The sequence below is a fragment of the Cajanus cajan genome, chromosome 6 (genome assembly GCF_000230855.2).
Source record: "Cajanus cajan strain Asha chromosome 6, NIPB_CcT2T_4, whole genome shotgun sequence".
Taxonomy (NCBI): Eukaryota; Viridiplantae; Streptophyta; class Magnoliopsida; order Fabales; family Fabaceae; genus Cajanus; species Cajanus cajan.
In genome coordinates this window covers 23,921,761-24,065,939 of record NC_138522.1, presented here as the reverse complement: position 1 = coordinate 24,065,939, position 144,179 = coordinate 23,921,761, and the positions used below count along the sequence as shown (strand labels likewise).

Below are 144,179 nucleotides of genomic sequence, written 5' to 3'. Positions count from 1 at the left end.
TATATAATTGTCTTAGATTTCTAATAAAATTAAGTTAGAATGCCTCTGACCAACCAAAGGAAGACACTTTGTTGTCTATCATTTCCCTTCCAAGATCGAGCCCAACGAGCTTCAACACTCTCTCTGTTTGACTCTGGCTATATTGCTACTATTCCCCCTATGATATCAGTTTTCATATCTTTTTGCCTAGAAATATAATCTTTTTTTTAGTAGAATGTTCAAGTTGCCAACATCAAACCAATCATGCCCTTTTGCTTAACTTGCTTCTTCACCACCACTAACTCCACATATCCCTCCACTCACCATTGAAAAGGACCATGAAAAAGTGATCATTGGACTCTATCAAGCTCTACACTACACTCTAAGGAGACAAACACGATATGAAAGAAAATTCAACTTGTTGTTGTCCCACCTCAATATTGACTTGAGTTTTAATGAAAAACTTAACTTAGACTAACTTTTGTTGGTGCCAAAAAGGGAAGTGTGATTAATGTTTTTTATTGTTTTTTTTTTAATAATTTTTTTTTAATTTCTAATGCTTTGATCAAAATTTTTAAAATTTTGAACAAATTTACAACTTTTGATTTGATTATAGTAATTTTATAGTTCCTTACTCTAAACAAGTTTTATATTGAATATATTATGAATGTTTTACTCTAATGCCCAAGTTGTATGCTAGTTATATTTGTCATATCATGCATGTTTTCAGGGGGAGTGCCTTATGCATTGCATACAGCACCTAAGGTAGATATACATACACACACACACACACACACACACACACACACACACACACACAGAGATATATATATATATGATGGAAACTTGACTTGGAACCGGATTGGAGTTGATTTCTCTTCAAGCTTCTCCCTAGACCTTTGGCTATTTGGTTTTTATTAAGCTTCTCCAAAGCCTCTAATGGTGGATGAAGCTTCATAATTCACTAACAATGGTGAGGAATACTCTCAAGTGGCGCCACTCCTTCGAGGAAGATTAGTCACTTTAAATCTCACCACACTCTTGTATGAAGAGGATAAGAGAAATGGATTGAAATTAAAGAGGTTAAGACTTTTGGAAGAGAGAAAGTTCTAAAAAAATTTCGGAAATCTCTCTATAATTGCATCAAAAGTGTTTACAAAGTGAAAGAAAAGACTTATATAGTGAGTGAGTGGCTTGTGATGCAAGCTAGGTTAACTATGGTTCAAGGAGAACCATGGTTAGCCTTCTTACACTCGAGCTAATCGGTCTAGTCAACTAGGAGGCTTGTGGAACAAGCTTTTAACTAAGAAGCTAGGGGAGCAAGCTAAGCTAGAAGCTTGTAGCACAAGCTATCCAAGTGTGTGGGAGAAGCCAAGTAATTTTGGCCAAGGAATGGAGCTAGGTTGCCAAAGCTTGTTTCCTTCACTTAATCCAATCCAAAACTCTTAGAATTGGTTTATTTAGGTTCACCAAATGATGGTGAGACCTAGCTAAATCAATTCCTTGGAAAAACATGGAGGAAAACAAGCTTAATATGTAAAATTTAGCCTAGGCACACCAAAGGCCCAATTACTAGTTACACCTACATAACTTACTATTTGTCACCCCAATTCTACTACTAAAATTATGAAAAACAATGACCCTTAATACAAGGTCAAATGGAGCAAAATTCTCTAAGTAACATACCCTAAAATCCCAAACAGATAACTTATAAGAAAAGAATGAAAGTGCCTCACAAATACAAAGACAAAATACACCAATACAAGTAACTACTATGTACAAGTATCATACAAGGTATATACAATAGAAACTAAGGGACTAATAAGAGGAATCATACTCAATGCTCATGAAGAGCATAGGTCTAATAAGCACCTCCTCTGTAGAAGCCTCCTCTAGCCTCCTAACCATGGACCTAGTTAAAGGCCCAATGGTCTTCAAGTGTGTAGCCTCCTTAGATGGTCCTCCATCAATATATATATATATATATATATATATATATATATATATATATATATATATATATATATATTCTTAGATATGCGTAATAATAAAGAGATAAAACAAGCATGTTATGTCATATATAAAATACTTATGTATGCTCTAATTAAGCTCTGAAATGCTAAGACTAGAACTCATAAGATCTATATGCACACTTAGTCTAACATGCTCTAAGAACTAAAATTGAATATCATTTTTGTTTCTATATTATGATCACTTAATCTGACTCAAATGCTATATCGAATGATGATAGAACTAAATATATGTGAGAAAATACATGTCTTTAAAGAATGCACTCATAAAAATCAATTCACTTGAATGATCTTACAACGTCTTAGATATGTGTCTTACATCACTCTAATAAAAATGATTCTAAATCGCTTATGTACTTTTAAGGAAAATATTTTAAGCAAAATTGAAAAAGTCTTTCAAAAGTTAAAAAGACAAAATATTTTTAAGAAAAATATCTTTTGAAAGATGAAAACATTTCAAAATGATCTTTTCATCTTGCCAAAGTAAAAATAATTTCTAAGACAAAGAAAAATGGACATTTCAAAAGTACAAAAACGTGTTTGTCACTATAAAAAAGAGGGAGATTGTTAAGACAAAAGATGATCTTGGATCTCTCAAGTTTTTTAGTTTTAATGTTAACAAAAGAAACATTTTTATAAGATAAAATGTCTTTGAAATTTTTTATCAAGCAAAGTGTAAGATGCAAATGATTTGTAAGACGATGTGAATCAGACAAAGCATACAATTTGTCTCATATTCATTAAATGTTCATTATTTATTAATACTAATGACAAAATTCATTTTGAATGTCTTATTCTTTAACAGATCAAACTAGAAAATCATCTTGGAACTCACAAGTTTGATAAAGAGAACAAGATTATGCTTTCCATCAGGACCAAGGACAAAAATCCCTGAAATCATAGAGAAAAGTAGATAAAGTCGCTATTATTGTTGAACTATACTGACATTGCTTTTGCAAGCTCCATTTTGTATGAAAATGATGGAACCAACTTCTCCATGAGGGCTAGTGGTTGATTCCTTCTCTTCTCCAAGGTTGAGATGACATGAAAGGTGATCTCTTCAAGGGTATGGAAGTGGTGGAGATGGTGTTTAGGTAGGTGAAGGTTGACACACAAAATGGAGGGGAAGAAGGGAAGGTGTTTGGTGGTGTAACTCTTTTAGGCTAGTTCACTTTATTTAGGATGATGAAGGCCAAACAAGGAAGACCCAAGCTCACTCAAGGAAGAGAGGAGAGGATAGGGGGCCATGGAGTTCCTAGGGGACTAAGGAAGGAATAAATAGGCACAAGGCTCACTCAATATCATTAATTTCCAAAGTGGCTACAAGGTGGATGACCTAGAGTCCTTATAGAGAGAGGAAAGGCATCTAGGGTTTCTTGGGAGCATTTGGCCAAAATTTTGAGGTCCAAATACACCCTAAATGAACCCTAAATGCATCCCAAATGAAATGGCTCCCATCTCTCTAAAAGACTAAAATACCCTTAGGTCTAGAAACAGAAAGAAATGGACTTTGAGCTTATAAAATAAAGTTTAAGTCCTAAAATAAATCCTAAGACTAATTTTGCCCCATAATACAAAGGCTAAATAGAAATACAAAATAAAATCCTAATATCTAATATACCCCAAAATACAAGGGCAAAATAGGAAAATAAAACAACAAACTAAGGAGAGGGATCAAAATCCACACACATGATGATCATGACTTTTGGTGTGGTGTGTTCTTCATCTTCCTCTACCCTCCTAGCCATGGACCTTGTGATAGGCCCTATATGATGCTTCAAGGATGGTCCTCCATCATCCCCTCCTTCTTGAGAAGGATTTGACCTCAAATCTTCATCCTCATCCATGTCATTAGTCCTTACAAAAGGTGTAAGATCACAAACATTAAAAGAGGAACTAACTCTATAATCAGAGGGAAGGTCTAGGATGTATGCATTTTCATTAATCCTTCTAAAAACTTGGAAAGGTTCATCTTCCCTAGGGCTAAGTTTGGACTTCCTTTGAGTAGGGAATCTATCCTTTCTCAAGTGAAGCCAAACCTGATCCCCAACTTCAAAGGTTACCTTTTTCCTCCCTTTGTTGTTGTACTTGGCATATTTTTCAGTTTGTTTTTCAATTTGGCTCTTGACTTTCTCATGGTATGTTCTTATAAATTCAGCCCTAGATACTCTTTCTTTGTGGTACAAGGAAGTAGTATTAGGGAGTGAGAGCAAGTCAAGAGGGGTAAGGGGATTAAATCCATATACAACCTCAAAAGGAGATAGGTTAGTAGTCTTATGGACTACTCTATTATGAGCAAACTCTATGTGGGGGAGGCATTCATCCCAAGTTTTCTTGTTTCCTTTTAAAATGACCCTCAACAATGTGGATAAGGACCTATTCATTACTTCAGTTTGCCCATCGGTTTGTGGGTGGCAAGTAGTGGAACAGACAAGCTTTGTTCCTAGTTTTTTCTAAAGAATTTTCTAAAAGTGACTAAGGAACTTAGCATCCCTATCAGACACAATAGTCTTGGGTAACCCATGCAAATGGGCCACATATTTGAAGAAAAGTTTAGCAATATAACTAGCATCATCTACTTTGTGGCATGGTATAAAATGAGCCATTTTGCTAAAATGATCCACAACCACAAAGATAGAATCAAACCCCCTTTGGGTCCTTGGGAGACCAAGCACAAAATCCATACTAATGTCAACCCAAGGGGAGCTAGCTATAGGAAAAGGGGTGTAGAGTCCATGAGACATTACTCTTGATTTTGCTTGAAGGCAAGTGATACACTTGGAGCAATGCCTTTGAATGTCCATTCTCATGTGTGGCCAATAAAATTTAGATTTCAAAAGGCTTAGGGTTTTATCAACCCCAAAATGGCCCATGAGACCTCCCTCATGACTTTCCTTAACCAAAAGCTTTCTAATGGATCCTTGGGGTATACAAAGTTTTCCCATTTTAAAAAGGTACCCCTCAAGAAGATAGAGCCCATCAAAAGGCCTTTGGAGCCAATTGGTGAAGGTGGATTGGAAATCTTGATCATCCTTATACAACTCCTTTATATTATCAAAACCAAGAATTTGAGACCCCAAGGAAAATAGCAATGAGTGCCTTCTAGATAAAGAATCCGCCACCACATTATTCTTTCCCTACTTATATTTGATAATATAAGGGAATTGCTCAAGATATTCAACCCACTTGTCATGTATTTTGTTTAACTTCCCTTGCCCTTTAATGTACTTAAGTAGCTCATGATCGATGTGTATGAAGAATTCCCTAGTCACTAAGTAATGCTCCCTGATGGAATCATGCCTAGGAAGGCAAGGGGTGACACATTGAAGGAGCCAAGAGGAGTGGGCTAAACATGAAGAGTTGGGCCAATCAAGGCCCAACGGGCCCGATGGGCTTGGGAGGCCCAAGTGGAGCTTCTCATGGGCCATATCTTGTTTTAGCTATTTTTCCTTATATCTTGTATACATCATATTAGCATAGGTTTCCTATATTTTGGTTCTTGTATTTTGACCATTTAGGATAGCATTTTAGGCTATAGGCTTATTGGGCCTAGTTTTGGGCTTCATGGGCCTTTGGGCTTTTGGTACCCAATATTGGGCTCATTTTCATTCTTGTAATTTTTCTTTTCCAATGTATTTGTTTGGCCATTGTATTTAGGCCATTAGAATAGGAAAATACAAGGATTACTTAAGTGGATGGATTAGGTTAATTTAGGTTTAATTTGGAAGTCATTTAAGTTGCATTTAAGTCACATGTTTCCCACCACTAGTGGCTTAACATGTGCTTGCTTAAATCAACCCTAAATGCTATCTAAATTAAATCTAAATGCATGGGAACACCTAAACTCACGGCCAAGCACATGTGCACCTAAATTTGAATTAAAATATCAAATTTGAATTCAAACTTTAGGTGCCAATTTGTGTAGCCTTGACTAGGCGCCAATGCTACTCAAATCCATGGCTACTTAAGTAGATACCTTCCATTGTGTAATCACTTTTTGATATATAGAATTTTTGAACATTTTCTTCAGCCAAATTCTTCAAAGAGTCACCGAGAGAGAGAGTGCCTTCAAACCCTAGGAACCTTGCTTAGTTTTCTACCATTGAAGTGAGCAATCTCTTGATGCTTAAGCTTGAATACTTCCATCCTTAGTTTAGGCTCCTTTGATCCTAAAACTTCCTTCAATTCAAGCTTCTTCATTCAATTCTTCCTCTCCAAAGAAGAGATCCTACGCAAGGTGAAGCCAAGGAGGAATTTCATCAATCATTTCTCCTACCTCCACCATCATTTTTGGTATCTAGAGCTCGGTTCTTCTTTGGAGATAAGTTTTAATTGAACTTGACCGATTGTTTTTTGTGTCTTGTGTTCTTATTGTCACAAATTGAGTTTCTATTTTGGATCTATAATTTTTTTGAAATCAATTTCTCCATAGATCCAATGGTGATTGCACTTTGAGTTTCAATCCGCAATCATTGAATTTAGGATTCAACTTGTGCTTGAATTTTTGTTTGTTTGAGTCATTCTTATTTGCTTGTTTTGATTCAGCTATCTCTTTGTGTATGCATGTGTTTTGATTTTGATTTTTGAATCTTAGTTTGTCATGTCATGTTAGTCCTTTAAAATGTCAAAAATATTCAAGATATGTTTGTATTCATATGCTAAACACTTTGGAGTCCTTTTATAGTTTTGGCCGAGAATTGTTTGCTTTAATTGTGCCTTGCTTGTTTGCTTTTCCATTTACATATTTGAGTTCATGTTCATCACTAGACCATTGGTGAACTCTTGAATCAATGTTTTGTATCTTGAAATTTTAAGTGAAATATCATACTTCTAGTGCACTAATTGTTTTGGATTCAATTTCTAAAGGTTTTCTTGTTGGAAAACAGAGAAAATATAGAGCATAACAAATCAAATTAGTTATAAAAAAAAAAGAACAAAAGAATCCAACAAAGTTTCAAATTATAGTGCACTAGCTCATCATTTTTCACTTGAAATTGACTAATCTAGTAGATCCGGTTGCTATACTTTGGAATTGTGAAATTTTTGAAACAAAAAGGCAAGTATCTTCTCTGGGAAAGAAAATTGAATTCAGAAAAGCAAAATAATTATAAAAAAAAATAAAGAAAATATAGCAAGGAAAAAGCCGAGAAGAACAATTAAAAGAAAACACATCTTATTCTACAAAGTAATTGGACTACTAGTTTGGTTTTGTTAATCTACTCTAGTGCCTATCTAGAAACATTCCTAATTGTGTGCTAGCCTTCTTTGGAGTCTTAATTTTCAGCTTTCATTTTTGGCTATCCTTGAGTCTTGTCTTAAACACTTTAATCTTCAACTTTTGGTATAAGGTTTTTAAATTGTGCTTTTGTTGCTTGTCTAGTTTTCTTTGTGACACCCTTACTACCCCAACACATATATAATATAATTTAATTAAGAAGAATAAACTTTCAAAAGGTTCGTAAAAGGGTTCACATAAAACTTCAAAACTGTTCTTTCTTCAATATAAGAAAATGACTGAAAAATAAAACTTGAAAGGTAAAATTTAAGAGTTTACAATTTTAAAATCATTTATTACAATACCAAATCCATATAAATATTCTGTCCTAGAAATCCTCTGCCCCGATGTCACACTATCAGAGCATTCCCATAATTTAACTGTTGGCATTCTAGATGCCACTCGTAGCCGGATCTTCTTCACCTAAAATATCCACAGTTTATACGGTGAGAAAAGAAAATATCTATATGCAAAGTACATACAAACACATCACAATATAATCTCATCATAATTCATTATTTAATAATATATATATATATATATATATATATATCAATTATTCATCATCTTCACATCTCAATTCACATTTAACATATCTCATTTCACATACATATCTCAATCCATCATAATCCACACCAATTATACAATTTACAACATCATTTCCATATCCATAATTCATGTCAATCTTACAATTAACAATATCATTTCCACATCCATAATTCACACCAATCTTACATTTAACACTATGCAAAGATCTCGCCACATCTGACACAAGTGATACAGGTTAATTGCCTCCCACACCAAACCAGGGTCACGCCCTCCCTGTAGCATCACTTACCCAGGGGTCGTGCCATCCCTACTCATTAAGGAGTACGCTCGTCCCTGAAGCATCACCTACCGAGGGTTCGTATCATCCCTGATCATCCGGGAGTACGCTCGTCCCTAAAACATCATCTACCAGGGTTCGTATCATCCTTGATCCTTTAGTGTGAGGAACCACAATCAAATTACAATCCATACAGTCTCTTGCAATTAACCCTATGCCAGGGCTGCCATAATCGACATAAGTGGTGTGTGTTAACTGTCTTACTCATCCCACACCATGCTAGGGTCACGCCCTCCTTGTAGCACCACTTACCCAGGGGCCGTGCCATCCCTAGTCACCGATGTGAGGCACCACAATCACAATCATAATCACATCCATACAACATCTCATCTCATAATTCAAATTCACATCACGTACACAATTCCACCTCACATACACAACAAATAAGCCCAACAAAATAAGGGTTTACACACCCCTCAAGTAATTCACATCAAGATCATTCATTCTTATCAATCAATACAATAATAACATTCATAAATTAATATTATAAACAATTGAATTATCAATTTCATATAACTTTAACATAAACAATAAAACCCCCAATTCTTTCAAAACCTAACTCACAGGCACTTTTCTACAGTTTCGTTCTCCCTCTCAGATCATCATTCTTACAAATTAAATATATATTTCTAATCCTCAACACATACAGAATCTAATGGTATCATTAATTCCTCAAACAGAAATATTTCAATTTTTCCAAAACCTAGCCTACAGGCACTTATCTATAATTCCGTTCTCTCTCTCAGAGCATCATTTTTACAAATAAATCATATATTCATAATCCTAAATTCATACAGAATCAAATAAAACCAATAATTCTCCAAATAGAAATAATTATAAAATTGCTCATAATCCTAAAGGATTCTTCCTCTATCCAATTCCATCATGTAACTCTACATATAAATAATTCCCTTTTTCCCCTGTACCTGGATAAACAGCAGTTGAAACTACAACATGGATCTCTTGGTCCCCTCCTCTAAATGACCCATGGTCTTCAAAGAGAAGAAGAGGGGAGGAAGAAAGAACAGAAGAGAATAGGAAGAGAGAATGAGAGATGTGAGAAAATGAGAGGTAAGGCCTCCTATTTATGGGAAATGAAAGTGGAGCAAATCTTCACTTGTCATCAAGTAGGTGAGGAAAGAAAAGTTCCCTTATCCACCTTAGCTTTCCAAGGACAAGCTATGTATTGGTGGACAGCCTTGGTAAGAGAAAGGCGATTTCATAATGATCCTCCTATAACATATTGGAATGATTTGAGGAATGCTATGAGAAGAAGGCATATACCTTCTTATTATAGTAGGGAGCTTATGGATAAGCTCCAAAGACTCCAACAAAAGAACATGAGTGTGGAGGAGTATAGGCAAAGAATGGAGTTGTATTTAATGAGGGCTGGAATAAGGGAGGAAGACAGATTGACCATTGCACGTTTCTTGAGTGGTTTAAACTTTGAAATAAGAGATAGAGTTGAGTTACTCCCTTATAGGGACCTTGATGACTTGGTCCAACTTTGTATAAGGGTGGAACAACGACTTCTTAGAAAATCTTCTAAAAATCTCAATTCTAAATCTTATTTCAATGAAGATTCCAAGAGGGAGGGAAGTTTATTTAAAAATTATTCTAAAGAAAACCCCTCTAAAACTCAAGAAATGAACAAAGATGTGGAAAAAAAAAAGGTCACCTCACACACTAGTTCAAAGACAAGTGAGATAAAATGCTTTAAGTGTCTAGGAAGAGGACACATTGCCTCTCAATGCCCCTCCAAAAAGACCATGATCTTAAGGGGTAAATACATTTATAGTGAAGAATCATCATCATCTTCTTCTTCTAGTGAGAGTGAAGATCAAACTAGTAATCATGAAATAGAAAATCTATATCCTGTTGATGGTGATCTTCTTATGGTCAAAAGGCTTCTTGGAAGCCAACCTTGTCCCACTTCATTATCACAAAGAGAGAACATTTTTCACACAAGATGTTTAGTTTCTAAAAGATCTTGTTCTCTCATTGTTGATAGTGGATCATGTTCTAATTTTTGTAGTACAAGGTTGGTTAACAAGTTAGCCCTTACCACCATTCCTCATCCTCAACCTTATAAACTTCATTGGCTCAATGAAAGTGAGGAATTGGAGGTAAATCAACAAGGTCAAGTTTTCTATAGGGGATTATAAAGATAAAGTTTTATGTGATGTGATCCCTATGGAAGCTTGTCATATTTTGCTAGGTAGGCCATGACAATTTGACAAACATACTATACATGATGGTCTTACTAACAAAATATCCTTCACTCATAAAGATAAAGAAATTGTTTTTAATCCTTTAACACCAACCCAAGTGTTTGAGGATCAAAAACAAATGAAAAGAAAAAGAAAAAAAGAAAGAAAAGAAAATAAATTATTAGGGAAGAGTGAGGATGAAGGGGTCTCCTCGCAAGAATTTGTGACTAAGGAGAGTTATTTTATCAACAAACAAGCAATGAAACGTACTCTCTTTATTCATAAAAATCTTAACTCTTATCCTAATGCTGCCACTAGTCTTGGAGTTGAGAATATAGAACAACACAATTTTCAAACAAAGAATTTTCAACTTCAAGATATAGTGAAGAAGGAGTAGACTATTTCTAGTTCTACTTCTTATACTACTTCCTTGGAGGTGCACAAGGAAGAAAGTATGTCTCTGATCTTAATAAAGCATCCAAATTTTGGTTTACATTGTTTGGTAGATACAACTTGTAATAATCTATATTCTATGTTTGCTTCTATGGGAAGTTCTTACTCTTTTGAACTTAATTTGATTCCTTCCCTACAAGACAAATGTAGTTTATATGATTATGAATATCTAACAAGCAATCAAATCCAAAATTGTTTAGGACGTTTTCTAGTAATCTTTTCTTTATGTTTTAGGAAAAGCCTAGGTTACCATTTAGGGTACTTTAGGCAAAATGTTGTAGTTTTTAAGAATCATTCTTTCCATTGTCTTAATTTTAGTGTCATTACATTTTTAGGATTTCATTCTAGGGTATGCTGAGAAGAGGATCCTATTTCCACTTTTAGGGAGTTTACCTTCAATAACTTAGTGTTCTTTAAAAGGATAGATGAAAGGATTCCTCTTAGGATTCCCAGTCCATTTTCTTCAATTGAACATATCACCTCTTATACATAGAATTTTGTGCATGTAGGTGATGATTCTTATCATATGGATCCTCGTGATTTGAGGAAAAATCCTTTTCAAGAGGGAGGGAATGATGGAATCATGCCTAGGAAGGCAAGGGGTGACACATTGAAGGAGCCAAGAGAAGTGGGCTAAACATGAAGAGTTGGGCCAGTCAAGGCCCAACGGGCCCGATGGGCTTGGGAGGCCCAAGTGGAGCTTCTCATGGGCCATATCTTGTTTTAGCTATTTTTCCTTATATCTTGTATACATCATATTAGCATAGGTTTCCTATATTTTGGGTCTTGTATTTTGACCATTTAGGATATCATTTTAGGCTATAGGCTTATTGGGCCTAGTTTTGGGCTTCATGGGCCTTTGGGCTTTTGGTACCCAATATTGGGCTCATTTTCATTCTTGTAATTTTTCTTTTCCATTGTATTTGTTTGGCCATTGTATTTAGGCCATTAGAATAGGAAAATACAAGGATTACTTAAGTGGATGGATTAGGTTAAATTAGGTTTAATTTGGAAGTCATTTAAGTTGCATTTAAGTCACATGTTTCCCACCACTAGTGGCTGAACATGTGCTTGCTTAAATCAACCCTAAATGCTATCTAAATTAAATCTAAATGCATGGGAACACCTAAAATCACGGCCAAGCACATGTGCACCTAAATTTGAATTCAATTTTCAAATTTGAATTCAAACTTTAGGTGCCAATGCTACTCAAATCCGTGGCTAATTAAGTAGATACCTTCCATTGTGTAATCACTTTTTGATATATAGAATTTCTGAACATTTTCTTCAGCCAAATTCTTCAAAGAGTCACTGAGAGAGAGAGTGCCTTCAAACCCTAGGAACCTTGCTTAGTTTCCTATCATTAAAGTGAGCAATCTCTTGATGCTTAAGCTTGAATACTTCCATCCTTAGTTTAGGCTCCTTTGATCCGAAAACTTCCTTCAATTCAAGCTTCTTCATTCGGTTCTTCCTCTCCAAAGAAGAGATCCTACGCAAGGTGAAGCTAAGGAGGAATTTCATCAATCATTTCTCCTACCTCCACCATCACTCCCAAACTTGGAGGGCTCTAATAAGGGCATAAAGCTCTTTGTCATAGGTGGGATAATTCAAGGTGACCCCATGAAGTTTTTCACTAAAGTAAGCAATGGGGTGACCTCCTTGAAGTAACACGACACCTATGCCAAAAAAGAATGCATCACATTCTAGCTCAAAGGTTTGAGCAAAGTTTGGGAGGGCTAGAATGGGTGCATTGGTGAGCTTTTCTTTAAGATCACTGAAAACTTTTTCTTGGGCTTCACCCCAAATGAAAGGAACATCCTTATTAACAAGCTCATTAATAGGGGATGCAAGTGTGGAGAAGTGTTTCACAAATCTTCTATAAAAGCTTGCCAAACCATGGAAGCTCCTCACATCTCCCACACTTTTTGGGGTGGACCAATCTTGGATGGCTTTTATTTTCTCGGAGTCAACTTACACTCCCTCTTTGACAACTATAAAGCCCAAAAAGTTCACATTCTCTTTACAAAAGGTGCATTTATCCAAGTTGGCATAGAGGTGGTTGTCCCTAAGAATTATTATTACTCCTCTTAGATGTCCAAGTTTCTCATCTAAGGATTTTCTAAAAACTAGAATGTCATCAAAATAAACAACTACAAATTTTCTTATGCAATCCCTAAGTACATGATTCATTAGATGCATGAAGGTGCTAGGGACATTGGTGAGACCAAAAGGAATCACTAACCATTCATACAAACCAAACTTGGTTTTAAAAGCCGTTTCCATTCATCACCCTCTTTGCTTCTAATTTGGTGATAACCACTCTTAAGATCAATTTTGGAGAATATGATGGCCCCATGTATCTCATCTAACATATCATCTAGCCTAGGGATTGGGTGCCTATATTTTATGGTAATGTTATTGATGGCTCTACAATCTGTGCACATCCTCCATTTTCCATCCTTCTTAGGCACCAAAAGAACGGGGACGACACAAAGGCTAAGGCTCTTTTGAACCCATCCCTTCTTCAACAAGTCCTCAACTTGAGTTTTTATCTCTTTGGTTTCTTGGGGAATTAGTCCTATAGGCGGGCCTATTTGGTAGACTTGCTCCCGGAATGAGGTCTATTTGATGCTCTATTCCTCTTAAAGGGGGAAGTCCACTTAGAACCTTTTGGGGGAATAAATCATCAAATTCTTTCAAAAGTATTTGGACCTCTTGTGGTAGAGACTCAAATTCATGACTAGTGGCAGTGAGTATCTCTTTGAAACAAAGAAGGTATAAAGTTTGTTCAAGCAAGAATGTTTTCTTAATATAATTTTGAGAGATAAGTGACTCTTGTGAACAACTTCTTTAGAAGGGATACTTGCCTCTAAACCTGATACCTCCTCTTCTTATCAAATTGCCAAGGCCTCCCAAGAAAAACATGACTAGCCTCCAATGGCATTATATCACACAAAACTCCATCCTTATATTTTCCAATGGAGATTGGTATTTTTTCTTGTTTGTTGGCTACAATTCCTCTTTCCTCATTAATCCATTGCAATTTATAAGGTCTAGGATGGGGTATTGTAGTTAAGGCTAACATCTTAACCAATCTAGTGCTACAACAATTGCAACTAGGCCCACTATCTACAATGAGAGAACAAGTTTTTTCTAAAACCTTGCATCTTGTGTGAAATAAGTTCTCCCTTTGAGATTGGTCAATATCACTAGTTTAGTTGTTAAGAAGCCTCCTAACCATGAGTAAGTCTCCACTACAAGGTAAGATTTCTTCTTCCAAATCTATGGCTTCATCCTCACTACTTGAAGTAGATGAAGAAGAAGTAGCTTCATCAAGGCTACTATAGTGGTCTTGGCCTCTTAAAATAATGGTTTTCTTTGTGGGACATTGAGAAGAAATATGTCCCTTTCCAAGACACTTGAAGCACTTGATGTCACTTGACTTAGATTCTTTAGAAGGAGCCTTAAGAGAAAATTTCTCTTTTTCTTGCTCTTTTTCTTTTTCTTTAAAATAAGGTTTGGAAAAGGATCCTTCCTTCTTGAAATGCTTGGAATAAGAGGGAGTGGAGTCTTTTCTAAAAAATTTTCTTTTGAGTTGATGCTCCACTCTTGAACAAAGTTGAACAAGTTCATTTAAGTTTCTATAAGGCAAAAGTTCAACTTTGTCTCTTATTTCAAGATTAAGACTACTTTCAAATCTAGAAATGGTGGTCCTCTCTTCTTCCCTTATTCCAGCCCTCATCATAAGTAACTCCATTTGTTGCCTATATTCCTCCACACTTGATGACCCTTGTTTCAAACTTAGAAGCTTATCCATAAGCTCCCGGTCATAGTATGGGGGAATATACCTCCTTCTTAAGGCACTACGGAGTTCATTCCAATATTGTATTGGGGGCTCATGATGCAATTTTCTTTCTTTTTCCAAGGAGGTCCACCAATACATAGCATGCCCTTAGAAGCTAAGGGTTACCAAAGAAACCTTTTTCTCTTCACTTATTCTATGGCAAGAAAAAAGTTGTTCAACTTTCATTTCCCAATCTAAATATGTTTCAATATTGTCTTTGCCATGAAATGAGGGAAGAGTAATATTGTGTTCCTTATTGGAAGACTCCCTTGGTCTTTATGTTCTTGGTGGCCTTTGATAGTAATCATCATTATGATGACTACTATAATGGCTATCACTTGGGGGTTTGTAGGTTGTTGACTACCCTCACTTTCACTTCTAGGGGTTCTCACCCCATTGCCTCTTTGGGGCCTAGTTGGGGGAACCCTTGGGTTGTGATGGAAGAAGGTTGAAGAGGATTAGTGTTCTTCAAAATCTCCACGGTCCAAGAGCTTGCTCTTTGAGGTTAGAACTCTTGAAATTGGCGGAAGCACCTTGGATAAGTCTCCAATGGTGGAGAAGCATCCAAAGGAGGTTCGGTTACTCCTTGAGTAGGTGAAGAAGCTTCAGGAACCAAGCTTCAAAGGTTGAGAACCTTTGAGAGAAGCCTAAGAGGATTGTTCTCCATGAATTCTTGACCTTTGAGAAGAGAGAATTCTAAGTGAATTTTCAGATTTCATTCATCAAAAGTTAGGTACAAGGTTACAATTACAAATATATTGAAGGAGGTAGCTTAGGGAGCAAGCTACCTTAACCATGGTTCACTAGGAACCATGGTTTGGTTGGCTTGACCGTCCAAGGTAGTTAAGAAGATTGTGGAGCAAGCTTCTCACTTAGCTTTCTTGGGAAGAAAGCTAAGGAGAAGCTTGTAGCATAAGCTTCTCAAAGCTTCCTAAGTGTAAGAAGAAATTTTGGCCAAAGTGAAAGAGAAGGCAAGCTAGGCGGCCTTGGTCTCAAATGGCTCCATGAATTAATTTCAAAAATGTTTGATTTGGTTTAGTTAGGTTCATATAAAGTAGATGAGACCTAGCTAAATCAAATCTATGAAAAATTAGGAGCAAAATGAGTCCAATATGTAAAATTTTGCCTAGGCCCAACTCTGGCCCAATTACTAATCACGCCTTCAAGCATTACTAATTGTCACCCCACTTCTACTACTGAAAAAATAGAAAATAAATGTACTTCAAGGTTAGGTTAAATGGAGTCTAAGTTCCCAAATAACCTACCCTAGAATCAATATACAATGACTAATAAAATGAAATAAAGTGTCTCACAAATACAAAGGCAAAAATAAGCCTATACAAAAGAACTATGTACAAACTATACACAAGTAGAACTAAGGCTTGTCTTCATGATAGAGTAGCCCAAGTGAAGAGTACCTTATATTATTTATTAGTGTCAATTTAGTCTCACTTTAATTAATTAAATCAATTTAGTCCCACATCTTTAAAATGTATCTCAATGTTTGACCTTCCGTTTCCTCCGTTTAAATACTTAACAGATCTGACACATGTCATGCCACATGTCATGTTGTCATAACATGTGTCATCCTACCATGCCACGTGTCATGTCATCATGCTACATGTCATGTCATCATGCCACGTGTCATGTCATGCATCGTGCCACGTGGCATGATAGAATGACATGTGGCATGACACGTGTCACATCCGTTAAGTATTTAAATTGAGGAAATGGAAGGTCAAACATTGAGATACATTTTGAAGATATGAGACTAAATTGATTCAATTAATTAAAGTGGGATTAAATTGACACTAATAAATAATATAAGGGACGAAAAATGTATTTTTGCCTTATTTCTTTATTGTTTTTCTCATTTTTTCTCTCTTTTCTCTTATATTCTTCCTCTCTTTTTTCATTTTCTTCATTTTTTCTTTTTATGTATTCCCTAAGTTCTCTAAGTTCATCCCTAAGACTATGTCTACTACTATGGGTATTTTGACCACGTACACTTGAATGATCACTCATCTTTGATCAAGAAAGGTTTTCACAAAGAAGTTCTTGAAAATATTTTCACAAAGAGTGAGTGATAAAAGGTTTTCACAAAATATTTTGAGTGTAAGAGTAGTGATAGGAGGCTTAAGTGCACAAAGTGAACTATCAAGGGAGGTGGACTACAAAGATTCTCTTATAAACTAAGCTTTTTTCAAGTAGAAATCACTAAGCCCCTTTTCACTTTTCTCACAAAAACAATTTTAGCACAACAAGAGTGAGTGTGTGTTTGGACCCCTAGTAGGCAACTTTGGAAGCCTCTAAACGAACATACAAAAACCTAAGGAATTATGCAAACAACTAGGAGAATTAAAAGAAAGCAATAAAGCATATACTAGTCGGAAGTCCTAGGGTGGAAGCTTGAAGTGACCTTGGGGGTTTTCAAGACACTTCCACAGTACTAAACAAAACTACTCCTAAAACTAATTAATTTAAGAGGCCAATTACAACCCAATTGAATGAATAAGGACCAAGATACAAGTGGTCCACTCAAAAACAACACAAATAGGCACAAAAACAAGAGTAAAGAAATAAGCAAGAAAGTTCTTCAAACTCCAATTTGGTGCTCCTTTCACAATGAACAAACTTGGTTAGCTTTCTCCCAATGTGTTTGAAACTCTAGGTTTGTAAGGAATCCCTCCCAAAGCTCTTTGAAATTCACGGCCAACTTCTCCAACTCAATCTTCCCCAAAATTGCTTGGAAATGTGGAAGTAGGCTTCATCTACACCAAGTGAAACAAACCACCAAGAGCAAGAAAGGAGGCTAAAGAAATAAAAACTAAAAATGCTCAATTAGGAAGGCTAAACTCAAGAGGAATATTGATGAGACAAAACACAAGGAGTTCCAAGAAAGACAAGCAAAAACTTAAGGCACATTTAAGAAGGCAAGCACTCATTGGGAAATCTTAGAAGGGTTCTAGAATAGAATTAAGTGTTTAGTGTTCCTTGACCTTAAAAGAAAACAATTAATGTAAGGTATTTTCCTTAATGTCCAGCCATGGTTTTGGTCATAAAATGTGATGGAGGACCATCCATGGAGCTTCATGTGAGACCCATCACTAAGCCAATGGCTAAGAGAGTGGATGAGGATAGGGAAGTCAAAACCTTAGAAGACATGCTTCTCAAGATTAAAATACACTAATCATTGTCCTAAGCTTTGATAGCCTAGAATTTATCTTTATGCCTATTTTTCCCTTTTCTTTGATTTTCCATTTTTACCCTTGTATTTTGGGGTATCTTAGACATAGGATCTATTTTACTTGTATTTCCAATTTTACCCTTGTATTTTGGGATATTTTAGTCATAGGATTTATTTTCTTTTACATTTCCTATTTTACCCTTGTATTATGGGGTGCTTTAGATCATAGGTTTTTATTTTTGGGCTAAGGTATTTGATTAGGGTGGGAACAAAACCTAGACATATTTTTTGTGGCTCTTGGACCTATTTTTGGTGTTAGAAAGGCTTAGGCCCAAGTGGAGGGCAAAGGTTGCATGGTCTTATCATGCACCTAGATGTAGCATAACTAATCCCAAAGATTCCATCCTTGGCCACCAAGTTGCATCTAGGGTTCATTTGCATTTCATTTGGTGTGCATTTGGCTTGTGAATTTCGTCCATGCACTCTCCAAATGCAACCCTAGATGCCTCCCACTTCTATAAATACCCTAGGCTATGCATCATGTAAATACTTTGGATTATATGAATTTGAGTGAGCATTTTTGCCTCAAATCCTCTCCTTAGTCACCAGGTCAATTTGGCCTACCTCTCTTATCTCCTCCTTAGAGTGAGTTTAGGGATACCTTGAATGGCCTTCACCTCCACTTAGTGAAGAGAGCCAACTAGAACACCCGAAACACCATCCTCCCTTCATTTCTCATATTCGCCCAAACCATCACCATCTACGCCCACCTTCCTTTTTTGCCTCACCCTTGAAGGAAATCCACCCACTAAGGTCACTATCTTGGCCTTGGCAAGGAGCTCCTCTTCACCATTGACGTTTGTTCATCCCCTTGGTGGAAGGAGTCCATCATTTTGTATCAAGAGCTTAGGTTATCTTCAAGGGTAACTAGCTTCCTTTCCATTTCTTTGAGTCTTTTCTTTTTTATGAGTCTTGATTTGCGTCATCTTTGAGTTCATTGTCATCCATGAAATCCTTGTTAAAAATGTCTTCTTATGTTGCTCCATGGTTCATTGCTTATTCATGAGCCTCCTTTTATGCTTTAGGGTTTTTTCTTGAGTTTTGGGTTCTTGTGTGCCATTTTTGTTTTTACTCTTGTTGCTGGAAAAATATATTATGAACATCAAGAACATGTCTTCCATCTCTTTTTGATCTTTTTACCTTTAAAGTTTTGTCAAAAGTTGTGTTTATCTCACCTTTCTCAAAAAGACAAAAAAATATATGTATGATGCACCCATTTGATGTATGAAACCATGAAAATATGAAATGTAACTGTTTTTCCATGAGGTGGCATAAATTTTGCTGCACCATTTAGAGGTCATTCATGCATGTTAAATAGTCCTTGGCATGCTCCAAATTTGTGTTGAAATCTATGTGTTATTTCCTTCCTAGACATACATGATTATTCTTTTGTCCTTTTATGCACATGTGTGAGTGATAAGTTTTGTGTGTGAGTGCTGGAATCTTTGAAAAAAATCTGCACCAAAAAGAAAATAGTACTAGACACACTCCACTCACAAAATGCTTTTATACCCACTCATGTGTTGCCACTTGTCTCTCTATTTTTGACTCCTTATATGAGCTGAATTTTTAATCACCCACAAGTGTAAAAACCAAGCAACATTTAAAAAGAAAATAGAAGAAAAATCTGGATAGAAAAATAAAAAAAAAAATGTGACCAAAAAAGACTAAAAGAAAAGAAAGAAAAACAAAAAGGACTTGTTGCTAGACTTGTGGACATTGACCTAATTACCCTTGCACATTGGAGTTGGACTTGGACTGAATTTTTGGACCTTATTGGACCCTCTTTGAGACAGAAAACCATGGCTGGACCTTTACCAAAAAGGACTTAAGTTTACAATTGCAAAACCTTTAAAGACTTATTTCATTCTAGTGCCATTCTAGGATTTTCTCTTTTGAATGCTAGCCTTTTTAATGTGTCTTAATTTTTGCTTGTCTTCCTTGAAATTCTTATGTTTGTCTCGTTAATCTCTCTTTGAGTTTATCTTTTTAATTGAGCTTTTTCAGTTTTTATTCCTTTGACCTCCTTCTTGTTCTTGGTTGGTTTGTTGTCTTTGAGTGTAGGTGAAGTACTATCTCCAAGATACCCTTAGCAAAATTTATTTGGGGGATTGAGTGGAGACTAAATCCGTGAGGTCCCAAGTGCTTTGGAGAAGGATATCATATCTCAAAGAGTGCAAACACCAAAGGAAAGGACTAACTTTGTTTGTTCCTTGTGAAGGGGAGCCAAATTGGAGGAGTTGAAGACTTGAAAATTTTGTTTTCCTAATTGTTTCTTTCTTGTGAATTTTTGGCCTTTTGTATTTTGGCCTTTGCTTTCTTTTATCTTGGTTTGTAATTGGCCATTTTTAAACCTCTTCATTTTGGTTTTGGTTCATGTAGTTGAAGGTGATTTGAAAACCTTCACCTAGGACTTCGACTAGTATATGCTTTAAGTGTTTTTCTTTTGCATGTTTTAAAGCTTTTAGTAGTATAATTGCTTAGGACTTTATTTTTGTCTCAATTTCCGTTTAGAAGGCTTGCTTTTGCCTACTAGGGGGAACGTGGACACACACACTTTATTTTTGTGCCAAATTGTTTTGTGAGAAAAGTAGAAAAGGCTTAGTGATTTTTACTTGATAAGGCTTGATTATTAAGTGATTCCTAGTAGTCCACCTCCCTTTGATAGTTCACTTTGTACACTTAGGGGTTTTTCTACCTATCTTGCACCTTGAAAACCATTTGTGAAAACCTTTTATCACTCATTCTTTTTGAAAACATTTTTCAAACCTTTTTGAAAACAACTTTGTGAAAACCTTTTTGATCAAAGATGAGTGATCATTCTAGTGTACATGGTCATAACTCATGTAGTTCTAGGTCTAGTGTTAGGGATCAACTTAGGAAATTAAAGGAGTACCTAAGAAAAAAAGAAGAGGAAAATATAAAAAGAGAGGAAGAATTAAGAAAAAGAGAAAAAGAATTTGAGAAAAATAATGAAGAAATGAAAAGGTTGCTTACTAGGCTAGTTGTGGGAGGATAGGCTAGTGGTTCAAGACCAAGAGTCACTTCTCCTAAATCCTCAAAAGGCAAGGGGCATATGATACCCTCAAGTGTTCATGAGGAGGAAAGGCATCATACCCAACCTCCAAGTGATATCTTCTATAGTACTCATCACAATGATGATTACTATCAAAGACCCCCAAGGCAACATAGACATAGGGAGTCCTCCAATAAGGAACCTAACATCACTCTTCCCCCATTTCATGGCAAGGATAATGTTGAAAATTATTTGGATTGGGAAATGAAAGTTGAACAACTTTTCTCTTGCCATGGAGTGAGTGAAGATAGAAAGGTTTCTTTAGAAACCCTTAGCTTCCAAGGGCATGCTATGTATTGGTGGACCTCATTAGAAAAAGAAAGGAGAATAAACCATGAGCCCCCAATCCAATATTGGAATGAGCTCCGTAGTGCCTTAAGAAGGAGGCATATTCCTCCATACTATGATCAAGAGCTTATGGACAAGCTTCAAAGATTGAACCAAGGATCCTCTAGTGTGGAAGAATATAGGCAATCTATGGAGTTGCTAATGATGAGGGCTGGGATTAGGGAGGAAGAGAGGACCACAATCTCTAGATTTCAAAGTTGTCTAAATCTTGAGAAAGAGACAAAGTTGAACTTTTGCCATATAGAGATTTGAATGAACTTGTTCAACTTTGCTCAAGAGTGGAGCATCAACTTAAAAGAAAATCTTTTCGAAAAGACTCCACTCCCTCTTATCCCAAGAGTTTCAAGAAGGAGGGCCACTCTTCCCAACCTTCTCCCAAGGAAGAAAAAGAAAAAGAAAAACAAAAATCATCTTTTAAGGCATCTTCCAAAGACACTAAAACAAGTGACATCAAGTGTTTCAATTGTCTTGGCCGTGGGCACATTGCTTCACAATGTCCCACCAAGAAAACCATGCTTTTAAAGGGCCAAGATCACTATAGTAGCCTTGATGAAGCTACTTCCTCATCGTCAAGTGATGAAGAAGAAGTTTTAGAATCCAAGGAAGAAATCTTACCTTGTGAAGGAGACTTATTGTTGGTTAGAAGGCTCCTTAACAATCAATCTAGTGAAATTGACCAATCACAAAGAGAGAACTTGTTTCAAACAAAATGCAAGGTCTTAGAAAGCACTTGTTCTCTCATTGTAGATAGTGGGTCTACTTCTAATTTTTGTAGTACTAGATTGGTTGATAAGCTAGCCTTAACTACAAAACCTCATCCTAAACCTTACAAAATGCAATGGATCAATGAGAAAAGAGGTGTTGTAGTTAACCAACAAGCAAGCATACCAATCTCTATTGGCAAGTATAAAGAAGAAGTTTTATGTGACATAGTTCCATTAAAGGTTAGTCATGTCTTGCTTGGGAGGCCATGGCAATTTGACAAGAAAACAATCCATGATGGCCTCACCAATAAAATAAGTTTCCAACACTTGGAAAGAAATTTGTGTGGTGTCCTCTATCACCTTCTCAAGTGAATAAGGACCAACTCAAATTAAAAGCTAAGAAAGATGGGGAGAAAAGCAAAAACAAAAAAAAAAAAGAAAAGAAAAGAAAAAAACAATTTTTCCTTTGAAGAAAAAGGGCTAGGTTCTAGAAAACCTTAACCCTTGTGCCATCCTCATTCTTTTTGGTGCCAAAGAAAGATGGTAGTGGAGGATGAACACCTTTTTTTTTAAAAAAAAAGCCATCATGGAATAAAAGGAACCCAATCCCTAAGATAGATGATTTAGTGAATGAATTACATGGGGTCAATAACTTTTTCAAAAATGGTGATGCCTCTTTGGCTCTCTCCTTCCCCTAGTACTTTCATTCAACAAATTGTGTACTTAAGGATTGCATAGCTAAGTTTTAAGTAGTTTCTTTCCCTAATTGTGGTCTCACATCTCTTGAAGGTACCAATGGAATGATTGATCTTGAAGATTTGTTGTCAAATCCTTCTCAAGAAGGAGGGGATGATGGAGGACCATCCATGGAGCTTCATGTGAGACCCATCACTAAGCCAATGGCTAAGAGAGTAGATGAGGATAGGGAAGTCAAAACCTTAGAAGACATGCTTCTCAAAATTAAAATACATTAATCATTGTCCTAAGCTTTGATAGCCTAGAATTTATCTTTATGCCTATTTTGCCCTTGTCTTTGATTTTCCATTTTTACCCTTGTATATTGGGGTATCTTAGACATAGAATCTATTTTACTTGTATTTCCGATTTTACCCTTGTATTTTGGGGTATTTTAGTCATAGGATTTATTTTCTTTTACATTTCCCATTTTACCCTTGTATTATGGGGTGCTTTAGATCATAGGTTTTTATTTTTGGGTTAAGGTATTTGATTAGGGTGAGAACAAAACCTAGACATATTTTTTGTGGCTCTTGGACCTATTTTTGGTGTTAGAAAGGCTTAGGCCCAAGTGGAGGGCAAAGGTTGCATGGTCTTATCATGCACCTAGATGTAGCATAACTAATCCCAAAGATTCCATCCTTGGCCACCAAGTTGCATCTAGGGTTCATTTGCATTTCATTTGGTGTGCATTTGGCTTGTGAATTTCGTCCATGCACTCTCCAAATGCAACCCTAGATGCCTCCCACTCCTATAAATACCCTAGGCTATGCATCATGTAAATACTTTGGATTATATGAATTTGAGTGAGCATTTTTGCCTCAAATCCTCTCCATAGTCACCAGGTCAATTCGGCCTACCTCTCTTATCTCCTCCTTAGAGTGAGTTTAGGGATACCTTGAATGGCCTTCACCTCCACTTAGTTAAGAGAGCCAACTAGAACACCCGAAACACCATCCTCCCTTCATTTCTCATATTCGCCCAAACCATCACCATCTACGCCCACCTTCCTTTTCTGCCTCACCCTTGAAGGAAATCCACCCACTAAGGTCACTATCTTGGCCTTGGCAAGGAGCTCCTCTTCACCATTGACGTTTGTTCATCCCCTTGGTGGAAGGAGTCCATCAAAATGGATCCAAAAATGGTCCAAGTCCACTCCAATTGTGCAAGGGTAAAATGGTAATTATCCACAAGTCTAGCAACAAATTTCCTTTGAATTTTTTTTCTTTTCTCTTGTATTTTCACACTAGTTTTTATGGTGCATCCCCTTGGTCAGTTTTTTTTTTTTTATTTTAACCTTGTATGTTGCTTGGTTTTCACACTTGTGGGTGAATTAAAAGTAGCACAAAAAGTAGGAGACAAAAAAGGACAACTAGCATGCAAAAAGAAACTTTTGTAAGGTGGAATGTGTCTTGTACTATGTACTAATTTGGTGTAGTAGTTTCCAGAAAACACACACATTCTTGGCAGATTTTTTCAGCACAAAACACTACTTGGTTGTCATACAAAGGACAAGGGATGATCATGTAATAATGAGCATGTAGGGGTGGCTAACCATGCATGTATATATAAGAGACAAATCCACATGGGATTCAACAAACTTTTAGAACATGTCGTGAAATAAATAACATGCATGAATAACCTCTAAGAACATGCAAAATTTTTGGCTAGCCACTTAGGAGAGGAAACATGCATCATTCATTTCCATGTTACATGCATCAAGTGAAGGTGTCATGCATATACTTTGTACTTAGGTGCAAAAGTAAGGGAAACACAAACTTTAGACAAAACTTGGACAAATAAAGATTACAATGGGGTTCATAAAGTGTTCATCATGTTCTTGAAAAAAATTTCCAGCAAAGATGAAAAATGAAGAAAAACACTCAAGAACCTATTTTAAAGGAAACCTAGAGCACAACAAGGAAGGCTCATGAACTAACAATGAACCACTCAATAAGAAGACAATATTTTAAGCAATATTTGAGAGGATAACATCAAGAAATATGAGAAGACGTAGACATGACAAGAAACATTTAGAAGACACAAAAGAGAATAGACAAGTTACCCTTGAAGACAACCATGGCTCTTGATACCACATGATGGAACCAACTTCTCTGTGAGGGCTAGTGGTTGATTCCTTTTCTTCTCCAAGGTTGAGATGACATGAAGGGTGATCTCTTAAAGGGTATGGAAGTGGTGGAGATGGTGTTTAGGTAGGTGAAGGTGATGCACAAAATGGAGGGGAGGAAGGGAATGTGTTTGGTGGTGTAACTCCTTTAGGCTAGCTCACTTGACTTAGGATGATGAAGGCCAACCAAGGAAGACCCAAGCTCACTCAAGGAAGAGAGGAGAGGATAGGGGGACATGGAGCTCCTAGGAGACTAAGGAAGGAATAAAGAGGCACAAGGTTCACTCAATATCATTAATTTCCAAAGTGGCTACAAGGTGGATGACCTAGAGTACTTATAGAGAGAGGAAAGGCATCTAGGGTTTCTTGGGAGCATTTGGCCAAAATTTTAAGGTCCAAATACACCCTAAATAAACCCTAAATGCATCCTGTCGCAACCCGAAAATTTCTGATCTTGCGACCTATGATTTAGACATCCTTTTAAAAGTCTCATTAATTAAGGAATGCCCGGACACCAGACTAATCCTTAATTAGTGGTTTTGAAAATAGGTTCATGGAGTCGCCACCAATATTTTACTCAAAATATTGGAAAAAGAAAAGGTTTTTAAAGATCCAATAATGGTCTCGATAACCAAAATTGGGTTCGAGAGTCGATTACGTGTAGGGAAGGTATTAAGCACCCCTACAACGCCCTAAATCGGTACCCTATGATGAAGATAACGTAATAAGAATTAATAGATTAAATATTAAATCCCCTTTAATAATGTTTATTTACATACTTAAAATATAAATTAAGCAATTTCCCTAAAATATCTACATTATGACGTTTATTATAATAAAAAGGAAATAAAAAATGAGGAATAAAAAGAAGAAAAGAAGATTGAATGAAATACCTCTTGAACAAGCTTTATTGAATCTTCAAATATGGAAAAGGTGCTTTGTGGCGACCTTTCACACTACAGTATGTCTCACAGATCTCAAGAAATACAATAGGAGAGAGAGAGAATATAGAGATGCGACACAAATCTCAAGAAATATAATAAAAGGGAAAGAGATAGAGAATTTTCGTGCTCAAAGGAGTCTTATTAGAAATTTCTCTGACCGCCTTGAGAACTGTGCCCAAGGCTTCAATTTATAGGGATCATTAGTGGGCCATGTAGACCCCTAAAATTGTCCGGGTCGGAAATAAAGCTTGAAGACTCTCGAAGACTGAAGGAAGATTAGCCAGAAGGACTCCTGGAAGGCCCTAGGAGGGTTCTCTGTAGGTCTAGAGGTCTTAGAATAGCTTAAAATAAGGAAGTGGAGGGAATGAAGCCCAATACGGCCGTACTGAAATCAATACGGCCGTATTGAAGCTTCAATACAGCCGCAGTGAACTTAATACGGGCGTATTGAAATTTCTGAATTTCAATACGGCCGTATTGAACTCAATACGGCCGTATTGAAGTTCAAAAATTTCAATACGGCCGTATTGATTCCGTAGCCCGTATTGGGCCTATTCCCTATAAATATGGCGTCATTTGGACGTCATTCCAGACTTTTTCACAGAGTTTTAACCCTCTCCTTGAGTATTCTGGGGTTTTTGAGCAGTGTTCTGCCCTAGAAATCACTCGGAGAGTTGGTCCGACGAAGTTCTTGACCCCCGAGCCATTTTGCTTGAGGATCGAACCTAGTCGAAGGGAAATCCTCCAGATTTCCGTAGTTAAAAGTTTTTAGGAGGGAGCGAGCGAGCTTGTAGAGCGAGGGAACGCCAAAAAGCTTCCCAGTTTTACGAAATATATAAAAGCACGCTTCAAAGGTTTCTTCTTAAAGTCCTTCCTTTTACTGCTTTCTGTGTGCATATTTAAACTGTCATCATGTAGATAGTTAATTTATAATTGCTTAGAATAAATAGGGGTAATCTAGTAATTTTACACTGTTATTTTAGAAATAATCTGTCATAGGGAACCCGAAAGGGGCGCTGTGGGGTGCTAACACCTTCCCCACGCGTAACCGACTCCCTTACCCAACTCTGGTTGTAATGGCCAAAGTTGATTTATAAAATCAATTGCCTTATCCCTTTTTCCAATGTTTTGAGTAAAACATTGGTGGCGACTCCACGAACCCTCCCTTTACGAAAACCACTAATCCATGGAGGGTCCCGCTTGGGATTAATATGGATTGGTGAGACATTTAATAAGTAAATTGGATAAGATCGACAAGGTCTCAGTTTGAGAACAAGTCGTTCTAATAATCCAATACATTTTTTCAAAACTAAAATAAAAGCGAGCTCGACCGTCTTCGCGACCGCCGAGGCCCGTTTGGGCCGGTGGCGACAGATGGCGACTCCACTGGGGAAGCCTCGAGAGTCAGTCCCATTTAGTGACAGATTATTTTTAACAAATAATAGTTAAAAATTACTTCATTACCCCTTGATTGTATGATAATATGATTTATTTTGTGGCTTTAAATAACTGTTGTTTGTTTAATTTTCCGCAATTGTTTGAAATAAAAATTGCACACAAACCTTTGCACACAACAGTTCCCTCTATACCCGGGGGCATGAGTGGTAATCCATAGGGAGTGGATGTTAGTACGGCCGGTTGAATGGGTCTATAGGAGCCCAAGAGACCGTTGTCGGAAAAACATCACTCAAGGTGATAACCATGAACTCGAGTCCGACAGTGCGTTGGAACTTTCCATCGACTTACGACGAGAGGAATTGGGTCCCTATAATGGGGGCACCTTGGGGGCCTTTGACCAAGTGAGAACAGTTAGATCCTCCTTGAATATGCACTTTTCTGCAGGAGACCCCTACCTCGTGATTCGCTCGTGACTGTTCGTGGATGAGTGAATTGTTTGTGTAAATGCTTATGTGCAATTGTTTGTGCATTAATAAATAACCTCGTGATAAGGTCTAAGAATAAATCCCCATGCATGAAAATGTCATGACATGAGAGGAAAAACCAATGTGTGAAAATATAATAAAAGTAAGGAGCATAGGCATCATTATCAATAATACCTCATGCATCCTCATCATCATTTATAGGTTCACTAATACCCTCTCGATGTGAGTGAAAGAGACCCGTGACTATTGAGATTCTCCGTTGTGGAGAGATAATAGCCTAGGGAGGGTGATAAACTTTCATCTTAAAAAGGTAGCGCCTCAAAGATGAAAGATTATCAAGCTCACATCAAGAGTGTATTCATATCATAAATAAGCTAATTAGAATAAACATTCATTTTAGAAAGTGGCTGGTCATCTCTCTGTCCTCACACGCGCAAAGAAAATCAAGAAAATGGAAGCGCTAGAGGAACAAAACAAGAAGCTCACGACCGAGCTTTCACAGCTCAAAGAGCAGATGGCGCAAATGTTGGAACTCATGCGTCACCATAACATTCATGGATCTCATCACAGTGACCATGGGTCCCATCATGAGGGAGAGGAGGAAGAGCATGAAGAAGATCCTCCACATGCCATACCTATTGGGGCTGGAATCATGATTAAAGAGCCCGAAGTTTCAAAAGAACAATTCCACGCCCTAGAGGATCGGCTAAGGGCTATGGAGGGGCATGATTTTGACATCAAAGATGCCGCCGACATGTGCTTAGTGAGGGATATTCAATTCCCTCCCAAATTTAAAGTGCCAGATTTCCCGAGATACGTGGGATCGACTTGCCCCAAGAGTCATCTCACCATGTACTGCCGAAAGATGGCTGCATATGCCACAAACGAAAAGCTCTTGATCCATTGCTTCCAAGAGAGCTTGGCTGATACCGCGCTCAACTGGTATATGCAGCTAGATGGAAATCTAGTACACACATGGAGGCAGTTGGCCGACGCCTTCCTCAAGCGCTACAAATACAACATCGACCTAACACCCGATAGGTCAGATCTTCAAGCCTTGAGTAAGAAAAATGATGAATCTTTCAAGGCGTACGCCCAACGATGGAGGGAGTTGGCGGCACAGATAGAGCCCCCGCTGTCGGATAAAGAGACGGTGTCCTTATTCATCAACTCGTTGACTGGTCCCTATTACGATAAAATGATAGGGAACACAACGACACTCTTCTCGGACATCATCACCATTGGGGAAAGGGTGGAACAAGGATTGAAAAGCGGGAAGCTAGCTAAGCCTTCCCAATCATTCGAGGCTAAGAAGACCTTCAGGAAGAAGAATGAGGGAGGAGTCAATGCTATAACCATATCCTCAGCTTCTTCCACTTCGAAGTCAGGAAGATCGCAATTCATCCCTGTGAAGAAGTTTGATAAACTTCCGACCACTTATAGCGATCTCCTTCCAAAGCTAGTAGAAGCCAAACTTCTAGCTCATGTTCCACCAAGGAAGATCGACCCACCTTACCCCGATTGGTACAAGCCACAAGACAAATGTTTATACCATTCGGGGGCACCAGGGCATTCAACAGAGAGATGCCTAGCTCTCAAATACAAGGTCCAAAACCTTATTGATGCCGGGTGGGTCACCTTCGATTCGACAGCGCCCGACGTGAGCAAGAATCCTCTGCCAAAGCAGGAGTAGAGAGAAGAACAAGCCACGATAGGGCCCCTTCATATTTCTCTTTTAGGGACTCATGATCAGTACCCGAGATCATGAGAACCTTTTCATGTAAATAAGGGTTTTGTACAGTTTTTTTTTTTTTAAAATATCAATAAAGAGGCATTTTTCACATTACTCTCTTTTTTGTTCTTTTCTCTCTTTCCCCATTAACATTAATAAATTCTAAACCTAAACAGAACCAATAAAATAATTATGTCTGTAATTGTTCGCTCTGACCGGGATCCAAAAGTGAATGGGTTGAGTTGGAGAGTGATGAGGAGACCATCTCTCCGGATCTGCAAAGACTGCTAAAACGAGAAGCTCGCTTACTCCAACTCGTCAAGAGAAATTGGAGACTGTGAATTTGGGGCATGGCCGAGAGATAAAAGAGGTCAACATTAAGACCCATACCAGTGATGAAATAAGGACACATGTTTCCGCTATGATTATAATAAAATCATTCTTCATTGCTTCTTTTCTTGCTTATAATAAAATTCTAAACCACATCATTTTTAACCCTGTTTGAATAAACATGAATGAGGTTAAAATCATCTTAATAATAATAAACCCACATCATTTTCATGTGGAGGTGTGTGTGACGACTTGGAGCACCTTCCCTTGGCCTTGACAAGTGCCATCATGGATAAAAATAAATCCTTCAAAATAAAAGAAGCTCGGCAGGAAACCCAAAAAGGGGGACTGCGCAAAAATAAGAGCAAAGAACCCGCTAGGAATCCCACGAAGGGGTGACCTAGGCAAAAGTTAGTGTTGCAAAAATAAACAAAAAACAAAAGTCCGCTAAAACGCCACAAAAGGGTGTTTTAGACAAAAATAAGGACAATCAAAAAACGAAAGAAATCCATGATGGTACCATGAACCGAATTCAAAAAGAAAGGTTCAAGGGAAGTTATCCAAGTTGTCGAATCACAACATCAATAACAAGATTTGATTAACTTCATAAGTGTTTAATCAAACAAGCTTAAACACATAAGCCTACCTCGGCCATCCATTCTTACAAAAACCATTTTTGAAAAATAAATCCCCTCTAAAACACAAACTTCAGAATAAAAAATATCTTTCCCTTCTTTTCTCTCTTGTCCCAAAAGATTTTAGAATAATCTAGTGGAAGCATGGAGAAATAAATCATCACTGATCTGAACAACAAAATGGTGGAAGAACTGTGCCAAGAATTCAAGATCCAACACCACAATTCTTCCCCATATCGGCCAAAGATGAATGGGGCAGTCGAGGCAACCAATAAGAACATCAAAAAATAGTGCAAAAGATGGTTGTCTCATTTAAAGACTGACACGAGATGTTACCCTTCGCTCCTCATGGCTATAGGACTTCAGTACGTCCATTTACAGGAGCTACTCCATTCTCACTCGTTTATGGGGTGGAGGCAGTTCTACCCATCGAAGTCGAGATACTCTATCTAAGGGTAATCATGGAAACAAAACTTTCCGAGGCAGAATGGGTTCAAAGCCAATATGACCAGTTGAACCCTATCAAAAAGAAACGGCTGAACGCCATATGCCATGGTCAAGCCTATCAGAGGAAGATCAAAAAGGCTTTTGACAAGAAAGTCCACCCTCGAGTCTACCATGAGGGAGAGTTGGTAATGAAGAAATTACTACCAACTCAAAAGGACAAAATCGGAAAGTGGGCCCCAAATCACGAAGGACCGTACGTGGTAAAGCGAGCTTTCTCAAAAGGAGCATTAATCCTCATAGACATGGATGGAGAAGAACTTCGATACCCAGTCAACGCTGACGCGGTAAAGAAGTACTATGCTTGAAGACGTTGCTTGCATAGGCCCGCTAGGATGAAAACCCGAAAAGGGCGTCCTAGGCAAAAGTTAGGGCAAAATAAAAAGCCCGCCAGTACAAGGGTACTAGGCAAAACAACGGCAAAATTTACCCCGTTAGGATACGTCCTAAGCAAAAGTTAGGGGCAAAAGAATAAGATATAAAAACAAAGCAAGCAACGATCACTTGAACCGAAAACCGAAAGGCGGTTCAAGTCATAATCTTCTAGAAGCAAGCGTCTTGCAGTATCTACACTCCTGGCTCAGGCATCTCACCCGAAACGATTAGGGGAACGGGAAGAGCGACAATTACAGATATAATTGTTTAAGCCAAAAATGTATAGCCTACCTTGGCCAGCCATTCTTCAGAAATTTCCTTCTGTATATCTTTCTGTAAAAACACTTGTGAATATCAATAAAAATATCCATTTGTTTCTTTTCTTTCTTGACCATGTGATTATGCCTCTGAATTGGTTTTTCATAAAAATTGTACGAAATTCCATTAATAATCGGTCAATAAAAGAAAATTGGAGGGGTTCCTGTAAAATCCATAATCTCCTGCATAAAGGCTCACAAAAATACTCCCTCGCGTCAATGACAGAAAGTCCTCCAAGAAGAAGAGGATAGGGAGAGCCACTCACTTTTCTAAATAAATGAACAAAAAAAAAAAAAAAAAAAATTGTATTGCATTTGTGCATCACACACACATTAGTTGCACATTCAAAGACCTTATCATGAGGCAACCGCATAAAATAGAAAAATAGAAAAATTGCTTGTGTATGACAGCAGCAAACAAAATGCAAAGATTCAGAAAATCAACAGCGTCATACAGAATAACTGAGCCTGGAGAGGCTTGCCGAAAGAATACTCTCAGAATAACTGAGCCTGGAGAGGCTCGCCGAAATAATACTCTCTCAAAATAATTGAGCCTGGAGAGGCTCGCCGAAATAATACTCTCTCATAATAACTGAGACATTTCTGTACAGAAAAAAGCCGAAAAAATGACAAAAAAGGCAAAAATACAGAAAAAGCCAAAAAATGACAAAAAATGACAAAAAAGGCAAACATACAGAAAAAGTCAAAAGTCGACAAAAAAAAAGACAAAGATTTCACATCTTTCAGAATAACTGAGCCTGGAGAGGCTCGCCGAAATAATACTCTCAGAATAATTGAGCCTGGAGAGGCTTGCTGAAATAATACTCTTTCAGAATAATTGAGCCTGGAGAGGCTTGCAGAAATAATACTTCCTCAGAATAACTAAAGCCTGGAGAGGCTTGCAGAAATAATACTCCCCCAACTGTACAGAGTAAATGAGCCTGGAGAGGCTCGCAGAAATAATACTCCCCAGAGAAACCTCAGCTCGCGCTCAGAACAAATCCCCAGCGAGAGCTATCAAAGCAAGATCGACATTCCCAATGGAAGCACGATCACCCAAGCAGTATATCTAGTCAAAGGACTTAAAACTTCCTCAGTGGAAGATAGTTCTCTGACTCAAGCGCTGAGTGAGGCTAAGCCTGCAGAGGCTTCCTAAATAATACTCTGGGATACATAAGATCCCACATTCCCCAGTCGCCTACTCAGAGGCATCCCTGCAAAAGGAGAAAAATCAAAAAATATCAATAAATATTCCCCAAGCGGAATCCGGCACTCAGCCGAACACTGAACCCCATTCCCCAGTCGCCTACATAAGAGGCACTCCTTCAAAAGGAAAAATCATAAAAAGATTAATAATCATTCCCCAAGTGGAATCTGGCTCTCAGCCAATCATTGAACATCAAGGTGATATGCCTAACAGAAGAGGCTAATCAAAATCAACGACAAAATCCCCCAGTGGATAACAGCCTACACAGAGGCAGCAAAATCAGAAAACCAAAAGAGTTACCCGAATAAGGATAACCGGGATACTCCACCAACGTCCAAAGGACGTCAGCCAATCATAAGGCACTGCTCATCTCAGAAAGAGCATCTTCGTGTCTACACCCCAAGGAAACAGAAATTCCTCAATGGGCGCCAACTACTCAATGGAAAGTTGGGACACAAGAACCTATGAGTAACTGCACATCCCCTAGACGGATCCCTGCGTTATCCAGCCCTCAGTGGCACAAAAATCAAAAACAATCGTCGAAGCAGCATCGTGGACTGTGGAGACAAAATCAACATCCAGAATCCCCAGCGGATAACAGCCTACACAGAGGCAGCAAAAAATCAGAAAACCCAAAAGAGATACCCGAATAAAGATAACCGGGATACTCCACCAACGTCAAAGGACTTCAGCCAAACATAAGGCATCGCTCAATTCAAGAAGAGCATCTGTGTCTACACCCCAAGGAAACAGAAATTCCTCAATGGGTACCAACAATGCAATGCAAGTTGGGGCACAGGAACCTATGAATGACTGCACATCCCCTAGACGGATCCCTGCATTATCCAGCCCTCAGTGGCACCAAAATCAAAATCAAACCGTCGAAGCAGCATCGTGGACTGCAGAGACAAAATCATCTCAAAGCCTAAAAGGCAATACTCAGCTACCCAGTTGTCGAGAGCACCGAGGTATGCACAAGTCTGGAGAGACAGTACTCAGAGTCTGGAGAGACGGTACTCAAAGTCTGGAGAGACAGTACTCGAAGTCTGGAGAGACGATACTCAGAGTCTGGAGAGACAGTACTCAAAGTCTGGAGAGACAGTACTCAGAGTCTGGAGAGACGATAATCAGACAAAGTCTGGAGAGACAATACTCAAACAAAGTCTGGAGAGACAGTACTCAAGGTCTGGAGAGACAATACTCAAGGTCTGGAGAGACAATACTCAGCCATCAGCGTCGTCAGAGGCACGTTGGTGTTAAACTTAGCTACCGAGGTTGTCAGAAGCGCCGAGGTATGCAACAACCTAGAGAGGCTACTCAACAATTTTCCACCGGAAGACACTACAAGTCAGAAGGTTGGTGTATTACCCGGACAATTGGGTCAACTCCTTTACTTGTCAATCGGTACACCAAAAGGCCGTTTGACTAAGTAAAGGGGGGGCAGCTGTAGACCCCTAAAATTGTCCGGGTCGGAAATAAAGCTTGAAGACTCTCGAAGACTGAAGGAAGATTAGCCAGAAGGACTCCTGGAAGGCCCTAGGAGGGTTCTCTGTAGGTCTAGAGGTCTTAGAATAGCTTAAAATAAGGAAGTGGAGGGAATGAAGCCCAATACGGCCGTACTGAACTTAATACGGCCGTATTAGAGCTTCAATACGGCCGCAGCGAACTCAATACGGCCGTATTGAAGTTTCTGAAACTTCAATACGGCCGTACTGAAATCAATACGGCCGTATTGAAGCTTCAATACAGCCGCAGTGAACTTAATACGAGCGTATTGAAATTTCTGAATTTCAATACGGCCGTATTGAACTCAATACGGCCGTATTGAAGTTCAAAAATTTCAATACGGCCGTATTGATTCCGTAGCCCGTATTGGGCCTATTCCCTATAAATATGGCGTCATTTGGACGTCATTCCAGACTTTTTCACAGAGTTTTAACCCTCTCCTTGAGTATTCTGGGGTTTTTGAGCAGTGTTCTGCCCTAGAAATCACTCGGAGAGTTGGTCCGACGAAGTTCTTGACCCCCGAGCCATTTTGCTTGAGGATCGAACCTAGTCGAAGGGAAATCCTCCAGATTTCCGTAGTTAAAAGTTTTTAGGAGGGAGCGAGCGAGCTTGTAGAGCGAGGGAACGCCAAAAAGCTTCCCAGTTTTACGAAATATATAAAAGCACGCTTCAAAGGTTTCTTCTTAAAGTCCTTCCTTTTACTGCTTTCTGTGTGCATATTTAAACTGTCATCATGTAGATAGTTAATTTATAATTGCTTAGAATAAATAGGGGTAATCTAGTAATTTTACACTGTTATTTTAGAAATAATCTGTCATAGGGAACCCGAAAGGGGCGCTGTGGGGTGCTAACACCTTCCCCACGCGTAACCAACTCCCTTACCCAACTCTGGTTGTAATGGCCAAAGTTGATTTATAAAATCAATTGCCTTATCCCTTTTTCCAATGTTTTGAGTAAAACATTGGTGGCGACTCCACGAACCCTCCCTTTACGAAAACCACTAATCCATGGAGGGTCCCGCTTGGGATTAATATGGATTGGTGAGACATTTAATAAGTAAATTGGATAAGATCGACAAGGTCTCAGTTTGAGAACAAGTCGTTCTAATAATCCAATACATTTTTTCAAAACTAAAATAAAAGCGAGCTCGACCGTCTTCGCGACCGCCGAGGCCCGTTTGGGCCGGTGGCGACAGGCCAGAATGGCCTGTTTCGGTTTCGGAACGTCCCATTCTGGCCCAATTATTATGTGTAAATTTTGTACTCTGGAACGGCCCGTTCTGAAAATGGAACGGCCCGTTCCAGAGTAGAAAATAACACAAATTTCACCTTTCTAGAACGGCCCGTTCCAAATTTGCCTTGTTTGGAACGTCCCGTTCTGGTATTGGAACGGCTCGTTCCACACAAGCCTCTTTAGGTGTTTTTAGTTATAATGGAACGGCCCGTTCTGATATTGGAACGGCCCGTTCCGGGGTTCAGAACGGCCCGTTCTGATTTTGGAACGGCTCGTTCTGACTTTGGAACGGGCCGTTCCGATTTTGGAACAGCCCGTTCCGGGCTACTAAAAACACCTTATTTGGCCTTTAGGCCTTCTGATGTCCTGTCTTGTTATTTGCCTGCTTCGGAAGCTCCTTTCCTTCATAATGGAGGTCCATTTCTTTGTTTTTGTGCCCCCCGGACGAAATTGGGTGTCTACACATCCCAAATGAAATGGCTCTCATCTCTCTAAAAGACTAAAGTACCCTTAGGTCTAGGAAAAGAAAGAAATGGACTTTGACCTTATAAAATAAGGTTTAAGCCCTAAAATAAATCCTAAGACTAATTTTTCCCCATAATACAAAGGCTAAATAGAAATACAAAATAAAATCCTAATATCTAATGTACCCTAAAATATAACTTGGAACGGCCCGTTCCAGTTTAGGAACGGCCCGTTCCAAACTAGGGTTTTAGGCCCTTTTAGGAACTTGGAACGGCCCGTTCCAAATTGGGAACGGCCCGTTCCGGTTTTGCAACAACCCGTTCCAGGTTACTAAAATAAGCTTGTTTGGGCTTTTAGACCTTCTGATGTCATGTCCTGTTATTTCCATGCTTGGGAGCTCCATTTCTTTGATGATAGACGTCCATTTCATTGCTTTTGTTCGTCTAGACAAAATTGGGTGTCTACACCCTTCATTTTCCATTAATCATTCCCCTGCAGTGTTAGATGCTCAACCCTAGGGGTCAAGCTCTAATACCAATTGAAATTAGATGAAAAACACATAGAAAAGGGGGTTGAATGTGTGTGAATGAAGGATTTTAAAAACATTATCACAGAGGTGCTACTTTCTGTCAAAAAATAATATTTCAAGGGCGTAAGAAAAGTGCGAGATTAGTTAAAAGAAACTTGCATCCGAAGATCTATCGTCTGTTCAAAAAATTGGTTTCCTATGTCAACGAAATATAAATTCGTCTAAATATTGTTTAGAGAATGGGTAGTAGTAGACCAATTTTTCAGTGTGATAAATCAATAAAGGTAAAACTACGTTTCTAAATTAAATAACAATGCATAGAGTTTTTATACTGGTTCACTTGTTCTGAGCTACATCCAGTCTGCTTCAACTGAAGGGTTCCACTAATCACAACGGATTACAAGTATTCTTAACCACTTTTGGTTCATCAGCTTCACTTGCTGATACTAGTATTCTTAAACCACTTCTAGTTTCCCAGGTATTCTCAACCACTCCTAGTTCTACATGTATTCTTTTACTAGCCTCTTCAGGCTTTACAGACGATAGATGTTTTGAGTGTATGTGACTCTCACAGAGACGATAAAATGGTTTCTACACTCACTAAGGTATTCAACCTTAGTTTTTCAAGGATGTTTTTAGAGTGTGCATGTAACTCTCACAAAGAGGATAAGATAGTTTCTACACTCACTAAGATAAACTATCTTAGTTTTACACGGATATTCAAATCTAAACAGGAAGAGAGGTGAGATTTTTTGTCACACCCTTACTACCCCAATACATATATTGTAATAATATAAATAGACTAAGGAAATAAATTTTTCAACGTCGATAAAAGGGTTCACATAAAAATCTTCATAAATATTCTTCAATATTCAAGATAATTGAAAATAGAAAAATTAGAAAATGAAACATAAGGGTTTACAAATTGTTTTTAAAATAATAAGTACAACCAAATCCATATAAAAATCCATGTCCTAGAAATCCTCTGCCTCGATGTCATAATATCATAGCATATCCACAATTCAACCGTTGGCATTCTAGATGCCACACATTGCCGGATCTTCCTCACCTAAAACATCCACAATTGCACGGTAAGAAAAGAAAACATCTATATGTAAAGTACACAAGGAAAATCCAACACATCATTTCATCATAACTCATTACTTTACAACCATCTCTATATATTCTAATTCTAACAATCATACATCAACTTCACATCACAAATTCACAGTCATATCAATCCATTACAATTCTTGCAATTAACACTATCATTTTCACATTCATAATCCACACAAATCTTACAATTAACACTATGCCAAGGCCACGCCACAACTAACATAAGTGATACGGGTTAATCGCCTCACTCATCCCACACCATGCCAGGGGCACGCCCTCCTTGTAGCATCACTTACCCAGGGGCCGTCTCGTCCCTAGTCATTAGTGTGAGGAACCACAATCACATCATAATTCACACAAATCTTACAATTAACCCTATGCCAAGGGCACGTTACATCTGACATAAGTGATACTGTTAATTGTCTCACTCATCCCACACCAAGCTAGGGGCACGCCCTCCCTGTAATATCACTTACCCAGGGGCCGTCTCATCCCTGGTCATTAGTGTGAGGAACCACAATCATATCACATCAACATCTCATTTCATGTCAACATACGTACATCATGTTATCAATTCAATATTAAAATAGTAGATATAATGTATATATTTGTACAAAGGCAGCACACCACATTCCATGTCTAGATCATCAATTTTACCAAATAATGTAATAATAATATTTATTAATTTAAAACCAGATAGAATCATCAATTTAGTAGAATCTTAACTCAAATAATAAAACCCCCAATTTTTCCAAAACCTAACTCACAGACACTTTTCTACAATTTCGTTCTTTCTCCCAAATCATCATTCTTACAAATTAAATATATATTTCTAATCCTCAACACATACAAAATCTAATGGGATCATCAATTCCTCAAACAGAAATAATCAAATTTTTCTAAAACCTAACTTACAGGCACTTTTCTATAATTTCGATCTTTCTCCCAAATCATCATTCTTACAAATTAAATATATATTTCTAATCCTCAATACATGTAAAATCTAATGGGATTATCAATTCCTCAAACAGAAATAAATATAAAATTATTCATAATCTTAAGGGACTCTTCTTCTACCCAATTCCTTCATGTAACTCTACATACAAATAATCTCCTTTTTCCCCTATACCTCGATAAGTAGTAGCTGAAATGATCGATGTCGTACTCAGTCAAATAAAGGCAATTAAAATGCAGTACTAGGAAATGACTCCTAGGTCGTCTCCCAAGGACCAGTTCTTTCTGTCAAAGGATCAAACACGTAGTTGGGGGGATTTTGAGCAGATTTTCAAAATTTAATAACACAGAGCAAATATATGAATTAATTGCAGTAATTAAAATAGGTCAGACCCTTGAACATAATGCACCTCTGATATCCTCGGTTCACAATAGATAATTTGTCCGAACTTAATCATGTTCAGTCCAGATTAACCAACTAAGTGAAGATTAACCTGAGACCTCACTACACGAATTAAGCAAACGTGAACCTTGTCAGACCTCCTTCCTCAAGATTAAGCAACCTGAGATACTGAACGCAAAAAACTCAAAGTCATTAAGCATGACTCAGATGTTGAAAGCCTCAGAACAGAGACCTCACAAGGAAGAATCAAGCAGAGCAGAAATCTAACACACAAAGAACCTCCGTCAGAGGGTTGCAATCTTCCCAAGGGCCCAACCCTGGGGTTTTATCTTTCCATTCAACAGAAACGAAAGTGCAAGGAAGAAGGAGAAGAAGAAGAAACTAACAAGTTGTATTCATTCAAACAAAATGCAGTCCAAGATACAACCGACAAACAAAACGTGAATATGGAGAAGAAAAAACGTGAAAAACTAAAGAGAGGGAGAGCAAAACGTAAAACTCCAGCCACAACAGAGAAAAACGTAAAAAAAAACAAAGAGAAGAGAGAAATAAAACGTAAAAACAAAGAGAAGAGAGACAGCTGTCGCCACCGGCCCGAAACGGGCTTTCGGCATTCGCGAAGGATGGTTGGACTCTTTTATTTGTTTAAATATATGGATTACTAGAATGACTTATTCTCAAACTGAGACCTTGTCAAACGAGCAATTTTATTAAAAGGTTCACCAATCCATGTTAATCCCAAGCGGGACCCTCCATAGATTAGCGGTTTTCATAAAAAGGAAGGGTTCGTGGAGTCGCCACCAATGTTTTACTCAAAACATTGGAAAAAGAAGTTTAAGGCAATCGATTCAAAAATTGACTTCGGCCATTACAACCAGAGTCGGGTAAGGGAGTCGGTTACGTGTGGGGAAGGGGTTAGCACCCCACAACGCCCCTTTCGGGTTCCCTATGACAGATTATTTCTAAAAATAATAGTGCAAAATTACTAAATTACCCCTATTTATTCTAAGCAATTATAAATTAACTATCTACATGATGACAGTTTAATATGCACACAGAAAGCAGTAAAAGAAGGGATTTTTAGAAAAGAAACCTCTTGAAGCGTGCTTTTTATATATCAAGTAAAACTGGGAAGCTTTTTGGCGTTCCCTCGCTCTACAAGCCCGCTCACTCCTTAAAAATAATTTTTGACTATGGAAATCCGGAGGATTTCCCTTTGACTAAGTTCGAATCTCCAAGCTAAATGCTCGGAATTCCAGAACTTCGTCGGATCGACTCCCAGAGAGATTTCTAGGGCAGAACACTGCTCAAAAACCCCAGAATACTCAAGGAGGGAGTCAAAACTGTGTGTAAAAGTGTCAAATGACGTCCCATTGACGTCATATTTATAGGGATGAGGCTCAATACGGTTTATGAGGGTCAATACGGTCCGTATTGAAGTTTTGAACTACAATACGGCCGTATTGAATTCAATACGGCCGTATTGAAGTTCAAAAACCTCAATACGGCCGTATTGAAGTTCAGTGCAGCCGTATTGAGTTCAAAAACCTCAATACGGCCGTATTGAAGTTCAGTGCAGCCGTATTGAGTTCAATGCAGCCGTATTGAAGCTCAGAAACTTCAATACGGCCGTATTGAACTTCTGGGAGGCCGTATTGGGCTTCATTCCCTCCACTTTCTTATTTTTTTGCTACTCTAAGACCTCTAAACCTACAGATTGTCATCCTAGGGTCTTCCAGGGTCTTCCAGGAGTCCTTCCGGGTGACTTTCCTTTGATCTTCGAGAGTCTTCGAGTCTTATTTCCGACCCGGACAATTTTAGGGGTCTACAACAGCCAACATGGTCACATCAGATACCCTTTTAGTGGCTGCCCTAGGACCTTAAAAAAAACCCTAAAAGAGTCAACATGGGCCCCTAAGTCAGGTTTGACCCGAAAATACAATAAAATAGAATACAAATTCAAATTAAATGCTGAGGTGGAAAATGGTGCAGTGGTGACATGGCAGATGACGTGGCAGCTTCTCTTGAAGTCCAAAAATTAATTCCAAGCCCAAATAATTATTAAACTGCCCTAAAAATAAAATTTGGAATAATTAAATTCAGAAAATTCAAATTAGTTAAAATATGAATTACCGGTCCAATTAAAGCCCAAAAAGAAAACAGTGCAGAATATCAACAATTAAGCACAAATCAGAGATTAAAATAAGTACAGAAAGGTAAGAAAATAAGGGAAAATAATGATTCATCATGAAACTAAAATAGAGATCTCCTTGGTCTCCTCCTCTGAGTGCCCCTCGGTCTTTAGAGAGTGTAGAAGGAAAAGAAGAGAATGTAGAAGAAAGAAGTCAAAACTAAAAGAAGTCAGAACTGAAAAGTGTGATTTTTTGGAGTGTCAGAGCGCTCTATTTATAAGCATCAGGAGTGGCCAAAACGGCCTGTTTCAAATTCAAAATGGCCCATTCTGGACTCTTTGTCTTGTGTAAAATTTTACATCCAGAATGGCCCGTTCTAAAACCAGAACGGCCCGTTCTAGGGTTACATTTTAACCCATAATGGCCATGTTTGGAACGACCCATTCCCAATTAGGGTTATAGGCCTTTTTGGTGGTTTAGAACGCCCCGTTCCCATCTAAAATTTGTTGAAAATTTTTGTATTTTGGAACGGCCCGTTCTGGACTATTAAATCGCCCTCGTTTTAGTAGTTTGGAACAGCTCGTTCCAATCTGGGAAAGGCCCGTTCTGGGCTACTACATAACCCTTATTGGGCTTTCGGCCTTCGCACAATCCGTGAAAATTGGGTTGTTACAATTCTCCCCTCCTTTTAGAAATTTCGTCACCGAAATTCACCTGAAAACAAAAATGGGTAGGCTCCTCGCATCTTGCTTGCTAAATCGTAAGTCATAGTCTCTCCAGTCCCCTTTCGGATACTCTACTAGTAGGAAAATTCATATAACCTCACTACCTCACTGATGTACATCGCTATCAATCTCTCTAAAGAATATCTAATATCAATAAGTGTAAGGTGAGTCATCTTGGTGAGTTTATCCACTATAACCCAAAAAGAATCAATTTTCTTAAGCATCTTTAGGCAAAACAACAACTAAGTTCATAGATACGGAGTCTCACTTCCAAATTGGGATGTCCAAAGGCTGCAAAATTCCTAAAAACTTCTAGCATACTAAACACGAGTACACAAATCACTCTACTCCTCTCTTCACCTTAGACCACTACGCTTCCGCTGCGCCACTCTGATACATCTTAATAGCTCCTAAATAAATGTTAAGAGTACTCTTACGTCCTTCCTCTAAGATCATCTTCATTAATTTGGGATTACTAGGAACATAGATTATATCCTTGAACCGCAAAACACCATCAACTTCCACTGGTAAGGCTATCTATATCTCTACCAATCCTCTCTACTTGGTTCACTAAGAAAGGATCTAACTCCTGGGCTTCTCTAATCTCATCCATTAATCTATTAGTCCTTTCCAACATACTCAATCTAATGCTCTTAAGGGTGAGCTCACACATCATGCTTAAGTCTCCAACCTCCTCAATTAAATCTCACCCTTAAATCATCAAAGATGATAGGTGAATGGTCATCCTAATCAAGACATTTGCCATAATATTAGTTTTACTTCTATGACTCTGTCCAAAAATCAAGTGTTTAAGCATACGTTCACTAGTTACACATACTCGGTCTCAAAGTGATGGCATTCTTACTTGCATGATCATGAGATGATGAGCAAAGAAAGAGGACGCCTACTCCAAGGATCAAGTTCTTCAAAGGTGGCACAAGGTTTTAGGGTGGATGATGATGGAATGGACGAAAATGGCGGTTGGGTAGAAGGTGTTTGAGGAAATGCTTGAGAATGGTACTCTAGGGTTGGCTCACTTCATGATGATGAAGGCCACTTCTAGGGTTGTTTCTCTCAAGGTGGAGATGGGAGGGAGGTGGCCGAATTAGCCAAGGGTGACTAAGGAAAGATATAAAGGCACAAAAGGCTCTCTTTATATTCAATATCCAAAGTATTTACAAGGTGTGGTGCCTAGGGTATTTATAGGAGTGGGAGGCATCTAGGGTTGCATTTAGCGTGCCAAATGCACACCAAATGAAACCCAAATTAACCCTAGATGCAACTTGGTGGCCAAGGATGGAATCTTTGGGTTTAGTTAGGCTACATCTAGGTGCAGGATAAGACCATGCAACCTTTGCCCTCCACTTGGGCCTAAGCCTTTCTAAGTCCAAAAATAGGTCCAAACACAACCAAAAATGCGTCTAGCTCCCTAATTAAATACCTTAGCCCAAAATTAAAAACCTATGATCTAAAGCACCCCATAATACAAGGATAAAATGGGAAATACAAAAGAAAATAAATTCTATGACTAAGATACCCCAAAATACAAGGGTAAAATAGGAAATTAAAGACAAGGGCAAAAATAGGAATAAAAATAAATGCTATAAAAACTTAGGAGCTAAGGCCCAAAAGTAGGCTTACTCCTCCTATGGTTTTTCAACACTAACCCATTCCTCTTGCCTCCTTCAATATATCACCTCTTGGTCTTCTTGGCCTTAGTGTTATTCCATCATTCCCTCCCTCTTGAAAAGGATTTGACCTCAAATCAAGAGGTTCTTCATGGTGGACGTCATGACCAACAAAAACATAAAAATAAGCATGAGAGGTAATAGTATACGATATAGATGGAAAGTGCATCCTAAGAGGAGTTCCACTAAAAATGCTAAAAATATTTTCTAAACTAAAAAGACTAGACTCCCTAATGCTAAGGATAGGATCCTGCCCATGATGAAGTCTAGGTGTATAACTAAAGCCTAAAAAGTTAAAAAGACTAAAACTATAGCACACTAAAGCATTAGCCCTAAGAACTAAAATATCTTGTTGGAGGCATCCAATGTAGTGACCTAGGTATGTATAGGAAAATAAAGAAAATTTAACTAAAAAATTACCTAAACAACTTTGTATTGCATTATTTGTTAGATACATATGAGAAAATGGTGTTAAAAGGAGTCTAGAAAACTCATATAATCTAAGTTTGTCTTGTAGGGAAGTATCCAAGTTAAGTTCAAATAAGTTTGAACTTCCTTCAAGATCAAAAATAGAAGATACAACACCATGAGATGTATCCAACAAACCATACAAACCAAAAGTTGGGTGCTTTATGAAGACAACTAAAGTGGAAAGATTCTTAAAGAAAGAAGGCGTATCTACCTTGGGCACCACCAAGGAAGTAGCACAAGAGGTGGTACTAAGTGAAGTCCACTTCTTCTTCACTAAATCTTGAAGTTGAGATTCTTTTTCTTTAAAAAGGACTTGTTTGTGAATCTCCACTTCATGACTAGTGGCAACGTGAGAGAAAGAGTTAAGGTCTTGATGAATGAAGAAAGTCTTTTTTAAAGTATTTTCAATGGTAAAGTGACTTTCTTTAAGCATAAGCCCTTTGGAAGAAGCATTATCCTCCTTACTCTTCTCTAAGTGTATTATTTGTTTTTCATTTTCTAACCACCGTTTAACTTTCTCTATACTTTTCTTCATTTTTTCTTTCTTTTCTATTTTCTTTTCTTTTTCTTTTCTTCTAAGTTCTACCTCTCTTGTTGTATTTTCTTCCTCATGCATACTCCTAGGGACTCTAACTTCTTTGCCTATTTGAGATCTAGTTGGAACAATCCTAGGTTTGGATCCACTAGTTACTACCAACTTTGCAAGTAAATTTCTTATTTCCTCATTATTCTTTGCATTTTCTTGTTCTCTTTTTCTAATGTCTTCCTCTCTCTTTATGTTTTCCTCTTCTTTTTTCCTTATCTACTCTTTTAACTCTCTAATCTCATCTCTAACACTAGACCTAGTACTACAAGAATTATGACCATGTACACTAGAATGATCACTCATCTTTGATCAAGAAAAGGTTTTCACAAATTTGTTTTCAAAAAGTTGTAAAAAAAGGTTTTCACAAAGAATGAGTGATAAAAAGGTTTTCACAAAAAGGTTTTCAAAGGTGCAAGATTGTTATGAAAAAGGCCCAAGTGTACAAAGTGAACTATCAAAGGGAGGTGGACTACTAGGAATCACTTAATAACCAAGCCTTATCAAGTAAAAATCACTAAGCCTTTTCACACTTTTCTCACAAAATAATTTTTGCACAAAAGTTATGTGTGTGTGCACGACCCCCTAGTAGGAAAATTGAAGCCTTCTAAACGAAACAAATAGACAAAGTAAAGTCCTAGGAAAATATACTACAGAAGCTTTAAAGCATGTAAAGGAAAGCACTTAAAGCATATGCTAGTCGAATTCCTAGGTGAAGGTTTTCAAATCACCTTCAAACTACACGAAATTAAAACCAAGATGAAGTGGTTTAAAATGGCCAATTACAAACCAAAAAATGAATGAAACCAAGGCCAAAACATAAGAGGCCGAAAATTTAACAAGTAAGAAATAAGTAGAAAAGAAACCTCCAAGTCTTCAATTCTCCACCCCTTCACAATGAACACCCAATGTTAGTCTTGAAATGGTGTTTGCACTCTTTGAATTGGTGTGATCCTCCAAAGTTCCTTGAACTCCAATCGGACAACCCCTCCACTCAATCCACCAAGAAAGTGTGTACTGTTTTAGAAGTTTTCCCACCTAGGTCAAGAAGAAAACACAACCCAAGAGTACAAGAGGCCAAGAAAGAAAAAACTAAAAAGGCACAATTAAGAAAAGGCTAAACTCAAATGGAATTTATGAGACAAACTTAAGAGTAGAAATAAGACTCAAAAACTGAAATTAAGGCACATTAATAAAAGGAAAGCACACAAAAGAGTAATTCCTAAAATGACACTAGAATAGAATTTAGCAAGTAGGCTTAAAAGAAAATTATGCACTTAACATGTTTGATATATTGTCTCATTCGGCCATTAAGTATTGTCCAATGGTCCAAGAATTAACTCCAAGTGCTATGGTATGAAAGTTGGTCCAAAACTCCACAAGTCTAGCAAAGGGTTCCCTTTTTCTTGTTTTTGGTTTCTTTGTTCTTTTTGGGCTTGTTCAAGTCTCGGTTTTTGATGTTCAAGGTCCAGCCACTTTTCTATTCTTTTTTTTTTGAATTTTATAATATTCCTTTGCTTGGGTTTTACACTTGTTTTTGGTGGTTTTGTTAGCAACTTTTTGGAGTATTCTTTTAGCAACTTATACTAGCTCAATGAGACAAAATTTGAGTGTTTTTCTTAGGTTTTTAATAGCCTACGTCCAGCAGCAAAGATAGACATACTGAAATCAATTTCACACTCAAATTATCAAACATCATGTAGGCATACAAGTTCACCAAGGAATACACAAAAATTGGCCGAAAATTTGAAGCAAGTATGTGTAAAGGAATTAATCACACATGATATTCTAAGTGATGTAGAACATGCTAGAACTAATTAGCATGCATGATTGACTCTCTAAAGCACTCTAAACCCCATGGCCATTTCAACAAACACAAGGCATGCATATCATATTTTGATCATGAAAGTGTTTAGGCATGTGTACATGGAATTTTTTTTTCAAGAAAAATTAAGAAGAATCATACTCTTATGACAAAACTTAATAGATTAAAAAAAAGAAAATCATATGATCATCATTTTCTTAGCATGCACCAAAATTTTCTAGCCACCCACACTTAAACCAAAAAAATGGGCAAATCCTACACAAGGAATCCTAGGCACAAGGATGATTCATAAGAAAATTTAGAGCATGAATCAATGATCAACACAAGACATATAGGTCAAGAGAATGTGTATATCAGCACAACTTTTAAGACAAACAAGAAGACACATTAGACATGACCGAATTTATGAGAGACCAAAAAAAAACGTTACCCTTGAAGAACCTTTGGCTCTAGATACCACTTGATGGCATCCTTACTTGCATGATCATGACATGATGAGCAAAGAAAGAGGACGCCTACTCCAAGGATCAAGTTCTTCAAAGGTGGCACAAGGTTTTAGGGTGGATGATGATGGAATGGACGAAAAGGGAGGTTGGGTAGAAGGTGTTTGAGGAAATGCTTGAGAAGGGTACTCTAGGGTTGGCTCACTTCATGATGATGAAGGCCACTTCTAGGGTTGTTTCTCTCAAGGTGGAGATGGGAGGGAGGTGGCCGAATTAGCCAAGGGTGACTAAGGAAAGATATAAAGGCACAAAAGGCTCTCTTTATATTCAATATCCAAAGTATTTACAAGGTGTGGTGCCTAGGGTATTTATAGGAGTGGGAGGCATCTAGGGTTGCATTTAGGGTGCCAAATGCACACCAAATGAAACCCAAATTAACCCTAGATGCAACTTGGTGGTCAAGGATGGAATCTTTGGGTTTAGTTAGGCTACATCTAGGTGCATGATAAGACCATGCAACCTTTGCCCTCCACTTGGGCCTAAGCCTTTCTAAGTCCAAAAATAGGTCCAAACACAACCAAAATTGCGTCTAGCTCCCTAATTAAATACCTTAGCCCAAAATTAAAAACCTATGATCTAAAGCACCCCATAATATAAGGGTAAAATGGGAAATACAAAAGAAAATAAATTCTATGACTAAGATACCCCAAAATACAAGGGTAAAATAGGAAATTAAAGACAAGGGCAAAAATAGGAATAAAAATAAATGCTATAAAAACTTAGGAGCTAAGGCCCAAAAGTAGGCTTACTCCTCCTATGGTTTTTCAACACTAACCCATTCCTCTTGCCTCCTTCAATATATCACCTCTTGGTCTTCTTGGCCTTAGTGTTATTCCATCACAAAGTCTTACCACTCCATCTATACTTAAGGCAACTATTATCCATTACCATGTCCTATAGCCTCATATCTTGTCACCAAAATGAATCAACTAATTATGCTTCTCCAATTTCTTTCAAAGATCCACTTGTTACTCAAGTCATACCTAGTTTCACATTACTAGGAGTAATCTCACAAGTCAAACTTAAATCCTTAGACCGAGCCAAAAGGTTCAACTCTTTAATCATAAAGGAAGATAAATGTAGAGGTTTCCTACTCAAAACATTGACCACCACATTGGCTTTTCCCAAATAACAAATAAGATCAAAATCTTATTCCTTAAGAAATTCAAACTATCTCCTTTGTCTCATATTCAACTACTGTGGTCAAAAGATATTTAAAGCTCTTATGATCACTAAATACCTCAAGCTTAGAATCATATAGGTAGTGTCTCCAAATCTTCATATAAATATTAGAACCGCTAACTTAAAGTCATGGTTAAGGTATTTCCTCTCAAGTCCAACTTAGAAGCATCACAAAAGACTTACCAAAATCCGGTAATATTAACATTGACACACTAGTCAATCCTTCCTTAAAAGTTTGGAAACAACTCGCACACGTACTATCCCACACAAAGACAACAGTTTTCCTAGTTAATCTAGTCAAAGGTAATGCTATCTTAGAAATTTCCTCAATCACCTCCCATAATAATAAGCTAATCTGAGAAAACTCTTAACCTCACTAATTGAATTATCTCCCACTTAAGCACAACTTCTATCATAGGTAGATCTACGTTATACCTCCGCTAAAAATTACAGGGCCTAGAAAACTCACTTCATATAATCAAAAATCATACTTATATAACTTAGCGTAAACCTATCTTGGATATATCTTCATCCTCACCTCCAATATGACGATATCACATCCTAAGCTTGATCTCACTAAACACACAAACATTCAATAATTGATCCCTAAGGTCATCTATCCTCGTATCAATATATACGCATATCAAATCATATTAGAATACCTACTTTAAACATTCGATATATACCATCCGTAAGCATGTACGAATGATGGAAATCTAATCCCCAAGGATCCCTTTGGAAGAGGTAAGACCAAGAAGGGTGAAGGTTGATCTAAGGAGTCTCTATTGTAAATACATTGTATAGTTTGATTTCTTGTACCTTGTATATAGTAGATACTTGTATAGGTGTATTTTTGCCTTTGTATTTGAGAGGCACTTTATTTCCTTTTATTAGCTATTGTATATTGTTTCTAGGGTAGGTTACTTGGGCACATTGACTCCATTTAACCTAATCTAGAAATACACTCTTTTCTTATTTTTCTAGTAGTAGGATTGGGAGTGGCATTAGCAAGCTAGAGAGTGTGACTAGCAAGCTAGAGAGTGTGACTAGCAAGCTAGAGAGTGTTATTAGCAATTGGACCAAGAGATGGGCCTAGGCAAAATTTTACATATTAGACTCATTTTGCTCCTAATTTTTCATAGATTTGATTTAGCTAGGTTCTATTCACATTGGATGAACCTAACTAAACCAAATCAACATTTTTTCAAAACTGGTTGGAGCATAATTAAGTCCATGAGTCGCCCACCTTGCCTAGGTGTCACTTGGCCGGAATGCTTGTTCCTTCTCAACCTTAGAAGCTTGAAGCACAAGCTTCTTCTTATCTTGCTTACCAAGCAAGCTAAGTGAGTAGCTTGCTCTCCAAGCTTCTAGACCATGGACGGTTAGCTAAACCTTACCATGGTTCCTAGTGAACCATGATAAAGGCTAGCTTGCTCTCCAACCTTCCTTCTCCTATATATTTGTTTTTCCTTCATTGTAAAACAGTTTTGGCATATATTGAGAATTTTTTTTGAAGATTGTTCAGATTTCTCTCTTCTAAAAGTCCCTAAACCTCTTTGATATTCATCCAATTCTCTTATCCCTTCCCTAGAAGAGTGTGGTGAGAATTTAAGAGACTTATCTCTTCACCAAGGAGTGGCGTCTCTTGGGAGAGTTCTCCACCAAACCGTGGTGGTTCTAAGGTCTCCTCCTCCATTGGAAACCTTAGGAAAGCTTAAGAAGAATCAAGGAGCAAAAGATCTAGGAGGAGCTTGAAGAGGAATCAACATCAATCCGGTTTCTCCACAAGTTTTCCATCAACGAATCAATTACCATTTACACCATATAGCATGTACATGAACCAACCTTGCCACATAACATCATACCATCTTAAACAACCTCTCTATGAAAACACCTCAGAACATCATATCCAAATCAGTTTTTATCCTTGCTTTGCCTAACAACTCAAAAACATCATGACAGTATACACCTCCTTTCAACAATTGTCAAAGAAAATGACACACACAGAGTTATACTCATCCCAATGATCTCAAACCTATCTCAAACAAAGCTAAGAGAATAATCTACAACTCTTATGAAGACATGAGATTCTAAAAAGATCATCTTCTTAACTAAAAATTCAAAAATCACAATAGATATATTCAGCGCTTACAGCTAGACTTCTGATCACCAAAGCAGCTATAACTGGAGTTCTAGACCTCCATTTTACCTAATTCTAGTTCCATTGGGAAGATAACGTCCAAGGCTACAACTTTTGTGCAAACCACAAAATTTAGTTTTGTCAATATAACACTTGTACTGGCATAACAAAACTGCAGTGCAACATCTCCTACACGAGACAACAATAGTGTATCAACATCTAAGGCCACAAAAATACCTCAACCCTTCCAAACTCACTCTTTTCACTTCAAACTCATATCCAAGCTTCCTACTACAATCCTAAACCAAAATAACTCACATATTCATCACACAAGACTTAGAAGTCGAAATAAAATTCACGTGCAACCTAAACCATAAAAAGTCAACATGCAAGCATCAAACTCCAAGAATCATCAACACTTTAATCTCTCCTTAAGAATACCAAAACTCCAATTCTCAACATACAACCTCCTTGGATTCAATCGCTACAACTATAGATTTCAAAAACTACACCAATCGTAAACTCTTAATACACTCGACAAATCAATGTCTCACCCACATCCAAGGTTCAAATAGTTCTAGTTGGTTTGCACAAGGCTTCGTCCACTACTACTGGCACATATGCTCGCAACACAAGCAATATCACTCATCCACTACTTCTTACATAATCAAGAAGTATCAAAACAAATAAGCAATCATGAATACCATCAACTAAGCTATATCATGTCTTTTAGGCAAATTCTAAGAAAACAATACACAAGTAAGCACAACACTAACAACACAAGGGAAACATCATCATCATCATCATCAAAGCAAAGCATCATCAAAGTACACAACAAACAAAACACTATTAGAGTACACAACAGAATCATGATAAGTACATAACTCACGACCGATTGGATCGACTTGCTCTGATACCACTAAATGTGACACCCTTACTACCCCCAATACATATATTGTAATAATGTAAATAGACTAAGGAAATAAATTTTTCATCGTCGGTAAAAAGGTTCACATAAAAACCTTCATATATATTCTTCAATATTCAAGATAATTGAAAATAGAAAAATTAGAAAATGAAACAGAAGAGTTTACAAATTGTTTTTTAAAATAATAAGTACAATTCCAAATCCATATAAAAATCCACGTCCTAGAAATCCTCTGCCCCGATGTCACAATATCAGAGCATACCCATAATTCAACCATTGGCATTCTAGATGCCACCCATAGCCGGATCTTCCTCACCTAAAACATCCACAATTGCACGGTGAGAAAAGAAAACATCTATATGTAAAGTACACAAGGAAAATCCAACACATCATTTCATCATAACTCATTACTTTACAACCATCTCTATATATTCTAATTCTAACAATCATGCATCAACTTCACATCACAAATTCACAGTTATATCAATCCATTACAATTCTTGCAATTAACACTATCATTTTCACATTCATAATCCACACAAATCTTACAATTAACACTATGCCAACGCCACGCCACAACTGACGTAAGTGATACGGGTTAATTGCCTCACTCATCCCACACCATGCCAAGGGCACGCCCTCCTTGTAGCATCACTTACCCATGGGTCGTCTCATCCCTAGTCATTAGTGTGAAAAACCACAATCACATCACAATTCACACAAATCTTACAATTAACCCTATGCCAAGGCCACGCCACATCTGACATAAGTGATATGTGTTAATTGTCTCACTCATCCCACACCATGCTAGGGCCACACCCTCCCTGTAGCATCACTTACCCAAGGGCCGTCTCATCCCTGGTCATTAGTGTGACCCACAATCATATCACATCAATATCTCATTTCATGTCAACATACTCACATCATGTTATCAATTCAATATTAAAACAGTAGATATAATGTATATATTTGTACGAAGGCAGCACACCACATTCCATCTCTAGATCATCAATTTTACCAAATAATGTAATAATAATATTTATTAATTTAAAATCAGATAGAATCATCAACTTAGTAGAATCTTAACTCAAATAACAAAACCCCTAATTTTTCCAAAACCTAACTCACAGGCACTTTTCTACAATTTCGTTCTCTCTCCCAAATCATCATTCTTAAAAATTAAATATATATTTCTAATCCTCAACACATACAGAATCTAATGGGATCATAAATTCCTCAAACAGAAATAATCCAATTTTTCCAAAACCTAACTTATAGGCACTTTTCTATAATTTCGTTCTCTCTCCCAAATCATCATTCTTACAAATTAAATATATATTTCTAATCCTCAATACATGTAAAATCTGATGGGATTATCAATTCCTCAAACAGAAATAATTATAAAATTACTCATAATCTTAAAGGATTCTTCCTCTACCCAATTCCCTCATGTAACTCTACATACAAATAACCCCCTTTTCCCCCATACCTCGATAAGTAGTAGCTAACACTAAAATAGAAATCTCCTTGGTCTCCTCCTCTGAGTGCCCCTCGGTCTTCAAAGAGTGTAGAAGGAAAAGAAGAGAATGTAGAAGAAAGAAGTCAGAACTGAAAAGTGTGATTTTTGGGAGTGCCAGAGCGCTCTATTTATAGGCATCAGGAGTGGCCAGAATGACCCGTTACAAATTCGGAACAGCCCGTTCTGGACTCTTCGTCATGCATAAAATTTCACATCCAGAATGGGCTGTTCTAAAACTAGAACGAACTGTTCTGGGGTTACATTTTAACTCATAACGGCCATGTTTGGAACGGTCCATTCTCAACTAGGGTTATAGGCCTTTTTGGTGGTTTGGAATGCCCCGTTCCAATTTGGGAACGCCCCGTTCCCATCTAAAATTTGTTAACATTTTTTGTATTTTGGAACGGCTCATTCTAGGCTACTAAATCACCCTCGTTTTAGTAGTTTAGAATTGTCCGTTCCAATCTGGGAACGGCCCGTTCTGGGCTACTACATAACCCTTATTGGGCTTTGGGCCTTCGCACAATCCGTGAAAATAGGCTTGTTACATTTTTTACGCTTATTTTTGCTTATTGTTTGTTGCTTCTCTTCTTTGTTTCTTCTCTTCTCAGATCTTGATATTTATAACCTTGTGATAAATCTGCCCATTGTTTGAATTTGAATGTGTCCATTGAGGTGGAACTTTCCGTTGGTGCAAATGATCGCTTCATTTATGGCTACACAGATCTTTTTCATTTAATGCATTTGATTTCGCATTAAATGCTTTGCTTGCTAAATTTGTGTTACATGAAGTCCTTTTCATAATTTGCTCCTTTTTATTTCTGATTTCAATCATGACCTAGGTATGTTTGTCCTTTTTCCTTCATTGTAGCTGTGGAGGCGTTGCTTTTCTCTGATAAGTAGGTGTACTTGTCATGACTAGGGGTGGGTATGCGGACCGGTGTCGCCACCCGCCGAAACGGACCTTGGCATTCGCGACGATGGTCAGACTCGTTTTAATTTTTGAAAAGTGGTGGATTGTTAGAACGACTTATTCTCAAACTGAGACCTCGTCGAACTAACAATTTTATTAAAATGGTTCACCAATCCATGTTAACCCCAAGCGGGACCCTCCATGGATTAGTGGTTTTCACAAAAGGTAGGGTTCTTGGAGTCGCCACCAATGTTTTACTCAAAACATTGGAAAAAGGGATAAGGCAATTGATTTCATAAATCAACCTTGGTCATTACAACCAGAGTCGGGTAAGGGAGTCGGTTACGTGCGGGGAAGGTGTTAGCACCCCACAACGCCCCTTTCGGGTTCCCTATGACGGATTATTTCATAAATAACAGTGCAAAATTACTAAATTACCCCTATTTATTATAAACGATTATAAATTAAATATCTACATGATGACAAAATTAAATATGCGACAATCAGAAAGCAATAAAAGAAGGGATTTTAAGGAAAACCTCTTGAAGCGCGCTTTTATATATCTAAACAGATGTTAGGAGGATTTTTGGCGCTCCCTCCCACTACACGCTCGCTCGCTCCTTCCCTAAAAATTAATCTTTACTATGGAAATCAAAAAGATTTCCCTTCGACTAGTTCGAATTCTCAAGCTAAATGCTCAGAACTCAAGAACTTCGTCGGATCGGCTCTCGGAGAGATTCCTAGGGCAGAACACTGCTCAAAAACCCCAGAATACTCAAGGAGAGAGTCCAAGAAGTGTGTAAAAGTGTCCAATGACGTCCAAATGACGCCTTATTTATAGGGGTGAGGCGCAGTACGGCCCCTGGTGTCAATACGGCCCGTATTGAAGTTTTGAACTTCAATACGGCCGTATTGAATTTAATACGGCCGTATTGAGGTTCAAAAACATCAATACGGCCGTATTGGTTTCAGTACGGCCGTATTGCAGTTCAAAAATGCAATACGGGCCGTACTGAGCTCCAAAGAGGCCGTATTGAGCTCCACTCCTCTCACTTTCTTATTTTTAGCTACTCTAAGACCTCTAAACCTACAGATAGTCATCCTATGGTCTTCTGGGAGTCCTTCTGGCTGACTTTCCATTGATCTTTGATAGTCTTCGAGTCTTATTTCCGACCCGGACAATTTTAGGGGTCTACAGCTGCCCCCCCTTTACTTAGTCAAGCGGCTTTTTAGTGTACCGGTTGACAAGTAAAGGAGTTGACCCAATTGTCCGGGGAAAAGGCCATCCTTCCGACTTGTAGTGTCTTCCGGTGGAAAATTGCTGAGTAGCCTCTCCAGGTTGAGTACCGCCTCTCCAGGCTTTGCTTCGCTCGTCGCCCGAGCCTAAAGCTGCATACCTCCGTGCTTCTAGTCACTTTGGTAGCGTGAGTTTGCCCTCTCCAGGGTCTGCGGTTTGCCCTCCCCAGGGTTGCATACCTCCGTGCTTCTGATCACTTTGGTAGCGTGAGTTTGCCCTCTCCAGGGTCTGCGGTTTGCCCTCCCCAGGGTTGCATACCTCCGTGCTTCTGATCACTTTGGTAGCGTGAGTTTGCCCTCTCCAGGGTCTGCGGTTTGCCCTCCCCAGGGTTGCATACCTCCGTGCTTCTGATCACTTTGGTAGCGTGAGTTTGCCCTCTCCAGGGTCTGTGGTTTGCCCTCCCCAGGGTTGCGTACCTCCGTGCTTCTGATCACTTTGGTAGCGTGAGTTTGCCCTCTCCAGGGTCTGCGGTTTGCCCTCCCCAGGGTTGCGTACCTCCGTGCTTCTGATCACTTTGGTAGCGTGAGTTTGCCCTCTCCAGGGTCTGCGGTTTGCCCTCCCCAGGGTTGAGTACCTTCGTGCTTCTGATCACTTTGGTAGCGTGAGTTTGCCCTCTCCAGGGTCTGCGGTTTGCCCTCCCCAGGGTCTGCCTCCGTGTTCTTGACGACGTTGGCAATGTAAGTTTGCCCTCTCCAGGGATCTGTGATGGTTTTGTCTCCACAGTCCACGATGCTGCTTCGACGATTTGTTTTTGATTTTGGTGCCGCTGAGGGCTGGATAACGCAGGGATCCGTCTAGGGGATGTGCAGTTACTCATAGGTTCTTGTGTCCCAATTTTGCATTGCGTAATTGGTGCCCATTGAGGAATTTCTGTTTCCTTGGGGTGTAGACACGAAGATGCTCTTTCTGAGATGAGCGGTGCCTTATGATTGGCTGACGTCTTTTCGACGTTGGTGGAGTATCCCGATTATCCTTATTCAGGTGACTCTTTTTGTTTTTCTGGTTTTGTTGCCTCTGTGTAGGCTATTATCCGCTGGGGGATTTTGTCATTGATTGTGATTAGCCTCTTCTGTTAGGCGGATCATCTTGACGCTTGATGTTTGGCTGAAAGCCGAATTCCACTTAGGGAATGGTTTATTGATTTTTGCTTTTTGTAGGGATGCCTCTTAGTAGGCGACTAGGGATTTGAAGTTCTTATGTATCCCAGAGTATTATTTAGAAAGCCTCTTCAGGCTTAGCTTCACTCATTGCTTGAGTTGGAAAGCTATTCTCCACTGAGGAAGTATGAGTCCTTTCGACTTGGATATTCTGTTTGGATGATCAAACCTTCCTTGGGGAATCTTGCTGATCTTGGTTTGATAGCTTTCACTGGGGAATTTAGTCCGAGCGTGGAAGCTGAGATATCTCTGGGGAGTATTATTTCGGCGAGCCTCTCCAGGCTCAGTTATTTTGGAGAGTATTATTTCGGCAAGCCTCTCCAGGCTCGGTTATGATGAGAGAGTATTATTTCGGCGAGCCTCTCCAGGCTCAGTTATTCTGTATGATGAGAGAGTATTATTTCGGCAAGCCTCTCCAGGCTCAATTATTCTGTTATGATGAGAGAGTATTATTTCGGCAAGCCTCTCCAGGCTCAATTATTCTGATGAGGGAGTATTATTTCGGCAAGCCTCTCCAGGCTCAGTTATTCTGATGAGGGAGTATTATTTCGGCAAGCCTCTCCAGGCTCAGTTATTCTGTACAATTGGGGAGTATTATTTCGGCAAGCCTCTCCAGGCTCAGTTATTCTGTACGATGCGGTTGATTTTCTAAATCTTTTGCCTTTTTTCGTTGATTTCGGCTTTTCTGTATTTTTGCCTTTTTTGTTGATTTTTGGCTTTTTCTGTACGGAAGGATCTCAAACACACTCACAGATGAAGTATGCAGAGGAATGAAGATGTTGTGATGAATGAGAATGGGCCAATACGGGCCGTATTGAATTTAATACGCCTGTATTGGTGTGGATGTTATGGCCAATGCTGCCGTATTCATTTCGGTACGCCCGTATTGAGTTGAAAATTTGTTCATAACCCTGATTTTAGTACGGGTGTACTGAACATGATACGGGCGCATTGTTTTTTCTGAAGTTTATATTTTTTGTTTTTTTTGTTTTTTTGTTTTTTGTTTTTTTTGTTTTTTTGTTTGTTTTTTCAATAAACAGAGAATAAGTGATCTTCCAGTACACCTATCATCTGTATGCATGTATGCGGTATGATGCACCTAATTCTATTTGATTTATTTTTTCAAAAGAATTAACCGATGCGTTTCTTTGTTTGGATCTTGCCATTCCTCTAGACGGGCTATGCGCTGCCGATTTCTGTAACCGAGGAATGATGCGTGTTATATCGAGATTGGTGTCATCAACCAAGTGATCCTTCCCTTCCTTTAGAAGACATGTCAACCCTCCTATTGACCACTATATCTCCATGTTTCCACTAGATTATTCCAAAATCGTTTGGGACAAGAGAGAAAAGAAAGGAAAGATATTTTTGTTCTGAAGTTTGTGTTTTAGAGGGGATTTATTTTTAAAAAATGGTTTTTGTAAGAATGGTTTGCCAAGGTAGGCTTATGTGTTTAGGCTTGTTTGATTAAACACTTATGAAGTTAAGAAAATCTTGTTATTGACGTTGTGATTTTGACAACTTAGATAGCTTTCCTTGAACCTTTCTTTTTGAATTCGGTTCATGGTACCATCATGGATTTCTTTTGCTTTTTTGATTGTCCTTATTTTTTGCCTAAAACACCCTTTTGTGGCGTCTCAGCGGACTTTTGTTTTTGTTCATTTTTGCAACCCTAACTTTTGCCTAGGTCACCCTTTTGTGGGATTCCTAGCGGGTTCTTTGCTCTTATTTTTGCGCAGCCCCCTTTTTGGGTTTCCTGCCGAGCTTTTTTTTATGATTTTTTTTTTTTTAAAAAAAAAAAAGGATTTCTTTTTTATCCATGATGGCACTTGTCGAGGCCAAGGAAAGGTGCTCTAAGTTGTCGCACACTTCCACATAAAAATGATGTGGGTTTATTTGTTATTAAGATGATTTTAACCTCATTCATGTTTATTCAAACAGGGTTAAAAATAATATGGTCTAGAGATTTATTGCAAGCAAGAAGAGAAGCAATAAGAATTAATAAAGAATGATTTTATTATAATCATAATGGAAACATGTGCCCTATCGAGGCTCGGGGGTCGGGTTGTCCCCGAGGAGTGATCTCTAATAGTCATCAGGTCTATACATCCCTATCAGAAGGAGAAAAGCACTTGATGACAACGACCGGCCTTGACGTTTGTGAACCGGCCTTCCTAAAGATCTGGCTTAAAGAACGTCGAGAAGGATCTTGGTTCCTCTTCGTCCTTTGATCTTTATTAGGGTTGTATCCTAACCCTTGTTTTCCCGGATTATCTTTGATAATGGGTAGCTCAGGAATTCCTTGGGAATCCTTGCCAAGTCCCTGTCCCGGCAAGTATCCATTCTTGGTGAGCATATGGGCTACCTTCTTCATTTCTCGGGGAAACGTTTCGACATTGGCAATTTCCAATGCTTGGAAGGCGGTTTCTAAAGCTTCCTCCGCTGCATCCACATAAGGTATGGCGGATGGCTTGCTGATGAGTATGTCATCTTCAGCTTGTACGGTCACCAGTTTGTCACCCACTATGAATTTGACTTTCTGGTGGAGCGTAGAGGGAACAGCTTTCGCATCATGAATCCAAGGTCGGCCGAGGAGACAGCTGTATGCGGGAGTAATGTCCATCACTTGAAATTCGACGTTGAAGATGGTGGGTCCAATTTGGATTGGGAGATTGACTTCTCCCACCACTTCTCTTTTAGAACCGTCGAAAGCTCGGACGATCATGTTGCTCGGGCGCATTTGGATTCCCTTGATTGCCACTTGATCGAGCGTTCTTTTTGGCATCACGTTCAAGGAAGATCCATTATCCACCAAGACTTTAGCGATGTGATATTCCTTGCACTTTACAGAGATGTGCAAGGGCTTGTTGTGGTTCGGTCCCTCAGCGGGGATTTCTTCATCGGTGAAAGTGAGGTGATCATTAGCCGTGATGTGACTAACAATCCCCTCAAACTTGTCTTGGGAGATAGTGTGCGACACATATGCCTCGTTCAAGACTTTCAACAGAGCTTGTCGATGCGGTTCGGAGCTTAGGATCAACGACAATAGGGTAATCTTTGCGGGCGTCCTATGAAGTTGATCCACGATGGAGTACTCGCTCTGTCGGATATACTTTAACAGCTCGTCAGTCTCCTCCTCGGATTCTTTATTTTCCTCGGTTTTCTCCTTTTCTTTTCCTTTATTCTTGGGAGCTTTATCGTGAAGATCTTCGGGAGTGTAGATCCTGCCACTCCTAGTTATGCCCCCAAGTCCAGCGATGTTAGAGATATCGCTGTCGGCAGAAGAATGGATGTCGTATATCCATGGCACAGCCTTATTTGATTTGTAGGGAAAAGGTCTTGGAGCAGTGATCCTTAACGGTGTCGGACCTTCCCCTTTATTCGTCTTGATTACCAACAACGGAGTTGATGTGCGCTCACTTGGGGCGGTTGTTGGCTTACACTTAATAACAAATGGCGTGCGATCCATCTTGAACATACGCATCGATTGATTCTTTCTTTTTATTAATGTTTATTAATGAATTACTAGGAGGGATGTATGAAATGCAAACCTAGATCCCTCCATGATTTTCGATAAGAATGCATGATATGAGATGATGGCGATGAATATGCATGCATTGTGTTTATTCAACTAAGCATTATCATGTTTTCGGGATGTCCCTAAGATGATGCATGATATTGCTTGGTTTGGATAAATAACCCTTTTTTCTTTTTTTGGATATTTTGTTTTTTGTATTATTATTATTTTTTTTTTTGGGTGAAAAGGGAAACTACCTATATGAATGTGATGAAGGTAGATGTTAACACCATGTAATGGAAGATTCTTATTCCTATTTATTCTTATTTTAAAAAGGAATGTTGTATGTTTAAAGAATGCAATGTATGCTCAAACAATGTCACATAAACAATGCACAAACAATTCACTCATCCACGAACAGTCACGAGCGAATCACGAGGTAGGGGTATCCTGCAGAAAAGTGCATATTCAAGGAGGTTTTAACTGTTCTCACTGGTCTGAGGCCCCCAAGGTGCCCCCATTATAGGGACCCAATTCCTCTCGTTGTAAGTCGATGGAAAGTTCCAACGCACTGTCGGACTTGAGTTCATGGTTATCACCTTGAGTGATGCTTTCCGACAACGGTCTACGGGCACCTATAGACCCATTCGACAACCGGCCGTACTAACATCCACTCCCTATGGCTTACCACTCATGCCCCCGGGTATAGAGGGAACTGTTGTGTGCAAAGGTTCGTGTGCAGTTTGTATTTCAAACAATTGCGAGAATTTAAACATACAACAGTTATTTAAAGCCAAATAGATAAAGCATGTTATCATACAAGTAAGGGGTAATAAAGTAATTTTAAACTATTATTTTTGAAAAGAATCCATCACTAAATGGGACTGACTCTCGAGGCTTCCCCAGTGGAGTCGCCATCTGTCGCCACCCGCCGAAACGGACCTTGGCATTCGCGACGATGGTCGGACTCGTTTTAATTTTTGAAAAGTGGTGGATTGTTAGAACGACTTATTCTCAAACTGAGACCTCGTCGAACTAACAATTTTATTAAAATGGTTCACCAATCCATGTTAACCCCAAGCGGGACCCTCCATGGATTAGTGGTTTTCGCAAAAGGTAGGATTCTTGGAGTCGCCACCAATGTTTTACTCAAAACATTGGAAAAAGGGATAAGGCAATTGATTTCATAAATCAACCTTGGTCATTACAACCAGAGTCGGGTAAGGGAGTCGGTTACGTGCGGGGAAGGTGTTAGCACCCCACAACGCCCCTTTCGGGTTCCCTATGACGGATTATTTCATAAATAACAGTGCAAAATTACTAAATTACCCCTATTTATTATAAACGATTATAAATTAAATATCTACATGATGACAAAATTAAATATGCGACAATCAGAAAGCAATAAAAGAAGGGATTTTAAGGAAAACCTCTTGAAGCGCGCTTTTATATATCTAAACAGATGTTAGGAGGCTTTTTGGCGCTCCCTCCCACTACACGCTCGCTCGCTCCTTCCCTAAAAATTAATCTTTACTATGGAAATCAAAAAGATTTCCCTTCGACTAGTTCGAATTCTCAAGCTAAATGCTCAGAACTCAAGAACTTCGTCGGATCGGCTCTCGGAGAGATTCCTAGGGCAGAACACTGCTCAAAAACCCCAGAATACTCAAGGAGAGAGTCCAAGAAGTGTGTAAAAGTGTCCAATGACGTCCAAATGACGCCTTATTTATAGGGGTGAGGCGCAGTACGGCCCCTGGTGTCAATACGGCCCGTATTGAAGTTTTGAACTTCAATACGGCCGTATTGAATTTAATACGGCCGTATTGAGGTTCAAAAACATCAATACGGCCGTATTGGTTTCAGTACGGCCGTATTGCAGTTCAAAAATGCAATACGGGCCGTACTGAGCTCCAAAGAGGCCGTATTGAGCTCCACTCCTCTCACTTTCTTATTTTTAGCTACTCTAAGACCTCTAAACCTACAGATAGTCATCCTATGGTCTTCTGGGAGTCCTTCTGGCTGACTTTCCATTGATCTTTGATAGTCTTCGAGTCTTATTTCCGACCCGGACAATTTTAGGGGTCTACAACCGGTCCGGCCCGTTTAAGGCCCGGTCCGCGAAGTCCGCATTTTTAACGGGCCGGATAAATCCGGTCCGCGAAATAAATGGACTTAAATCTTCAAGTCTGTATCCGGCCCGTGAAGCCCGCAGATAAACGGATAAGTCCGCGGGCCCAATTAAATCTAAATTGTTTAAATGAATATTGACTCAGATTTTGAATTTCTTTTCCTTTATTTAACCTATGAAAACATGAGGAAAAAATATATAAAATCATATAAATATACTTCTAATAATAACATCAAACATTGTAAATAATAAATCAAAGTCTTAAATAACAAAGTTTACACATTCTAAATTTCTAATAGAAATATTTAAGTCTCAATGCCTTTAAAATTTAAAGTCCAAGCATACCAACTATTAACCAAATATTAAAGCCAGTACATCAAAGTCTAAATACCTTAAAACATAGAGTCTTAATTAATATCTTAAAAACAAACATAAAATATTTGTAAGTCCAATTACATCTATCAAATATAATCAACCATCTCCAATAATAAAATTTGAGTCCACATTTAAACGGGTAATCCGCGGGCTCGCGGATTAAATCCGCAAAATCCGCGGACTAAACGGGCCGGGCCTAAAAAGTCCGTATGATTATACGGATTAAAAAAAATGGGTCCGTTATCCGTGAAGTCCGTGGACTTACGGACCGGTCCGCGGACTCAAGTCCATATACCCACCCCTAGTCATGACACATGCAACTTTGACTTGTGAATTCGCGCTCTTCAATTTTTCTTCTTTCTTTTCAGTTCTTTGATAACTCTGTGTGCTTTTCTTGTGAGTGGAGATGATATATGATCTTCTTCGTTGTGACTAGTGGACTCTAGACGTTTTTCATCATGCTTCATTTGCGTATGAAAATTTGAGTTTGCGTCTAAGGGTTAGACTTTGACTTGTTCATCTCATCTGATCAGTCTTGAGGGTGAACGACTTTTATTCTATCTGGAATTTTTCTTCGTCTTGTGTTATCCAACAGCTGATGATTGTTTTGTTGACCTATATGTGGTTGACCATTAAGCTTCATCTGATGTTTATTTGGTGCTGAGTCAACTTTGTCTTGGTATTGTTTTGCTCTTGTTTCTGATTTCTTATATTGCATTTTGGATTGTTCTTGGCATATCTTCGTTTGGTATTTGTTTTCGTCTGGTGTGCAAGTCTTGATTATTCTATTATTTGGCTTGATTTGCCTAATCTTTATTTTGTTTGACCCTGCTTCATACTTTAGTTTTTCCTGTTCTTATACATATCTGAAACACTACTACACAGGTTAGTAATAATAATATGTATTATATTTGTCATGTTCAAAATTTCGCTAAGAATTTCTTCAGCTAACTTAACAATGCTAAGGAGTATGATTAGTTATTCTACTTTACCACATTCGTTATGAGGAGAAGCCCTTAAAACTGCTACATATATCCTTAATAGGGTTGCAACAAAATCAACTGGAAAAACCCTTACGAACTTTGGATAGGAAAAAATCCTAGTTTAAAACACTTGCATGTTTTAGGGTTGTCTAGTTGAAGCAAGGCCTTATAGGCCAAATGAACAGAAACTAGACTCTTGAACTATAAGTTGATATTTTGTTGGATACTCCAAAAAATTCAGGGGGTACAAGTTTTATGATCTCATAACTAAGTCAATTTTTGAATAAGGAAATGCTTGGTTCTTTAAGGATGTCAATTTTGCAAGGGGAGATATAGTTAAGGAATTTATCTTTGAAGAGGAATATGTTAATATTCCCACAGATGTTATTGACATTATTTAGGATCCTCTTCCTGACTTTGTCCAAGACACAACAAATCAAGACAATGTTGAACCTCTTATGCAAGAAATTGTTCTAGAAGAACAAACTCTTTCTCCCCAAAAACCTATGTCATTAAGGAAATCCAATAGAGAAAGAAGTGTAATGCCAAATGACGATGTTGTATTTCTCCAAGAACATGAGGTTGGAATTGGATTGATGGAAGATGGTCCAATTAAATTCCGTCAAGCCATGGAAATTTCTAATTTTCAAAAGTGGATTGATGCCATGAATGAAGGGATTAAGTCCATGAGGGACAATGACATTTGGGATCTTGTTCCATTGCCATAAGGTGCAAAACGCATTGGTTGCAAATGAATATTTAAGATCAAGGGGGATTTGAAAGGTGATTTGCAGAGATTCAAGGCTCATCTTGTCATAAAGGGATTTACACAAAAAGAAGATATTGATTATGAAGAGACTTTTTCTTCGGTTTCTTCTAAAGACTCTTTTAGGAGTATAATAGCATTAGTGGCATATTTCAATCTTGAGTTACATCAGATGGATGTAAAGACAATGTTTCTCAATGGTAACATTGATGAGACAATTTATATAATTCAACTGGAAAACTTTATTTCAAAAGATTCAAAAAAATTAGTTTGTAAACTTAAGAAATCCATTTATGGGCTCAAGTAAGCATCTTGACATGGTATTTCAAGTTTAATCACATGATAACCTCGTGTGGTTTTGAGGTGAATTCAGTTCATGATTGTATATACCATAAGTTTTTTGGGAGCAAGTATATTTTTTTTGGTTTTGTAAGTTAATGATATTTTGCTTGCCAGCAACAATATAGGTTTATTGCATGAAACCAAGAGAGTTTTAGCTAAGAACTTTGAGATAAAAGATCTTGGTAATGCATCTTTTGTATTGGGCATACAAATACATTGAGGTACTCTTGGGTTGTCTCAAAAAGGTTACATCGAAAAGGTTTTCAAGAGATATGGCATTCAAGATTGTAAAACAGATAATACCTCTATGGCTAAGGGAGACAAGTGTAGTCTCAATCAATTCCCTAAGAATGACATTGAAGAAAAAAATATGCAAAAGATTCCTTATGCGTCAGTAGTAGAAAATCTAATGTATGCTCAGGTTCGTACGCGTCCAGATATTGCGTACATTACAAGGATGTTAGGTAAACATTTGAGTAATCTTGGATTGGATCATTGCAAAGAAATTAAACGAGTCATGTAGTACTTACAGAGGCAAAAGATTATTTGCTCATATATTATAGGTTAGATCAGATTTAGATCATTGGGTATACTAACTCTAATTTTGTTGGATGCAAAGATAGTATGAAATCTATGTCAACTTATAAATACATGCTAGCGGATTTGTTATTTCATGAAAGAGTGCTAAACAATCTCTTATAGCCTTTTATACTATGGCAGCTAAGTTCATAGTGTGTTATGAGACATCTAATCATGGAATTTGGCTACAAAATTTTGTCACAAGATTGAGTATAGTAGATAGTATAGAAAAACCACTTAAGTTATTTTTTGACAATAAATCAACAACTCTATTTTCCAACAATAACAGAAGCTCAACAAAGTCTAAACACATAGACATCAAGTTTCCAGTTGTTAAAGAAAAAGTTTAGAGTAAATAGTTGTCTATAGAATATATTGACATAAACCTCATGGTTGTGGATCCTCTTACTAAAGGATTACCACCCAAAATGTTTCATGAGCATACTACTCATATGAGTGTTATCTTTTTAAGTGATGTTCAGTTTTAGTGAAAGTTTGTAATTTTTTGAATGCTTCTATGATATAAACATATTTTTCAATATATGTATGGTTCAAGTATATTTTCTGTAGAAATAAAGTTTTGGTACATTTAAACATTGATTTTGTTATGGTTTGATTTCACTAAGGTTTAAGGAGGATCTATTGGAATTAGGCATGTTAAGATCACATTACATAAAAATTTCATACTACAAATCCATATCATGATTCATGTTATTCATTTGTATCATCATACCTGACCATTGATGGATTTAGTTATGATAAATGTAATAAAGATTACTTTGATCTTGTGTTGGTATGATTGAAGGACTTAATTGGTAAAAGATGCATTTGTTAATTATGTAATTATGAGGTTACACATATAGTCCAAGTGAGAGATTGTTGGATTCTTATTCCAACATTGGCCTTATATGTAAATATATTTTAGGTACACATAAGGTTATGCCAAATTAAAGTGATCTAATGACGTATAAATTATTTGGGCAATTATGTATCTAAAAAGATATGGGACTTTTAATATGTGGTAACTGAAGGGTAATTCTATTTTGTGATGGGTGAAAATATAAATACTAAAAGACAACCTTATGACTGTCCATAAATAGGTTAGGTTCTCAGATCACATGACATTCTTTTCTTTTCTGACATCCCGTTATTAAAGAGAGATAAAGAGATAACTAAAGAGTTCTCTTAAGAGATTACATGTTGATCTAGAAGGCTAAACCATACCATTCTCTTATCATAATGAGTTGAGGTATGCTTCCGCTTATTATTTCTAGTGATTAACATGATAGATTTTGTGTTTTATATAGATGATAGTTTTCATCAAATGCTTAAGTTTGTTTTTAACATTTTAATCCTTATAGTTTAAGATATAAATCTTTTTAAAATCTATACTTGCATATTTGTAATCATTTTATTCACCATCATTAATTTCTTTTTGAAACATTTCTATTTTATGTTGACGTAGTAGAGATCTTTAATTTTTTTAGAGTAAAAAAATTAGTGTTTTAACAATGGATAGTGTAAATAAAGAATGGATAGTGTAGAAAAAGGTTAGAAAATGCACAAAATATCGAGAAACCTAATTTAGAGTAATTCTAACAAAATAAATTTGACATTAGATATATAAAGTAGAATTAACATCTCTGAAACATCAACAAGAAAGAGACAATGTTACAAAAATATAACAAGAACTAAAAATATTTAAAAAAAAATTACAACTATAGAAATTAAAAATATTTATCTTAAATTATAAGACTAAAAAGGATTGATATATATATATATATATATATATATATATATATAAACTAAAAAATCTATTTTAAATTATAGAAATTAAAAATTAAAATAAATAAAATTATAAGAATTAAAAAATTATATCATATCATAGTAATTTACTTGCGGATATCAACTACTAACAATTACTAGTTATTATTTGAAAGACATTTATCGGTGAAACTTGTTTTTCCTACATACTCATGTTTCTAACAATTACTTGTTATTATTCACACTCATTTATTACATACTTTTTATATTGATATTTTTTATTTAATTAATTTTAAGATTTGATAACAAATTAAAGCAAATTAAAAAAAATTTACCTGGAAAATTTATATAATTTAGACAAGAAAGAATGAACAAAATTTAACTAATATTTCTTCATATAATTTACAAAAATTATATATACTACGAGAAAAGAAACACTTTGTATCCATCTAATTTTAAAATTAAAAAAATTCATAAAATAAGTAGTTACTTAAAGAAGATAAATGATTTTAAATGTCAAAAACATTGAGAGAGGAAAAGTAGTTTGAATTTGAGTAAAATAAAAATAATCAATTTAAAAATAGAGTTGAAAACATTTAACAAAAGAAGTATTCTTTTTATATAATAACACACATATATATATATATATATATATATATATATATATATATATATGAGGAGGGTTATAATAATACCAGTGTAATTTTTACTAAGTATTACACCGCTCAATAACTTTATATTAAATGTGAATTTTGTAAATTCAACCGTTAGATTGAAAGTTCATATCACTTTATATGTGTATATCAAATTTTGTTAAAATTGAACAACAACTTAAACGTAATCAAAGTGTTCATATTTTAGTGTATTTTGAAATGAATATATTACGTCAATTTTTTTTATGAGAATGAAGTATCAAATCATCTTAGATTAATACAAAATTTGACATATATGATCTAAGAGATATGAACTTTCAATCTAACGGTTGAATTTTCAAAATTCACATTTAATATAAAGTTATTGAGCGGTGTAACACTTAGTAAAAGTTACACCGGTGTCGTTTGAATCCTCCTCATATATATATATATATATATATATATATATATATATATATATATATATATATGAGGGGGTTATAATAACATTCGTGTAACTTTTACCAAGTGTTACACCGCTCAATAACTTTATATTAAATGTGAGTTTTGTAAATCCAACCGTTAGATTGAAAGTTCATATCACTTTATATGTATATATCAAATTTTGTTAAAATTGAACAATAATTTGAAGGTGATCAAAGTGTTCATATTTTAGTGTATTTTGAAATGAATATATTACATTAATTTTGTTTTATAAAATTTAATATACACATATAAAGTAATATGAACTTTCAATCTAACAGTTAGATTTACAAAATTCGTATTTAATATAAAGTTATTGAGTGGTGTAACACTTGATAAAAGTTACACCGGTGCTATTATAACTCCCTCATATATGTATATATATATATATATATATATATATATATATATAGGGAAATGTTAATATACTCTCACCTATTTTTTAGTTGGAGTATGTTAGCAACCTACACCAAAATTTAAGAACAAGAAAATCACTCATTTCTTTTGATTTGGTTAATTTGTATAAAGGATATTATAGTAAATTAATTTAATTTAAAAAAATAAAATATTTTTTCTCTCTTATTAATTTCATTCTCTAAATCATTTCTCTCTCCTATTAAATTTCTTCTCCAACTCAAATTCTCTTTCCTATTAAATTCCTTCTCTAACTCATTTATCTCTCTCCTATTAAATTCTTTCTTTAATTTATTTCTCTCTTATCTCCCATGATGTCTTCCCTCTACCTCTGAACAAATAGAAAATTAATTAATAGAAAAAAAAAATAAAATGGAGAATGAAGTTAATAAGAGAGAAAATATTTTATTTTATTTTAAAAATAAATTACTATAATATCTTTTATACAAATTAATCAAATCAAAAGAAAAGAGCGGTCTTATTCACCTAAAACTTTTGTGTAAGTTGATAACATACTCTAACTAAAAAATAGATAAGAGTATATTAGCATTCCTTATATATATATATATATATATAAGAAAGAATTCATTTATTCTATAAATAAATTTATCTAATTACTTCATTTAATAACTCATGTTCTATATCAAATCTCAATAATTTAAACGTTGAATTTAAAATTCTTAATGAAAATATCAAATTTACAAATTTTAAAAATTTTAAAAATTATTTGACACTTCGTTTCATTAATTTAAATTAAAAATATATATATATATATATATATATATATATATATATATACTAATTATTACCGGTCCAAACAGAGATGAACTATTGAATCTTTAACAACTACCTTCACCAATTCAATAACTAGTCCGTATTTTCTATTGTTGAATATCTTTGACGCAAACCAAAAAGAAAAAGATAAGTTGTAATTTGCAGGCAATAGCTTTTACCACGCATAATTTATTAGTCGATCTAAAGGTTGAAGAACTAAATAGAATGTCCATTAACATAACAAAAACTAAACATGGGGTGAGTTAAAAATAAAATCTCTTTAGTCCAGTGGTTATCAAGCAAGTTTACAGCTAATCTAACAAAACAACTACTGCTAAATATTGAAATCAATGTCCCAATGTTGGCATTAGGGGAGAGCAGATTCACCATTTGAACCATGACTAAGCCCATGGAAGAGGAAATATGAGTTCGTGCATGTTACTGTTAAACAAGACAACAACGGTTAAATTCTCACGTAATGTACTCTAACGGAAAATTCAAATAAAAATGCACCCACCAACTATATATATAATACAGGGTATAAGCATCTAGAATATCATTTGCACAAGTGCATTAGAAGCTTCAGGTGTTCCATACTGCAACCAGTCCTTAGCACATACAAGGGCCTCCACAGTTTCTGGCCGCAAGGAACTCCGATACCGATCCATCTCTTTGCTTTTTGAATAAAACACAGAGTCAGGAGCAACAGTAGAAACCGGAACAGATAATATATCCCTAGCCATCTTGGAAAGTGTAGGGTACTTGAGTTTGTTTAGCTTCCACCAACCTAAGACATCAAAGTCTGGCACACGTGGTAACAGCGATTCCTCAAGATACTGATCTAACTCAGACCTCATATGTTGGCTAGTAGTTTCCTTGATGTAGGCATCAAAATCTGTAAGACCATTATCTGTCAACACTGGGGATTCCTCCATCTTACTGTGGCTTCCAGCACCTCCATCTTCAGCATAGGCCGGCGTTAGTGGCAGCGGAAGGGCCACGTACTCATGAAACAGCTCATGAATTCCATCATCCACAGTCTTTATATGCACATGAGCATCCTCGCCGTAAATTTTTGTGAAACTGAACTCCACAAGCTTCATCTTGAAACGAGGGTCCATCACTACTGCAAGCGCCAATACCAGACTACACTCTCTCCAATACTTATCAATCTTTTCATGCATAATTTTATTAAGCCTGCTAATGAAGGGGTCTTCACTCGTAACTGCACGAGTTGCATCTAACTGCAATTTCCAAACTTCATGAAAGAAGGTAATAGCAGTGGGATGAGTTGTTGTAGTAAGAATGTTTGCTGCATCAAAAAGTGGCTTCAAGTAGCTACACAAGATCTCAACCCGCTTCCAATCCTGCATAGATGGGGCTCCCTTGTAATCAGGATCAGAAGTGTCCAAACAAGAAAAAACTTCCTTCATCTCAGAAGCTGCCACAAGCATTTGATACGATGTATTCCATTGGATTTCATCATCAATAAAAAGGCTCCTTTCACAAGGAACCTGAAGATGCTGCTTCAGCTCCAAGAATTTTTCCTCATGTGATTCTGAAGTCTTCACATATTTTACACTATCACGGATTTTTTTGATCAAGTCTTCTGCAGAACCCAACAACTCCTTAGCAACACTGCTTAAAGTACGGGCAATGCAATTACCAACTAGCAACTGACCATTGAGAATAAGTGGATTCTTCACAGAGAGTAAAGGTCTGAGATTTTCAAGGGCAACATTACTCAGTGCTTGATTACAAGTGACAGAAAAAAGCCTACCCTCCAACCCCCAATCAGAAAGGCAAACAGCTACAGCATGGGTGAGTGCAGAATCTGAATCAGGGTATGGTTCCATTACAACATTGAGGATTCGCCTCTGCAACTTCCAATCATGATCAACAAAATGTCCTGTAATAAATACATAACCTAAAGATTGACTTGACGTCCAGATGTCCAGTGTCAAACAAACACGTCCAGGTAATCCCTCAATATACTTTACAATGTGTTGCTTTTCCATCAGGTAAGTCGCAACACAATCTCCTTGGATAGAGTTAAAGGTCACCATTTTGAACTGAGGCTGCAGATTTTGTACAAATGCCACAAATCCCGGATGCTCAACCATGTGAAGGGGGTAATCATGCATAATGATCATCCTGGCAATATCATGACGGCATTGGTCTTGATCAAAAATGATGTAAGGAGTACTCGGGGATCTATATCGTCTTTTAGGTGTATCACTAGCATTCCCAGCCCCACTTCCCCTAGTTCGTGCAGTATATGGGGTCAATTGATTAGGGTCATTGTTGCGAAGAAGAGCTGAGCAGGTCCCCTTGGCTATGTGGCGTTTGAGATGGCTGGTGCCAGCAACTTTAGAACCTGTACTATAGGCAAAAGTTTGAGCGCATTGCTTGCAGCAAGCCCTTCTACACCCAGGACTAACTGTTTCTATTGTAAAGTGTTCCCAGACTATAGACTTCTTTTTCCTCCGCTTAGTAGGCTGTGTTTCTGGAATACGATCCTCATAGCCCAGTGGTGTCTCGGCATTTATTATCTCGTAGCTGGGTATGGCATTAGAAACAGTCATTTCATAGTTTGCTTGAGAATTAACCATCTGATTGTGGTGCATCGTTTCACTATTTTCGAGCTCATAATGAGGCAACATTTGGGGATTAACCAGCTGATCATGGGACAATGCTTCAGAGTTAGATAGCTGATTGAGTGATAATGCCTCAGACTGGTCTGCATGGTTGTTGGGCAGCGTATCATAATGGGTCAGATGAGTATGATATATTGCTTTGATGTCTGTGAGATGAGTATCTGCCTGTGGTTCAGAATCGGGCAGTGGTTCTGAATGAGGCAGTGATTCAGGTTGTGGCAGCTGATCTTCAGGAATCATATGGAGATTTGTGAAGTGATTATCAGGACCAGTTTCAGAATGGGAGAGCTGATTGTTGGGATCTGTTATGGAATTGGCCAACTCATTTTCAGGCAGAGGTTCTGACATGACCACATCATTGCACGTCTGAGTATCTGACAGTGGTACAGAATTGGTTAGCGGTTCTGAATGAGACAGTGATTCAGGTTGAGGCAGCTGATCTTCAGGAATCATATGGACATCATCTGTGAACTGATTATCAGGACCAATTTCAGAATGGGAGAGACGATTGTTAGAGTCTGTTATAGGATTGGCCAACTCATTTTCAGGCTGAGGTTCTGACATCACCACATTGCTTTGCTGAGTTTCAGACATGATACCCTCATTGCCTTGCACAGTATCAGACATAACCACCTCATCACCGTGCTGTGTTTCAGGTACAACCACACCATTACTAGTCTGTGTTTCAGAATTACACATGGCATGGCTAGGCAATAACTCAATATTCTTATCAAGAGGTGCTTCAGATCTAACAAACTGACTGTCAGATAAAGCTTCAGAGTTGGCTGACTGATTGGTGTGTGGTGCCTCAGAATTAACTATCTGACTTATCTGCGAGGCCTCAGCATTGCCTGGCTGGTTGCTGGTTAGTGATTCACAAATCTCTGGATTGTCAATTGCAGGTTCTTCAGAGGTGACCAAATGTTGGTTGGTTAATGTTACTGCTTCACCATTAGTAGCCAGTGTTTCAGAAGCAGCAAGTTCCTTGTTATGCTGTCTTTCCAAATTGGACAGATCTTTGTTAGGCTCAGACTCGGACTTTTCCACACTACTGTCTGGCAGTGTTTCAGACTCTGCAAGATCATTGCTAGGTAGAGCATCAGTATCAACTCGATCATTTTCCATATCAGGAGTCACTGCCACTTTGTCTTCTTCAAGGTTATCAACCATCCTGCCTCACCTGGAATAAAAAGATAGTAACAGTGAATTACAATCAAGAAACATTTTGCAGAGATAGATATATTAAAGATAAAGTACTATACTATGAAGCCCAAATACTTTGCACAACTCAGGTACAGGGATAGAACAAATTTTTGAACGTTAAGATATGATATGTTCTAGATAAGTTTACTAAAAATTTATAGAAAAAATTATATAGATGGAGATTATGGGTAAAGAAAGAGACATTAGTCATTCTCATCAATTCATAACTATGATGATCACAATTCACAAAATGATACTTGTGATCATAACCAAAAAAAAGGGTAGAATACAATTTCTGCTCATATCACAACCAAATTTAGTTAACAATTTCAATAAAAAAGCATCATTGTAAATATGGGATTTATACAATAGCCTAGGACTCGAGCATTATTACTAAATTATTATCTGATGCTAAATGTAACACTCTCCTTCCCTCCCCCTCCCCCTCCTTACCATAGAAAAAGAATAGCTTCTAAGTCTGGTTTTTCAGGAGACAACAGTGTCAATTTAAGAAGTCTATCACTTTTATCAAGTGGATGATTTATATCTCTACTAATGACCCACAACATTGTCACTCCTTTACCCTTCATCATAGACAGAAGTCGAAGGTACATCATAAACATAAACCAAATATTCTACCCCTTTTAATCTATTTTGTTTTTATTCAAAGAATTAACAAAGGAGAATTACGCCAATTCCTCTCAAAGCATGAGGAAGAATATGGCTGCACAAGAGGCTTAAGGCAAACTTTTTTGGATACTTTTCAAATATGTATCCAGAAGTATCCTATAAAAAAAACATCGGATACTTTTCTGATATGTATCCAGAAGTATCCAAGGAGGATCGGTATCTCACATGAGTACGACACCAATATTTTTATATTTTTTTTTTTAAGTATCCGGCTTCATAGGTACTAGAGATCAGAGAAAATACACTTATATGTTAATTGCATCGTGTATGAATGCAAAATACACAAGATTCAGACCAACAAAGAGATTTCAACTATATTAGTCCAGTAATCCTGCCACCGTTCACATATCCAAAGAATAATTGGGCAAACAAATGGGTTGGGTTGACCCCCAAGCTCAGACAAAATAAGAACATCTGCAATACTCTATACTACTCAAACATTACCATTTGTAAACTCACATTTCATTAATAAAACATTACCCAACTAATAAAAGCTGATTTGCTCATCCACTATCCCTCTTTTCTATGTTGTATTATTTTCGGAATACTAAAATCAATAAAACATTTTCCATACAATATAATTACATTTATAATGATATAAATTATAAAAAAAAGGGTGGGAATTGCCTGAGATGTGATTCTCTAATCTCTAGTAACTAATGATATTCAACAATTACTTGAAGCACTACTAACAGAGCCCACACATGGAAAATACTAAGCAGCTCTTTAAAAGTTAGCAGAAAACACAAAAAAAAAAAAAAAAATTAAAAAAAATTATATGCCAAAACGTTTCGGGCTGGCGAGCCCAAGTCCAGTGGACTGGAATATCCATGGAAAGGAAAAAAAATTATATTAATAAATCAATCAGTGCTGAGATCGAACAATTTTGAGTGAAAGAGAATGAATAAGGAGGGGAAAGAGATTAACCAGCTGTTACAGTGGATATTTAACGGCGGAGACGAAGATGGACACCTCTGGAAGCGGGCGGAAGCCCGAAAGCGGCCCTCGGGCTTGACGGAGTGAGATCTAGGGTTTTGGCAAAAGAGAGAGAGATTTGGGCTTTGGAACCAACCCGAGAAGGTAATTGGACCTTAGATCTGATTTCTGGTGGTTTGGTTGGGACGAGTAAACTTCTGAAAACATTTAAAATAGGGTTTTACTTTTGGATTTCGTATTTGGACTCCCAGGTCCATTATTGTTGTTTTATTATTTTTATTTTTATTTTTATTTATTTTTAAAAGTAATTGTATTTTAGTTTGAATTTTAGGTTTATGTTTGTCTTCCCATGCCCTAGCCCACCCGGTTATGAATGAGACAGCGGATGTGTTTGTTTTATTTAATTATTATTATATTTTTGGGAATTTAGAAAGAAGGAGTTGAGAGCATGGGTGAAAATAAGCCCATTGGTTGTGTGTGAGGGCCCACTCCATCTAAAGATAGTGTCCATCTTTTCTTGTCACGGGACAACTCTCAGCCCAATCGTACTTCTGAATTTCGTTTCATGCCTTTAGCTTGAATTACAGTTTCTTTCAACAACAAAAAAATTAATTACAAATTTTTTCAATTTTATTTTTTAATTATAAAGTTTGAAGTTGAAATTTTATGTACATTATTAAAATTATTTGTCATTAGGTCAACTCAAGACTTTTATCGGCTCATCTAATGTATAGAATATGATATAAAAGTCAAACAAAATATAAGAGTTGAAAAACTTCGGTTAAGATAAAAGTATGATAAGTTTTTAAGATGCATTTGATGGTCCGTATATTAATATATTAGAATAAGAAAATAAAATAAAAGGTAATTTTTTAAACTTATATAACATTTAATACACATCAAATAATATTATTCAAAACTTATAAGTAGGAACGTTTATCATTGTGGGACAAATCACAAATGTCTTCATTAAATTTTCATATCAAATTTTTCATATACATATTTTAATAAAATATCTTAACTTATCATTTTATAAAAAGTTAAATGTCTCTATTATTCTCTTGATGTTTTATTATGTAAAAAGAAAAAAATTAAAGACAATAAATTAATATTTTGAAGTATTTTTTATAGTATCTCTACTATTAATAAAAAGAATATTTCTTCTTAGTGTATATAAATTTTAAATTAATTTATTTTTATAATAATTTTTAAATAATTTTTTTTTCATTGTCTTTTATTTATTTATTCTCTATTTATCTACTTTAACAACATTTAATTTCTAAATTTCTTATCTTTTAAATAACTATCATTATCTTTTTGTTTCTAAATAGAGACACTTTGTACCTCTTTTCCCCTAATATATTTATATATGTAATATTAATTATAGTTATTAAGTTAGTAAAGGAGTAATGGTTGACCCAACCAAAAGATAAATGGTTAACTTAATTGTTTAATTATTTACATAGATATTTTTGAAGTTTTGAAAATAAAAAAATTATTCAATGTGTTGGAAATATGAGACTTCTTAGAGAATAATTATAATGCATATTTATATTTCAAAAAATATTTTTTTAGAAAATTTAAAAAATAAAAAATGTTAAATTATATATTCAATATTACAAGTTGATATTTAAGTATCGTCTCCACTACTTGAAATTTTTGGATCCGTCACTGCTTACAAGAAAACATTACAACAACTAATTCTATACCACGAAAAACTCCAAATCTAAAATCATAACATAATACCACAAATCTTATAAATAAATGTGCATATATTCTAAAGATGTTTTACGCATAACATATGTATATCTCATATTGTTTGATTAATACCATGTAGTCACATTCTTTTAGATAAAAGCATTTGTCTAGTAGATAACGAGTTATATTTATTATAGAAACTCGTTATCATAATATATTTGTTAAAGGAGTATTAGATATAAGAAAAGTGTTGCATTCTCGTCGCATACTGACTTTGCTTCTTGTTGTTCTCACTTTGTTACTCTACTTTGATAAGTAGCTTAATCTATCAAAGATAAGAGGTACGTTTAAGTAAAAGGCATTAATTGAAGCATTAAATCCATTAATGGATACTTCTTCTCTCTAGATCAGACGAAGGAGTACGACGAAGCAATTCTATGAATTAGACTCAAGAAGCTATAATGGTCATCTCTTTTGAAGCTACTATATAAGAAGCTTTAGAACTCAAGAAAGTAAATGAGATACAGAGAACATATTCAACTCAAGAGAGAACCACATACATAGAAAATCTTCTTCTTTTGTGCTTAAACTTTTGTTGTAGTCACGTTTAAAAGAGACGATAACAACAACTTTGTAATACCTTCATAATCATTGTTATAAGGTAGAGTCTGAAGATGTTTGTCTGCAAAAGAATACTTGGGGTTGAACCTGGAGAGGCTTATTTGTAAAAAGAATACTTAGGTAGTGCCTTGAAGAGGCTAGTCATAGAACACTTGTATTGAGCCAAAAGTGGCTTGGTGAAAAAATACTTGTAACTTTGTTGAAAGTTAATGGATCTCAATCTGGTTGGATTGCGAACTGGATGTAATCTTAGTGGTTGAGATGAATCAATATAAAAACTATTTATGTTCATTGATTACTCTTTTTAATGCTTCGTTTGCCACAAATACTACTTCACTTAGTTGTAAACCTGCAAGTTTTTTATATACACTATTCAACCCCCTTCTAGTGTCTATCTTTTCTCCACGCTTATGTTTGAGCCAGAAGTGGCTTGTTGAAAAAATACTTATATCTTATTTAACATATTGAAACCCAATTTGGTTAGATTAAGAATCGAACACAGTCTCAATGATTAAGATGAACCCATATAAAAATATTGATTGTTTCATTTGTCTCTTCTCCAACACTTTTTATTTAAACCTCCCCCCCCCCACCTCTAGTGTCTATCTTTTTTCACAAATACCAATATTTGAGAAAGAAAGTGTGCTAGGGGATAATTTTTTATGAGTGATGAGTGGGTTATGATAAAGGTGTGAAATTATGATTATAAGACTTTGTACTTGAGACTTTATGCTTATATGTGATATTAGATGATCGTGTGTGATGTGATATGAACTATTGATGTTTGACTTGAGATTGAAGTGTGCAATGTTTGATATGTTGGTGAATGATTATATGTGAGATGCTTATGCATAATGTGCTTGATGAGGTGTGATAAACATTATGAAATGTATGTGTTAATTTGTTTAAGAACCTTATGCGCAATGTTTGAGATGTTTGGCATATTTGAGGTGATGTTGGTGATGCGATTAGGAAATCTAAGAAATGCTTGGTCTTTTGTAGAAGTCCAAACACAAAGGTCTGGCAAAATAATGATGTTGGTGTAGAGAATTTGCATTAATTGTTGTGTTTTATGCTTTGGTGTGAGACCACATGCATAATTTATTTAGAAGTGGTGTGAATCTATGCATAAAGGACTCTATGATCTTCTAATGAGTATAGGAGGTGACCACGACCGACTATAATTCCCTGACTAGATCCTGATAGTTCTTCTCCTAGTTGAGAGTGGATTGAGAAGGTCATCCAATGTGTTGTGATCTGATCCATGTGCTCCTAGACTACCTTGTATTTGGAGCAACTTTGCTAATATTGGAAATTGATATTACAAGCATGTAAAAATAATAGCATAAGTTGCATGAGACATTAATTTGGTTGGTTATGAGATTCATGTGATGGAATCATGCCTAGGAAGGCAAGGGGTGATACATTGAAAGATCCAAGAGGAATGGGCTAGACAGGAAGGTTTGGGTCAGTCAAGGCCCAATGGGCCCGATGGGCTTAGAAGGCCCAAGTTGAGATTCTCATGGGCCATATCTTGTTTTAGCTATTTTCCTTATGTCTTGTATATATCATGTTAGTATAGGTTTTTTATATTTTGGGTCTTGTATTTTGGACCATCTAGGATAGCATTTTAGGTTATAGGCTTATTGGGCCTAGTTTTGGGCTTCATGGGCCTTGGGCTTTTGGTACCCAATATTGGGCTCATTTTCATTCTTGTAATTTTTACTTTCCATTGTATTTGCTTGGCCATTGTATTTAGGCCATTAGATTAGGATTATTGAGGGATTACTTAAATAGGTTCATTAGGCTAAACTAGATTTAATTTAGAAGGCATTTAAGTTGAATTTGGGATCACATGGATGGTGCCAGTTGTGGCTGAACATGTGCTTAGCCAAATCAACCCTAAATGCTTCCTAAATCAAATTAAGATGCATGAGAGCACCTAGATTCACGGACTTGCACATGGGAGTGAAGATTTGAATTCAAATTTCAAATTTGAACTCAAATCTTGGCGCCACATGTGGTATTTGAATCTTGGCACCAAATGCTTCCCTAGCCGAGCCTATATATGCATGATCCTTCATAACTTTTATTCACTTTTGAATGAATGAGAATTCTGAATTTTACTTCAGCCATATTCTCTCCAAGAGTCACCGAAACCTCACCCACTCTAGTTCTAGGAAAACCTCCATTCCTAGACTTGAAAGTGAGCTTTCCTTTGGATCTTTAGCTTGGATGCTTCCATCCTTAGCTTAGGGATTCTTCTACCATTCCAATCATCTTCTTCCATCATTTGAACCGTGGCAAGCTCAAGGAAAAGGTCTTCACATTCGGAGAAGGACAAAAGGAGCAAGACTACTTCACTTGCTTCAACCTTACTCCATCTTTGCTAGACTACCTTGTATTTGGAGCAACTTTGCTAATATTGGAAATTGATACCACAAGCATGTAAAAATAATAGCATAAGTTGCATGAGACATTAATTTGGTTGGTTATGAGATTCATGTATTGAATGTAAAATTGAGTATTAATTATGAATGTTTGAATGGTGTTGTGTATAATTTTATATGTTATCCATATTGCTTATATGTGTTATACATGTGTGAGATATATGTCTTAAAATAGTGTATTTGAGTCTAATTTAACCCTACAAAATTGGCTTGTAAGGTGAAAAAATATATACTTATATACTCTTTAATTGACTTATCTCTAGTCGATATGAGACTTGTATTTTTTCCAATAATGCGATTTGTACCTACATAGATACCTTCCTTCCTTGTTGATGCCTTCCTTCCTATTGTCTCTTCTGACCGGTTTCTGGTTTGCACCTGCAAAAGATACTCCGACGATCAAGTAAGTTTCTCTATGTAATTAGTAAAAATCTCCATCTAAATTTACCTTGAGATAGGGCTTATTTATACTAATGTTAATGGGCCTCACCTTGATGGGTTGTAAATTAGGGTTATCCCTTATTGCACCTTAGTATTAATTGCCTTCTGGGGTGTCGAGTGAACCTCATGCCTTTTCACACCATTTACATCGTCAGATCTCCAAGATCTTATGGTTATGCTTGAGCGGTTTTAATTTTTTTCTCTCTGTCAAAGTGCTATATAAGGGCATGTAGTGGAGTCCACTTCACTGTTCTATCTACGATCGAGTGATATCTTTGCAATAGCTGAGTGAGTGTCTTCTTACCAAGGGAATTTTAGGGAAAGTCGAGTAATATATGCATTTAACTGGTACGTTTTTCTTTCTCATGGATGTAATGTCTTATCACACTTCGGTCGAGAAGTCGTCGGTAGGGTCATCTATATTGGGGTCGTCGTCCGACTTGTCTTCGTTAATGTCTTCATCATCTAGCGCAAGAATAAGTGTGGGTGTGGATTTGGTTAGGGGTGAACCCAAGGTGGTTATTATTGATAGCGATCGACCGCAAAGGAGTGAGGGAAGTCAAGAGAACTCGATCGCATAAGCTCGGCGGGTCGGCTTTCCCTGAAACGGGTGTCCAATCGAACGAAGTACGACCTGTTTGTTGTACCAAGATTTTCCTAGGTAAATGGAGAATTGGCATCTTATTTTTCGCAATATCGAGATGTCCGATCGATCGCTAACTTATTGGAATATACCAAGTGTTTATTATTCGATGATGAGGAGGATCCATATATGGTCGGTATTGTGCCGAAATGATGCATCACCAAATGCAGATTATGTATTTTTAAGCAAGCATGTGCCAAAGATGGATTCTTTTTTTGTATACGATTACTTGTTTCGGGATCTAAAGCAAAAGCTGCCATTTGATGACTTCACATTGGGAGTTCTTAAACTGCTCAATGTGGTGCTGACCTAGTTGCATCCCAATAGTTGGGCATAGATGCAAGCGTTCAACCACCTATGTCAATGTTTGAACATGGTGCCGACACCTTCCTTATTTTTGCATTTTTATTATACTCAACCGTCCGATTTGGCTAAGTGGGTATCATTGATTAGGGTTTCAGAGCAACAACTATTTGATAGCTTTATGTCTTCATACAAGAATTTCATAGTGAGGTTTTTTAGGGTAACCATTTGGCTAGGCAGGAAGTGGTTCTTTTGTGGTAAAAACGATGAGGGCTTGTTTTAAAAGGTTTAGGGTGGTTCTTTTAGGGTGACCATTAATGATGATTAATGATTTGGCTAGAATATTTTAAAAGGTCAATTTGGCGATTTTTTTTTATTACAAATTTATTCACCCCCTTATTTAGTCATTGATTTTAAAGAAAATCATTAAAACCATCCCTTCAACTTTTAGAATAAAAACATTAAGTCATAAATAATAGCTCATTTATGAGATCAATATTTTGATAAGGGTTCAAAAATTGATAATGTCATTGCATAGTCATGGAAATGGAACCATATGATAGTCTAAAAAGATTAAAATTGTAGAAACACAAACAAATATATTATAATAGAAAACAAAAGTCTATTTAATCAATAGTTAATAGAAAATTAAATGAAACTGGTGAGGAGTAAAATTAACATGCATATTAAGCATTGCCATAGAAGATCGATGTAGTATTATTTGTACTTGAAAACCGATGTGTCAAAGCATTATTTTCTTTGGACCTTATAATAACTTTAAGAGATCCTTCGTGTTCTTCTAAAGCTAGAGCAAGCTAGACTATTTTCCTATGTACCAATACTAATAATAAAAAGTATGTAACACATGAAAACAAAGATAAGAGCTTTAAACTGCAATTCAAATCAATTTCACATTCAATCTACTTAAAATTCACTTTGACATTGGCCAAATTAATTAAACATGTGTTTGATTCCCTAATAAATTATTCATGTTAATCTTAAAAATCATATTAAAATCACAAAATAAGTTTCCCTTGTCTATTTGTCCCATAATAAAGTAAATAAAAAATAGATTATTGTAGTTTATCACGTTCAACGAAATAGATTAATAATAAAGTTAATCTTATAAAATTATTATTCTTTTTCTTCTATTTATTAATTTTTCTTAATCAATGTGAAAAATCTTGAATCTAACACTTATTATAAAATAGAGAGTGTATTATATAGATCCCACGTATATTTCCACAAGTTATAAAAGAAAATTATAAATAGTTTGTGTAGTTTTTGAGCTCGTCACTGCCATCCACCCACATCAAAATTTGATGGAATATGTTAACCTTATAACTTTTCTTTTGAATGATCATCGTATACTTCTATAATTTTGTCTGATTTGCTTATTTATTTTTATGGGAAGGCTACAATAGATCATGACAGAATAGATGAGATACTTTAGAAGTAACTTGTGGAAAAATCGGCTAAACGGCCATTGTGGTGCACTTTTACAAACAAATTACCAAAATGGGACTGTTTTGAAACATTTTACACCTTTGGGGTTGTTTTATTGGGTGTCGCTATGGGTCATAGCGACACCCATGCCACGTGGCTTTTTTTTTTTAGCTTGGTTGGGCTGTATCATTGTCGCTATAGGCTGGCCCACCACAACTGATGGGCTTAAAAAAATTATATAGCCCATAGCGACACTAAGTAAAGAAAAAAATAAAATAAAAAACGAAAATAATAATAATGTAAAATAAACATAATAAACTGAACTATTTATTATATAATTATAAAAAGAAAATTAAGTTTTATAAAAATGTAATTTTAAAATAAATAATATGTATTTTTTTAAACTGTCATAGCGCCTAAGTGGAGCTATGGGCCATAGCGCCCCAATTTTATTTTATTTTTTTTCGTTTTTCAATTATTTTTTACATTATATTACTTATTTTTTAAAATTTACAATTTTTTCTTATTTCAATCCTTTTTTTCCTTTTTATCCGTTATTTTTTTTTATAAATTTCTAAACAAATATTATATTTAAAAAATATTAGATATATTTTTTTAACTAGCACTATGGGCCATAGCGCCTGAGTGGAGCTATGGGCCATAGCGCCCCAATTTTTTATTTTTATTTTTTGCTTTTTCAATTATTTTTTACATTATATTACTTATTTTTTAAAATTTATAATTTTTTCTTATTTCAATCCTTTTTTTCCCTTTTGTCCGTTATTTTTTTTATAAATTTCTAAACAAATATTATATTTAAAAAATATTAGATATATTTTTTAAACTGGTGCTATGGGGCATAGCGCCTGAGTGGAGCTATGGGCCATAGCGCCCCAATTTTTATTTTTTTTTTTGTTTTTAAATTATTTTTTACATTATATTACTTATTTTTTAAAATTTACAATTTTTTCTTATTTCAATCCTTTTTTTCTCTTTTATCCGTTATTTTTTTATAAATTTCTAAACAAATATTATATTTAAAAAATATTAGATATATTTTTTAAACTGGCGCTATGGGCCAAAGCTCCTAAGTAGAGCTATGGGCCATAGCGCCCCAATTTTTTTTTTTCATTTTTAAATTATTTTTTACATTATATTACTTATTTTTTGAAATTTACAATTTTTTCTTATTTCAATCCTTTTTTTCCCTTTTATCCGTTATTTTTTTTATAAATTTCTAAACATTTTATATTTATAAAATAATACATATATTTTTAAAACTGGAGCTATGGCCCATAGCGACTTCAATTTTTTTAAATTTTTATTAAATAATTTATGTAGATGTCGCTATAGGTGATGTACACTCTTGCAGTATATATACCCCCTCTCCGTTCTGCTAAATCACATCGATATCTCTACTTCATTTGTTGTTTTTGTTACTGTATTTGTTATTTATCCACTAAATCAGTCTGGTTGATTCTTTGCTCCTGTTAAGTTGAGTTTTAAATTCTTATTTATGATTGAAATTTTTTTTAGTTTAAATAAGTTGTATGTATTTGTACTAATATTTAAATTTTTCTGCAGATATTATGGATCAAATTATAGCTTATATTTACACTGGAAGGATGTGTGAAAGTCCAGAAGGTGTAACATTTGAGGGACCAAAAAAAGGGATGTATATTAAGCGAGGTTTAACTTTGAATATATTAAAGAGAAGGATTCACAACAAATTTCATCTTAAGTCAAATCAAGTTATATTATCTGTAACTTACAGATTTGTTGTTTCACAGCATGATGAGAACATATATTCTTCATTGGAATTGAGTGACGATGATGATGTACAATGCATGATAGAAGGTTTTATTTGCGATAAAATTTTATATCATCGCTCATACTTATTTTGGTCGCAGTTTTTGACCACCTGAAAAAACAAATTATAAACAATTAAATAATGTTTAATTAACTGATTAATTGTCAAAATGTCAAGTTTGAAATTTGCTCGTACCTTAAACCAATTGGACTGCCGGGAGGAATAGGTGGCAATGGTGAAGACATAATGGTTGGGAATCGTTCCCATGCCCATAACTGTAATAAAAGGGTAAATCCACCGCAGGTTGGGGTTTTGTAATCGGTTGAGGTGCATAAATTTCGATACAAATATCCAAGCACAGCTGCACCCCATGCATAAGTCCTAATAATATCAAACTCGCACAAAAACACCAACCACCGTAAGGACACATACGCCGAAGATCTATCGGGAACAAGCACTCCTCCTAGATAACGTAATATCCAGGCTCTAGCATAACGAACCAAGACATGTACATCATCTATGTCATCAGCAATGTCCCCAAAGTTTGCTGCCAACCAAGATAGCCTAACGCGATGTCCTTTAATTTCAGACTGCGGTGGAACAACCCCTAACAACTCCTCAGCTGCATAAAATCAAACAAAAAATTTAACTATTATTAATATAAACAATATACTACAAATTTACAAATAATTTAAAGTCAAGTTATAATTACCCAATCCCAATATATTTGGACTGCCTCGAGATAATACCGGTTCACCGTCAACCGGAAGACCAACAAGCATGCCAACATCTTGAAGAGTAATTGTGCACTCTCCGAATGACATGTGAAATGTATGTGTCTCTGGTCTCCATCGCTCTACCAAAGCCGTTAGCAAACCAGGACTAACTTTGATATAATTCAGACGCGCTATCCATCCGAAACCAGCTTGATCCAGTAACGGAATTATTTGTTCTGGAACTCCTGCAATTCCAGTGCGCGTCGGAGCAGCACGTCATGCTATTAGTCTCCTGTCTTCTTCTCTATTCCAAACATGCTGTGACACATGTATATTTTGCAGCGATAATAAATCATCGTCGACGGGTCCACATGTGACACGCATACCCCTAAAAGATGATGATGATACCATCTATAACAAAATGTAATAAAATTAATTATTTTTGAACACATAATTTATATTTTTGATTTAATTAACATCATATAATCTATAGGAAAATAACACATAAACAACCTTAAAAAATATATGTATATACATCAATAAATTACACATAATCAAAATATAAAATTTTAAAATAAATCACAATTATTAATAAGAGAAAAACCCTGAAAATAATAAATACCTGAGATGAGGAAATCCAGCAACAAATTTAATTAAATATTATATTTAATTAAATTTTACTGGCAGATTTAACAAATTTAATTTCCAAAAATTTAATTTTTTGTTTACAATAATTTATTTTATAAAAATTATTTTTTCACTACAAACAGATAAATAAATAACTAAATATAATCATAATCCAAATAAATAACACAGACTCCAAATAAATAATTTATATATAAATTAAATTTATTAACTCAAATTAACTAATTATAATCAGAAAAAATTACACAGAATCAAAATACATAATTTTAAATAACAATTATAACAGTTATAAATAACTTAAATTAAATTTTATATTTAATTAAATTTTCCAGACAGATTTAATAAAATTAATTTCATAATTCAAATAAACCAATTATAATAAGAAAAAATTAATTGAATTATCAGTTATAAAATAAATATGATTAATAAATAAAATTAAATGGATGACTTTATAAAATTATTTTACGAATAATTGTATTTTTTTTTCAAATTATTTACTTTATAAACAATATTTTTTCACTACAAATTAATTTGCAATTAACTCGGAATATTTATAATATTAATTTACATGTATTTTTTTACTTTTTTTATAAAAATAACTAACATAACAGATAAATAAATTAATTTAAAAATAATTAAAATTTAAAAATTAAATAACATAACAGATAAATAAAATAATTTAACACGTAATTAATATTGCATAAATAACACAGAATCCAAATAAATAATTTTAATATAAAATATATTTATTAATTCAAATAAACCTATTATAATCACAAAAAATAAATAAATTATCAGTTAAAACCTACTTAAAACAAATATGATTAAACAGAAACAAAATAAAGAATTAAAATTTAAATAACAATTATTAAGTACATAAAATATTCAAGTTTAAATACTGATGGCAACCCTCCTTGCATGGATTGAGTAAAGAGCATGAAAGAGGGATGACCGGACTCCTTGGATCATGGAACTCAAGGTTTCTAGCCTTGGAGATGGAGATGGGTGAATGGTGTTTATGGAGGCTAGGTGTTTGATGATATGTTAAGGTGGTACTCTAGGGTTTTGGCTCACTTCATTGATGGATGAAGGCCACTCCTAAAGGTGAGAACACTCACGGTGAAGATGAGAAGGATAGGTGGCCGAAATGACCAAGGGGACTAAGGAAGAATATTAAGGCACAAAGGCTCTCTTAATATCATAAATTCCAAAGTATTTACAAGGTGTGAGATGTTGGGTATTTATAGGAGGGGAGGCATCTAGGGTTGCATTTGGAGTAGGCAAATGCATTCCAAATGAAATGCAAATGAACCCTAGATGCAACTTGGTGGCCAAGGATGGAATCTTTGGGTTTAGATTGGCTATATCTAGGTGCATGATAAGACCATGCAACCTTTGCCCTCCACTTGGGCCTAAGCCTTTCTAACACCAAAAATAGACCCAATGACACCAAAAAACATGCATCACCCTCTAATTAACACCCTAGCCCAAAATTAAAAACCTAATTATCTAGAGCACCCCATAATACAAAGGAAAGATGGGAAATACAAGGAAAATAAATTCTAAGTCCTAAGCACCCCAAAATACAAGGGTAAAATAGGAAATTAAAGATAAGGGAAAAAAATAGGAATAAAAATAAATGCTATAAAAACTTAGGAGTTAAGGCCCAAAAGTAGGCTTACTCCTCCTATGGTTTTTCAACACTAACCCATTCCTCTTGCTTCCTTCAATATATCACCTCTTGGTCTTCTTGGCCTTAGTGTTATTCCATCATTCCCTCCCTCTTGAAAAGGATTTGACCTCAAATCAAGAGGTTCCTCATGGTGGGCATCATGACCAACAAAAACATAAAAATAAGCATTAGAGGTAATAGTATATGATAGAAATGGAAAGTGTATCCTAAGAGGAGTTCTACTAAAAATGCTAAAAAGATTGTCTAAATTAAAAGAACTAGACTCTCTAATGTTAAGGATAGGATCCTCCCCATGGTGAAGTCTAGGTGTATAACTAAAACCTAAAAAGGTAAAAAGACTAAAACTATAGCACACTAATGTATTAGTCCTAAAAACTAAAATATCTTGTTGGAAGTGCCCAATGTAATGACCTAGGTATGTATTGGAAAATAAAGAAAACTTAACTAAAAAATTACCTAAACAACTTTGTATTGCATAATTTGTTAGATACATATGAGAAAAAGGTGCTAAGAGGAGTTTAGAAAACTCATATAATCTAAGTTTGTCTTGTAGGGAAGTATCCAAGTTAAGTTCAAATAAGTTTGAACTTCCCTCAAGATCAAAAATAGAAAATAGGACACCATGAGATGTATCCAACAAATCATACAAATCTAAAGTTGGGTGCTTTATGAAGGGAACTAAAGTGGAGAAAGTCTTAAAGAAGGAAGGCTTATCTTCCTTGGGCACCACCAAGGAAGTAGCACAAGAAGTGGGACTAAGTGAAGTCCACTTCTTCTTCACTAAATCTTGAAGTTGAGATTCTTTTTCTTTAAAAAGGACTTGTTTTTGAATCTCCACTTCATGACTAGTAGCAATGTGAGAGAAAGAGTTAAGGTCTTGATGAATAAAGAGAGTTTCTTTTAAATCATTTTCAATGGGAAAGTGACTCTCTTCAAGCATAAGCCTTTTGGAAGAAACATTATCCTCCTTACTCTTCTCTAAGAGTGTTGGTTGTGTTTCATTTTCTAACCACTCTTGAACTTTCTCTATACTTTTCTTCATTTTTTCTTTCTTTTCTATTTTCTTTTCTTTTTCTTTTCTTCTAAGTTCATCCTCTCTTTTTGTATTTTCTTCCTCATGCATACTCTTAGGGATTCTAACCTCTTTGGAATTTTGATACCTAGTTGAGACAACCCTAGGTTTGGATCCACTAGTTTCTCTCCTCTCAACTAATTTTGCAAGTAACCTTTTTATTTCCGCATTATTTTTTTTAAACTTTTTTTCTTTTCTTCTCAACTCTTCCTCTCTTTTTATATTTTCCTCTTCTTTTTTTCTTAGGTACTCTTTTAGTTGCCTAAGTTCATCCCTAACACTAGACCTAGTACTACAAGAATTATGACCATGAACACTAGAATGATCACTCATCTTTGATCAAGAAAAGGTTTTCACAAATTTGTTTTCAAAAAGGTTGAAAAAGTTTTTCACAAAGAGTGAGTGATAAAAGGGTTTTCACAAAAGGTTTTCAAAGTGCAAGATAGGTAGGAAAGGCCTAAGTGTACAAAGTGAACTTTCAAAGGGAGGTGGACTACAAAGAATCACTTAATAACCAAGCCTTATCAAGTAAAAATCACTAAGCCTTTTCAACTTTTCTTACAAAACAATTTGGCACAACAATGAAGTGTGTGTGTGCACGTTACCCCTAGTAGGCAAAAGCAAGCCTTCTAAACATAATTGGAAGCAAAGTAAGGACCTAAGCAATTATACTACTAAAAGCTTTAAAACATGCAACAAGGAAAGCACTTAAAACATACTCTAGTCGAAGTCCTAGGTGAAGGTTTTCAAATCACCTTCAACTACACGAACTAAAACCAAAGTGAAGAGGTTTAGAAATGGCCAATTACAAACCAAAAATGAATAAACAAAGGCCAAATACAAGTGGCCTAAAAGAAATGGTGCAAAAGATAAAACAATTCAAGAAATTGAGTCTTCAAGTCTCCCACTTGTCACCCCTTCACAAGGAACAACCAAAAGTTAGCCTCTCAATGTGTATGCACTCTTTTTGATAGTAGAAATCCTTCCAAAGGTCTTGGAATCAAATCGGACAGCTCCTCCAATCAATTCACCAAAAGTGTATGTGATGAGTTTTAGGAGCTTTCCACACCTAGATCAAGAAGAAACCACCCAAGAGTACAAGAGTCCAAAGAAATAAAACTAAAAAGGCACAATTAAAAAGGCTAAACTCAAGTAGAGATATATGTGACAAAACTTAAGAGTAGAAAGAAGACACAAAAACTAAAATTAAGGCACATTAAGAAAGGCAAGTACTCAAAAGATTAATTCCTAGAATGGCACTAGAATTGAGTAGCAAGTGTTTGATAAAATGTTGCACTTAACATGTTAAATTTTAAAGTCTCATTCAGCCATTAAAACATAGTCCAAAGGTCCAAAGAATAACTCCAATTGCTAAGGTAGGAAAAATTGTCCAAAAGTCCACAAGTCTAGCAAAGGATCCCTTTTGTTTGCATTTTTTTTTTCACTTGTTTTGGCACTTTTTTTTTTTTTTTTTAATGATAATGTCCAGCCACTTTCTTGCTTTTTTTTTATATATTAATATTCCTCCTTTGCTTGGGTTTTACACTTGTGTTTGTTGATTTTGATTAGCAAAAAATTTGGAGTATCCTTTTAGCAATTAGTGATGGCTTAATGAGTCAATAATTTTAGTTTCTTTGAGCTTTTTGTGTAATAAAGTCCAGCAGTAAAATAAGCACATATAATCACTTTTCAACCTCAAATTATCAAGCAAAACATGTTCATATTAAGTGCAAATGGAAAAGGAAAGCAAGATGGCCGATTTTTGCAATGTGTGCAAAGATACAAATCACACATGAATGGTTAAATATCAAGGAACATGCTAGGATTAATTAACATGCATGATTGACTCTCTAAAGCACTCTAAATCCCACGGCCATTTCAACAAACATATAGCATGCATATCATATTTTGATCATGAAAGTCTTTAGGCATGTGTATTTGGATTTTTCTTTCAAGAAAAATTAGGGAGAATCATACTCTTATGACAAAACTTAATAGATTATAAAATAAAAACACATGATCATCATTTTTCTTATCATGCACAAAATTTTCCAGCCACCCAAACTTAAACAAAAATGGACGGATCCTACAAAGAAACCTAGGCACCAAGATGATTCATAAGGAAATTTATGGCATGAATCAATGAACAAAACAAGACACATAGACCATGAGAATATAGCATGAATATGATCTATCAAGCACAACTTCAAGACAAGCAAGAAGACACCATGACATGACCAGATTTTTAAAAGACTCAAAATAGACTAGAGATTACCCTTGAAGAACCATTGGCTCTAGATACCACTTGATGGCAACCCTCCTTGCATGGATTGAGTAAAGAGCATGAAAGAGGGATGACCAGACTCCTTGGATCATGGAACTCAAGGTTTCTAGCCTTGGAGATGGAGATGGGTGAATGGTGTTTATGGAGGCTAGGTGTTTGATGAAATGCTAAGGTGGTACTTTAGGGTTTTGGCTCACTTCATTGATGGATGAAGGCCACTCCTAAAGGTGAGAACACTCACGGTGAAGATGAGAAGGATAGGTGGCCGAAATGACCAAGGGGACTAAGGAAGAATATTAAGGCACAAAGGCTCTCTTAATATCATAAATTCCAAAGTATTTACAAGGTGTGAGATGTTGGGTATTTATAGGAGGGGAGGCATCTAGGGTTGCATTTGGAGTAGGCAAATGCATTCCAAATGAAATGCAAATGAACCCTAGATGCAACTTGGTGGCCAAGGATGGAATCTTTGGGTTTAGATTGGCTATATCTAGGTGCATGATAAGACCATGCAACCTTTGCCCTCCACTTGGGCCTAAGCCTTTCTAACACCAAAAATAGACCCAATGACACCAAAAAACATGCATCACCCTCTAATTAACACCCTAGCCCAAAATTAAAAACCTAATTATCTAGAGCACCCCATAATACAAAGGAAAGATGGGAAATACAAGGAAAATAAATTCTAAGTCCTAAGCACCCCAAAATACAAGGGTAAAATAGGAAATTAAAGATAAGGGAAAAAATAGGAATAAAAATAAATGCTATAAAAACTTAGGAGTTAAGGCCCAAAAGTAGGCTTACTCCTCCTATGGTTTTTCAACACTAACCTATTCCTCTTGCTTCCTTCAATATATCACCTCTTGGTCTTCTTGGCCTTAGTGTTATTCCATCAAAAATTTAAATAACATTTATTAAGTACATAAAATATTCAAGTTTAAATACCCTATAGCGACTTTTAAATATTAAAAAAAAATAACCTCAAAATAAAATTTACCTCAAACGAAGAAACTCACGAGCACCAGCAATCCAAATAAATAATTATCTAATTAAAAAGTATAAATTATTATTAACCAAAACGTCAAATAAATAAAACATATTTAATAAAATAAATTTATAAAAATTAAAAAATAAATAAGTGAAACGAAACTTATCCGAAGAGGAGGAGACAACGAAAGCGAAAGTGGGGGAGGGGGGGGACCATCTCCATTTTATAACTGTAAAAAAATGATTTTTTACCCTTAGTGCCACGTGTCAGCGTGTCATTGGTCACGCCTGCGGTGAAACTGACACGTGGCACCTAGCAGATGGTGAATTTGTGAGGCGCCATGGGAGGCGCTATGGGCCATCGCGCCTCAGAGGCTCTATGGGCCATAGCGCCCCAGTTTTATATTTTTTTTTTCGTTTTTAATTTTATTTCACAATATATTACCTCATTTTTAAAATTTAATTTTTTAAAAATTTCAATTCTTTTTTGCTTTTTTATTTTTATAAAAATTATTTATCATATTTTATATTTATAAAATATTAAATATACTTTTACACAGGCGCCACGGGAGGCGCTAGGGGCCATCGCGCCTCCCTGGCGCTATGGGCCATAGCACCCCAGTTTTTTAATTTTTTTTTCGTTTTTTAATTTATTTCACATTATATTAGTTAATTTTTTAAATTTATATTTTTTAAAATTTTCATTCTTTTTTTCTTTTTTATCAGACATTTTTTTATAAATTATTTTTCATACTTTATATTTAAAAAATATTAAATATACTTTTACACAGGCGCTATGGACCATAGCGCCTCACTTCCGCTATGGACCATAGCGCCCCAGTTTTTTAATTTAATTATTATTTTATACTTTAATTATTATTTGTTAACAAAATTTATTTTTTGTTTTTCTTATATTACGTTATCTTTATTCCTTTTTTCTTCACATAATCTTTTGTATTTTTAAATTTATAATAATATTTTTTTTATATTATTTATATAAGTGTGCTGTTATAGGCTCATTTTTAGTCGAATTGAGTCGCTATAGCCTATAGTGACTCCTTGAAGGTCTCCACCAGCTACAGCGACTCTACTAATATGGCGTTCATGGCTTATATTCAGACCTAAAAAAGCCACGTGGCATGAGTGTCGCTATGGCCCATAGCGACACCCTATAAAACAGCCCCAAAGGTGTAAAATGTTTCAAAACAACCCCATTTTAGTATATTGTTTCTAAAAGTGCACCACAATGGTCGTTTAGCCGGAAAAATCCAATCTTGAAATAGTGACACAGCTTCCTAAAATTGGACACGGATGCTGGAACAAATCATTTAGGAAAGCCTCTATAGGTGTGGTTTCACATATTCTATTATATAAAAAATAAAGCTCATTCCATCAGACCCATAATAGATGACACTGTCACTCAACAAGGTTTAGCATAGTTGGAAGATAAAAAAGACAAAGTTTGATTATATGGCCATGCATAGTTTTATTTTTTCTGCATGACAGAATATCCTATTCTCTTGTTGCAGACAAAAAAAAACAAAATAACTTGTCATTTGCAAGCTAGCAATATCTTTTCTCACGGTGAGTTTATTAGAAGATCTCCAGATAGAACTAAACAGGTGTCCACCATAAAAATAACAGAAACTGTAACTGGGGTGAGATAAAAATAAGATCCCTTTAGACCAGCGGCAACAAAACAAGTTTACAGCTAATCTAACGAAACAACTACTAAATATTGAAATCAATGTCCCAATGTTGGCATTAGGGGAGGGCAGATTCCCCATTTGAACCACGACTATGCCCATGGAATAGGGAAACATGAATTCGAGCATGTTACTGTTACACAAGACGACAACAGATAAATTCTCACGTAATATACTATCGGAGAATTCAAATAAAAATGCAGCCACCAACTACATATATAATACAGGCTATAAGAATCTAAAATATCATTTGCACAAGCGCATTAGAAGCTTCAAGTGTTCCATACTGCATCCAGTCCTTAGCACATACAAGGGCCTCCACAGTCTCTGGCCGCAAGGAACTCCGATAACGATCCATCTCTTTGCTTTTTGAATAAAACACAGAGTCAGGAGCAACAGTAGAAACCGGAACAGATAATATATCCCGAGCCATCTTGGAAAGAGTAGGGTACTTGAGTTTGTTTAGCTTCCACCAACCTAAGACATCAAATTCTGGTACGCGTGGTAACAGCGATTCTTCAAGATACTGATCTAACTCAGACTTCAGATGTTGACTAGTAGTTTCCTTGATGTAGGCATCAAAATCTGTAAGACCATTATCTGTCAACACTGGGGATTCCTCCATCTTACTGTGGCTTCCAGCACCTCCATCTTCAGCATAGGCCGGTGTTAGTGGCAGTGGAAGAGCCACGTACTCATGAAACAGCTCGTGAATTCCATCATCCACAGTCTTTATATACACATGCGCATCCTCCCCGTAAATTTTTGTGAAACTGAACTCCACAAGCTTCATCTTGAAACGAGGGTCCATCACTACTGCAAGTGCCAACACCAGACTACACTCTCTCCAATATTTATCAATCATTTCATGCATAATTTTATTAAGCCTGCTAATGAAGGGGTCTTCGCTTGTAACTGCACGAGTCGCATCTAACTGCAATTTCCAAACTTCATGAAAGAAGGTAATAGCAGTGGGATGAGTTGTTGTAGTAAGAATGTTTGCTGCATCAAAAAGTGGCTTCAAGTAGCTACACAAGATCTCAACCAGCTTCCAATCCTGCATAGATGGGGCTCCCTTGTAATCAGGATCAGAAGTGTCCAAACAAGAAAAAACTTCCTTCAGCTCAGAAGCAGCCACAAGCATTTGATACGATTTATTCCACTGAAGTTGGTCATCAATAAAAAGGCTCCTTTCACTGGGAACCTGAAGATGCTGCTTCAGCTCCAAGAATTTTTCCTCGTGTGATTCTGAAGTCTTCACATATTTTACACTATCACGGATTTTTTTAATCAAGTCTTCTGCTGAACCCAACAAATCCTTTGCAACACTGCTTAAAGTACGGGCAATGCAATTACCAACCAGCAGCTGACCATTGAGGATAAGTGGATTCTTCACAGAGAGTAAAGGTCTGAGATTTTCAAGTGCAACATTACTCAGTGCCTGATTGCATGTGACAGAAAAAAGCCTACCCTCCAACCCCCAATCAGAAAGGCAAACAGCTACAGCATGGCTGAGTGCAGAATCTGAATCAGGATATGGTTCCATTACAACATTGAGAATTCGCCTCTGCAACTTCCAATCAGGATCAACAAAATGCCCTGTAATAAATACATAACCTAAAGATTGACTTGATGTCCAAATGTCCAGTGTCAAACAAACACGCCCAGGTAATCCCTCAATATACTTTAAAATATGTTGCTTTTCCATCAGGTACGTCGCAACACAATCTCCTTGGATAGAATTAAAGGTCACCATTTTGAACTGAGGCTGCAGGTTTTGGACAAATGCAACAAAGCCTGGATGCTCAACCATGTGAAGGGGGTAATCATGCATAATGATCATCCTAGCAATATCATGGCGGCATTGATCTTGATCAAAAATGATGAAAGGGGTACTCGAGGATTTATATCGTCTTTTAGGTGTATCGCTAGCATTTCCAGCCCCACTCCCCCTAGTTCTTGCAGTATATGGGGACAACTGATTGTGGTCATGGTTGCGTAGAAGAGCTGAGCAGGTCCCCTTGGCTATGTGGCGTTTGAGATGGCTGGTGCCAGCTACCTTTGAACCTGTACTATACGCAAAAGTTTGAGAGCACTGCTTGCAGCACGCCCTTCTACATCCAGGACTAACTGTTTCTATAGTGAAGTGTTCCCAGACTATAGACTTCTTTTTCCTCCGCTTAGTAGGCTGTGTTTCTGGGGTACGATCCTCACTGTTCAGTGGTGTCTCAGCATTTATTATCTCATAGCTGGGTATGGCATCAGAAACGGTCATTTCATAGTTTGTTTGAGAATTAACCATCTGATTGTGGTGCATTATTTCACTATTTTCTAGCTCATAATGAGGCAGCATTTCGGAATTGACCAGATGATCATGGGACAATGCTTCAGAGTTAGATAGCTGATTTTGTGATAATGCCTCGGACTGGTTTGCATGGTTGTTGGGCAGTGTTTCATAATGGGTCAGATGATTATGATATATTACTTTGATGTCTGTCAGATGAGTGTCTGCAAGTGGTTCAGAATTGGGTAGTGGTTCTGAATGAGGCAGTGATTCAGGTTGAGGCAGCTGATCTTCAGGAATCATATGGAGATTTGTGAACTGATTAACAGAACCAGTTTCAGAATGGGAGAGCTGATTGGCAGAATCTGTTGTAGGATTGGCTAACTCATTTTCAGGCAGAGGTTCTGACATGACCTCATCATTACATGTCTGAGTATCTGCAAGTGGTTCAGAATTGGGTAGTGGTTCTGAATGAGGCAGTGATTCATGTTGAGGCAGCTGATCTACAGGACTTGTATGGATATCTGTGAACTGATTATCATGACCAGTTTCAGAATGAGAGAGCTGATTGTTAGGATGTGTTGTGGGATTGGCCAACTCATTTTCAGGCAGAGGTTCGGACATGACCACATCATTGCATGTCTGAGTTTTAGGCATGTTTGCATCACTGTCGGGCTGTGTTTCAGACATGACCACCTCATTGCTTTGTTGAGTTTTAGGCATGTTTGCATCACTGTCAGGCTGTGTCTCAGACATGACCACCTCATTGCCTTGCTGAGTTTCAGACATGATACTCTCATTGCCTTGCACAGTTTCAGACATAACCACCTCATCAGTCTGCTGGGTTTCAGATACAACCACATCTTTACCAGTTTGTATATCAGAATTACTTATGGATTGGTTAGGCAATAACTCATTATTCTTATCAAGAGATGCTTCAGAACTAACATACTGACTGTCAGATAAAGCTTCAGAGTTGGCTGACTGATTGGTGTGTGGTGCCTCAGAATTAACTATCTGACTGCTCTGTAAGGCTTCAGCATTGTCTGGCTGGTTGCTGGTTAGTGATTCACAAATCTCTGGATTGTCAATTGCAGGTTCTTCAGAGGTGACCAAATGTTGGTTGGTTAACGTTACTGCTTCACCATTAGTAGGCAGTGTTTCAGAAGCAGCAAGTTCCTTGTTATGCTGTGTTTCCAAATTGGACAGATCTTTGTTAGGCTCAGACTCGGACTTTTCCACACTACTGCCTGGCAGTGTTTCAGACTCTGCAAGATCATTGCTGGGTAGAGCATCAGTATCAACTGGATCCTTTTTCATATCAGGAGTCACTGCTACTTTGTCTTCTTCGAGGGTATCAACCATCCTGCCTCACAACTGGAAGAAAAAGATACTAATTAATTAATAGTGAATTACAATCAATAAAGGTTTTCCAGATATAGATGTATTAAAGTACTATACTATGACACCCAGAAACTTAGTACGACATGGGCACAGGGATACGACAATTTCTAAAATTTGGTATACAATTCGTTCTGAATATGTTTACTAAAAATTTATAGAAAAAAATAATATAGATGGAGAATATTGGTAAAGGAAGAGACATTAATCATTTCTCATTAATTCATAACAATGAAGATCACAATTCACAAAATGATATTCGTGATCAAAAGAAAAAAAAAAATAGAATACAATTTTTGCTCATATCATAACCAAATTTTGTTACCTATATCAATAAAAGCATATTTGGAAATACGGGTTCTGTACCATAGCCTAGGTTTCACAAATCATCATTGCTAAAATATACTATTGTCTAATGTTAATTATATCACTCTCCTCTCCCTCTACCATCATTCAGAAAAAGCATACGTCTAAGTCTAGTTCTTCAAGAGACAACTGTGCCAATTCAAGATGTCTAGCACAATTATCAAGTGGATGATATATATCATCCACTAATCTCCCAGAACCTTAGTTCTCCATTTTATACCCTTCATCATAGACAAAAGTCAAAGTTTGGAATACACATAAACCTAATATTCTAACCATTTTGGATCCACTTTGTTTTTCTTCAAAAAATGAATAAAGGAGTATTTTGCCAACGCCAATTCCTCTCAAACTCAAAGCATGAGAAAGAATACGGCTGCACCTTAAGTTAAGGCAAACTTTGTGGATAAGTACCCAGAAGTACCCTAGAATAAAAGTTAAAACAAATAAAAAAAATAAAAAAAAGACTGGATACTTTTTGGATATGTATCGAGACCAACGAGTATTATCTGACGTGCAACATGACTACTTTTCCATTTTTGAAGTTTCCGGTATCATAAGTACCATAGATCAGAAGAGAACACTTGTATGTTTATTGCATCATGTATCAATGCAAAATACACAAGATTCAGATGAACACAAACATTTCAATTACATTAGTTCATTCAGCCTGACACTATCATCATATCCTAAGAATAATTGGGCCAACAAATGGGCTGGGTTGGCCCAAGCTCAGTCAAAATAACAACATCTGGAATACTCAATATTACTCAAACATTACCATTGTAAATTTACATTTCATTAACAAAACGTTACCCTACTAATCAAACCTGATTTGCTTATATCTTTTCCCCCTTTCTATGTTATTTAATTTTTAGAATACTAAAAACATTTAAACATTTTTGCATACATTAAATAAAAAAATAAAGAAAGCGAATTGTTTGTCTGAGATGTGATTCTGTAATAACTGATGATACTCAACAATTACTCAAAGCACTACTAACAGAGAGCACACATGAAAACTACTAGCAGTTCTTGAGCAGAAAAAACAAAATTAAAAATTTTTTATATTAATAAATCAATCATTGCTGGGATCGATGATCGATCTGAGTCATTTTTGAGTCAAAGAGAATGAATAAGGAGTGGAAAGAGGTTAACCAGCTGTTACAGTGAAAAATTTACGGCGCTGGAAGCGGAAGCCCGGAAACCGGCCTTCGGGCTTGACGGAGTTGGAAGCGGAAGCCCTGAAAGCGGCCTTCGGGCTTGGCGGAGTGAGATCTAGGGTTTTGCGGAAAGAGAGAAAAGATTTGGGCTTGAGAACCAACCCGAGAAGGTAATTGGACCTTAGATCTGATTTCTGGTGGTTTGGTTGGGACTGGTTCGCCAGAAGAGATGAGGTTCTCAAAAGATTTACAATAGGGGTATTACTTTTGGATTCGGTATTTGGACTCCAAGGTCCATTGTTCATATTTTATTATTTTTATTTTTATTTATCTTATTTTTAAAAAAACATTATATTCGGTTTGATTTTTAGCTTGGTTAAGTTAGCCCACTCCGTTATTATAATTTCCGAAGACTTTAGAAGGAGTTGGGAGCATGCGTGGAAATAGCCCACTCAATGTGTACGAGGGCCCACTCCATCTAGCTTTGTTTTCTTGGGACAATTTTCAGCCCATTGATATTGCCGTGTTCCGTTTTATTTTGGTAGAATACGGAAAGGAACAAGAAACAAAAGAAAAACATTACAATCTAGGAAATACAAAGCCCAAAGTATTAGCTTCTTGATGATGTATAGGAGATCAACATATCTATACCCTTCAAGTATAGATATGATGAGAGTAGAATACATACATATGGTCCGTAGTAACATGGTGTAAGGCATGAGTGGAATCAGTGTAGCAATTGATTTTGCGAAAGCCCAATTCCCATCCATCATCACAGATTTGGCTATTCAAATGCAAATTTGTGGTTTCAATCTTCCTCTTGATAGTACTGTCGGTTATGTAGGTCCATAGGTTATGAAAATTCCAAAAGTGATATTTACACAAACATCTTTAATTGCCACTTCCATATCATGTATATCACCAAAATTGACTTCCTCACAAATAGGTCCATCCTTCAACCAATTTAGGCAAACAACAAGGATAATTCAAATATTCCGGGATGTTCTTCTGTAGGATCAAACATGGTTGGAGGGACTACTTTAAACCTTAGAGTCTCATGAAGATAATAAAAATAATGAGATCTGGCGAATTGAATAATTTCTTCAGGACTGTTAGGTTTAAAACCAGGAGGATATAGCTTTCTAGTTTTTGCTGTATCAGGTAGAGGTTTTGCCATGAAGATCAGTGGAAAGCTATAGGAGGATGAGATGATTAAGACTGGCTTTTGTGATCTTGAAAGAAAATCAGGAATGAGGTTATGTTTTCCTTTGATGTGTTTAACAATAAAATCATACCTGGAAAACCAATCCTTTAATCTTAAGAGTTGAGGTTCTGGTGGTAACTTATTCTTGAAATCCAGGATTTTTGGAAATGAAGAATTATCCATCTGGACTTCAAAGTGATATCCTCGCAGATGGAAATCAAACTTCTTGATTCCATTCTTCAAAGCCAGTGCCTCTTTATAGGTGGTGTGGTAATGCTTTTCTGCTTCTTTGAATTGTCCACTAGCATGCCCATAATAGAACCTCTTTCCGTCTATTTCTTCAATGAAGACAGCACCCCAGTAATGATCACTTGCATCTGTCTGGAGGATTCTTTTCCCTTCTCCTGGGATTTTTAATGCAGGAGGATTCTGTGCAATCTTCTTTATCTCTTGGACAGCCTTGGTTTGTTCTGGTCCCCATGGAGGGGGATTTTTCTTTAACAGTTTTGAGAGAGGGCTTGTGTATCTGGCAACTTTCGGAATGAAATCTCTGATGTAGTTTATAATTCCAAGGAACTGTTGAATTTGCTTAACAGATAGATTTTCTTCAGGGAAGTTGAGTAACTCTTCAGGAATATGAGGTTGAGGCTGATAACTTCCTTGAGAAAACTTCATTCCCAGGAAGTCAATTTCCTGTTGTGCTAACTGTATCTTTTTTTCTGAAAACATGATGCCATACAAGTTTGCTCTTTCCAGGAACTGGCTTAAGAGCCTTTTGTGACTTTCTATATCTGTGGAGAATAAAAGAATATCATCTATGTAGATGATAGCATTGTCTAGGAGTGGCTCGAGTATCTTTGTTATTGCTTTCTGGAATAGAGATGGTGCTACCTTTAAGCCGAAAGGTAGAACAGTCCATTGATACTGTGCATTGGGTATGCAGAAAGCTGTCTTGTGCCTTTCACTGGGGTCAACTCCTAACTGCCAGAATCCAGATTTGAGATCAAATTTAGAGAAGATTTTTGATTCTTTTAGCAAGATAGGTAGAGTGGATGTCTTGGGTAGTGGAAACTTGTCATCTTTCAAGAAATGGTTGAGAGGCTTGTAGTCAACGACTAATCTTTTCTTTCCTCTGAGTCTTTCTGATCATTTTTCTACGTAGAAGGCTTGGCACGCCCAATTTGATGTCGTCTGTTCTATGAGACCTTGTCTGAGAAGTTCTTGACATTCTTGTTTGGCTAATTTAAGATCAGATGGGGACATGCCTGGATGAGAGGCTTTTGTGGGATTTACATCCTCATTTAGCTTGAATGGCAATTGTACAAAGAAATCAGGATTTTTCCAGAGTGGTTTTGGATGGGTGAAATCTTTATGATTATCTGAACATAAAGATTTCAGTTGTATCTTGATTTCTTCCAATTCTGGTGGGACTTCAGAAAGAGAATATAACTTACTAGTTGGCACAAAGGGCTTGAATTCTCCTTTGAATCTGAGTCCAGTTGGGTGGATGAGTAGTCTGTGTGCTTGGGTGAAAACATCCATCCCAATTAAGATATCTTTGTTAGGTAATTTAGTTCCAACAACTTTGGACCAAATTATGCATTCTCTGAAAAGGCGGATGCCTACTGGTGCTCGCGAAATGACTTTTGATTTGAAGATCTTTCCGTCAGCTGCTATGAAGAAGGTATCTTCCTTTTTCCAGAAATGTGGTGGCAAGATTTCTGGGTTCATCATAGTCCTAGAGGCACCTGTATCAAGAAAGCCTATAGTCTTTATAGGTTTCTCATACTTGGATGGTAGGATTTCAATTTCCACATTAGGGTGTGGAGGAACGACAGTTTTCATACTATCGCATTGATCAACAGCAAAGATTGGGACTGTATCTTCCTCTTGGCTAGAGTTATCTGCATCACTACTAGAGGAGTCTGAGAAAGAATCTTGTAGAGCAAATACAGTATCTTCATCTGCAGAACTTTGTTCGGAGTAAAGGGATTCTACTTCATCCCTATCATTCAGCTGTAAGGATGTAATCATCTTTATGGCCTTTTGAGCTTTATTTGGACATGTCTTAGCAAAATGTCCTCTTTTGCCACAGATGTAACATCTTTGTCCTGGATTTTTCCCACGAATTTCTCTTTTCTTAAAAAACCTATAAGGTTTTTTATACTTCTTTTTCTTGAAATGAGATGGGAACTTCTTGCCTTTGAATTTTTTCTTTGGACAGTAGCATCGATCCTTATCTTTGCACTTGATTTCTAAGAAAGGTTTTCTGCAAGCTTTGGCATACTTTCCTTTATCTTTCAGCATATTGGAGAAGTATTCATGTTGTCGGCAAAGCTTGTCTATAGCCTCTTGGGTCATCTGATGGATTCTACCCATTGTCAGGCCTGTGAAATCTTTATTCATAGCAGCAGCCATTCTTGCAAGTTCTGGCTGGATCTCTGTGGGAAGTGAGCTTACATAGGTGCTTTTCAAGCTCGGATCATTCAGACCATTAAGAAGATAGAATCTTTTAAGCATCCTTAAATAATGCTTATCAAGATCCTTTAGTTTAAGTGAACAACACTTCATCTCAAAGAATTCTTGTCTGATTTTCCTGTCTGTGAGAGCTCCATCTCCTATAAATTCTTCGTGGAGTGCACCTAGGACAGTCGCCGCATTTCCCAGTTCATGAAATGTGTTTTGACCGACTGGACCTAAATTAGCATACCATTCTTTTAGGATACCAGTCATCCTACATCCAAATTCTTCAATGATTTTGTAGGATTCAGTATCTCCTTTCATGAATCTAGTGTCTAGCCAGGCTCCAAATTCAATTAGCCGAGATCTCCATTGACTTGGGTCAACATCATCAAGAGTGAACCAAGGTCCCCTAGTTGGTTTAGTGGTCCTATTTCTAGGACTTTGTATTGGGCTCTCATCAGGGGATTCATAAATAGGATCTGGTCCGGTGGATACCATCAAAATAGAGAGATCTGCTAATTGTGCTTCTGAGGAAGCTGTAGTAATGGAATCTTCGTCAGATAAGTTTGTGAGAAGATCATCTTCTGATCCAGTGTTTACAGAGGATTCTGGAGTTGCAAGTTGTTCATTTTCTTTGATCATCATCTGTGAGTAAGGGTCTTGTGAGTCTTGAAAGTAATGACCCTTTCCCGTATCATGCCTTTTGGGTGATGAAACCGGGGTAGAAGATTTGGAATCATCTTCTATTGATTTAGAGATTTTTTGTGAACTGGATTGTGACTTTCTCCATTGCCAATTTGCAGAGGCAGTAGGAATGTTGTAATGTAGTCTTTCAGGTTTAGACCATGAGACTGGTGATGTTTTGAACAGAGAATGAGACACAGGTGCAGGGGGGTGCAAAAATGCGTAAGGATCTGCAGCAACTGGTTGAGGCTGTAAAGCCTTTTTCTTTTGTTCTATTTGTTCTTCCAATTGGAAGAGTTGAGCTTTTAAACTCCTGATTTCTCGATCCTTCTCGTTCAGTGCTGCACCAAATGGGATATTCTTTATTTCATTCTCCAGTCTGGAAATGTCAGCAGTTAACTTTTGGTAGTATGACTTCATCTTGGAGGAGAGATAATCTAGCTTATCTTCTGATTTTTGCATACTACTCGACATTTTTGTAACCTTGTCATCAATCTTCTTTAGCAGGGAGTTCTGTGCTTGAGCATTTTCTGTTTGCCAATTAAGAACTTCTTCTGCCTGACTTAGCACCTTTGGCTTTCCGTCAGTACCAATCTCCGAAGGAATGATGGTAGGTTTGGTAGAATACCTCGTACTGGGATTTATTTTTCTTTCCAAAGGAGGAAATTCTACATCTTTGTTTGCTTCAGAAAACATGAAGCATGGTACTGGTTTAGGTGTAGGGGGAGAAAATCTTTTAACCTCATCTGAACATTTTGATGAGGTCATGCTGTAAGAAGACTTGCTCCGTTGGTTGGGTTGTCTGTTGAAGGAAGACTTGTTTTGTGAATCTGGCCTTCTGTTAGGTCGAGATGGTGGTTTACAAGGCGTATTCCACTCCTCATCGTCACTGTAGTCACTGTCTGATTCACTATCTTCTTCTTCACTGGTGTCTCCTGAGTGCATCCAGCAATCGCACTCAGGATCGCACATTTCTGGGGCAACATCCCAGATGAAATGACCATTGATCCTGTCGGTATAGATCTCTCTCCCATCTGCATGTACTGCAAAGATAGGAATTCTTTTTTCTTTGACGAAAGGTTCTAACATCATTGTTTGAAAAATTGGACATGAGGTTGTCTCAGGTTGTTGAAAGATTGTTCTGACCGTTCCGTCGACGGATCTTCTGAAAGTTGCTTGATCCGTTTGGATTGGCTTGCCATGATGCTTGTGGAGATTCTCATAATTTGTCACCCATTGTAATGGGATGAGCTCCTTCAGCTGTTCCCTGGAAATATTCCTGGGAACTTGGACGATCGATGGACTTTCTTCTGCCTGGTTTGCAAGAACAAACAAGGCACTATCATTACTGCTGGGTAAGGCCAAATTAACCGCATGGGTCTGTAGCCTATATATGATTTGGTAGTGGAGAGTGGCACAAACAGCATCAGCAGTCTGGGTAGCTCCGGTTATCTGGACTTGGACCTTTAGTCTCTCTGGTACAGTGGGGTCTCTTAAACTAACATTATAATTGGGAAACAATGTTAGGACGACACTTCCGGTGTGAAGTGTAGTCAAGACCGTAACAATCACAGCATTTTCATAGTGGAGATAGCTAGTATCTAACAGGGAGATCCTAGAGGAGACAGGAAGTCCTCGTCTTCCATGGAGTGTGAGCATCAACCTAATGGCCCCATAGTGAAGATGGGTGTATCCATCGGTTCTCCAGTGTCGAATGAGTTCCTTTGGGATTTCAATAGTAACATACTATTCTTCAGAAGTGGCCATCAAAGAACACTGTTCCATCTTGGAAGATTGAACATATTCTTTTTCATGTGGACGGGTGGTTCTGACCAACTGCCTGATGGATCTAAGAGTAGATCTTTGGCGTTTGAATATATTATATGGACTTAGAAGGGGGGCAGTGCTCTCAGAGATCTGAGCATCTTCAGGGATGTATGAAAATTCAACTAGGTTTTCAATCTTTGGTGCTAGAGTTCTAGAGACATGGTTAGGTAAAGATAAGGAGGTGTTTAGGAAGGCGGGTTGAGTGTCTGAAGTAGAAGTTTCCATGGTAGTAAAGTCTCTCTTCTACTCACTCTGTCCTCTAAAATAGTATTATGGCCTCAGTTTTTGAGATTATTAGGCTCTGATACCAATATGGCCGAGAGCCTTAGAGACCTATGATTAAGTTGACAGAATACAAGAACAAGCTTACTCTTTCGGCATTCCTCGCCTACTCTTTTCAGCAATTGTCTTATATTAACCAAATTAACCATAAATCCTAAGGATCGGAAAATACTGGATCTAAAGTTCATAGCGTTCTGTTGTACAAGATCCTCTTAAAGAGGCGAGTACAGAGCATACTGGCTTAAACATATATCACTGAGAACATAATACTATAATAGGATCAAGAGTTTTCGAAAGAGAGAATAAGAGGTTTAGCAATCCATGAGAAATAAGCACACAAGAAATTTTATTGCAAACTCGACTTGATTACAAACTGAAAGAGAGCCTCCTTATATAGACTCGGAGGAATCTCATGAGGCTTACAAACAACAAACATTTTACACATGGGCCAATCCTGATTGGCTCCCTAAAAGCTGAATACAGTAAAGGACCCTCGTGGGGTGTGACTCACACAACTAGACAAACTATTATGACTCAGATGATAAGAACTAGTACAAACAAGGGACCTACATGGTCATAACTTATACAGGCTGTCATACTTATTTTACACTGAGGGCTGATAGTACGAAAAAGTAGATTCCCATTACTATCCTTTTTTGATGATGGGCTCATGACTAGGAGAGAGATTCAGATCTGATGCATCTGAGTCGGAACAGCTGTCTATCATCAATTCAGCATAATAATCATCATCGTCTTTATCTCCTAGATCATTAGCTGTCTGAAAGTGTTCATCTGGCACGTAATATTCAGTTCTGCTCATGAAAGCATTGATACCCTGACGACTTAATTGGCTAGGAATGAAACGACCGTGTGATGAACTCGCTTCTCCTTGGTTCTCTTGTTGGATTTTTGCTTCCTTGAGATGGTTGATCAATTGTGCCTTGTAACTTTGATCTGGGGGATATGTTTCAAAGGTTCCCCAAAAATAAGCTTCATTCTTTGACCATAGTTGTCCTGTAGGTTTCTAGAAATAAGGACGCCTGATGATAGCTATGGAGGTTAAAGACTCACATTGTTCTCTGGTTTTTCCCATTTGATGCTTTTGGAAATCAAGAACCTTTTTTAACTCACTTCTCCACCATGGGAGAGGCGAAAACCATTCTAATAAGGTCCAGAATAAAAATTCTGCTTTATCTGGATTTATCAGAATATTGTAAGCTGATTGTACCTTCAAAGCAATTGCAATTGGACTTTGGACAGTTTTGCACCATATAGCCCAAAGAGTTGGCTACAAGCCTATTGCTTCTCAGATCAGATGGGGACATGCCTGCAATGGGTTATTTTCTATGAGTTGTCTTAGAAAATAAGTTATAGGATGAAATTAGTTTATAAGATAAAAATTATTTTTTATTTATATATATTAGTATAATTATCTAATTAGTTGATTTGAGATCTCTAATAAAAAGAAAAGTTACGATATCAATTCCAATTTGATATCCTCACATAATTCATCTAACGCTTTTAATTATAGACCTCCAAACATAAAATTCAAGATGTCTTTATAATAAATATATTTTTCAATCAAAAGACTAATTGAACACTTATATTTTCTCCCATGTAAGTTCAAAACCAACTTATCAAGTAAGGAATTATTCACCATTCGAACCCATGCAATCCAAGATTACCATAACCTTTACGAGCATAATTTTTTTTTTCTACTAACCAAATTAATGCCTTTATTATTATTATTATTATTATTATTTATTATTATTATTATTATTATTGCCTTTGTGCACAAAGTCATGAATGGTTTAGGATCTATCTAGGTAAATTTCCCTAAAAACACTTTTAAGACAAAAAAAAAATAGAAAAATAAAATAAAATTATCTTATGCATAAACTAATTTGAAGAAGTTCACTCCTATTAACTTCTTCAATGTCTTATTTTTAACTCATTTATAAGATAATTTTAACTTATAAAGAATCTTATTTCAATTTATTTCTTACTTTTCTCTACTAAAAGTGCTTTAGATAAATTTATCCAAACAAACCTTGCCAATTTGGAAGCAAATACCTTGTGAAAAATCTAGAAGTTTTGGATAAAATAATTAGGAATAGAGTCAAAATTGAATTTGTTAGTGACAACCTCCCAACCTTGTTCAATAGTTTAGTTTTCCAAAAAGCTAGGCTAGCTTACATTTTATCTAGAACGAAGCTAAATTGATCATTCTTAACTCTCCTTGTCAAAATCAAGAAATCAAGCTACTTCCCTAAAGAGAAAATAGTCTTGATAGTAGAAATAGTTGCAAGTCTTCTCCTTTTAATTAGCATTTGGCACACTCGAAGAATACATAGTGCTAGATTTTGAAAATTTGATCTTTAAACCAAATTCATGACATAATTTATCAAACAAAGATTTAATCAATCAAACTTGTTTGTTTGTTGCTTTGGTGAACAATAGGACATCATTAGCAAAGAAAAAATGTGAAACATGGGGTCTATTTTTTAGAATTTTGACAAGCAACCATTGATTTGTTGCAACAAGATCACAAGTGACAAGCGAAAGTTTCTACATATCCAACACAAATAAACACAAATAGATAAGGGGAGGGGGATCCCCTTTTCTTAAATCCCTAGATGATGAGATGTTTGACATTCTATTATAATTCAAAATTATAGATAAAGGTGATAATGCATGATTAACTTAATAGTGGTAAGAGGGAACCGAATCTATGAGACATTTCTCTAGAGAAGGATGGGCAACATTATCATGTCTTCTAAAGATCAATTTTGTAGGTCCTTCTCCTTTGATTCTCTTTGATTTATGCATATTATGCACTATTTCTTGTAGGATAATAACATTATCATGTTATAATTTATGCCTTCATCTTAAATCACGGTTCATTTTTTTATTTTATCTTTTTACAATGATCACAATGAGGTTTAAATTTGGAATTTTGTATATATTATTTAAATCTTTTGTCATTTGGTCAACTTTAATGACTTTATTTTACTATTTATTTGTGGAGAAAAGATAAACACTAGAAGGAGGGTTGAATAATGTATATAAAAAAAATTTGCATGTTTTTTGTAGTGAAGTAGTAATGCTAGTCAGATGAAGTAAGAAGGGTAGTCAGATGGAACACTGAATATTTTTATACTAATTTGTCTCAACAATCGAGAATATATCTAGTTCTTAATCCAACCAGATTAAGTTTCACTGTCTTTAAATAAATATATAAGTATTCTTTTAATAACAAGTCTCTTTAAGCTTAATAACCAAATATTCTTTTATAGACAAGTCTCTCTAAGCTCAACCAAATATTCTTTTGTAGACAAGTCTCTCGAGACTTAACCAAATATTTTTTTATAGTCAAACTTCTTTAGATTTTAAACAAGTATTCTTTTATAACAAATCTCTACAAACTCATCCTTATAATAATGGTTACAAAGGTTACACAAATGTTGTATTTGTCTCACATAAATGTGATACAATTAGTACAAACCAATGAGTGTTTACAAGAAAGAATAGATTTATAGAGTATGTTTATGTACAAATGTATATATCGCATCTCTTAAATTGTATCTTTTGTTTTTCTTGAGCTTTAAATCTTCTTATATAGTATCTCGAAGAAGATGTCTGTTACAACACTTTGAGTCCAGCTCACAAGTTTGTTTCGTCTATCTTCATTATCTTTCCTTGTGGTGGCAAGTAACCGTTTGGCACATTTAATGCACGTATTAAATGCATTTTACCAAATAGTACCTATCATCTGATCAAGGAGGCTACTTATCAATTTTCTACACCAAACGAAGCTTGCAAAAACAATGTTAGCAGCACAAATTAGTTACAGTAGTGATTTTATATACTTTTCTCTGTAATTTTAGGGATTTGATTTTGAAGAAAAGCATGGCTCTTCATTTTAACAAATTTGTGAGTTTTGAGAAGGTTTTTTGATTCAATCTATTAAGGAATGAAACATTCAAAGCAAACTTTGTCATTAGTCTGAATAATGATAAATATTTAATGTATATGAAATTGACTATATGCTTTGTCTGACTATTACAATGTCTTATAAACAATCTACGTCTTACAATTAATCTGATAACCTTTTTAAAGATATGTTTCAAAGACATTTTCGAAAACATTTTTTTCTATATAAAAATGCTTTGTTTGTTAGTATTAAAACTCTAAGTTTAGGGGATCACTTTTTGACTTAACATCATCTAATGCGTAGAATATGTTATAAGAGTTGAATAATGTTGAATCTTACCTTAGTGTATGTTTTAATAATGAAAAACTCTTAGTTTCAAGTTTTAACTATGAAGAGTTCTCAAGTGGATTACTAACAAGTTTTTTCAAGTGTTTATGATTTATTTTGTTTAGTACTTAAAAGCTTATAGCTCAAAAACTTTAACAAAAAGCATTCAAACTACTTGAGTTGTTATGTAGCACCATTGGTCTTAGCTAATACATTTGTACAAATACATATTCTCTATAAATCTATTCTTTCTTATAAATATTCATTGCTCTGTAATCGGTTGTATAACATCTAAGTAAGACGAGCACAACTTCTCTATAACCTTCATAACCATTGTTATAAGGGTAAGCTTGGAAAAACTTGTCTAAAAAAGAATACTTATTTTGAGCCTAAAAAGACTTGACTATAAAAGAATATTTGGTTGTTAAGTCTGAAGAGGCTTGTTGTTAAAAGAATACTTAGGTAGTTGCTTAAAGAGACAAGTCAAAGAATACTTAGGATTGAACCAAAAGTGACTTGTTAAAAGAATACTTGTATCTTTGTTTAAAGATAGTGAAACTCAATCTGATTGGATTGAGAACTGGACGTAGTCTCGGTGATTGAAATAAACTATTATAAAAATATCTAATATTCCATTTGACTATTCTTCTCGCTTCATCTAACTAGCATTACTACTTCATTGTGAAAAACATGGAAGTTTTTTTTATATACACTATTCAACTCCCTTTCTATTGTTTATCTTTTCTCCACATATGCTTTGATAGGAAAGTCTAAGCATGCCATTAGAAATCTTATGTTGTGACATTGATAAATCTTATAAAATTTTGTAATCTAATACAAATGTACGTTTTACTCTAATAGACAAATTTTTGTTAAACATGTATACTTGGCTTTGATACAAAGTTTTATTAAAATGAACATATCGTCTAATCACATAAAGATTTTTACTCTAAATATTTTCTAAAGGCAAACTCTTTTGTCTGTTAGAAAAATCGACTAGATATGTATTGAATAAAAACATTATCTTCTCAAAAACGTATTTGTCACCATAAAAAAGGTGATTATTAGGTCAAAAGACAATTTTAAACTCCTCAAGTTTTTAGTTTTAATGATAGCAAACATAAACTTTTTTCTAGTGAAAAATTTTTCAAATCAATCAATAAAACGATTAGTTATCTTGACATCTAGTGTAATAGACAAAACACTTCATTTATAAGACATATTTTGAATCTATATCATTTATGGTGTTTGATAACTAAATCAATCTTTGTTTAAATGATTCCTTAACAGATTGAAGTGAAATAGATTTCTCAGTATTCACAAATAACGAAAGGAACAAAAGACATGTTTTGCATCTTAAAAAGATGAGTGAATCCCTTAAATCACATAATTTCTCAGAAAAAAACTGTTTTGAACTAACACACGCATGACTTCACTCATTTTCTATGTAAAAGGTGATAAGTAACTTTTTTGATAAGATAAAAAGTGACAATTTGATGAAACACATTTAATGTGAGAAATTAATGCAACGAACACTTTTCTCCATAAGGAATGAAAATAAAGATAGATGAAGCAATCCTATGAGAGATGCTCAAGGATTTGCAACAATCATGTTCAATGAAACACCTATATAAGGAAGATTGAATATTAAAAAAAAAACAATATAGAGAACACATTGTAAAAATATATCCATTCTTTCTGTTAACAAATTATGTACTTCAAATTGTTGTATCACATCTTAATAGTAAAACGTAACAACACAATTATCTTACCTAACTTTAACTTAACATTATTTCTTTGAGCCTACAGAGGCTTGATTGTAAAAGAATACTTAGTTGATTGAAGCCTAAAAAGGTTTTGTGTTCAAAGAACACTTGGTTGTTTGAAACCTAAAGAGACTTTGTGTTCAAAGAATACTTGGGTAGTTGCTTGAAGAAGCAAGTCAAAGAATATTTAGGTTGAGGTAAAAGTGACTTTGTGAAATAATACTTGCATATTTGTTAAAGATGGTGAAACTTGATCAGGTTAATCAAGAATTAAACATAGTCTTGGTGGTTGAGACGAACTTGTTTAAAAACATCTTGTGTTATTTTTTCTTATCCCTTCATTTGCACTCCTAAGATTAATATACTACTTCACTGTTTAGAAAAAGTGTTTTTCATTGATTCTATTTAACTCCCTTTTTAGTGTCTATCTTTTTTCGATAAAGAGTTTCTAAAAATCCAAAATACTATGATGTAACAAATTACACTATAAGTGTAATCAATTAGATAAAGAGTCAAGGTATTTTAATGTTGAATTATAAATATAATGCTCAATATAATTGATTCATAATGTATATAATCGATTACATTAGTGTAAAATCTTTTCTATATAAATTCAACACTCCTTTAATTTTTATAAGAGTTTAAAATAGGTCTAAAACACATGCAAAAACTTTGAAAGAGAAATTACACTCTTCAAGAAAGTATAATAGAGACATGCTAGAGAAACAATTTGAAAAAGAGTGAATTCTTTATGGGAAGGGACTAAATCTTTCTTATTTTAAGATTTTTAGAGGTTTAACAAAAGATTTTTGTAGGAATTATAAGAATTTCTTAGATCTAGAGTTGATCCGTCTCTCTACTCATTGTCATCCGTCTTAAACTTCCATAATCCAGTTTCCATAAAAAGGATTTTAAAAAATTAGTGTATTAAGCAATTGTGTTAATATATTGCTGCTTCTCATGCCCAGATTAAGCCCAATCCAGGTCTCTGCAACTCCTGATTAGATATCCACATTCCCTTGTTATGTTCCTCATCAGCAGGATCTACCATGGAGAAATTATTGCTACAATTTGAGTAACTAACATCATAGCTATCAAGTATCAACAAAAGGCCCATTCACAAGAATTATAATCTAAAACTGAAGCTACCGTAGAAATTACATATTCGCGTTGAATCATCCAAATTAAAATACTGTACTCTAATGGAGAATTCAAATAAAAATGCACCCACCTACTACATATATATAATACAGGGTATAAGCATCTAGAATATCATTTGCACAAGTGCATTAGAAGCTTCAGGTGTTCCATACTGCATCCAGTCCTTAGCACATACAAGGGCCTCCACAGTCTCTGGCCGCAAGGAACTACGATACCGATCCATCTCTTTGCTTTTTGAATAAAACACAGAGTCAGGAGCAACAGTAGAAACCGGAACAGATAATATATCCCTAGCCATCTTGGAAAGAGTAGGGTACTTGAGTTTGTTTAGCTTCCACCAACCTAAGACATCAAAGTCTGGCACGCGTGGTAACAGCGATTCTTCAAGATACTGATCTAACTCAGACTTCATATGTTGGCTAGTAGTTTCCTTGATGTAGGCATCAAAATCTGTAAGACCATTATCTGTCAACACTGTGGATTCCTCAATCTTACTGTGGCTTCCAGCACCTCCATCTTCAGCATAGGCCGGTGTTAGTGGCAACGGAAGGGCCACATACTCATGAAACAGCTCGTGAATTCCATCATCCACAGTCTTTATATACACATGAGCATCATCGCCGTAGATTTTTGTGAAACTGAACTCCACAAGCTTCATCTTGAAACGAGGGTCCACCACTACTGCAAGCGCCAAAACCAGACTACACTCTCTCCAATACTTATCAATCTTTTCCTGCATAATTTTATTAAGCCTGCTAATGAAGGGGTCTTCACTCGTAACTGCACGAGTTGCATCTAACTGCAATTTCCAAACTTCATGAAAGAAGGTAATAGCAGTGGGATGAGTTGTTGTAGTAAGAATGTTTGCCGCATCAAAAAGTGGCTTCAAGTAGCTACACAAGATCTCAACCAGCTTCCAATCCTGCATAGATGGGGCTCCCTTGTAATCAGGATCAGAAGTGTCCAAACAAGAAAAAACTTCCTTCAGCTCAGAAGCAGCCACAAGCATTTGATACGATGTATTCCATTGAAGTTGGTCATCAATAAAAAGGCTCCTTTCACTGGGAACCTGAAGATGCTGCTTCAGCTCCAAGAATTTTTCCTCATGTGATTCTGAAGTCTTCACATATTTTACACTATCACGGATTTTTTTAATCAAGTCTTCTGCTGAACCCAACAAATCCTTTGCAACACTGCTTAAAGTACGGGCAATGCAATTACAAACCAGCAACTGACCATTGAGGATAAGTGGATTCTTCACAGAGAGTAAAGGTCTGAGATTTTCAAGTGCAACATTACTCAGTGCCTGATTGCAAGTGACAGAAAAAAGCCTACCCTCCAACCCCCAATCAGAAAGGCAAACAGCTACAGCATGGCTGAGAGCAGAATCTGAATCAGGATATGGTTCCATTACAACATTGAGAATTCGCCTCTGCAACTTCCAATCATGATCAACAAAATGTCCTGTAATAAATACATAACCTAAAGATTGACTTGACGTCCAGATGTCCAGTGTCAAACAAACACGTCCAGGTAACCCCTCAATATACTTTAAAATATGTTGCTTTTCCATCAGGTAAGTCGCAACACAATCTCCTTGGATAGAATTAAAGGTCACCATTTTGAACTGGGGCTGCAGATTTTGGACAAATGCAACAAATCCCGGATGCTCAACCATGTGAAGGGGATAATCATGCATAATGATCATCCTAGCAATATCATGGCGGCATTGATCTTGATCAAAAATGATGTAAGGGGTACTCGGGGATCTATATCGTCTTTTAGGTGTATCGCTAGCATTCCCAACCCCACTTCCCCTAGTTCTTGGAGTATATGGGGACAATTGATTATGGTCATGGTTGCGTAGAAGAGCTGAACAGGTTCCCTTGGCTATGTGGCGTTTGAGATGGCTGGTGCCAGCTACCTTTGAACCTGTACTGTAGGCAAAAGTTTGAGCGCATTGCTTGCAGCATGCCCTTCTACATCCAGGACTAACTGTTTGTATTGTGAAGTGTTCCCAGACTATAGACTTCTTTTTCCTCCGCTTAGTAGGCTGTGTTTCGGGGTTTCGATCCTCATTGTGCAGTGGTGTCTCAGCATTTATTATCTCATAGCTGGGTATGGCATTAGAAACGGTCATTTCATAGTTTGCTTCAGAATTAACCATCTGATTGTGGTGCATTATTTCACTATTTTCTAGTTCATAATGGGGCAGCATTTGGGAATTGACCAGCTGATCATGGGGCAATGCTTCAGAGTTAGATATCTGATTGTGTGATAATGCCTCGGACTGGTTTGCATGGTCGTTGGGCAGTGTTTCATAATGGGTCAGATGATTATGGTATATTACTTTGATGTCTGTCAGATGAGTATCTGCTAGTGGTTCAGAATTGGGTAGTGGTTCAGAATGCAGCAGTGATTCAGGTTGAGGAAGCTGATCTTCAGGAATCATATGGAGATTTGTGAACTGATTATCAGGACCAGTTTCAGAATGGGAGAGCTGATTGTTAGGATCTGTTGTGGAATTGGCCAACTCATTTTCAGGCAGGGGTTCTGACATGACCTCATCATTACATGTCTGAGTTTTAAGCATGTTGACATCATTGCATGTCTGAGTATCTGCCAGTGGTTCAGAATTGGGAAGTGGTTCTGAATGAGGCAGTGATTCATGCTGAGGCAGCTGATCTTCAGGAATCATATGGAGATTTGTGAACTGATTATGAGGAACAGTTTCAGAATGGGAGGGCTGAATGTTAGGATCTGTTTTGGGATTGGCCAACTGATTTTCGGGCAGAGTTTCTGACATGACCGCATCATTGTATGTCTGAGTTTTAGTCATGTTTGTGTCATTGTCGGTCTGTGTCTCAGACATGACCACCTCATGGTTTTGCTGAGTTTCAGACATGAAACCCACATTGCCTTGCACAGTTTCAGACATAACCACCTCATCACTCTGCTGTGTTTCAGATACAACCACATCATTACTTGTCTGTGCTTCAGAATTACACATGGCATGGTTAGGCAATAATTCACTATTCACCTGCTGATTGCTGGGCTCAGAAGCCTTTCTATCAAAAGCTAGTTCAGAACTAACCAACAGATGGTCAGATAAAGCTTCAGAGTTGGTTGACTGATTGGTGGGTGGTGCCTCAGAATTATCTATCTGACTGCTCTGTGATGCCTCAGCATTGTCTGGCTGGTTGCTGGTTAGTGATTCACAATTCTCTGGATGGTCACTGGCAGGTTCTTCAGAGGTGCCCAAATGTTGGTTGGTTAATGTTACTGCTTCACCATTAGTAGCCAGTGTTTCAGAAGCAGGAAGTTCCTTGTTATGCTGTGTTTCCAAATTAGACAGATCTTTGTTAGGCTCAGACTCGGACTTTTCCGCACAACTGTCTGGCAGTGTTTCAGACTCTGCAAGATCATTGCTGGGTAGAGCATCAGTATCAACTGGATCCTTTTTCATATCAGGATTCACTGCCACTTTGCCTTCTTCAATGGTATCAACCATCCTGCCTCTCACCTGGAAGAATACGATACTGATTAATACTGAATTACAATCAAGAAACGTTTTCCAGATATAGATATATTACAGATAAAGTACAACAGTATAACCTGGATACTTAGTACCACAGGGATACCAGGATATGACAATTTTTGAAATTAGGGATACAATACGTTTCGAATACGTTTACTGAAAATTTATAGACAAAAATTATATAGATTGAGAATATTGGTAATGGAAGAGATATTAATCATTTCCCATGAATTAGTAACTGTGAAGATCACAATTCACAAAAAGATATTTGTGATCATAACAGAAAAAAAAAAAAAAAAAGTACAATACAATACAATTTCTGCTCATATAATAACCAAATTTAGTTACTTATATCAATAAAAGCATATTTGGAAATATGGGCTCCAATCCATACCATATTGTCTGATGCTAATTGCATCACTCTCCATTCCCTCACCATCATTCAGAAAAAAGCATACTTCTAAGTCTGATTTGCTTATGTTTTCTCCCTCTTTCTATGCTATTTTAATTTCAGAATATTAAAAACATTTAAATTTTTTTCATATAATATAATTACATTCATAATGATATAAAAGAAAGCGAATTGTCCGAGATGTGATGATTCTGTAATAAGTTAATAACTAATGATACTCAACAATTACTTGAAGCATCACTAACATAGCCCACACATGAAAACTAATATAGCAGTTGTTCAATTAGTAAAAAATTAAAAAATAAATATATATTATTAAGAAACCAATCACTAATGGATCCATATGGCCAACATCGAACCCAGTGATTTTGAGCCAAAGAGAATGAAAAAGAGGGACAAAGAGATCAACCAGCTGTTACAGTGGAAATCTAACGGCGGAGACAGCGCAGCCCAGAAACCGGCCTTCAGGGCCTGACGGAGTGAGATCTAGGGTTTCCCAGAAAGAGAGAGACAAAGATTTGGGCTTTGGAACCAACCCGAGAAGGTAATTGGACTTAGATCTGATTTCTGGTGTTTGGTTGGGACTGGTTCACCACATGAGATGAGGTTCTCAAAAGATTTTAAATAATAAGAGTATTACTTTTGGATTCGGTTTTTGGACTCCAAGGTCCATTGTTATTTTTTATTATTAAAAAAAAAAGATTTTATTTAGTTTGATTTTTAGGTTTTTGCTTGTCTTCCCATTCCATTTACGAAGCCTTAGCCCACCACGCTGTCAGTACGAGAGAGCTGTTGTGGTTGTTTTATTTAATTATTAATTTTTTGGACTTTAGAAGGAGTTGGGAGCATGCGTGGAAATAGCCCACTCAATGCGTACGAGGGCCCACTCCATCTAATTTTGTTTTCTTGGGACAATTTTCAGCCCATTGATATTTTCGTTTGGAGGTGTTCACAAAACTATTTTAAACTAAACTTTTTAAATAACTAAACTAAACTATTATTGTAAAGCTAAACTATTAAAATTAATAGTTCAGTTCATTAAAGGAAACCAAATACAAGCATCGAAGCACATTCACGGAAATTACCAGTACCAAACTACCACGTTCGGACTTGCGGAGACGGGATTTCATTTTATCCCTAATAGTCTGGCTAATAGTTTTGTTTTTACCATTGGTGGGCCTTTCATTTATTTTTCCAGTAGAGATGGGATTTCGGGCTTAAACAATATAAATAGAGGTTTTGGATTTAACCCATGCATGCATATCTTGTATATTATTAGGCTGCTTATGATAATTTAAAATTTGGCACTGTGTATTTTAAATTTAATTTATAATTGATATCAATGATTTAGTAGCTCAATTTAAAAATGTTGATTTTAAATTTATTTTTTTTAATATAATTTAATTTAGTTTATAGTTAATAATAGTTTAATTTATTTGATATTATAGTTTAGTTCAAATTCCTAGAATTATAGTGTATTAATCTAGATAATAGTTTAGTTTAGTTTAATCAATATTTATTTTAGTTTAATTTAGTTTGGTGAACTATTTATTATAATTTAGTTTAGTTTTATTCTAGTTTAGTTTAATTTAGCAATTTGAACACCCCTAATTTTCGTGTTCCGTTTTATTTTGGTAGAATACGAAAAGAAACAGGAAATAAAAGAAAAACACTAGACTTTATGATGTATATACCTCCATTATGTTATAATTACACCTTTTTAATATTTTTTAAAAAATATATTTAAATTTTTATTTATTTTTATTTTTTACCTACATATTTTTCTTTTCTTGTTTGACTCATGATATATATATATATATATATATATATATATATATATATATATATTTAGTACATCTTCTTTTCTTTTTTTTAATAAAAGTAAATTCTTGAAATATTATGAATGTAAAAAAATTAAAGGGAAAATTATAAATTAAACAATAAAGGAATAAAATTAAAAAATAAATACAAGATAAAATTAAAGATATTTAAAATAAAAGGAGGCATATCTATAATAAAAATGATAGTGTATATATCATGAGCCAAAGCATTACAATCTAGGGAATACAAAACCCAAAGCATGAGGTTGCAAGGCTAATCAATAGATATGATTACAGTAGCTTATATATGAGTAAATCAAAGAATTAGGTATAGATGATTAATATTTTTAAGGTTTAATCTAAGATCGAATTATTTGGATAATACTCATTCACCTTACTTCTCAATCGAATCAGGTTAATTTAAGTCAAAATCTTAGAACATCCGTAAAAATCTATAAAAAAAAATTAAAAAAGAAATACATATGAGTAGAGGGTTGGTCCATAGTAACATGATGTATGGCATGAGTGGAATCAATGTAGCAATTGATTTTGCGAAAGCCCAATTCCCATCCACCATCACAGTTTTGGCTATTCAAATGCAAATTTGTTGTTTCAATCTTCTTCCTCATAGTGTCGGTTACGTGGGTCCATAGGTTATGAAAATTCCAAAGTGTCATTTACACAAACATCTTTAATTGCCACTTTCATATCATGTATATCAACAAAATTGACATCCTCACAAATAGGTTCATCCTTCAACCAATCTAAAACTAAAAGATTTTAATAAAGTGGTAATCAATCGAGCTTGTTTATTCGTTGCTTTGGTAAACAATAGGACATCATCATCAAAGAACAAATGTGAAACATGGGGTCTAATTTTTTTTTGAAAATTTTAACAGACAAACATTGGTTTGTTACAACCAGATCATCAATGGCAAGGGAAAATTTATACATACCCAACACAAATAAAATTAAAAAAATATATATATAAAAAAGATAAGGGAAGAGGGGACCCCCTCTCTTAAATCCCTAGATGATGAGATGATGATGAGATGTTTGACATTCTATTTCAATTTCAAATTATAGATAAAAATAACAATTCATGAGAAATTTCAACTTAATAGTGACCAAAGGAAAACCAAATCTATGACAAATTTCTCTAGCATAGGTCAAATAACATTATCATATGTCTTCTCAAGGTTAATTTTTGTAGGTCAATTCTCCTTTGATTCTCTTTGATTTATGAATTCTGTGGGCTACTTTTTGTAGAATAATAACATTATCATACTATAATTTATGCCTTTAGCTTACATTACAATTTATTTTTTATTTTATATTTTTACAATGATCACAATGAGGTTTAAATTTGGAATTTTGTACATATTACTTAAATCTTTTATAATTGAGTTAACTCTAATGACTTTATTTTACTATTAGTGTTTAGAATATGTTATAAAAGTTGAATAAATATAAGAATTGAATAAAAAATAATATAAAAATATGATAAATTTTAAGAATTGTTTGATAGCCTGGATATGTTAATATATTAGGATATGATAGCAAAATAAAAGTAAGGTAAATTTTTAATCTTTTTATTTAATATTTAGTACATATCAAATAACATTATAGTTTTTTTTATCTTATATATGACATGAATGAGATAGTGATAGGATAAGATATAAAAATATGTACATGAATAAATTTTTATTTAATATAAATTCTTGAAATGAAACTTTTAATTTAACTTTTAAATTTTTACAAATTATATAAAATTTTAAACATTTTAATTTTAATTATGAGAGTGATAGTGATAGAGGCCCATGGGCCAAGGGCCCAACTACTAGGACTATGGTCAAGAGGATGCATGAAGAATGGGCCAATGTTCAAGAGAAACCCATAGTACTTTTTAGTTGGGCTTTAACTCAAGCCCATGTAGATTAGGTTTAGGCCTATTGGGCTTGTATTGTGTTTTTGGGCCTTGTATTTTGGCCAAGTAGAATAGGAATTTCATTTATTGTCATTTGAATTTCGGGTTAATTAAGTTGTCATGTGCATCTCCATTTACATGTAATTAGCATTACATTTAGAGAGCATTTCGGCCATGTGTCAAGGATTCGTGGAGGAGTTGTGTCAAGGATTCATGGAGTTTTTCCTCATGAAGGCTCAATCAAGTGGTATCTAGAGCAAGGTTTCATCAAGATAAGCAACAAACCCATACCTGTGATTCGTCTCAATGTCATTGATTGACTCCCTTCCTAATTAGTCTCTAACCTATCAAAAATGGATTGTCAAATTTGATATAGGGCACATATTCTCCTTGTAAGTAACTATTGTTATCTTTCAAATACATAAGCATGTTGGCTAGCCTAAGGCATTTCTTTTGCCATTTGCATCCTCATACATACTTTATGTTGTGGTCAAAGTCATGATGTTTTGGCTCTTCACATGATGATGCAAAAACTAATATATATATATATATATATATATATATATATATATATATATATATTAAGAAGAAATCATGTTGTAATATAATTAGTTTCTTATTTGTGTAAGTCTTAGTTAATTAGATAAGTAGATAGGTTAGGTATAGTAAAGCTAATCCCTGATTATAAGAGTTTATAAGACAGACTAAAATAAGCTAAAAAGAACATGTTTTCATAAATTAAAAGTAGCCAACCTACAAAAGATAAAGGGTGAATTAAGTCAAAAGTGTAAGAACAAAAGACTCTAAAGTAATTGATTACAAGAGCAGAGTAATTAATTATTTGAACACTTGATTTTTCCACAAAGCTTAAAATGCTCTAATGTAACCGATTAAATGAACAAAATAATCAATTATAGGAGTTTTAAGAAAACCAAAATATTATGATGTAATTGATTATGTTATAGTTGATTACATAAAAAGCTAAGTGATAAGATTTTAGAACATGAATGGATTGTCTTGAAACAAGTATAGGAAAGAAAAAGGAACTTGATCCTAACCGCGACCTACCGGTAAAACCAAAGTTATCAAAAAAGAAATGTGACCCTAACTGCAACCTGCTAGTAGAACCAACATTATAAAGTTCTAATCCAAGAACAAAAGAAAAACTCTTATAAAGAGAAAAATTAGATATGTATTGATTTAAATCTAATTTGGATACTTACAAGATACTCCTATTTATAAGCTAAGATAAGCAACCTATCACTTGCATGTAGTAAATTTCCACTAAGCTCCACTAGGCAATAAAATCGCACTAACATTTCTTTTCCACTAGGAAGCCTAAAAGCACTCAAAACTAACCTAGAAAATGTGAAAAACCATTTGAACTTATTTAATTAAAATAAAATACAAAAATTACAATAAAAATAAGAAAATAGGCTTAAATAACTTTTAAACACAAAAGCTAAGTAAATCATCCAAATAAAGTCTAGCCTACTGTATCATCTTTAGTAATTGGTGTTGGGTTGATTGAGCTATTCAATTTATTATTTTTAACTCTTTTTTATCTTTTTCCTTTCATTGGGCCTTCCATCAATTGAAAATCATATTTTAAAATCTTGGACCTTGACAAGTACCTATCATTCCCTCCTTCGATGTGATTCGTCCTTGAATCAAATTCATCTTCTTGCTTTATATATGGATCCATTGTCTCCTTGAATTGGTGTTGGGCTAATTGAGCTCTTCAATTTATTATTTTTAACTCTTTTTGATCTTTTTCCTTTCATTGGGTATTCTATCAATTGAAAATCATATTTTAAAGTATTATACCATAACAGGTGCCTATCACTAAGGTGTTTTGATGTTGAGTTATAAATATGATGCTCAATCAATGATTTTCAAATAGTGAATCATATTTTGAACATTAGACCAAGTTGCATATGTAATTGATTATAGGAATTCGATAATCGATTGATTACATAAGGAAAGTGTAATATGGAAACTAAAACTTTTGTTTTAATTAATTACATGACAATGTAATTGATTAGATTAAATATTCTTTGTTTTTAGATTACAACTATGATTAATGTAATCGATTACATGATAAATATAATCAATTACATTAATGTGAAAATTTTCTGTATAAAGTCAACAACCTTTCATTTTCATAAGAGTTTAAAGTAGGCATGAAACACACGTGAACTTTGATATAAGATTACGCTTTTTAAATCAACTTGAAATGATAAGGTATTGAATATATTGGTAGAAAGAATATGCTTTGTTTGATGAAACCTGATTTAAAATTGTGACAATTTAATTGATTATCGATAGGATTAATCAATTGCGTATTTTGTGCCTAAAACGTAGTACCTTTATATTGGGAAAAATGATTTAATTGATTACATTAATATGGTAATTGGTTACATGTCACGAAAAGCTATCATAATCAAATAAATTCACACCTTTTTCCTAGAGAATATATGGGAAATTGTCCAAATTAATTCCAAGTTCACATCTCTTCAAAAAGGGTTTATAAATAGAACCCCTCTCCTGACCCTAAAATCATACATCTTCTCTTCTCAATCAAATCACTCAATTTTCATAGCCCATTCCAATATGTTTAGTGAGCAAATCCCAAAACATTCCACAAGAGTGAGAAAACCTTATACAAAGGCTGGGTAATGCTCTAATATAGACCCTCAACAAATGCCTCCAGTACATGTTGTGGAGAAAAGATAAACACTAGAAAAAGGGTTGAATAGTGTGTCAAATACTCGCACTTTTTACGTAGTGAAATAGTAATTCCAATCAGATGGAGTGCAAAGAGAAGTCAGATAGAAAATTGAGTAATTAAGAAGTGATTACTTTCAATAAATCACTTCTTAATTAACCCTAAGATTCTTTAACTTGTTTCTTCAAGCAATTACCCAAATATTCTTTTAACAACAAGCCCCTTTAGGCTTAATAGCTAAGCATTCTTTTCAACCAAACCTTTCTAGGCTCAAACAAGTATTGTTTTACATATAAGCCTCTCTAAGCTCAACCTTATAATAATGGTTATGAAGGTTACAAGGATGTTGTGTTCATCTCACTTAAACGTTATATAACTAGGATAGAGTAATTAGCTTTTACATGAAAGAATGATGATTATACACAATATAATTTACAAAGAGTGTATGTTTGTGTACAAGTGTATCTATTGTTGTTCTTTTTTCCTTGAGCTTCGAATCTTCTTTATATAATAGCTTGGAGAAAATGATCGTTGCAACACTTTGAGTCAAACTCACAAGCTTGTTTTGTCTATCTTCAACGTCTTTCCTTGAGATGGGAGGTAACTATTGACTCATTTAATGCAATTATTAAATGCATTTCACCAAATGGTACCTCTTATCTGATCAAGGAAGCTACTTATCATCTTTCCATACCAAACAGAGCTTGCAGAAACAATGTCAATGTAGTGCAGTAGTAGCAGTGATTTTATATGCTTTTCTCCATGATTTTACGGATCTTCCTCTTTAATCCTTATGGAAAGCATGATATTGTTCTCTTTAACAAATTTGTAAGTTCAAAGAAGAGTTTCTAATTTTATTTGTTAAGGAGTAAGACATTCAAAATAAGTTTTTTGTTAGTCTTAATAAATAATGAACATTTAATGAATATAAGACATATTGTATGTTCCGTCTGATAAACATCGTCTTACAGACGATTTGCATTTTATACTTTGTCTAATAAGCATTTTTTAAGATGTTTTAGAAGACATTTTCTCTTATAAAAATGTTTTATTTGTTAACATTAAAACTTTAAGACTTGAGGGATCTAAGATCTTCTTTTGACTTAACAATCTGCCTTTTTTTCATGGTGACAAACACACTTTTTTGTATTTTTTAAATGTTCATTTTTCTTTATCTTAGAAAATATTTTTGCTTTGATAAGACGAAAAGATTTTTGTCTATTTGAAATGCTTTCATCTATCGAAAGATATTTTCCTTAAAGGTGTTTTGACCTTTTAACTTTGAAAAGTTTTTATTTATTTATTTTGCCTAGGATATTTTTCTTGATAGCGCAAAAGAGATTTTAAATTGTTTTTATTAAAATGATGTAAGGCACACATCTAAGACGCTGTAAAATCATTCAAGAAAATTAATTTTTACAAGTACACTTTTTAAAAACCTGTATTCTCTCACATTCACTTAGTGTTATCATCATTTGATATAGTATCTAGAACAATTCCCCTATGTTATCAAATATAAGGAGGGAAAAAAGTAATGTTATATCTGATGCTCTTTCTATAAGACAGACATAACTTTCTACCCTTGGTTCTCAAATTCTTTGGTTTGATAACTGATGGAGGACCATCCTTGGAGCTTCATATGGAACCCATCAATAAAGTCCATGCTAGGAGGTTGGAAGAAGATAGGGGAGCTAACACTCCTAGAGACATGCTTCTTGTGGTTAAAGGATATTGATATGATGGAATAACACTAAGACTAAGAACTCCAAGAGGTGATGTATTGAAGGAAGCAAAAGGAATGGGTTAGTGTTGAAAAACCATAGGAGGAGTGAGGCCACTTTTGGACCTTAGCTCCTAAGTTTTTATTAGCATAACATTTATTTTTATTCCCATTTTTCCATTGTCTTTGGTTTTCCATTTTTACCCTTGTATTTTGGGGTATCTTAGACATAGGATCTATTTTACTTGTATTTCCAATTTTACTCTTGTATTTTGGGGTATTTTAGTCATAGGATTTATTTTCTTTTGTATTTCCCATTTTACCCTTGTATTATGGGGTGCTTTATATCATAGGTTCTTATTTTTGGGCTAAGGTATTTAATTAGGGTGGGAACAAAAACCTAAACGTATTTTTGTGGCTATTGGACCTACTTTTGGTGTTAGAAAGGCTTAGGCCCAAGTGGAGGGCAAAGGTTGCATGGTCTTATCATGCACCTAGATGTAGCCTAACTAAACCCAAAGATTTCAGCCTTGGCCACCAAGTTGCATCTAGGGTTCATTTGTGTTTCATTTAGTGTGCATTTGGCATTGTGAATTTTGGCCAATGCAACCCTAAATGCAACCCTACATGCCTCCCACTCCTATAAATACCCTAGGCTATGCATCATGTAAATACTTTGGAAATTGAATATAAAAAGAGCATTTTTGCCTTTATATCATCCTTAGTCACCCTTGGCTAAATCCGGCCACCACCCATCCTATCTCCACCTTGAGAGCAAAACCCTAGAAATGACCTTCATCTACCTTGAAGTGAGCCAAACCCTAGAGTGCCCTCTCAAACCTTTGAGCACCCAAACACTTCCGCCACCCTTCACCATATCACGCCTAGTTTCCTTGTTCCACCTTAAACATTCCTTTGCCTAACCTTTGGTGAGCCTAGATCATGGCCAAGGTGACTCCCTTCAACACATCACTTACAACCATGGAAGGAGGGTCTCCATCAAGTGGTATCTAGAGCCTTGGTTCTTCAAGGTAGCACTTTCTTTGTCTCTAAATATTTTCGGTCATGTCATGTCTTTCTTACATGTCTTCTAAGTGTGCCTAATTGAATCATCATAATTTCCATATTTTGATGATCCATAAATCTCTTCTCATGTGTTGATTCATACCATATATTCCTTGTGAATCATCTTGGCATTTTAGGCTTTCTTATTTAGGTTCTTACCTTTTTCTTTAAATTTTTGAGTTGCTAGAAATTTGGGGATGCATGTTATACATTAATGTTTTTATTTTTTTAATCCATCCGGTTTTGTCATGAGTTTGTCTCTTTGAACTACCTTGAAAAAAAATTCCAAGTTTTTATGCTTAACTATTGAAATGAGAAAAATATGACATGCATGCCATATGTTTGATGAATTGGACGTGATTTATATGTGCTTTAGAGAAGTCAATCATGCATGCTAATTTGTTCTAGCATGTTCTACATTCCTAAAATATCATGTGCGATTACATTCTTTGCACATCTTTGCCTTGAAATTTTTGGCCAAATTTGAAGTATCTCCTAGTGCACTTGTATGCCTATATATTGTTTGATGTTTTGAGCATGAGAGTGAATTTTATGTGCATATTTTACTGCTGGACATTTTCACACTAAAAGTTTTAAAATTCACTTGAGTTGTTGTCTCATTAAGCCATCACAAAATATTATAAAGAATACTCCTAAAATTATTGCTAAACTATTTGTTGGACACAAGTGTAAAACCCAAGCAAAGTAAGGATTATAGTATAAAAAAAAGAAGAGAAAAGTGGCTGGACCTTGAACATCAAAACCGAGACTTGGACAAGCACAAAAAAAACAAAACAAAAGAAACAAAAACAAGAAAAAGGGAACCTTGGTAGACTTGTGGACTTTGGGACAAAATTTTTTCCTACCTTAGCAATGGAGTTATTCTTGGACCTTTGAACAAACTAGTGTATGGCTGTATGAAACATTAAATCAAACATATTAAGTGCATCATTCCATTTTAAGCCTACTTGCTAAATTCTATTCTAGTGCCATTCTAGGAATTATTCTCTTGTGTGCTTACCTTTCTTTAATGTGCCTTAATTTAAGTTTTTGAGCCTTTCTTCTATTCTTATGTTTGTCTCCACAATCTCCACTTGAGTTTAGCCTTTTTAATTGTTCCTTTTTAGTTTTTATTCCTTGGCCTCTTGTACTATTGGTTTGGTTTATTCTTGGCTTAGGTGAGGAAAGCTTCTAAACACCACACATTCTCTTGGTGGATTGAGTAGAGGTGTCGCCACCGGCCCCAACGGGCCTCGGCGGTCGCGAAGACGGTCGAGCTCGCTTTTTATTTTAGTTTTGAAAATGTATTGGATTATTGGAACGACTTGTTCTCAAACTGAGACCTTGTCGATCTTATCCAATTTATTTATTAAAATGTCTCACCAATCCATATTAATCCCAAGCGGGACCCTCCATGGATTAGTGGTTTTCGTAAAAGAAGGGTTCGTGGAGTCGCCACCAATGTTTTACTCAAAACATTGGAAAAAGGGATAAGGCAATTGATTTTTATAAATCAACTTTGGCCATTACAACCAGAGTCGGGTAAGGGAGTCGGTTACGCGTGGGGAAGGTGTTAGCACCCCACAGCGCCCCTTTCGGGTTCCCTATGACAGATTATTTTCTAAAATAATAGCGTAAAATTACTAAATTACCCCTATTTATTATAAGCGATTATAAATTAACTATCTACATGATGACAGTTTAAATATGCACACAGAAAGCAGTAAAAGGAAGGATTTAAGAAGAAACCTCTTGAAGCGTGCTTTTATATATTGAGTAAAACTGGGAAGCTTTTTGGCGTTCCCTCGCTCTACAAGCTCGCTCGCTCCTTCCTAAAACTTTTGACTATGGAAATCCGGAGGATTTCCCTTCGACTAGGTTCGAATCTCCAAGCTAAGTACTCGGAATTCCAGAACTTCGTCGGATCGACTCCCAGAGAGATTTCTAGGGCAGAACACTGCTCAAAAACCCCAGAATACTCAAGGAGGGAGTCAAAACTATGTGAAAAAGTGTGGAATGACGTCCAATTGACGTCATATTTATAGGGAATAGGCGCAATACGGCCTACAGAAGCAATACGGCCGTATTGAAATTTTTGAACTTCAATACGGCCGTATTGAGTTCAATACGGCCGTATTGAAATTCAGAAATTTCAATGCGGCCGTATTGAGTTCAATACGGCTGTATTGAAGCTTCAATACGGCCGTATTGATTTCAGTACGGCCGTATTGAAGTTTCAGAAACTTCAATACGCCGTATTGAGTTCACTGCGGCCGTATTGAAGCTTCAATACGGCCGTATTAAGTTCAGTACGGCCGTATTGGGCTTCATTCCCTCCACTTCCTTATTTTGGGCTATTCTAAGACCTCTAGACCTACAGAGAACCCTCCTAGGGCCTTCCAGGAGTCCTTCTGGCTGATCTTCCTTCAGTCTTCGAGAGTCTTCAAGCTTTATTTCCGACCCGGACAATTTTAGGGGTCTACAGCTGCCCCCCTTTACTTAGTCAAACGGTCTTTTGGTGTACCGGCTGACAAGTAAAGGAGTTGACCCAATTGTCCGGGTAATACGCCAACCTTCTGACTTGTAGTGTCTTCCGGTGGAAAATTGTTGAGTAGCCTCTCCAGGTGGGTGCATACCTCGGCGCTTCTGACATCCTCGGTAGCTGAGTTTACCCTCTCCAGGGTCAACATCACTCGACGCCCGAGCCGGAAGTTGAACACCGACGTGCCTCTGGCGATGTTGGTGATTGAGTACCGTCTCTCCAGACCTAGCCTCACTCGACGCCCGAGCCGGAAGCTAGACACCAATGTGTTAACATCACACTGATGATTAAGTATTGCCTCTCCAGGCCCAACCTCACTCGCCGCCCGAGCCGGAAGTTGGACACCAACGCACCTCTGATGACGCTGATGGTTGAGTACCGTCTCTCCAGACCTAGCCTCACTCGACGCCCGAGCCGGAAGCTAGACACCAGTGTGTTAACATCACCCTGATGATTGAGTACCCGCCTCTCCAGGCTCTGCCGCTTAACATTTGGCAGTTGAGTTTGCCCTCTCCAGGGTCTGCGTCTTAACATCGGCAGGTGAGTTTACCCTCTCCAGGGACTGCCTCTTAACATTCAGCAGTGTGAGTTTACCCTCTCCAGGTCCTGCCTCTTAATATTCAGCAGTGTGAGTTTACCCTCTCCAGGTCCTGCCTCTTAACATTCAGCAGTTGAGTTTACCCTCTCCAGGTCCTGCCTCTTAACATTCAGCAGTTGAGTATTGCCTCTCCAGGCCTGCTTCCGTGTCTTCTGATCACTTCGGCAATGATTTGATATGATTTTTGTCTCCACAGTCCACGATGCTGCTTCGACGGTTTTTCTGATTTTGTGCCGCTGAGGGCTGGATAACGCAGGGATCCGTCTAGGGGATGTGCAGTCATTCATAGGTTCTTGTGCCCCAACTTGCATTGCATTGTTGGTACCCATGGGGAATTTCTGAATCCTTGGGGTATGGACACAGATGCTCTCTCTTTGAGTTGAGCGATGCCTTATGTTTGGCTGACGTCCTTTGACGTTGGTGGAGTATCCCGGTTGTCCTTATTCGGGTGACTCTTTTCAATTTTCTGATTTTGTAGCCTCTGTGTAGGCTATTATCCACTAGGGAATTCTGTCATTCATTTCTTGACTGGCCTCTTCTGTTGGGCAGATAATCTTGATGTTCGGTGCTTGGCTGGATGCCGCATTCCGCTTGGGGAATATTTATTGAGATTTTTTTTATTTTTTCTCCTTTTGTAGGGATGCCTCTTGAGTAGGCGATTGGGGACTTGGGGATCTTATTGTATCCCAGAGTATTATTTAGGAAGCCTCTACAGGCTTAGCCTCGCTCAGCACTTTGAGTCGGAGAGCTATCTTCCACTGAGGAAGTGTTAAGTCCTTTGACTTGTATATACTGTTTGGGAGATCGTACTTCCATTGGGGATTTTGACGATCTTGCTTTGATAGCTCTTGCTGGGGATTTTCCCGTGAGCTTGAGCTGAGGTTCCCTCTGGGGAGTATTATTTCTGCGAGCCTCTCCAGGCTCAGTTATTCTGTTTACTGAGGAGTATTGTTTCGGCAAGCCTCTCCAGGCTCAGTTATTCTGTACAAACTGTTTGTTGGATTTTCTGTATCCTTGCCTTTTTTATTTTCGGCTTTTTCTGTATTTTGCCTTTTCTTCTGATTTGGCTTTTTCTGTACAGAATTTAAATTGCTAGAGAATTTTGAGTTCAAAAGTGGCAAATTTCATTACTAAAAATGAATTTGTACAAGGAAAATTTGAGAAATGGGGCTAAGCCCAACCAAACTAATGCATGAAAAAGCAATAAAACAGAAGCCAGTCTTCACTCCTCTGCCGGCGGGTCCTGTGGCGGGTCCGGGAAGCGGCGATGCATCCAGACGGAGAGGTTGTCGAACCCCTGCACCAAGGTATCTAGTCGAGCATCTGTACTCTGCTGCCATGTGCCGATGCTATGCTGAAAAGCATCGAATCGAGTATCGATGCTTTGCTGTAAAGCGTCAAAGCGGGCATCAAAGTAGGCCCTATCCGACTGCGAAGTGCCGGTCTCTGGCTGTGGGCCGCCATCGCCCTCAAAGTCGAGGTCATTGAGGATGTCGGCATAGGCATCGGGGCCATCTACTCGTACAAACCCCCCAGCTGATCTAGTAATGATCCTCATGCTAATCAAAGTGGTAGCACCGATCAGCTTTGGCGCCAGCGCCCTTGGCTCTTCGCCATCGGGGCATCCCCATGTCTCCGCCAGCTGTGAGAGAAGTGGGGCGACCAAGATATACCCCTGTCTAGACTCTCCTCCCTCTCGTGTCCCCAGCTTCTTCACATGCTCGAGGAAGAAATATCCAGGGTTGGCCTTCCGTCCGGTGGCCATGCAATATAACGCCAGCAGGTCCGGACGAGTAATCGACTCGGGGCTCTTGGACCTGCCATGGATAGTACTAGTAAGGATCTTGTGGCAGATCCGAAGAGCGGTCGGAAGCCGGGAGCCCTTTACCCCTGAATGGTAATCCTCTCGGCCAGTGAGCAATCTCCACATGTCAACCGAAGTCCACTGATCAGGCCACTCGCATATGGCATCACGAAATTCCAGCTGATCAGTGCGGCTGAAAAATCCTGCCTGGACATTGAACTCGTCCAAAGTCAAGGAGCGGTACCCCTGATTCATCCAGAAGTCAACCGAGCAGACATCTTCCCCATAACTATTCGTCGACTCAGTAACACCGACGGAGGCCAGGAACTCCTTCGTGGCTGTCAAGTACAGCTGAGAAGGGGAATCAAGGAGAAATCCCCATCCTATGCTGCCGAAGTAACCCCTGACATCATCCTCCAAGCCCACTGCTCGGAGAAGGTCAAAGTCGAGCACCCTTGACGGCTCGAAGTTGAATGTCTCTATGAGCTCCAGCCGTTGCCTGTGTCGATCCGTCATCTCACGTCGAGCTGGGGCTCTCTGTCTTTTTCGGGATGACTCTGCCATTTCTGAGAAGCTGTCTAGGGTGCACTCACAAACAAAATATGCAGAGAATGAAGATTGGTATGCAAAAATGAGAGGGGGGAGGCTTATTTATAGAGAAGTTTTCGCCAGTACGGCCGTATTGAATATAATACGGCCGTATTGGCTTTCCCGTTATTGTACAAATGTGGCAATCAATACGGCCCGTATTGCATGGAATACGGCCGTATTGAGCGTCAATACGCCCGTATTGTGTTTAATACGCCGTATTGAATACGAAACGTTGCTTCAACGTTTACCTTGATACGCCCGTATTAAACTCAATACGGGCGCATTGATTTTCATTTTTTTTTTTTTTTTTTTTTTTTTTTTTTTTTAGAAGCAGAGAATAAGTGATCTTCCAGTACACCTATCATCTGTATGCATGTATGCAGTATATGATGCACCTAATTCTATTTGATTCATTTTTTCAAAAGAATTAATCGATGCGTTCTTCTATTTGGATTTTTGCCATTCCTCTAGACGAGCTGTGCTCTGCCGATTTCTGTAACCGAGGAATGATGCGTATTTGATTTTGGGATTTGGCGTCATCAACCAAATAATCCTTCCCTTCCTTTAGAAGATGTGTCAACCCTCCTATTGACCACTATATCTCCATGTTTCCACTAGATTATTCAAAAATCGTTGGGACAAGAGAGAAAAGAAGGAAAAGATATATTTTTCAAAAGTTTGTGTTTTAGAGGGGATTATTTTATTTTTGAAAAATGGATTTTGTAAGAATGGCTGGCCATTGGTAGGCTTATTGTGTTTAGGTTTGTTTGATTAAACACTTATGAAGTTAAGCACATCTTTGTTATTAATGATTGTGCTTTGACAACTTGGATAGCTTTTCTTGAGCCCCTTGTTGAATTCAATTGATGGTACCATCATGGATTTATTTTGTTTTTCTGTTTGTCCTTATTAAAACCCCCTTTTGTGGCGTTTTAGCGGACCTTTGTTTTTGTTCATTTTTGTAACCCTAACTTTTGCCTAGGTCACCCTTTTGTGGGATTCCTAGCGGGTCTTTTGCTCTTATTTTTGCGCAGTCTCCTTTTTGGGTTTCCTGCCGAGCTTATTATCTTTAGGATTTCTTTTATCCATGATGGCACTTATTGGTGCCAAGAAAAGGTGCTCCAAGCTGTCATGCACACTTCCACATAAAAATGATGCGGGTTTATTGATTATTAAGACGATTTTAACCTCACTTATGTTCATTCAAACAGGGTTAAATAATGTGGTTTAGAATTTTATTGCAAGCAAGAAAAGAAGCAATAAGAAATTAATGAAGAATGATTTTATTATAATCGCAGCGGAAACATGTGCCCTATCGAGGCTCGGGGGTCGGGCTGTCCCCGAGGAGTGATCTCTAATAGTCACTGAGTCTATACATCCCTATTAGAAGGAAAAGGACACTTGATGACGACAGCTGGCCTTGACGTTTGTGAACCAGCCTTCCTAAAGATCTGGCTTAAAGAACGTCGAGAAGGATCTTGATTCCTCTTCGTTCTTTGATCTTTAACAGGGTTGTATCCTAACCCTTGTTTCCCCGGATTGTCCTTGATAATGGGTAGCTCCGGGATTCCTTGGGAGTTCTTGCCTAATCCTTGTCATGGCAAGTATCCGTTCTTTGTGAGCATATGGGCTACCTTCTTCATTTCTCGGGGAAACGTTTCAACATTGGCGATTTCCAATGCTTGGAAGGCGGTTTCCAAAGCTTCCTCTGCTGCATCCACATAAGGTATGTTGGATGGCTTACTGATGAGTATGTCATCTTCAGCTTGTACGGTCACCAGTTTGTCACCCACGATGAACTTGATTTTCTGGTGGAGCGTAGAGGGTACAGCTTTCGCATCATGAATCCAAGGTCGGCCGAGGAGACAGCTGTATGCAGGAGTAATGTCCATTATTTGAAATTCGACGTTAAAGATAGTGGGTCCGATTTGGATTGGAAGACTGACTTCTCCCACCACTTCTCTTTTAGAGCCGTCGAAAGCTCGAACGATCATGTTGCTTGGGCGCATTTGGACTCCCTTGATTGCCATCTGATCGAACGTTCTTTTTGGCATCACGTTCAAGGAAGATCCATTATCCACCAAGACCTTCGCGATGTGATACTCCTTGCACTTTACAGAGATGTGCAAGGGCTTGTTATGGTGCGATCCCTCGGTGGGGATCTCTTCATCTGTGAAGGTGAGGTGATCATTAGCCGTGATGTGACTAACAATTCCCTCAAATTTGTCTTGGGATATGGTGTGTGATACATACGCCTCGTTCAAGACTTTCAACAGAGCTTGCCGATGCGGTTCGGAGCTTAGGATCAACGACAACAAAGTGATCTTTGCTGGTGTCTTGTGAAGTTGATCCACAATGGAGTACTCGCTTTGTTTGATGATTTTTAACAGCTCATCAGTCTCCTCCTCGGATTCTTTATCTTCCTCGGTTTTCTCCTTTTCTTTTCCTTTACTCTTGGGAGCTTTATCGTGCAGATCTTCGGGAGAGTAGATCCTGCCACTCCTAGTCATGCCCCCAAGTCCAGCGATATTGGAGATATCATTGTCGGCAGAAGTATGGATGTCGTATATCCATGGCACAGCCTTATTCGATTTGTAAGGGAAAGGTCTTGGAGCGACAATCCTTAACGGCGCGGGACCCTCCCCTTTTTCTGTCTTGATTACCAACAACGGCGTCGTCGTGTGTTCACTTTGCGCAGTTGTTGGTTTGCATTTTATCACAAATGGCGTGCGATCCATTCTGAACATACGCATCGATTAATTCTTTCTTTTTATTAATCTTTATTATTAATTACTAGGAGAGATAAATGCAAAATGAATGACTAATGAGATGCAAAGGCAATAAATCTCAAAAATACTGTTTTATTCATTAAAGAAAGTGTACAACTTTATACAATGCTTTGAAGCAATTTTTTACAATAAGAGAAAAGCCGGTAAAAACCCACAGGCGGGTTCACGTTTCTTTGCCATTCATCTTCGGCTTCCTCGACATGACGACCCATTGCTTTAATCTGCGTATGGACCGCTTGGCTCATATCGTCACTGATTTTCTGAGCTTCCTTTGCTTTCTGAGTATAGTAGTTGATCATGGCCTGTAGCTCATTAAGCTCGTCTTCGGCTCGATCCTTCTCCTCTTGGAGTTTGGCCATTTGTGCCAATCCTTTCCTTTCCTTTTTGCGGAAATCGGAAAGGTTTGTGGCTTGTCGTTGAGCGACCTCCCGCCATTGCTGTGCGTCGGATCGAGTCAGAATCAAATTATCTTGCATGTCCTTGATCAACTGTGCCTGCTTTGCATGCTCGGCTTCAAGGCGTGCTATCTTCTCATTGACTTCTCGGAGTTGACTACTCGGTTCAACCTTTGGCATTTTGGATGCCCGAGTAGTCTCCTCGTTGAGGTTAGCACACTCATCCTTGAGCCGCTCTATCTCGTTGAGGTTATGCAACCTCTGAGGCCCATCAATGGTATGCTCGAATAACTGCCGCATCTTGTCAATACATGGCTCGGACGGAACCAAGGGCAAACCCACGTAAAGAGCTCGATACTCCACTGTTCCATCTCATCCTTCCACTCGGAAGCATATCGGCGGCAGACGGGGATCTTTGAGAAGCTTCTCAACGGATCGGGCAAGGTCCCCATGTGACTGGAGGCGTAGAAATGTGTGATGCCCCACACATATAACAAGGAGGTGCAGCATCGGATGATCTTCCCTTGCTTCTGTTGAGATAGATGAACAGATAGCAAGGTGTCGGCAAGAATAGCGGGCACGGGACTCTTCATATGCACGTCCCAAGCAAAGAAAGCGTCCATCGCAGCATGGTCCACTGTGTTAGCGTGAAAGGGGAATAGGATCGTCCCAAACACGGCTAACGCAAGAGTCTTGTTGAAAGCTAACCAATCTCCCTCACCAGCCAAGGAAGAAAGGTGGTCTTCGATCATAGCAAGCTTCCATCCCTTGATACTGCCGTTCCCCACTAAAGCAGATAATCGTGGTGGTAGTTTGACCTGAGTGGCTACTCTCTCTACGGCCACATGGTTCCCCTGAAAAAGGTAGACCCCAGCTGATTTAGGCCACCGTAACATGAGCTCGTACTCCTCTAGAGTAGGAACCAGGTCAAACTGGGGGAACTCAAAACAGTGCAGATCGGGACTCCAGAAATGAACCAATGCCCTCAGAAAAGCTGGATCCACACAAATCCTCATCAAATCGAGAACTCGCCCATAAGATTTCTCAAACTCGACGCGAGCCTCTCTTGACATCAAGGTACAGAGGTGATCCAACCTCTCAGCACGGTATAATAGGAAGTCCACTTTCTTTAATGGCCTTTGCACCTCCCTAGACCTCTCCATAATCTACAATACAATGCATGATATGAGATGATGGCGATGAATATGCATGCATAGTGTTTATTCAACTAAGCATTATCATGTTTTCGGGATATTCCTAAGATGATGCATGATATTGCTTGGTTTGGATAAATACGTATTTTTTTCTTTTTGTATATTTTGGGTGAAAAGGGAAACTACCTATATGAATGCAATGGAGGTAGATGTTAACACCATGTACTAGAAAATCTTTATTTCTATTTATTCTTATTTTTATTGTAAACAAGAATGTTGTATGTTTAAAAGGTGTAAATATATGCTCATACAATGTCACATAAAAAAATGCACACACAATTCACTCATCCACGAACAGTCACGAGCGAATCACGAGGTAGGGGTATCCTGCAGAAATGGTGCATATTCAAGGTGGTTCTAACTGTTCTCACCAGTCCAAGGCCCCCAAGGTGCCCCCATTATAGGGACCCAATTCCTCTCATCGTAGGTCGATGGAAAGCTCCAACGCACCGTCGGACTCAAGTTCATGGTTATCACCTTGAGTGATGTTTTCCGACAACGGTCTACGGGCACCTATAGACCCATTCGACAACCGGCCGTACTAACATCCACTCCCTATGGTTAATCACTCATGCCCCCGGGTATAGAGGGAACTGTTGTGTGCAAAGGTTTGTGTACAGTTTGTATTTCAAACAATTGCGGAATTTAAACATACAACAGTTATTTAAAGCCAAATATATAAAGCACGTTATCATACAAGCAAGGGGTAATGAAGTAATTTTAACTATTATTTGTTAAAAATAATCTGTCACTAAATGGGACTGACTCTCGAGACTTCCCCAGTGGAGTCGCCATCTGTCGCCACCGGCCCCAACGGGCCTCGGCGGTCGCGAAGACGGTCGAGCTCGCTTTTTATTTTAGTTTTGAAAATGTATTGGATTATTGGAACGACTTGTTCTCAAACTGAGACCTTGTCGATCTTATCCAATTTATTTATTAAAATGTCTCACCAATCCATATTAATCCCAAGCGGGACCCTCCATGGATTAGTGGTTTTCGTAAAAGAAGGGTTCGTGGAGTCGCCACCAATGTTTTACTCAAAACATTGGAAAAAGGGATAAGGCAATTGATTTTTATAAATCAACTTTGGCCATTACAACCAGAGTCGGGTAAGGGAGTCGGTTACGCGTGGGGAAGGTGTTAGCACCCCACAGCGCCCCTTTCGGGTTCCCTATGACAGATTATTTTCTAAAATAATAGCGTAAAATTACTAAATTACCCCTATTTATTATAAGCGATTATAAATTAACTATCTACATGATGACAGTTTAAATATGCACACAGAAAGCAGTAAAAGGAAGGATTTAAGAAGAAACCTCTTGAAGCGTGCTTTTATATATTGAGTAAAACTGGGAAGCTTTTTGGCGTTCCCTCGCTCTACAAGCTCGCTCGCTCCTTCCTAAAACTTTTGACTATGGAAATCCGGAGGATTTCCCTTCGACTAGGTTCGAATCTCCAAGCTAAGTACTCGGAATTCCAGAACTTCGTCGGATCGACTCCCAGAGAGATTTCTAGGGCAGAACACTGCTCAAAAACCCCAGAATACTCAAGGAGGGAGTCAAAACTATGTGAAAAAGTGTGGAATGACGTCCAATTGACGTCATATTTATAGGGAATAGGCGCAATACGGCCTACAGAAGCAATACGGCCGTATTGAAATTTTTGAACTTCAATACGGCCGTATTGAGTTCAATACGGCCGTATTGAAATTCAGAAATTTCAATGCGGCCGTATTGAGTTCAATACGGCTGTATTGAAGCTTCAATACGGCCGTATTGATTTCAGTACGGCCGTATTGAAGTTTCAGAAACTTCAATACGCCGTATTGAGTTCACTGCGGCCGTATTGAAGCTTCAATACGGCCGTATTAAGTTCAGTACGGCCGTATTGGGCTTCATTCCCTCCACTTCCTTATTTTGGGCTATTCTAAGACCTCTAGACCTACAGAGAACCCTCCTAGGGCCTTCCAGGAGTCCTTCTGGCTGATCTTCCTTCAGTCTTCGAGAGTCTTCAAGCTTTATTTCCGACCCGGACAATTTTAGGGGTCTACAAGAGGGGCTGTCCGAATTGGTGTCCAAGGTGATTTGGAGGATAAAAAAGCCACTAAGAGAGCAAACACCAAGGGGAGGACTAACTTGGGTGTTCATTGTGAAGGAAAGCAAGTTGGAGACTTGAAGACTTAATTTTTTCTTCTAAAATTGTTTTTCTCTTGTGCAATTTTTGGCCACTTGTATTTTTGGCCTTTGTTTTCATTGATTTTTGGTTTGTAATTGGCCTCTTTAAACCAAGTAGTTTTTAGGGTAATTCGAGTAGTGCTTGTGGGAGTGGCTTGAATACCACCAAGGTCACTTCAAGCTCCCACCCTAGGGAATCCGACCAGCACATGCTTTAGTTGCATTATTTGCATGCATTAGTGCTTTGGTAGTATAATTGTTTAGGTCTTTTACTTTAATTGTTTTCGTTTTAGAAGGCTTCAATTTGCCTACTAGGGGGTTGTACACACACACACCTAACTTTAGTGCAAAAAAATTGTTTTGTAAGAAAAGTGTGAAAGGGCTTAGTGATTCCTACTTGATAAGGCTTGGTTTTTAAGTGATTCCTTGTAGTTCACCTCCCTTTGATAGTTCACTTTGTACACTTAGGCCTTTTCCTACTTATCTTGCACATTGAAAATCTTTTGTGAAAACTTTCTTATCACTCATTCTTTGTGAAAACCTTTTTTTTCTCAACCTTTTTGAAAACAACTTTGTGAAAACCTTTTTGATCAAAGATGAGTGATCATTCTAGTGTACATGGTCATAACTCCTATAGCTCTAGGTCTAGTGTTAGAGATGAGATTAGAGAGTTAAAAGAATACATAAGAAAAAAAGAAGAGGAACACATAAAAAGAGAGGAAGAAATTAGAAAAAGGGAAAAAGAAAATGCTAGGAATAAGGAGGAAATAAAACAATTATTTGCAAAATTCGTTGAGGGGAGAGAAACTAGTGAAACCAAACCTAGGATTGTTCCAATTAGATCTCAAATAGGCAAAGAAGTTAGAGTCCCTTGGAGTATGCAAGAGGAAGAAAATACAACAAGAGAGGTAGAACTTAGAAGAAAAGAAAAAGAAAAGAAAATAGAAAAGAAAGAAAAAATAAAGAAAAGTATAGAAAAAGTTCAAGAGTGGTTAGAAAATGAAAAACAACAACCAACACTCTTAGAGAAGAGTAAGGAGGATAATGTTTCTTCCAAAGGGCTTATGCTTGAAGAGAGTCACTTTCCCATTGAAAATGATTTAAAAAAGACTCTCTTCATTCATCAAGACCATAACTCTTTCTCTCACGTTGCCACTAGTCATGAAGTGGAGATTCAAAAACAAATCATTTTTAAAGAAAAAGAATCTCAACTTCAATATTTAGTGAAGAATAAGTGGACTTCACTTAGTCCCACTTATTGTGCTACTTCCTTGGTGGTGCCCAAGGAAGATAAGCCTTCTTTCTTTAAGACTCTTTCTACTTTACTTGTCCTCATAAAGCACCCAACTTTTGATTTGTATGATTTGTTGGATACATCTCACGGTGTCCTATTTTCTATTTTTGATCTTGAGGGAAGTTCAAACTTATTTGAACTTAACTTGGTTACTTCCCTACAAGACAAACTTAGATTATGAGTTTTCTAGACTCCTCTTAACACCTTTTTCTCATATGTATCTAACAAATAATGCAATACAAAGTTGTTTAGGTAATTGTTTAATTAAGTTTTCTTTATTTTCTGGTACATACCTAGGTCACTACATTGGGTACCTCCAACAAGATATTTTAGTTTTTAGGACTATTGCATTAGTGTGCTATAGTTTTAGTCTTTTTACCTTTTTAGGTTTTGGTTATACATCTAGACTTCACCATGGGGAGGATCCTATCTTTCGCATTAGAGAGTCTAGTCCTTTTAATTTAGACAATCTTTTTACCATTTTTAGTAGCACTCCTCTTAGGAAACACTTTTCATTTCTATCATATACTATTACCTCTAATGCTTATCTTTATGTTTTTGTTGATCATGATTCCCACCATGAGGAACCTCTTGATTTGAGGTCAAATCCTTTTCAAGAGGGAGGGAATGATGGAATAACACTAAGGCCAAGAACTCCAAGAGGTGATGTATTGAAGGAAGCAAAAGGAATGGGTTAGTGTTGAAAAACCATAGGAGGAGTGAGGCCACTTTTGGACCTTAGCTCCTAAGTTTTTATTAGCATAACATTTATTTTTATTCCCATTTTTCCCTTGTCTTTGGTTTTCCATTTTTACCCTTGTATTTTGGGGTATCTTAGACATAGGATCTATTTTACTTGTATTTCCAATTTTACCCTTGTATTTTGGGGTATTTTAGTCATAGGGTTTATTTTCTTTTGTATTTCCCATTTTACCCTTGTATTATGGGGTGCTTTAGATCATAGGTTCTTATTTTTGGGCTAAGGTATTTGATTAGGGTGGGAACAAAAACTTAGACGTACTTTTGTGGCTATTGGACCTATTTTTGGTGTTAGAAAGACTTAGGCCCAAGTGGAGGGCAAAGGTTGCATGATCTTATCATGCACCTAGATGTAGCCTAACTAAACCCAAAGATTTCATCATTGGCCACCAGGTTGCATCTAGGGTTCATTTGAGTTTAATTTAGTGTGCATTTGGCATTGTGAATTTGGCCAATGCAACCCTAAATGCAACCCTAGATGCCTTCCGCTCCTATAAATACCCTAGGCTATGCATCATGTAAATACTTTGGAAATTGAATATAAAGAGAGCATTTTTTCCTTTATATCATCCTTAGTGACCCTTGGCTAAATCCGGCCACCACCCATCCTATCTCCACCTTGAGAGCAAAACCCTAGAAATGACCTTCATCTATGATGGAATAACACTAAGGCCGAAAAGACCAAGAGGTGATATATTAAAGGAGGCAAGAGGAATGGGTTAGTGAGACCACTTTTGGACCTTAGCTCCCAAGTTCTTTTTAATCATAGAATTTATTTTACTTGTATTTCCAATTTTACCCTTGTATTTTGGGGTGTTTAGGACTTAGAATTTATTTTCCCTTGTATTTCCCTTTTTACCCTTGTATTATGGGGTGCTCTAGATGATTAGGGTTTTTAATTTTGGGCTAGGGTGTTAACTAGAAGGGTGACACATTTTTTTGGTGTTCATTGGATCTATTTTTGGTGTTAGAAAGGCTTAGGCCCAAGTGGAGGGCAAAGGTTGCATGGTCTTATCATGCACCTAGATATAGCCAATCTAAACCCAAAGATTCCATCCTTGGCCACCAAGTTGCATCTAGGGTTCATTTGCATTTCATTTGGAATGCATTTGCCTACTACAAATGCAACCCTAGATGCCTCCCCTCCTATAAATACCCAACACCCCACACCTTGTAAATACTTTGGATATTGAATATAAATAGAGCCTTTAGTGCCTTTATATCTTTCCTTAGTCACCCTTGGCTATTTTCGGCCAAACCCTACCATCTCCACCTTGAGAGAAACAACCCTAGAAGTGGCCTTCATCATCATGAAGTGAGCCAACCCTAGAGTACCATTCTCAAGCATTTCCTCAAACACCTTCTACCCAACCTTCATTTTCGTCCATTCCATCATCATCCACCCTAAAACCTTGGTCCACCTTTGAAGAACTTGATCCTTGGAGAAGGCGTCCTCCTCCTTGCTCATCATCTCAAGTTCATGCAAGTAAGGATGCCATCATGTGGTATCTAGAGCCTTGGTTCTTCCAGGGTAACTTTTCCATCTTTGGTATTTTCGGTCATGTCATTTGTGTCTCCTTGAATGTCTAAATTGTTGTGCATGATTGAGTCCTCATCTTGTCATATGTCATGATTCTTATTCCTCCTTTTCATGTATTGATTCATGCCTCATCATTCTTGTGAATCATCTTGGTGCTTTAGGCTTCCTTGCTAGGGTTCCTACCATTTTTTCTTTAAAATTGAGTTGCTGGAAATTTTTGGGCTGCATGATATAATGATGTTTTTCATTTTATAATCCATATGGTTTTGTCATAAGCTTGTTTCCTTTGAACTACCTTGAAATAAATTCCAAGTTTTTATGTTTAGCCTTTGAAATGAACAAAAAATGACATGCACGCCACTTGTTTGATAAAATGGCCGTGAGTCCTTGATGTGCTTTAGAGAGTCAATCATGCATGCTAATTAGTTCTAGCATGTTCTACATTCCTAAAATATCATGTGTGATTAATTTCTTTGCACATACTTGCTTTAAAATTTTCGGCCACTTTGTGTATTCCTTGGTGCACTTAACATGCCTATGTATTGTTTGATGTTTTGAGTATGAAAATTCCTTTTATGTGCAAGTTCTTGTTGCTGGACATTGCACATTAAAAACCTTAAGAAGACACTCAAAACTTGTCTCTTTAAGCCATTGTAAGTTGCTAAAAGGATACTCCAAGGACTTACTCATCAAACTAACAAACACAAGTGTAAAACCCAAGCAAAGGAGAACTATAAAATTAAAAAAAAAAGAGTATTGGCTGGACTTTTGGACCTCAAAATCGTGACCTAGTCAAGTGTCAAAAGAAACAAAAGAAACAAAATCAAAAGAATCAAAGACAAAAGAAAAAGGGAACCTTTGCTAGACTTGTGGAGTTTTGGACCAAATTTTCATACCTTGGCACTTGGAGTTATTCTTGGACTTTTGGACAATGCTTATTGACTTTATGAGACATTTAATCAAACACATTAAGTGCATTACTTTCTTTTAAGCCTATTTGATAAATTCTATTCTAGTGCCATTCTAGGACTTACTCTTTTGTGTGCTTGCCTTTTGTTAATGTGCCTTAATTTTAGTTTTTGAGTCTTTCTCTCTACTCTTAAGTTTGTCTCAACAAATCCACTTGAGTTTAGCCTTTTTAATTGTGCCTTTTTAGTTTTCTTCCTTGGCCTCTTGTACTCTTGGGTTGTGTTTTCTTCTTGACCTAGGTGAGGAAAGCTTTTAAACACCACACACTTTCTTGGTGGATTGAGTGGAGGGGCTGTCCGATTTAAGTTCAAGGAACTTTGGAGGATCAGACCAAATCAAAGAGTGCAAACACCATTGAAAGACTAACCTTGGGTGTTCATTGTGAAGGGGTGGAGATTTGAAGACTTGGAGATTCAACAATTTCTTTTTTTTACTTGTTTCGTTCTTGTTTTATTTTTGGCCTTCTTGTATTTGGCCATTTTAAACCTCTTCATTTTTTTGGGTAGTAATTTCGTGTAGTTTGAAGGTGATTTGAAAACCTTCACCTAGGAAACCGACTAGCATATGCTTTAAGTGCTTTCCTTTGCATGCTTTAAAGCTTTGGTAGTATATTTGCCTAGGACTTTACATTGTTTATTTGTTTCGTTTAGAAGGCTTCATTTGCCTACTAGGGGGCGTGCACATCACACACCTTAGTATTGTGAAAATTGTTTTTGTGAAAAAAGTGTGAAAAGGCTTAGTGATTTTTACTTGAAAAGGCTTGGTTTTTAAGTGATTCTTAGTAGTCCACCTCCCTTGATAGTTCACTTTGTACACTTAGGCCTTTTCATACCTATCTTGCACCTTGAAAATCCTTTTTTGTGAAAACCCTTTTATCACTCACTCTTTGTGAAAACTTTTTCAAACCTTTTTGAAAACACTTTGTGAAAACCTTTTTGGATCAAAGATGAGTGATCATTCTAGTGTCCATGGTCATAACTCTTGTAGTACTAGGTCTAGTGTTAGGGAAGAAATTAGGCAACTCAAAGAGTACCTAAGAAAAAAAGAAGCAGAAAATATAAAAAGAGAGGAAGAATTGAGGAGAAAAGAAAAAGAGTTTGAAAAAAATAACGAGGAAATAAAACAACTACTTGCAAAATTAGTTGAGAGGAGAGAAACTAGTGGATCCCAACCTAGGATTGTTCCAACTAGATCTCAAAAAGGCAAAGAACTTAGAGTTCCTAGGAGTATGCATGAGCAAGAAAATACAACAAGAGAGGAGGAACTTAGAAGGAAAGAAAAAGAAAAGAAAATAGAAAAGAAAGAAAAAATAAAGAAAAGTATAGAGAAGGTTAAAGAGTGGCTAGAAAATGAAAAACAACAACCAACATTCTTAGAGAAGAGTAAGGAGGATAATGTTTCTTCCAAAGGGCTTATGCTTGAAGAGAGTCACTTTCCCATTGAAAATGATTTTAAAAAGACTTTCTTCATTCATCAAGACCTTAACTCTTTCTCTCACGTTGCCACTAGTCATGAAGTGGAGATTCAAAAACAAATCCTTTTTAAAGAAAAAGAATCTCAACTTCAAGATTTAGTGAAGAAGAAATGGACTTCACTTAGTCCCACTTCTTGTGCTACTTCCTTGGTGGTGCCCAAGGAAGATAAGCCTTCTTTCTTTAAGACTCTTTCTACTTTAGTTTTTTTCATAAAGCACCCAACTTTTGGTTTGTATGGTTTGTTGGATACATCTCATGGTGTTGTATCTTCTATTTTTGATCTTGAAGGAAGTTCAAACTTATTTGAACTTAACTTGAATACTTTCCTACAAGACAAACTTAGATTATATGAGTTTCCTAGACTCCTCTTAGCACCTTTTTCTCATATGTATCTAACAAATTATGCAATACAAAGTTGTTTAGGTAATTTTTTAGTTAAGTTTTCTTTATTTTCCAATACATACCTAGGTCATTACATTCGGCACTTCCAACAAGATATTTTAGTTTTTAGGACTAATACATTAGTGTGCTATAGTTTTAGTCTTTTTACCTTTTTAGGTTTTAGTTATACACCTAGACTTCACCGTGGGGAGGATCCTATCCTTAACATTAGAAAGTCTAGTCCTTTTAATTTAGACAATCTTTTTAGCATTTTTAGTAGAACTCCTCTTAGGATACACTTTCCATTTCTATCATATACTATTACCTCTAATACTTATTTTTATGTTTTTGTTGGTCATGATGCCCACCATGAGGAACCTCTTGATTTGAGGTCAAATCCTTTTCAAGAGGGAGGGAATGATGGAATAACACTAAGGCCGAAAAGACCAAGAGGTGATATATTAAAGGAGGCAAGAGGAATGGGTTAGTGAGACCACTTTTGGACCTTAGCTCCTAAGTTCTTTTTAATCATAGAATTTATTTTACTTGTATTTCCAATTTTACCCTTGTATTTTGGGGTGTTTAGGACTTAGAATTTATTTTCCCTTGTATTTCCCTTTTTACCCTTGTATTATGGGGTGCTCTAGATGATTAGGGTTTTTAATTTTGGGCTAGGGTGTTAACTAGAAGGGTGACACATTTTTTTGGTGTTCATT

The 144,179-nt window shown here is 36.6% G+C and overlaps 4 protein-coding genes across 10 annotated transcripts; all 4 read right to left on the bottom strand.

The window, feature by feature from the left end:
• Positions 1 to 69,076: 69,076 nt before the first annotated feature.
• LOC109808213 (zinc finger BED domain-containing protein DAYSLEEPER) lies at positions 69,077 to 74,555 on the bottom strand. Of its 3 annotated transcripts, none has more exons than XM_020371108.3 (2): positions 74,346 to 74,555; positions 69,077 to 72,705 (listed from the first exon to the last, which is right to left on the bottom strand). In XM_020371108.3, exon 2 carries the CDS (start codon positions 72,693 to 72,695, stop codon positions 69,417 to 69,419), a length of 3,279 nt encoding a protein of 1,092 aa, XP_020226697.2. In that variant the 5' UTR covers positions 72,696 to 72,705; positions 74,346 to 74,555; the 3' UTR covers positions 69,077 to 69,416. The 3 variants fall into 3 exon arrangements, with proteins under 3 accessions (XP_020226697.2, XP_020226699.2, XP_082933007.1); XM_020371110.3 differs by lacking the exon at positions 74,346 to 74,555 and adding an exon at positions 74,046 to 74,306; XM_083076881.1 differs by lacking the exon at positions 74,346 to 74,555 and adding an exon at positions 73,182 to 73,991.
• A 9,261-nt stretch (positions 74,556 to 83,816) lies between these two features.
• LOC145958618 (serine/threonine-protein phosphatase 7 long form homolog) lies at positions 83,817 to 84,762 on the bottom strand. The gene is made up of 4 exons (XM_083076121.1): positions 84,654 to 84,762; positions 84,479 to 84,556; positions 83,962 to 84,388; positions 83,817 to 83,877 (listed from the first exon to the last, which is right to left on the bottom strand). Exons 1-4 carry the CDS (start codon positions 84,760 to 84,762, stop codon positions 83,817 to 83,819), a joined length of 675 nt encoding a protein of 224 aa, XP_082932247.1.
• Positions 84,763 to 92,822: 8,060 nt separating this feature from the next.
• On the bottom strand, positions 92,823 to 98,348 carry LOC109808211 (zinc finger BED domain-containing protein DAYSLEEPER). Of its 4 annotated transcripts, none has more exons than XM_029273653.2 (2): positions 98,243 to 98,348; positions 92,823 to 96,530 (listed from the first exon to the last, which is right to left on the bottom strand). In XM_029273653.2, exon 2 carries the CDS (start codon positions 96,516 to 96,518, stop codon positions 93,108 to 93,110), a length of 3,411 nt encoding a protein of 1,136 aa, XP_029129486.2. In that variant the 5' UTR covers positions 96,519 to 96,530; positions 98,243 to 98,348; the 3' UTR covers positions 92,823 to 93,107. The 4 variants fall into 4 exon arrangements, with proteins under 4 accessions (XP_029129486.2, XP_020226693.2, XP_020226694.2 ...); XM_020371104.3 differs by having other exon boundaries at positions 98,076 to 98,347; XM_020371105.3 differs by having other exon boundaries at positions 98,086 to 98,347.
• A 13,335-nt stretch (positions 98,349 to 111,683) lies between these two features.
• LOC109808212 (zinc finger BED domain-containing protein DAYSLEEPER) lies at positions 111,684 to 116,299 on the bottom strand. Of its 2 annotated transcripts, none has more exons than XM_083076879.1 (2): positions 116,088 to 116,299; positions 111,684 to 115,251 (listed from the first exon to the last, which is right to left on the bottom strand). In XM_083076879.1, the coding sequence occupies exon 2, from the start codon at positions 115,237 to 115,239 to the stop codon at positions 111,832 to 111,834; it is 3,408 nt and encodes a 1,135-aa protein (XP_082933005.1). In that variant the 5' UTR covers positions 115,240 to 115,251; positions 116,088 to 116,299; the 3' UTR covers positions 111,684 to 111,831. The 2 variants fall into 2 exon arrangements, with proteins under 2 accessions (XP_082933005.1, XP_082933004.1); XM_083076878.1 differs by lacking the exon at positions 116,088 to 116,299 and adding an exon at positions 115,661 to 116,051.
• Between the last annotated feature and the right edge of the window lie 27,880 nt (positions 116,300 to 144,179).

What these genes read in the sequence shown, in the direction of transcription:
- LOC109808211 (XM_029273653.2), bottom strand. Translation starts at nt 96,518, where the DNA reads ATGGTTGATACCCTCGAAGAAGACAAAGTAGCAGTGACTCCTGATATG.
- LOC109808213 (XM_020371108.3), bottom strand. Translation starts at nt 72,695, where the DNA reads ATGGTTGATAACCTTGAAGAAGACAAAGTGGCAGTGACTCCTGATATG.
- LOC109808212 (XM_083076878.1), bottom strand. Translation starts at nt 115,708, where the DNA reads ATGATGGTGAGGGAATGGAGAGTGATGCAATTAGCATCAGACAATATG. An exon ending in AATTAGCATCAGACAATATG is followed by an intron (nt 115,252 to 115,660) that starts GTATGGATTGGA and finishes GTATTCTTCCAG; the next exon opens with GTGAGAGGCAGGATGGTTGA.
- LOC145958618 (XM_083076121.1), bottom strand. Translation starts at nt 84,762, where the DNA reads ATGACGTGCTGCTCCGACGCGCACTGGAATTGCAGGAGTTCCAGAACA. An exon ending in CGCGTCTGAATTATATCAAA is followed by an intron (nt 84,557 to 84,653) that starts GTTAGTCCTGGT and finishes TTACTCTTCAAG; the next exon opens with ATGTTGGCATGCTTGTTGGT. An exon ending in TCCAAATATATTGGGATTGG is followed by an intron (nt 84,389 to 84,478) that starts GTAATTATAACT and finishes GATTTTATGCAG; the next exon opens with CTGAGGAGTTGTTAGGGGTT.